Source organism: Pristis pectinata, chromosome 3 (assembly GCF_009764475.1).
Source record: "Pristis pectinata isolate sPriPec2 chromosome 3, sPriPec2.1.pri, whole genome shotgun sequence".
Taxonomy (NCBI): domain Eukaryota; kingdom Metazoa; phylum Chordata; class Chondrichthyes; order Rhinopristiformes; family Pristidae; genus Pristis; species Pristis pectinata.
The window spans coordinates 32279775-32401670 of NC_067407.1; the positions used below are offsets into that span (position 1 = coordinate 32279775).

A 121896-nucleotide genomic window follows, 5' to 3' on the forward strand; every position below is an offset into this window, starting at 1 on the left:
AAGGAGAGGTTGGACAAATTTGGATTGTTTTCTCTGGAGTGTTGGAGGCTGAGAAACAATCTGAAAGAAGTATGTAAAATTATGAGAGCCATAGATAAGGTAGATAGAGTCTTTTTCTCTGGGTGGAAACATCAAATATTAATGGGCATGGGTTTAAGGTGAGAGGGGAAAGTTTAAAGGAGATTTGAGGCAATTTTTTTTACACAGAGAATGGGAGGTGTCATAGTTACATAGAAAGTAGGAGGAATGGCAATGCACTGCCATATGGGAGGTGGTAGAAACAGATATGAAACCAACATTTAAGAGGCATTTAGGCAGACATGTGAACAGAGAGGGAATGGAGGGATACGGAACATGTGCAGGCAGATAGGAGTAGTTTAATTTGGCATCATGGTCAGTGCAGATGTGGTGGGCTGAATGGCCTGTTGCCATGCTGTACTGTTCTATGTTCAATGATACTGTGAATAAATTCAATTCCTTGCACATACGAATTCTGTTACTTACTACTATTTTCTAAGTTTAGTAAATTGTTTGTTACCAGATTTGATCAAATGCAAGTTATCATCTACATACAAAAACTTCATTTGAAATTAAAATTTGCTGATAAAACAACCAAGTAATTCACTTTAAATGCAAGAAAAAAAACCTCCTTGAAGTTGCTGTACCCTTGGTTCAGATTAATAGGTGATTAGAGTATATTTAAGAGGATTTTGAAATTTGTGTTGGAACAGATGGTTGACTTTCATTGCCCGTTGACAGGTACTGCATTGTCAGCACTTTAGGTTTTTAACAGAGAGAAAACAGCAGTAGTAAATTTTAATTGGTATCCAGAAGGACTTACCTTGGTATAATAAGATGAATCAAATATGAAGGCAGATAGAAATGGTTTATTGATTAAAAAGGATAATGTTTGGGTGTTAGTGGTAGGTGGAGGGCTATGTGAACTGGGGTGGGGTTCACATAAGAAAGATTACAATGTAAGAAAGAAGTTATGGGAAATTTGTATGCAGTTGATGATTTTAATTGCAAAAAACATAAATCCATTTAAAATTGCCTCAAGCAATGGTCCTCTTTTCCACTCCCACCAAACTTCAGCAAGTTCTGGATTTCTTCATAGGCACATGTGAATCTGGAAGTTCTGAACTTCCTGGCTGTTGTTCCACGGTGTATTCCAGATCAGGCTCCACTGCTTGATTCCTCACGGCAGAGTACGAAATTGCAGCAGTTTCCCACCATGTACAGTGGAGAATCTGCTTGACCAGCCTGCACCAAGTTAGATCAGCAACTTCATTCAAACAGCTGTGAGAAAGGGTAAGATTTAGTAATTTATAGCTTTGACTTCTGTTACTTTATTTAAGTATAGTAAGATTATTGATCTGTTGTAATGTTAATTTTTCTAAATCTCTAATGCTTTAATTTTTTTTCAGGAGTTTGAATATTTTAAAATATTTTTGAATGTTCCTGAAGGTTAGAAACATTCAATATCAGTGTCTTGACAGCTTTGTTGGTCCACTGAACCAGGAGGCATGGTTTAATCACATGGAACGTTGCAGACTCCCCATGTGAGAGAACATACACAGTGTAGGGTCTGCTGCAGCCATTCATCCAGCATGTTCTCCTCAAAAGATCCATATTTTATTAGACACTTTGCAAGAAATAATTGGCAGGGAATACATTTGAGGTAAGTGTGGACTTTTCAAATAGGAAGCAAGCAGATTGCCACTGACCACAAATTCTGGCCCAATATATCTTCCAGATTTTAAAGTGTTATCAATATTTCCACCTACTGACTGTCAAATTAAGTATTAGCAGAAGCATTTTATGATTAGCTGTTAGTAAGGTATAATAAACGCTTCAATGCAATGATTATCCTTTATTACAAAATCAGTTGCATGGACACATTCCTCTGAAGCTAGATCAGATGGTTAAGTCTGGATGTATTAAGAATTCAATTCAGTCTACATCAGCATGCAGCAAAAAAATCTTTTCCTTGTTGCAACTAACAAGATTGACCCAAGGAACTGTTTCTGCAATGCTCATGTTTGAGTTCAACAGGAAATGTCAACTGTTCTGCTATAAATATGTTACAAACTAGGTTACTCTGTGTGTGTGTGTGTGTGTGTGTGTGTGTGTGTGTGTGTGTGTGTGTGTGTGTGTGTGTGTGTGGCGTGCTTACGTCAACAGAAGATAAAGGACGTAATGACATTTTTGGAGCAGTCAGTCAGCGGCGAGAGAGAGAGAGAGACACCAGCTTGCTAGTCTCTATCGATGGATGGAAAACAGTAACTGTGCCTGTCACTACAATCCACGTATGGATTTTTGGAGTAATCTGGTGAAGTCCACTTTGTCGTTAACCTGTAGAGGGAAACAGGCATTTGTGTGGACGGCAGCATCTCGGATGTTTTTCGGGGTGGCAGATACTTCGGAACGAAGCAGTGGAGTTCACTTTGTTGTTGACCTGTAGAAGGAAACAAGTATTTGCGTGGACGGCCACAACTCGAGAGCCTTTCGGGGTGAGGCAGACGTGGTGGAGTGGTCACTGCTGAGTAAACACTGAGGTGTCATTTGGGTTCCATTGTGGCACATTTGGATTTTGTAATATCTCTATTTTCTCTCGACATCTACATCTTATCTTCAGTCAACGGTGGTTGTTGAAGAAGCCTTTGCTCATGTTTCACCTTGCGGCTTACTGAACTGAACTTTAAGAACCATTCCTGGACTTGGAGTTTGGGAATTTGCCACACACACACTCTACGAGTTTAGTTTTTGGGGTTAATGTTTAAGATTTAACATTTTTACTTCTAACATTCTAACATTTTTACTTTTATTTTTCTTATTATCGTAAGTAGTTATTAATAAACTAGTTTTTAACCCTTATACATGACTCGGAGTGTTTCTTTTGTTGCTGGTTTGTAACAAAATCAATGCTTATGGTGAACAATGATTCCACAATGTGCCTTCTCATTGAATCATTGTATTATGTGTATATTTCTGTATCACTTAAATACATCATCATATTAAAATGATAAAGGATATGAAAGCTAAACAGGTTTGCTGCTTTTTCCTGCTGCATTTCTGAATGTAGTTCAGGCTGAAGATGAGCGATCGCTTTCACTTAAAACTCTTGTCACGAACCAGCAACAAAAGAAACACACTGAGCATGATTCAGTGTTAAAAACTATTTTATTAATCACTACTTATGGTAATACGTAAAATAAAAGTAAAAATGTTAGTATGTTAGAATTCAAAAATGTTAAACCTTGAACGTTAACCCCAAAACTAAACTCGTCGTGTGTGTGTGTGACAAAGTCCAAAACTCCCAGTTCCGGAATGGTTCTTAAAGTTCAGTTCCGCAAGCCATAAGGTGAAACATGAGCAAGGGCTTCTTCAACAACCACCGTTGTCTGAAGATAAGATGTAGATGTAGAAAAACATAGAGAGAGTACATACGAAATCCAAATGTTCCACGATGGAACCCAAACGACACTCCAGTGTTTACTCGGTAGTGACTTCCTCACCCCGAAAAGCATCCGAACCGTGGTCGTCCACACACAAATACCTGTTTCCTTCTACAGGTCAGCAACAAAGTGAACTCCACCGGATTACTTCCAACTTCCATACATGGATTTCAGTGGCAAAAACAGTTATTGTTTCTCATCCATCGATAGAGAAAACAAGCAGGCTGGTGTCTCTCTCCCTTCTCTCTCTCTCTCCTTCTTCTTCTTCTAACCTCTTCAACAACATCATTACGTCCTTTATCTTCTATTGACGTAAGCACGCCCCACACACACATACACACACACTCTCTATCTTAAAGGGATTTTCACTGAGTCCGTAACACTCTCCTCCTGAATGATAAGACAAGGGCTGTTTAATGGCATGTGATAATGAGAAGGAACAGTAAATGCTCATGACTTTCTGTGATATGTCAAACATTGTTGTCCTACACAAGATAAGCCTAATATCTGCAATAATGTATAACAATTAATTAATAAACAAATCACATTAGTTTGAGCATCTGCAAATCTGGATTAGAAAGTGTTCAGTTGTCTGGCACAGGTGGCCCCTGTGTATTGGTCATTCGAGAAACAGACATTCACTCTTGCAGAATTCACAAATCACTACCCAAAAAATTGAGATGCAGAATAAAATTCACTCTGGCAAAATTTGTGTGAAAAAGTGTAAATAAATCAATAGAAAATTTATTTTTTATCAAGCTGTGTTTCATGGTGCATATGTGCGCTGAGGACAGGGCTTCATGTTATGAAAAATCGTGATATGGATTGTTCTCTAGGAACGCAACCCCCTGCCCCCAACTCAGGGGTCACTTGTACAGTAAACCCTACATGCAGCCCAGTTAAACTCCAAACCAGCTTTTCACTGTGTAAGTATGGAATGTGTTAGAAACTGACGAACTTATTCAAAAATGTGTTCTGGGTTATTTCAAATTGGGGGTCTCATTAAACTCCTGATGGCCAAGATGCCACTATTCTGACCAGGAAGCAGCAGAAAACAAAATCACAGAAAATAAGGTGATGGTTGTTGGATTGGTTACCAGAACAGTTCTATAATGGTCTTGGAATTGGGAAGGGAGGCAAGACTGTGACAGGAAAGCCCTAAGTTTATCTTGTGGGCCCAGAGGAAAAATCTTGCCTCTTCTAGCCCAAAGTGATAAGAAAAGTTTGCAAAATACTTAATTTCTTTGGCCTCTTCTACCCAAAATTCCCTTCCCTACTGCTGGGAAACCCACTGCAGCTTTCCACTCAGCATACCAAGAGGTAGACGTTAAATATCAAAAAGAAATTGCGGACTCTGAAAATCCAGAGCAAAAAATGAATACTGAAAACAGGCAGCAGGTCAAGCAGCATCTGTGGAAAGAGAAACAGAGTTAATATTTCAGGTCAAAGATCATTATAACCGGAAAAGTGAGATAACAAATTATTTGTGGAGTGATGGGCAGGATATAAAGAATATCTCTGCCCGGGTAAGGCCCAGGCTTGGCCCGATGCATGTAGTGTCATTGGGTCTGGAATTAATGCTGAGGATTCCAAGCAATCCTTCCACCTGTGGTGCCATCTCTGGAGGGCCTGTTCTGCAGAAGGGGAAGATGTTTTCAGAGATTGTGATGGAGGAGTCTGGCACATTGTTTGTAAGATGTGATTCTTTGAGAACAATTATATCAGGCTGTTGCTTGACCAGTCTGTGAGACAGTTCTTCCAATGTAAACACCAAGACCCGGAGTTTGTGAGGAAGTCATTGCAAGGTTGACTGGACTTGGAGTGAATTTTCCCTATCTGAGTTTGGTGTCTAGTTCAGGTCAATGTCAGGTGGAGTATCTGATTTTATTCTAGCTCTGTCTGAATGTAATGGTGATTGTACAGCTGAGTGATCAGTGGGCCATTTCAAAGGGCATTGAAGAGCCAACCAGATTGGGTAGGTCTCAAACCACTTATGTGCCAGATCAGATAAGGATCGCAAATTTCCTTCCCTGAAGGACCCTGATGGGTTTTTAATGACAATCTGGTCAATTTTATGATCATCTTTACTAAAGACTAATTATTGATTTTCCAAATTCCAGAATATTCCACAACTGCTTTGGTGGGACTTGAACTCACGTCTCTAGATTGTTGAATCAGGCCCCTGGAGTACTCATCAGGTAAATGTAACTTAGAAAGTCATAAACAAGGAGGCTGTGTTTTAGAAGTGCAGATCTGTTTATCTTAATAGCTCTGACCCAATTCACAATATTACAAATTTTGGGAGACCTATATTTCCAACATTTTTGTTATTAATGTCTAACTTTCTAAATTAGTTTTCTGTTTCTTAAAGCAATTTTTTATTCATACTTAGATATGGCCACTATTTACTGTCCATCCACATTAGCTCCGAGTGAATGTGGTGGTGAGCCACCTTCTTGAACTGCTAAAGGCCATAAGGTGAAGGTCCTCTGTAATGCTATTATGGAAGGAGTTCCAGATTTTTGACCCAGCAACTTTGACAGGATGGTGATATTGGTCCAAGTGAAGATGGTATGGAGGAAAACATTGCAGGTGGCAGTATTCTTGTGTACCTCCTTCCAGTGCCCTTCTAGGTGATAGAGATAGTGGATTGTAAGGTGCCATTGAAGAAGTCTGTATGAATTTCTGTTGTGAATCTTTAAGGTGGTACTGTAGATATTGCAGTCATAGTGTGCTAGTTGGAGGGTTTCAGTGTTTAATGTGGAGGATGGGGGTGCCAATCAAGTGTGCTATTTTGCTGTGGCTGGTTGATGAATTTAATACAATATAAATTTTTCAGGACTCCCAACGTGCCAGCTGTCAGGATGACAACAGTAGTAAATGCCAGTGCTAATACATTAATTCTCCATTCTATCCTCTTGTCAAGTGAAGTTCTAGGTTGGTAGAAAAGCCTGTAAAATGTATTTTTGTAGCATTTATTCTCCTTGTCATTCTGAGTGCAGACTGAGCAGACACCAGATAACTGCATCAACAAAAATGCAAATCTACCCAAATCTAATCAATTTCAGTTCCTGGCAGTAAAATAGGCAGCACAAAATGCACTGTTATTCCCTTGGTAACTTGTAATAGCCATTGAGGATTTATAAAAGTATTTGATTTTAATTACCTACAGTTCTATTGGCACTCGTGCTTGAGACATCCCTGAAGTTGAATCTTCAGACTGTTTGTGTATACAACACTTTTACTTAGGTGCACATTTCACAAGAATGCTGTATTTTTCTCACTGTACTATTTATCTGCCTTAAATATTTTTGTATAGTGTGCTAACAATTCAACAAAATTCTAAGCGACTGGATTTGTGTTCACTTGGAAATGGAGGGACCGATTAGGAGGAGTCAACATGGTTTTGTGCAGGGAAATCCTGTCTCACAAATCTGACTGAGTTTTTTGAGGAGGTAGCTAAGAAACTTGATGAAAGCAGGGCAGTAGACATGGCTTACATGGACTTTAGCAAGGCTTTTGACTAAGTCCCACATGGTAGGCTGGTCCAGTAGGTTAGGGCACAAGGGATCTGAGGTATGTTGGCTTGGTGATAGGAGGCAGAAGGTAGTGGTTGAGGTGTTTTTCTGACTGGCAGTTTGTAACCAGCGGTGTACTGCAGGGATTGTTGCTGGGACCATTGTTGTTTGTCATGTATATAAATGACTTGGATGAGAATGAAGGTGACTGATTACTAAGCTTGCTAACAACACAGACACTGGTGGAGTAGTGCATTGTGAAGAGAGTTGTGAAAGGATACAGGACATAAAAAATTAGAGCAATGCCAGATGGATTTTAATCTAGACAAGTGTGAGGTAATGCATTTTGGGACATCAAATACTTAACAGGACATATACAGTAAATGTCAGGGACCTCGCGTGTTATTATACAGAGGGACCTTGGACCTAAGTTCATAGCTCCCTGAAAATGGTGTCACAAGTGGATAGGGTAGTGAAGGAGGCATTTGACTTTGCTCTCACTTGCCGAGGCATTGAATTGGGATGTTATGCTGCAGCTGTACAAAATATTGGTCAAGCCATACTTACATCTGTGCATTTGTGGTCTCCACATTACAGGAAGCATCTGGTAGTATTATAAATAGTGCAGAAGAGATTCACCAGGATATTGCCTGTAATGGAGGGCTTTACTTATAAGGAAAGTTTAGATAGGCTGGGTTTATTCTCATTGGAACAATGAGGGTTGAGGGGTGACCTTATAGAGGTTTATTAAATAATGAGGTGCATAGATGGGGTAGGTAGTCTATTTTTCTAGGGTGGGGGAGTCCAAAACTAGAGGGCATGTGTTTTAGGTGAGAGGGAAGAAATTTAAAGGAGATCTGAGGGGTGGTTCTTATATGGATCAAGCTGCTAGAGAAGTGGTAGAAGCAGGTACAGTTACAATGTTTAAAAGGCACTTGATTTGGTGCCTGGATTGGAAAGGTGTGGAGCGAAATGGGCCTAATGCATGCGAGCAAATTGGATTAGCATAAATAGGCATCACAATCAGCATGATGGGCCCATTTGTCTGCTATGAAACTACGACTCTAGATTTGGGTTGCAGTGAGATTGGGTGAGGAGTGGATAGGGCAAAGGGAATATTGCTGACAAGATGGGGCCAGGGTTTCCCAGAGCTATCTGGTTAATAGATTATGGAGGACAGACAGAAAGCAGATAAAGGGACATGTTAAAGGTGTGAAATGCAGGTCGGAGCTGGGGATGAACTGCCTATCAAACATGATGAACTGTAATTTGGAGAAATATTTTAAATTATTAAAATTTTACTGACTGTAAAGATACTGTCTCAGGATATTGTGCACTTACACAAAGGTAAATTATTACAGACTTTAACATGTTGGAACAATGGCGAGCAAAGTTGGACAAAAAAACTATAATTTCAGAAATAAGCCAGCAATGTACATACAGTTGAAATATAAGTACGCTAACTATCCTGGATCAGACTGACAGTTATCATTACATTTATTTAGTTAGTTTTTTTTTCAGAATGAGTCTGATTATTCCCTAGCCACTTTGTTGATGCTTAATTTCTGAGTCTGTTGATATTTTCAGATTTATCCCAACTTCACTTTCAATGATTTTCACATGACAATTGCTAGTATTATACATGTCTTTCTTATTACCTAGGATAAATCTATCTGTTCTCAGTGTCCCCATTGTTACTTTTGGTTTCATCAGACTTGGACCTTATAACAATGATCTATAAATTTTACTATCCTCCATGTGAAACACTTGACCTTGCAATGAAATCTCTATACAGGTATATTCTCAATAATTTTCTCCATTTAGCAAACCAGGAATTGCTACAGGGTCTAGTTAATTCAAATTTTGATTAGATTCAGTCAGGACAATTTTATCCCCAGTAATCTATTGTATCTTAGATTATTCTAACCAAAGATCATTGTCTAATATTTATTTGAAATAAGTAAGTCCAATCCAACAATAGATAAATCTTCCTATATAAGTAGGGAAGGGAAGGGAAAAGCCCCAACTACCTAAAAAGAAATAATTAAAACTACATTTTATAAATCATGTCTCATTTAAAAAAACTGTCAGTGGAAAAGTTAATAATTACCATGCCACCCACTCTCCAGATTCCTGCATCTGCAGTCTATTGTGTCTCCTTAATAATTACCATAACAGCAACCAGTAAATTTCCTGAACTTTTCACATTTCTTAATTGACAGCCATATGTATTTATTAATGTTTGAAATGTTACCTTTAGAGTATATAGGAAACAATTATCAGAACGGAAAATAATCACACAAAATATTAAGTGTTCGGTGGAAAAAAAAGGTCGCAAGGTTGATGCATCTTATTAATTCTTCCAACAATTTTCTCCTGTATGGGGATCTTGACTCAGTGATTTCAATCATACTCTTCTATTTTTAAAATTGTAATTGTTTTTGTTTACTGTGGGGAACTACGCTCACATTAGGTCTAGTCTCTCCTCTCTATTATCCACAACACCTCAACCCTTTCCATCCCATACTTCAGCTACTTTTCCATGAATAATTTCTACCCCAACTAACCTTATCCTTCTTATTCTCGTGGTGAGAATGCTCAAACTTTGATCTGTTCTCCCATGGGTGTACACTGACATTAACCTTCTTTGTCCTTTTCCAGCTGTCACTGCCTTCTGCCAACTCTAGGTCTAAATTCATCATACCCTCCCCACCCCCCACCCAAGATCAGCTTCTCCAGCCTCATTTCTAGCTCCAACTTTGTGGCTCCCATTCTCTCCCTCATCTAACTACGAATCACAGCACAGTAAAAGGCCCTGCAGTTCACCATGTCCTTGTTGACCATCAGATCCTATCTATATTGATCCCACTTACCAGCACTTGGTCCATAGCCTACAATGCCTTGGCGCTTCAAGTGCTCAAAATAGTCTGGTACCCAAGGAAATTCTGGTACATGCCAGCAGCTGTCATGTACTGTACCATTCAGTGATTTAAGAAACCCCAAGAATTATTTCAATAAAGGAAGCTGTTGCAAGTGTTAAGAAAGGTTAACAGACAAACCAAAGAGAAAGGAGAAACAAAGGACTGCAGATGCTGGAATCTAGATGATGCTGGAGGAACTCAGCAGGCCAGGCAACATCCGTGGAGAAAAGCAGGCCGTCAATGTTTCGGGTCAGGACTCTTCCTCAGGACTGAAGATAGGAAAAGGGGAAGCACAAAATATAGGAGGGAAAAGCAGAGCAGTGATAGGTGGACTAAAGAGGGGAGGCGGGGTGGGCACAAGGTGGTGATAGTTAGATGCAGGTAAGAGATAGTGATAGGCAGGTGTGGGGGAGGAGGGGAGAGCAGATCCACTGGGGGATGGGTCAAAGGTAAGGAGAGAATGAAATAAAAAGGGGTAGAAAAAGGTAGAGAGATTGGTTAGGAAAGGGAAGAAGAAGCCTGGTGGGGAGGGGGGTGGAGATTACTTAAAGTGGGAGAATTCGATGTTCATGCCATTAGACTGCGAGGTTCCAAGACGGAAAATGAGGTGCTGTTCCTCCAGTTTGCGCTTGGAATTCTCCTGGCAGTGAAGGAGGCCGAGGACTGACATATCAGTGATAGTGTGGGAGGGGGAGTTGAAGTGACTAGCAATGGGGAGATGCAGATCGCGGTTATGGACAGAGCGCAGATGTTCTGTGAAATGGTCACCTAGTCTGCGTTTGGTCTCACCAATGTAAAGGAGGCCACACTTGGAGCACTGAATGCAGTAGATGATATTAAGGGAGGTGCAGGTGAATCTCTGTCTCACCTGAAAGGACTGTTTGGGTCCCTGGATGGAGGTGGTATAGGGGCAGGTGTTGCACCAATGGCAGGGGCAGTGGAAAGTTCCCAGGGTGGGAGCGGGATGGATGGGGGGGAGGAGTGAACGAGGGAGTCGCGGAGATAGCAGTCCCAGCGAAAGGCAGAAAGGGGTGGGGATATGCTTGGTAGTGAGGTCCCATTGCAGATGGCGGAAGTGGGCAAGAATGATGTGTTGGATACGTAGGCTGGTGGGATGAAATGTGAGGACGAGGGGGACCCTATCCCTGTTGGGTCTGGTAGGGGAGGGGATGCGAGCAGAGGTGCGGGAAATGGCAGAGATACGGGTGCGAGAAGAGAAAGGAGAGTGAGTGAAGGAAGGACTTCAACAAAGGATGAGACAATTAATGAAAGAAAGTGTTGAAGACAAATAGTTATAACATTGAGATGATAATGAGAACATTTCAGTATCTGTAAAATGAGTTCATGGGGTTTATACAATTGTGTAGTACACTGATTTAAAATCATGTTCACAATCTTTCCAATCAAATTTATATTGTCGAGGTTATGCACAATACAAAAATACATAGTTAAGACTGTAGCAAATATTGTAAACTAATGAATTGTCATTCTGAATCTAAAATGAAACTTGTTTTGGGAAAATCATTTCTCCTTCCAGCAACAACATTAGATAATTGTCTCAAATACTTCAATGTAAAGACGGTAATGATTATGCTTGTGGTAACCATGTAGATATAGTGATCATTCTGTTTGGCAGAAACTGAATCTGAAATGCTTGCAAGTTGTACTGATCAGTGCAAAATATACTGAATTAGTTTCTGCAGGAGACTCGTTCAGAAGCTGCCAATTCAGAACATAAATAATATTGCTGTGAGGGTTATCAAATAAGTTGGCACTCTGGCAACTCTTAGGAAATTAGCATTTTTATGCTCAGGCTTTAGATGCTGGATTTATACTGCAGGTGAGGAGAACTTAATAGGTAATGATACCAATAATGCATTTTCCCATGCCTCTGGGGGTTTGCCTGTCCCTGCCCAGATGTGGTAAAGCTAGTCAAGCTTCACAGAGCAGAAAAACCTTAATAAAATATTTAAAAAATGAGCAAGTGTCACAAATAAATAATTGATACAGCAAATGGAAGGACCCTCAGGAGCATTGATGTACAGAAGGATCTTGGGGTGTAAGTCTATGGCTCCCTGAAAGTGGCAACACAAGTAGATGGGGTGGTGAAAAATGCGAATGGTATACCTATCTTCATCGGTCAGGGCATTGAGTATAAAAATTGGGACATCATATTGCAGCTGTATAAAACTTTGGTCAGGCCACAGTTGGAGTATGTGTGCAGTTCTGGTCGCCACATTACAGGAAGGATGTAGAGGCTTTGGAGAGGGTGCAAAAGAGGTTCACCAGGACGCTGCCTGGATTAAATAAATATTAGTTATAAGGAGAGGTCAGATTGTTTTCTTTGGAGGCTGAGCTGCGACCCGATAGAAGTATATACAACTATGAGAGGCGTAGATAGTTAGAGTCTTTATCCCAGGGTGGAAATGTAATATACAAGAGGGCATAGATTTAACATGAGAGGTGGGAAGTTTAAAGGAGATTTATGAGGCAAATTTTTCAACACAGAGAGTGGTATGTGCCAGGAATGCGCTGCCAGTGGAGGTGGTGAAAGCATATACAATAGCAACATTTAAGAGGCAATAGGCAGGCACATGAACAAGCAGGGGATGGAGGGATATAGACCATATGCAGGCAGATGGGATTAGTTTAAATTGGCATCATGGACATCATGAACCAAATGGCCTTTTGCTATGCTGTAATGTTCAATGTAAATGCAAACACCTCAAATACATAAGAGGTTGTATGAAACTACTGAAAATTAGATGATGTGAAATGCTATTGCACAGTAATATGACCTCTGTACCCTGTACCTTACCCAGCTTTGACCCTCAAATGTAGCTATAATTTCTACTCGTGTCCTTCTTTCTAACTCTGACTCTGAATGCAATACATTCCAACTAACACTCGAAGGAACCCTCCTCATTTGTATAATCAATCATTCCCATCTATGGTTAACTTGCAAGCTGTCCATTAAATATTACTTTAACTTCAGATGATATTGAAGGTACCCTGCTGATCACTCAGAAAAGCCCAACCCCAAGTGTGCAGGTGAACGTCCTGTTCTCCATTCTCCTGCACATTGTTAAAGTTTGTCCTGAACATTCCTTGCTTTACAATACAAAAATCACGGCTGTAACAATTTTATTGACACAACACCCCCACTTTTAACTGGATGAGCACCATTCTGTTTACTGCTACCAGTCCTTGAGCTGTACAGTATAGAAACGTTTGGTGTTCAACCGTTAGCACAACAAAAATGCTTTGATGTGGAAAAATCTGAGCTTGAAAATGGGGAAAGAAAACTTTTGACTCTGGAAATCTAAAATCAGAAAATGCTGGAAACAGTTCTAGTGAAGGGTTTCAGACCTGAAATGTCAACTGTTCCTTTTTCCGCAGATGCCGCCCAACCTGCAGAGTATTTCCAGCATTTTCTGTTCTTTTATTTCATAAATCTGAGCTTATCGGCATTCAGGAAAGTTGGTGAATGAATTTTATGCTAGTGACGATTCAGATGTCTACCATTCCCAAGGGCTATTGGGGTCAGACCAGCCATGCTGGCACCACCTTTGTAACTGCTTATGCAATGTACTTGTTGTTATGTGAATCCTTGCTGATGGTCACACCAGACGTTCAGAGAAAAATACAATTACATTCTACCTGCATCCTGTGTTTGTTTAACAGCTTCTTCAGCATTTGCTGTCAGCTCATGGGCTGTTTGAAAATTTTGTTGGAGTCCCTTGGTGCTCCACAGCACACTGGATTAGAAATTTTGGTCAATTTTTAATCCATATTGATTTACATGAATTTAGAGTGCACTTGCTGAGGGTTAACTACATATTAAACTTTATATTTCAATTTTTATTGAGATCTAAATTGCTTTCAATTTCCCTCTTCTAGGTAATCTAATGTAGCAATTTGTCTGGGAGAGTGTCCTCTTTAAATTACTGAGAGCTCTTCCCATCAGGAAGTTTGGCGTGGCTCAATTTCTGAGATGCTAGTGCATTTAGCTTGCACTATGCATCAACTCAACCCTACCTCAAGTATTTTGTGAAAACTAGTCTTGTGTATAATACAGCTTCTAACTGCACTGATATAATTTAGACCCCTCTGTGGGTTGGCATATTTGTTTTATAATGTTAGTCATCCCTATGTTCTTTGCTCTGGATGCTCCCAGATGGCATTCAGTTTAAGAGAATATTTCTTTTCTTTTTGCCTGCACTTTGGCAGTACTGCATTGTAACAGGGTAGAAAACTTCAGAATGAAAACCCTGCCAAATTTTCCTTTCTTGGAGAGGCTGTGTATCTTTGCCAGGACCTGCCTCCTAACAACCCAAATGAGATCATCAATTTGACATTTAGGAGAAGATTGAATGCAATTAACAGCTGCAGTTGAGTTGCTCGGAATCTGGTGTGGTAGATTAATACTTTATTCCATCTGGCCATCCTCATTTACTTTAAACTTGCAATTAAAAGCTTCTTTAAAAAAAATCTACAGAATTCCAAATGATGTACTACTTTGAATTTTTATTCACAGTTTTTTATGGATGAAACCTTTTTAGATAAGAGAAATCATTTTAATGAAAGTGGTGACACAGATGGATAGGGTAGTGAAAGAAGGCAGTTGGTATGCTTGCCTTCATAGGCTGAGGCATTGAGATAAAAGTTAGGACATTGTGCTGCAGCTGTACAAAACATTGGTTAGATTGCACATGGACTATTATGTACAGTTCTGGTCACCACAGTACAGGAAAGATGTGGTAGCAATAAGGAGAGTGCAGAAGAGATTCACCAGGAAGGAGGCTGTAGTTATAAGGATAGATTGGATAAGCTGGGTTTATTCTCACTGAAATATAATAGGCTGAGGGGTGATCTTATTGAGGTTTATAAAATTATGAGGGGCACAGCTAGGATAGATAGTCTAAGTCTTTTTTTCCGGGATAGTGGAGTCTAGAATTAGAAGGCACAGGACTAAGGTGGGAAGGAGGAAATTTACAGGAGATCAGAGAGGTAAGTTTTTTTTTACCCTGAGGGTGGTGATGATCTGGAATGAGCTTGCCAGAAGTGGTAGAGGCAGATACAATTACGTTTAAAAGGCATTTGGTCTGTACTTAGAAGGGAAAGACAGAGGGATATAGGCCTAATGCAGGCATATGGGATTATAGTAGATGGGCATTATGGTCAGTGTGGGCTTGGTGGGCTGAAAGGGTCCACTTCTGTGCTCTATGATTCTATACTATGATTACATTATTGGCATCTGTTACATAAAATCATAGATTCAATGTTGACAAATGTGGTGGTTCATTTTCACTCCTGCACAATGCTAACCTTTTTTGACACCATGGGCTGTCTCATAAAGTGGAGCGGTTCATGAGTGGCGTCTAATCCTCGGGCTGCAGAATTTCTCTTATGTGAAATGAAGACAGAAAAAAAAACAACAAACCTTTTCCATCTAGGTTGGCAATCCCAATCAAATGAGTAGGGCTATGCATAAAGCTGTGGGGCCAGAGACAAAGTGTAAGTGGATTGAGTCCGGCAGCCACTGCATCTGAACTCTAGTGCATTTTATACTTGGCACCAAGAATGCAGAAATGAAAGATGTGCTGAATAGTGGAATGCAGTGGTTACTGCAAAACTGCTACTAAGAGGGAAACACAGTCCAGCCTATGTTTGTTTGAAAAACTCAACACTTATTATCATGGACCAACTATAGATTTGTTGTGTATTAATTTTCCATTCTTGACAGTAATGAGAAGGAAATGAAGTGCAAATGCCATGCAAAAATTAAATGTTAACTGTTTTATTTATAGTCAGTAAAGTTATCAGATTTCCAAATTAAGTATTTGTACAAGTATCTTTGAAATAATTGCCATACAATAAATGTTTTATTTTGTTGTTTCTAAACTGTAGTAATTGGAGTACTTTTGCAGTCAACTTTTAATTCGATTATCTATCATTTGATAATTACTGTAGATATATCAGTCTTTTCTACAGTATATACCATGCTATATAGTAAAGACTATATAGTAAAGATTCATTTTTTAATATTGATCAATTTCTAGACAAACTGAGTGTCATTCAGGAATGACTGTAAATCTCAAAAAAAGGTGAATTTAGGAAGATAGGTGTTTTTTTAAAATTGATAGCTGTTGCTGAAGAGTTCATAAATCACTTTGTAAAACAACTCAATAGTTTAAGAAATGTCATGAAAAACTATCGGGAGCAATAGGAGAATGGGATGTCAGTTATAGATCAGTGACATCAATCTCTAGTGACACTTGAGCAAAATTGTTTGGACTAAGAATTCCATGCAACACAAATGGAATGTTCCACTGTTGGGGATCTAGCCTCTTGTTTTAAAGAAGAGCAGTGGAGTAATTTTCCAGAGCCTTGGGCCAATATTTATCAACCAACAGCACTAAAATAGATTATCTGGTCATTATCCTGTTTGCTAGAGTTTGCTAAACAGAAATTAGGTGCTACCAGTATATTTTTAAATGCACTCTTTTATTGGCTGAAATGTTCTTTTGAACCCACTGAAGCTGTGAAAAGTACTTAGCATCACATTTATGTTCTTTATTTCATTCGTGGTTTATTTTCAGTCTCCCAGCTGGGAACAAATTGGAGTACTGCTTTTTAATTAAAATCTTCAGTTATTCCTGGCCTGCATCTGTGAGATTACTTTCCTAGACATCCTCATTTTTTTCTTCTGTGGTTAACATTATCATAAGCATGGCAACTGACGAGCTGTAAATGAAAACAATAAATGCTGGAAACACGCAGAAGGTTGAGCAGGAAGAGAAAGAGAATTAACACTTCAGGTCAAAAGCCCTTTGTCAGAATTTTGCCTGACCTACAACCACTTTCTGTTTTTATTTTGGATTTCCAGCATCTGCAATTTTTCATTTACTGAGGTGTGCCTTGCCATGGCGTGGTACAACAAATTTTATGATTATTGTAATCTATTATGTCAAGTAATTATGGATCACTTTCCTAAAAAAAGTCCAGTTTGCTGTCAAATAATCACTGGACAGTGTATGATTATATTAAATACTTGAATTGCTGCTTTGTTCTGCAGGCCCAGATTTGTGGTTGTAATTCTAAAATAAAGGCATTGTGGTAATTACTCTGTAAAGCTAAGAACAATTTTAGAATTATGATGTACAGTGAACTCCAATAATCTACTATCCAACCATAGGGATATCCTGATGAATAGGCATCTGGTTCGCCATGTAATGTTTGCCACAGTTCCCCATCCACTTACCAAGGCCCCAGTTCCAGCACTCCCTGTCCACTTGCTGGGGCCCAGCTTCTGCAATTCATTCCATTCACCAGGGGCCTGGTTCCTGTGCTTCTTTTAAACTTGTCGGTTTCACTGAAATGTTACACAGTAACATCTTAAAATAAATTTAAAGTATGTTGGAGAACTGATAATAACATCAAAGTCCAGAGTGTGCAGGATTAGTGGAATTTTTCTATGTCCTAGTTTAGTATGGAATTTCCAAAAGTACTGTTAGAAATTCTGTCCTCTTCTACAAGCTGTACTGCTTTGCAGGCTACTTCACTGGACTCAGCAATATCAGGAAGTGATGAGAACTTAATGCCATAGTTAAATATAACTACTGCTGACCAAATCCTGACTGGTATAAATATTATGCATGTTATTATAATTCCTTAAGTAAACAGTTCAAAATATGGGTATTTCTTAATTTACAAAAGTGATGAATTTCCTGGAAATCATTTGTTAGGTGAAATTTTCTAAATCAAAGACTGGTTGAAATGCCTATTGGGCATTTTGGTACAATGTATTCTTATAGGAAGAGAGTGGAAAATAGCTTCGTAAATCAAAGACAGATACCCTAAAGAGTTGATGATGTTAACGTGAACATTTGTAAATCAAATATTCACAAATTGAGGGCCACTTTAAAATATTTAAGTTTATATATTTTTTTGATCTTTCACTTTCTACCCTTTATATCAAGACTGAGATAAAGATGTATGTTCCAACCTTTATCTCAGTCTTGAAAAATAATAGATAAAATTTGTGCTTTTTGCTTCACAGGTTTAAATTTTCCAAGGCAGTCAATACAAGGAAATATAAAATGTTGCAGGAAAAATTAGGCTGCACACTCATGCATGGACTGCTCTCTTCACAGAAGTCAAAGTCACCTTGACTCTTAACTTCCATGGCACAGTGCCTTTCTTTCCAAGTGGCTGTGGCAGATCTCAGCAATCTTTCTCAATCAGCACAGCATTCACAAAGAAATAAACTCATATACAGTAAAACTCTGACAATGTGCTATGATATTCAGAAGTAGCCCCGAGGTGCAGGCTGATGGACAGTAGAAGCAAGAGCAGCAGGATGGCTACCAGAGGGAAGTCAACACAAAACGTCACCAGCTGCATTTCCCAGGAGGGACGCAGTGACTGTAATGCCTATAAGTGATAGAGATGTTTTTAATGCATTCATCAGTTCCCTGATTCTCCTATTGTCACCTACACCAGGGCTTATTTACAGCAGCCAATTAACTGACAACCTAACATGTTTGGGAAATAGAAAAAAATAGAGGAGTTGGTGGAAGCTCATGTGGTCACAGGGAGAATGTGCAAATTGCACACAGACTGCACCTTGGAACTGTGAGACAGTAGTGCTAAGCACTGTGCCACCCAACACTTATCTTAAAGAATCTCCTAATTATAGTTGTCAATCCAGATGAAGTCTCCACATTTTCATCCTTAATATCGACACAGTTCCCCAGTATGAGAGATCCCAGATGACATCAATGTCATGTATCTCACTGATGAGGAATGATGTATCCCTTTGAGTAAAGCTGGAAGCTGTCCACCTCTCCCTTAAAGCCTCATTCACATCCACTGTTCAAATAGGTACACAGAAGCTGTTTCAATTGGGTCTGGTTGTGCTGGATATGTGTTAAAATCGACAGTTTTAGCACATATCCCTGTTTGTAAACCAGTCTAGAACTGTACTTCTGTCTTTTTGGCCAATTTTACGAACTTTTATGGGGAGATCCTTTGGGGCTTTACTGCTGTATACAACTATAGCACAGAAAAAGTGGGTGAAATCCAATTTCTAGGCATGTAATTTTTGATGTGTTCCACGGCCACTATTGACTGGCGCAATGGATGCTGGGTAACAATGTAAATTATTCCCTTCTGTAGCTCCTCAGACCAATTCAGTCCTACACAGGTGTTAAGAGCCACTACAATGATAGCCAGACATGTAACAAAATCATTATAGAAAATACCACTGGGCTTCTGAAAATCCAGAAGATCTAGCAGTGAACCAACTCAAGACCATAGAAATAGGGCAACTAGAGCACTGTACTCTGCACACGTCAGTTTATTGTTTGACATTAAAAGTACAAATAATTCAACACAACAGTTTTATGAAAAAACATTTACAGCTGTATTCAGAAATAATCTAAATTAGCTATGCTAACATTAAGTCATTCATAATTAGTGAAATTTTACTGCCTGGTCCTAGAAATATTTTAATTAAACAAACACATTGTAGAGAAAATTTTACATGCCTTCCCCACTAATGCTTAGTAAATACAGCAAACTCTCCCAGCAATTCAGCTCATTCACAGCAGATGGTAATATAATATAATCCCTGAATACTGTTTGAGGGTTTTGTTAAAATTTTAGTTTAACATTTTTAAAGTAATACATCATATGCTTGCACACTTGCTCATTGTAAGTCCATCTTCAATGTAAAAGTATTTCCTCTACATGCAATTAGTGGGTTTAGCATTGAAAAATGCACAAAATAAGCACATTAACCATAACAACGATACTAATAAGACAACTTTATTGAAAAGGTTATTAACAAGACAAAAGCAATAGCAAATTTAACTATCGACTATATTATGCATAGCGACTTACTTTTCTAGTATCCAGGGAAGAGCATAACCTTTTTACTCTTACAAGCACAACATACTAAAATTATCAGTGCACTGGACAAAGGAGCGGACTCCCTCAGCCATTTTGTTCCCTTAGCTCTCTGCATAATGGAAAATAAAAGCAATTTGTCCATCCCCAATATTAAGAAAAAATATTCACAACCAACATGACAATATATTAAACAATATTTTGTATTTCTGCACTAGTAAATATTTAGATACTTTAGTTTCACAGTATCATTTGGAACCATTTTGCCATTGTAACAAAACAACCAAGTTCTTACAGTCTAGAAATAAAATCAAAATCAATCTTTATGTACATAAGAAATAGACACAAATGTAAGAAGCATCTTTCTATTAGATAAAATAACCAACTAGCTAAATTTGGTTTGGCAATATGCATCAGATCAGCAACAAAATAAATAATTCATAAAATGAAACAAATGCCAATTCTATGCTGTTTGCCAAAATGGAATACTAAAGACTGAAATGGAATCAAAGTCATCAACAAGTTCAACACAAACAAGTAACATCAGTACGAATAAAACAAGAAATGTTCCTATTTTTTATTTGGAGTCAAGATATGTAATCTCATTAGCACCTACCTACTGCTTCAAGGAAGTTTTGGCATTTAGTTTAGGAAAAAAATTCAGCAATGTTATGATATTGCCTAACTGTTACTGATGACTTAAAAAAAACATCTAGCAACTAATCTCCTTGCTTTTGGGTTTTGACTGTGGGGAACTGTGTGCCTGTGGAGATCACTCCCTTCTATTTTGTTATGAAAGATATGAACATCATCTGTTTTTTTTTCCCACATCGTTCAGAAAAACAATCTACAGCCCAAATTTAAACATACATCTTGATCCTAAAAAGTATCAGTACAGTATGAATGTGACAAAATTGTCCTTTTCCCCTGTATTAGTCAGTCAAAATATTCATTTTCAAATCCAGATCCTGTAAAAATTCCTTTGTTTTAATACAAAAATAGATCTTTTGAAACCCATTTTCAGCAAAGAGACCAACTCTTTGGCAACATTGTTTAAGTTATGTCATCAGGTATCCCCCTTCCCATTCCAGGTAATACTATATGTTTACATGATACAAAGAAAAAGGATTAACTATAACATCTGCAAAAGCGCATCAGCAGATCTGTTTCTTAGAATAATGGGGTGGTCGGGGTGCTGTTTTAGTTAATCAACTTAGATGTATTCTATTTTGATGTTTAATTTATGTAAAAATGTCAATTTTTCTTCATATTTTTAAATTGTGAATGGGTGATTTAAAAAGGTCCACCTTCAAAGAAGGCAGGGAAGATAGCAGGCTGGGTAAAAATTCCTGCACATGTTATCTATGTATATTTTGAACAACAACAGCTATGAAAGAACATTCAATGCATCAAAGTTTTCTAGCATTATAAAATCATTTCCTGCTTCATCACAGAATATTTTATGTTAATACTCAGGCAACAATGGCTTATGAAGTCCATTTTCAATATAAGCCTTTTAAAGTTCCATTTGTTCTTGAAGGTGACACTAAATAGGTACTTCAAGATTTGTGGGTTTTGTTGGTTTTGAATGATACTTGCAGAACTCTATCACCCAAACGGTATCCATTCAGGCTTGCAATTGCCATGGCTGCCTCATCATAGTTTGTCATGGTGACAAACCCAAATCCCTTGCATTTGTTTGTATTAAAATCACGAATGACCTTGACATTGTTTACAGCTCCAAATGGTCCAAAAAGCTGCCAGAGAACACTTTCATCTGAGTCAGGAGAGAGGTTGTAGACGAAGATACACCAACCTGTTCCAGTATGTCCAGGAATATTCATTCCAACAAGACTGGTCATGCCATCGATTGTGATGGGTGAGAATCTGTCAAAATAAATTGCTACTTTGAGAAAAAAATCAAACTATATTTGGTGCCTTTGTCACATTAGAAACATTTTAACATAAAATTTGATCAAGTTTTAACACATTATGGTTAAGATTCATTTTAGTAATTGCTATGATATTTTTATAGAATATTTTTATTAACCCAATATTCTATTCATATTTTCTTGCATCTATTTAAACAGTTTATAATTAAAATTATTTTAATATGTATTTGATGTAATTTTTGGGAAAGTTTTTACAAATCAGAAATTGTGAAAATTATTTTAGTTTGTTGAGGCTTCAAACTCAGTTTTTATGTACAGGAGTATTTAGATTGAAATTTGCAGATAATGCTTATATAAATTTTTGAAAATATGACATATAATCATCTAAATTTGTTTTAAATTAACCAATGGTTTGTTACTTTTGTTCTAACACCCCTTTCCCATTACATGTATAAATCTTGCTTAAAAATTAAGGCCTCAATCTCGCCTTAATATTCACAATTCCGTGTTTGAAGCTCTAGCAAACCAGAGTGCAATTTAATCTTACTAATGAAATAGAAAAAAAAATTACTGGGAAGCACTAAATTGTAAAAACTCCAAACATGGTGATAGAGGTGCATACAGCCTTCTATTTTTAATTGAAGAATTAATGAAAATTCTTACATTTCCAATAAGCAATATCTTTCAAAAGAGACAGATACATTTTGGTAGATTCATGCACGTTTGCTTCTCTATGAGACACATGGGATCACTGCGGTTATTTTTCCCATTAAGCTCTAACCAGCAGCAGTGGCCAATCTACTTGCTGATCAGTCTTTTTGGTTCTAATTTATTTGCAGCTGTTGCACCTGAATCAACTAAATCGAACAACCTGCAAATTAAAGAAGTGAGCAAACAAGAGTTATGGGTCTTTTTTAAAGAACCAAAAGAATTGAACTCTGAAACAAAAGTTTAACATGCTGGTGGAAAGAAATTAAAATGTTAGTCAAAATAAATTAGCAACATCTGTGCCAACATGGACATCTGGCAGTCTGTGGAGTTCTAATTACCTCTTTACACCATAGGCCATATTAAGCAAATTGTCCAGCCTGAAAAGAGAAGGAGTCCTTGGGTTAATGTTTCACAGATGGCAGCTCATTCAATGGAATGCTTGCTAAATGGTGCAATTTGAGCAAGAAATCTAGAACTACCAAAGCACAATCTAGTAACCATTTCTGCCCCAGTCAGATTTTCAAACCTGCTCAGTCAGATCAATTTTTAAAATTTTATAAATAGCACTAAAGCCCTGAATACATTTGTAATTCTACAATACAACACTAATAAGATTCTACAATAAAACACTGGGCAGGCACGGTAGTGTAGTGGTTAACGTAACACTTTACAGCGCCAGTGACCTGGGTTCAATTCCGGCCACTGTCTGTAAGGAGTTTGTATGTTCTCCCCGTGTCTGTGTGGGTTTCCTCCGGGTGCTCCGGTTTCCTCCCACATCCCAAAGGCGTACAGGTTAGGAAGTTGTGGGCATGCTATGTTGGTGCCAGAAGCATGGCGACACTGCAGGCTGCCTCCAGAACACTATGCAAAAGATGCATTTCACTATGTGTTTCGATGTACATGTGACTAATAAAGATATCTTATCTAATGTTTTCATCAAAACTGGATCATATTTAAATGATAAATGGCTGTCATGAAGTGAGCTTGTACATTTATAAGTAATAGTATGATTTTAATCCTATCTTTACTTATGGAAGTATGACCGGCAGGCAGTCTGTTCAATTGTTACAGAAGGCTAACCATTTAATTCCCATTGCTATTTTAACTGCTTGGCTTTTGTCCAAAGCACCTGCTAGACACAAGTGATGTTTTCATGAAAACATGCAAGCCCTGAGCTCACAGTATAATGAGAACTCCAAGATGTAGGGATTTGCAACAGAATTTCCACATTCCAGTTGCATTGTGATTTTTATGTAGATAAATCTCCCTTCTTTGTCCCATGTTAGATGATAACGTTAATGGTTCTCTCAGGAAAGATACAAGTCAACTTCTCAAAAAAGAAACCCTGCAAACTCCCACCACATTTCCAGCCACCTATTCCTTTTCAGATCATTAAATATGTTGTAGCACCCTAATTCATGTTCATTTTTCCAGTAGGTGCTCACCTAAATACCTTTAATCAAGTTTTTAGCTTTGCTGCTGTGCTAAATGCCTCTCCACTGCTCCCTAGTCTGGCAGATTCTTTTCTCTCTCCACAAATGATGCCCGACCTGCTGAGCATTTCCAGCATGTTATGCTTTTCTTTCAGATTTCCAGCATTTGCAGTTATTTGATTTTCCATTCTTTTCTATTCAGTCTTAACCTGTAATGGTTCTTCCCTCAAAAACATATTGTTAACTCTGACATAGAACCATAGAACACTACATCACAGAAAACAGGCCATTTGGCCCTTCTAGTCTGTGCCAAAACGTTATTCCGCTAGTCCCATTTACCTGCACCCAGTCCATAACCTTCCAGACCTCTCCTGTCCATGTATCTATCCAATTTATTCTTAAAACTTAAGAGTGAGCCCGCATTTACTACATCAGATGGCAGCCCGTTCCACACTCCCACCACTCTCTGAGTGAAGAAGTTCCCCCTAATGTTCCCCCTAAACCTTTCCCCTTTCACCCTAAAGCCATGTCCTCTCGTACTTATCTCTCCTAATCTAGGTGGAAAGAGCCTACTTGCATTAACTCTGTCTATGCCCCTCAATTTTGTAAACCCATCTCATCTTTGTGTTGCCCCCTGACAACTTTATCTGAAGTGCAGCACAGCACAGCACAGCATCATCTTCCAACTGCATACTGATGATATCAAGCCCTACTTAATCACCACCTCACTGGATTCCTCCACTGATTCTATATTATCAAATGTGCCTGTTCAACAATGAAAGAACATCAATTTAACCCAACTAATATTAAGAAAACCAAAGGCATTGTCACAGAATTCATTCCCTCTTAAAATGTTTTCACTTTTTAGGTATCTGGGCATTGCTGGCAAGACTAGCAATCACTGCCCATCCCCAGTTGCTCTTGAGAAGGTAATGGTGAACTGACTTTATGTTTGTTGCAGCCTTGTTGCTGAAGGTACTCCTACAGTACCCCTGGGTAGGAAGTTCCAGGGTTTAGACCTAGTCATTGTGAATAAACTGTGAACATAGTTGTGAATGCTTAGGCCTTGGTGCTCCTGCATGCCCTTCGATGTTATTCACTTTTTAGCCATGGATTGTCAGTCTTCTTGGTATCAGAAACTGAACCAGAAGTCTTTTTTTGCATCACTGATGTCACATCTGATTCCAAGATGCCATTTCTACCTCCATAATATTGCTCAATTCTGCCCCTCCAGCTTATTTGCTGCTAAGCCTCCTTCATCTCTGTTACCTGTATCCTAAGATGCTTTTGGCCTGTCTACTTCATTCCACTTTTCATAAATTTGTCACAGATTGCTGGCTGTTCCTTCACCCACCAAAGTCCTAATCCTCTTAAAACTCTGACTTTTCACCTTTCTTTCTGCCTTTAAGGCACTCCGTAAAATTTTTTGACTAGCCCTAATATCTTTTCTAAGTAACTTGGTTGCAAATTTTGTTAGGTAGTTTTTGCTATGTTGAAAGTGTTCTATAAATGCAAGTTATTGTTGAACTGTTGGAATAGCAACAGCACCCGTAGTTTTAGCACCTAGCAGACTTCTCAAGAGGACAGTTTATAGGAGACCATAATCAGTATTCAAGATGTGCAAGGCAAGTCAGTTTCCTAGATTACCTACAAGCAAAACTTTCAGGACCATGCTTGCAAACACCTCTCAAAGTTAACATAACTGTTTACATTTTGTTATTGACTCTTTTCAGCCATTAAAGGGAATATTTCTTTTCCTGGAATACACAGCCCATTAAGGAGTCTCAGCAAATAAGGTAAAGGGCTTGGGATCTACAGCACTAATTGGTCTCCCTTTTTCTAGTATGCTTTTGACAATTTTCATGCTTTTTGAAACACAGAAAAATAAGAGCAAGAGTATGCCATTTGACCCTTTCAGTCTACTCCACCATTCAATATGATCTTGAAACCTATCTACATAAGAACATAAGAAATAGGAGCAGGAGTAGGCCATTTGGCCCGCCGAGCCTGCTTCACCATTCAATAAGATCATGGCTGATCTGGCTGTGGACTCAGATCCACCTACCTGCCTTTTCCCCCCCATAACCCTTAATTCCCCTATTATGCAAAAATCTATTTATGTCTTAAATATATTTAATAAGATAGCCTCTACTGCTTCCCTAGGCAGAGAATTTCACAGATTCACTACTCTCTGGGAAAAACAGTTTCTCTTCATCTCCGTCCTAAATTTATTCCCCCAAATCTTGAGGCTATGTCCCCTAGTTCTAGTCTCACCTACCAGTGGAAACAACCTTCCTGCCTCTATCTTATCCATCCCTTTCATAATTTTATATGTTTCTATAAGATTCCCTCTCATTTTTCTGATTTCCAGCCAGTACAGTCCCAGGCAACTTAATCTCTCCTCATAGGCTAATCCCTCATCTCTGGAATCAATCTAGTGAACCTCCTCTGCACCACCTCCAAAGCCAGTATATCTTTCCTCAAGATATCTACCTCCTTCTTGTATTTTCAGCAACTTGGCTTCCATTTTCTTCTGTGGTAGAGAATTCCACAGGTTCACCACATGATACTCAGTAAACTTTGGAAAATTACAACTAATGCACCCACAATTTCTACGTCTACCACTTTTGTACTCTGGGATGCAGATTATCAGGCCCTGGGGATCCACTGGCTCTCTGTCCCATTACCTCCTTTAGCACTACTTGTTTTTTTTACTAAGCAAATTTCCTGTAATTCCTTTTCATTAGACTCTTGGTTCCCTAGTATTTCTGGGAAGTTGTGTCCTCTTTTGTGAGGATATAACCAATGTCCCAGTGTTACAAGTGGGTTCCATTTTTACAGATGTCCTTAAGTCAATTTTGTCTGCAAGTCGGAAAATATACAAACATCACTTGATATGGTAACTACACCTCCACAGTATTGTAATGAACGGCATAATAAAAACTCATAAGACCGATAAGAAGGAACAATTACAAAGAGTGGAGAGAAGAAACTAGTTCTGCTGTTCGTAGGAACAAACATATGTACACATGTCAAACTTTTGAATTTATTAATATTATTGGAGCTCGTTCACATGTATGGGTGTCGGTAAGTCAGGTGTTTGTATCCCGGGGATGGTCTATACTTGTTTAGTTGCTCTGCATTTCTTTGTTTCCCATTATAAGCTCTCCCACTTCTGGCTGTAAGGCATGTACAATTGTTTCCACTGACCTTTTACTTTTTACATACTTGTAGAAGCTTTTACAGTACAGTGAGTAGGAAAAGTGACAACTCAATTAATACCCAAATAGTTTCCTTTCACAGAAAAGATTCACATACGGTACACATATGCAATTCAATGCTCATGTCCTGTGGTACCCAACCATTCTAATACTTGGTCCTTCCACCAATATTACATGACGGTTGCCAGGAAAGGCAAGCAAGAAAGCCAAGCAAGAAATTTAATATGACTGGTCAAACTGTAGGGCTACTGGTACCAAGTCTCAGATGTCCGGAGGCACACTGGCACCATTCCTTTCATCTTGTAATAGAAAACACTCAGCCAGCTTCCATGTTAAGGATGTGCTGACAATGCAGACTGGAAATTTTTGTAAAATCAGAGTGTAGACTGAAATGTCAAATTTAATGAAGATAATAAATTTAACTGCCAACTCTATTCCATCTATTACTTCCTCACTTAAAAAGCAAATGAAGGTTCTTTTCTCATAAACAGTCAATTTAGGAAATTTGCTTATCTCCAGTATTAAACAAAGTTTGATTTTGCTCGAGCTTACTTCTTATGTGATGCTCGCGTTGAGTTCTGTGTGCTTGATCCACAGAGTCCATCTGGAAACCACTGCAGCTTGGCTGCTGTTGATACAGTCTGACCCAGCTGACCTCAATACTCAAAGGCAGGTACTGAAGTGTTTGATGAATAAGCAAAGGCTCATTACATTCATTATTCACTAGGAGAGCAGATTGTAGAGAATATGTGACAACTTAAAAGTCCAATTCCAATCAGTCCACCCATCAACCTAAGGAAATATCAGATTCCTCAACAGAATCCATAGGCTGAATGGCAGATGGTTGAGTTTCCAATAATTCTACAAAGGCTGGATATTTTTGTGTCAGTTTGGCTCCTTTGTTCCTGGAGTTGTCCATACTCCAAGGTAGGCTGCAGTACTAATAACAAGTAAAGTGTCATCTCACTGGCTGTAAACAGACTCATCCATTCTTCTACCACAGTGGTGAAAAACCTCAGCAGGTATTACACTAACTGGTATAACTGCTTTTGACAGGCAAAGAATTTTTCTTTCATGTCTGGGTCCCTCATCTCTGTCCTCTTCAAAAGAACTGAGGAAAACCCTTGCCTTTTGGAAAGCTAACTCCAGGACTATCCTTACAATAGTGCTTGTTGCTGCTCACTCATGCCATGTATTTCATCATAGGCAATGACATAATACTGACATCTTTAATAAGTGGTGAATCCTGAGGGCAGGATCTCATTTGCTGCAAAAGCTGTCCACAAGTGCAGACAGCCATGTGCTGGGAGAGGCCCTGTGCTGCGCTTCAGCTTGCTGGAGTACTACAACTGGAAACACATTGGAAGAAAAAATGAACTCCGTGCAGGCACTCAATGATCTGGGGACAGTGGAACATCTGCCTTTTGTGTGGAATATGATTCAAGGAAAGAGCTAGGAGGTGTTGCTAGGTATGCAAGTACTACAATATGTGAAATTGCTGGTTTGGAATGAGAAGGGGGGGGGGACTGCAGAGTAAGCAGAATAGGGAATTGTTGAGAAAAGTGTTGCTAATGTTGTTGAAAAAGGCAGGAAGTTTAAGAATTCACTTAAGACCATAAGAAACAGTTGTTGAGGCTTCATTTTATTATGGTCTTTCTACTATGAATTCAAATCTTGGGGGAAATAAATACTGTTCAGGTTCACTGGATTGTCAGCTTGGGGATGCTCTTGTAGTTACCTTGCTTGTTGCCATAGCGCTTCCAAAAAAGGGATAGCATTTGAAAACCTTGGACAGCTCATTGCTGGAATTTTTCTTGACATCTGGCTACTTGCTCTCACTTTAAATAATCCTTGGCTTGCCTACAGAAAATTATGCTGCAGTAAAGGGTAGGCTGCTTAATTCTTCATGCAGTTGGGTATGAGGGCCAGGATTAAGCTGGCAGTATTCCTCTGCTGCAAAGTTAAAATGCCTGAAGGCCAGATCTTCTCATTCCAAACAGGCACTCTCATACAGTACACTGTAATACTTGTATAACTAGCAACTCCTCCTAGTGCTCCTTCCTTGGATCACATTCTACACAAATGGCAGATGTTCTACTGTTCCCAGATCACTGAGTGCCTGCACAGAGTACACTTTTTCTTCCAATGTGTTTCGAACTATAGTGATCCAGCAAGCTGAAGTGCAGCATAGGGCCTCTCCCAGCTCAAGTGGCAGTCTGCACTTGTCTGCACTTATGGACTGTTTTTGCAGTCAATGAGATTCTGTCCTCTGGATTCACCACCTATTAGAATTGTGCAGTGTGGGTGCATATGCTGGTTCACAACACTAAGGAGTAAAAAAAAAATGAGTTAATAGCTAAGAATATACCTTAAAATTAGCAATATTTTTTGCCACAAGGTCCTGAAGTGAAGGATATAATTTTTTTTCTGTCAATGATTCTAGTTTGTTGGACATTTTATTCAATTTTCTTTTGCAGAGGCACCATGATAAATCATTTTCATTGACAGTTTCAAATCAATACATAAATATACATCATAGTTAAAATTTAAACTACACTCAGATTTGTTGCTTCAGAGCTGTCACATCAATAGAATTCACCTCTTAAAGCAAGATATTTGTGTAGTAGTCACTGTAACCTCGTACTTTCAACAAAAGCAACATGCATTTACATGTTTCTTTTACCACAGGAAACACCTTAAGTATAATTAGGTAAAGTGACTGCCAAGCTAAAGAAAGAAATGCAAAGAGGGTGAGCAAAATTTTGATTCAAAAAGCTGCTTTTTTTTAAAAGAAGTCTTAAAAGAATTGTGGGAGAAAATTCGAGCTCATGGGGCGTAGACATAGAGTAGTTGTGTAGACACTCAGATTTAGAGGTACAGCTGGTAATGGGAGGGAGAGCACGGGTGGAGGAAATGGATAGAATTTTAACCACAATGTGCTGGGGGAGCTTTCCAGCAAACAGGAGATGCAAATGCTTTTCAGCAGCATGTTCACTCAATGGCTTTAATTTAATCGTTCATTAGTTACAGGTATCCTAGCCAATTAGGCATAGCAGGCTCAAATGACAGCACTCATGCATCAATTTCTGCTTGGTTATTTAAAGATACTTTGCAAGTATTTGATGTGTTGAAGAGTTGACTACACTGCGAAAGAAAAAAAGGACAATAAACAGGCTAGGATTGCCTCTAAATTCAAGCGATGCCTTGTTGAATGTTATGCTAGGGATAATATGGGAACTTGGAGACATGATCTTTTCTGGCCATGGGATGAAGCAGCCAGTTGCCAATAATAAGTATATGTCTGTGAGATGGCTGCAGGAGTCATCAGAAAAATGGCAAAATAACATAAGGAAAGTGGAGCACAGTGACATGTCCAGCTACATTATGATGTTCTGTTCCTTATTTTGTCATCCTACTGCAACACATCACTCCTCAAAACAACTTAGCTCCTATTCACATTACTATCCATGCAGCCACCTTATTGAATCACATTTTTTTGCAGTGTCATACTACTTGCTCATAGTCACCATCAGCAGATACCGTTTAACATCAGTCTAGACAATCGCTCATTTGGTCTCACTCAGTGGGTTCTTTTCGGGCTGCAGACACCAATAGAGGCAGCTGAAGTGAGGAGGTCCTCCAGTAATAATCTAGCTAAGGAGGTTGCCTTGGAGAGCACCCAGGCTAGTAGGCCTCACTGTTACCTAGTGACAGAATTCTACTATAAGCTATTTGCATACAAAGATCACTCTTCTACACTGGACGTCAATAATGACTGAAAAGAGATCATGTTTAGAATCAAGACATTAAGCATTCTTACCTTCAAAGTTCTAATTCATGTCTTCAATTTCTCACTGGGGCTTCACCCATCCTGTGAGATGCATGCCTGGAGGATGATGATGACATTTCTTCACGGGAAGTCACTCTAAAGATGCACCATCAAGGGATTTAGGTCTTCTATCCATTAGAACAGATCCATCAGTGGGGCTGATAAAACAGTGGGGCTGCACATGGTGTCTCATACGTCACAAGTATGCAGGAGCAGATGATGAAGACATGAAGACTGCTTGTAAGTACACAGAGGGTACAAGAATTTCCAAGCTCTGCCCAGCTGGATGCAGATGCTGGAGGATGATGATGACAACTTATTGATGCTGCACCTTGGTAGCTGTCAAACAACAGGATACTACTGAAGCCTTAGCAAACAAAACACAAGAGATGCTGGTGGTGTGCAGCCACACCCCCCCTTGCAATGAGAATGGTGGAGTCCACTTTGATTATGAGGGGCTTTCTATGCAATGATTGACTGTGGAAAGAGTAGGCATGACAATGTCTGCATGCAAGCCCCAGCTGAAGGCTTGCACAGAATGAATGTGTTGCTCTGTAGCAATCCTTGAAACAATTCACTGCCAGCAGGTAAGTGCTTATTTACTTTGATGTTAGAATTAAAGTAGTGCAAATACAGGTGACCCCCACTTTATAGCAGTTCGGTAACAGAAATTTGCCCTTATGGAATTCACAAATCACAACCAAACAATCTGAGTTACAGAATAAAAAAAACTTGTTCATGGAATTTATGTGTCAATTTTTATTTTATTTTGAGCTTGCATTTCTTTGTGCATGCACAGGTGACATGGCTTTGTGTTACAGAAAATTGCGATATGGAGTTTTCTGGGAACCCCCTTAATGCGGGGGTCATCTCTATAGCAAATGATTGATGTTCACCAGGTTTTTAGTACACTGGTTCTTAACTGGCAGAAAGAAGATATGCAGGTACAGCAAGCCTCAGGAAGGCAAATGGAAAAGGGGAGAGAAATTAAAACAATATTTTGTGTCTGCCTCTGTGGAAGGAGACATAGAAAACATCCTGGAAATAGCAGATCTAGAGCGAATGAGGGGTTCAAATAAAGTAAGTAATAAATTAGTATTCTAATAATGGAAGTGAAAAGCAATAAATCCTGAGAATCTGATGAGCTGACTTGTAGGGTATTGAAGAAGGTGGCTATGGAGGTAGTGGGTACACTGGGTGTCATCTTCCTGAATTTCATGGATTCTAGAACGGTTTGGAACATAGCAAATGTAACCCCACTATTAAAAAAAAGAGAGAAAACAGGGAATTATAGACCAATCTGTCTGAGTCTGTAGTAGGTAAGCTGCTGACATCAATTTTTAAGGAAGTACTAACAGGACATCAAGTAAAATAGGATTGGGCAGAGTCAACATGGATCTATGAACTAGAAATCATGTTTGACAAGTCTGTTAGAGCTTTTTACTGAGGTGGTAATTAGCAGAATAGATAAGGATGAACCAATGGATATGGTTTATTTTGATTTTTATGAGGCCTTTGATAAGAGATTGCACCAAAAATTATCAAACAAAATTAGAGTGCTTAATACAGTGGATAATATTCTTGCACGTACTGAGGATCGGTTAAAGGATGAAAAAACAGAAGTAGGATATAGACAGGCTAAATGAATGGGCAAAAACATGGCTGATAGAACAAGATGCAGAAAAATGTATGGTTATCTATTTGGAGAAAAATTAGAAATGTATAACATTTTATAAATAGTGAGAAAATGAATGGTGTAAGTAAAGGGGATCTGGGTATCCGTATACATGGATTACTGAAATTTTACGTGCAGATACAGAAAATAATTTGGAGTTATCTGTAGGAAATTTTGAGATCGTGCACTTTGGAAATAGAAATCTAAGGCAGACTATTATGTAAATGGAGAAAGATTGCAGATGAGTGAAGTTATGAGAGATCTAGGTGCTCTTGTGCACACATGTACAGAATGTTTTGCTGAGATATTATTTAGAATAATATATTCAGATTTTGCCTATGTATCTTATTTATCTTGGGGTTAGATCAGTTTGACTGATTGCTGGGATGAAGGCATTTTTCCATGGGGATTGATTGAGTAAGGTTAGCTGATACATGCTGGAATTTAGAAGAATGATAGATGATCTCATTGAGGCATAAGCATTCTGAGAGGAACTGACAGGATAGATGCCAAGAGGCGGTCTCCTCCGGGAGGAATATCTAGAACCAGAGGCAACATAAGGCTGGAATGAATAGAAACTTGTTTAGATGAAAGATTGAAATCCTTAGAATTGTGCCCTTTACATAAGAGAGCTGTGATTCCTTAGTCCTTGAATATTTTCAAGGCTGAAAGCAAAAAATTTTGGAATCAGCTTGCACTGAGACACAAGATCAGCCATGAACTTATTGAAAGGCAGAGAAGGCTTGTGGGGCTGTATGATCAAATCCTGCTAACTTATATTTATAAATGTGAAACAGTCATGAGATAGAAGATGGTTTATTGAGACCATGGAATTCTAAGAGATTCCCTCTAGATATTCTATCTCCCCACATCCATTCTTCCAATATTATCTAATTTTCCCACTGGCAGTGTTTACATCTGCACAGCTGCAGTAGGCAATGGAGGTCCCTCATCGACTCTAAAAACTCCAGGATTGCCAGTCAAAGAGATTGCAGCTGTGGTTGCAGGGACCATTAATCCGAGCAATCTTCCTCTAGCTCTGCAGAAGCCAATAGGGTTGTACTACACAGGAGCACTAGGGAGAAGATAAAGTAAGGAATTGTAGGGGCACATAGGTGCTTATGCAATGTTAGCATGTTAAGATTCTGTTGTGTGTACTCACAAAAACTTTCCCATTTTCTGGCCTGAAGCAGTTTTCTGAATGGCCTTCTAATGTGTAGAAAGAGAAGACCATGGATTGATTCTGAGCAGCAGGGGCTAGACAAGGAATCTGAAGATGGTTTGTGTTGATAGAAGGGGGAGAAGTACAAAGCAGTTTCCATCTTAATGTTAGCTGCTGAAGGTTAACAACCTCACAGCTATCGGTGCAGCCTAAGTACCCTATATTACAACATGCTGCTCCTCTGACCCTGTCGAATCTTTGTTTTTTTTTTAGAACTACTCTTAGTTAAACAGCCTGTGTCTTCACATGCATCTGTGTCCATTGCTGTGCTATATTGTGTAGCAGGCCATCGCTCTTTACATCCTAGCAGGTGCACGATGAAGCAGTGTTCATGGCACGTAAAACACATTTTCAGCATTCCAAGAGTTTGCTCAACAACATTTTGAGTGAGAAGATGGGTCTGGAGTTTCTTGGCATTCTGTTGGTTTGCATCTTCATAAGCCAGATCTTCAGCCTTTTTCTCAAATAGACAGCTACATCCACTACCATTGCCCAGAGCCCCACCCTCCTCCCTCAACCATCAAGTATGGAGTAGACCAGGGAGAGTCTTAAAATAAAGGAAACATGTCAGCTGCCTAGATATTTTGCAGACACCTGGAGAAATGTCTCCATATGGATGCAAACCTATGGCACATTAATGGAATAAAGTTCTTCCTAAATTAATAAATGCTGCATTCTGATTTGGAGTTCCTTGATTATCGTAAAAGTGCAGTCTCTTGGGACCCGTGTATGCAAAAATCAAGCCAAATCAGCAAACCAAGTACCCTTTTAATCTGTGAACATCAATTTCACCTGTGGTGAAGGTGATGTTCACAGTTAAAACATCAGTTACTTGCCTACTACAGCTGAGAAACCTTGATCTACAGAATCTTAGAATGACCTTGAAGAGTATAAACTGCATCACTTTGACAGCAACAAACACAGCAGATGCACCAGCTGGCAGCAGGTTTTATTGAAGGAAATGTAGAGATCTGCTTCCACCTAATATGATAGCCTTAGCCTCCCAAGATACTGCTGTTCCAGCATGTTAAAGAAACTAAACCAAGGTCGATTTACTACCTGTGCAAGGTAAAGCTGACTGTGAGCCGCAACCCTCTTTTCAGCCCTCCCTAACTTGCAGCTGCAGGTGAGTCAGCTGATCTCGAGGCTCCTGTGGTTGTCCAACCTGGTAATCTTCTGGGCCCCATTACTGTGCGAGAAGAATCTACCTTCATGTCTTAGTGAAGACATGCTAACTGCAGTAAGGAAGTAGGCAAAACCAAAAGTGATACTAAACAATCAGGACACCACTTTCTCCAAAGCTTGTGAAAGTAAGAAGGAAAGCAATTCTAGTGAAGAAAATCTTTCAGAGTCACTCTGTGAAGCTGCAGTGCCTATTGTGAGAAACACTGCCAGCTCCTTAGACCCCTTCCAGAACCATTCTGCTCTTGCCAGGTTTCAGAGCTTGAAAAGCTGATGCACCCTGGGTTAAATACCAAAACTGCAGTTAAAGCCTTTTTGAATGAGTAATTAACATATTTAAATGATCAAAACGGAATCCCCTGTAGTTTTTCTCCAATTATTGCCTGACATATTTGTGTTAAATCCAAATGTTGGCAAGTTCATAGACTGGTTTTGCAGATTTAACCCTCTGTCTGGTTCGGATTTAATCACTTGCCTTATGCAAAATCTACTTTTTCTTGTGGTTAAACCTTCCTTAGAGATTTTAGGGCTTGGGAGCTCTTTAGAGGCTTGTTACAATGGAAGCACTAGAAGATGTTCTCATTAAAGGACTGAAGTCTGCAGATGATCTCAGTGACAGATTGTGTGCATTGATCTCTGAGATAAGAGAATTCCAAAGAGGCATGGATTGGCTAGTTAACAGAAAACAAGAATTGACAGGCTGAATGGTGAGAGGATGTTCCTGTAGTGGGGAAATTTAGAACTAAGAGGTTTAATAAGAGGTTGTCCATTTAAGACTGAGATGAGAAATTCTTTTTCTCAGAGTTGTGACTCGTTGGGATTCTCAGTCTGAGAGAGCTGTGCAGGCAGAGTCACTGAATATATTCAAGGCAGAGATCGATATTCAGCCTATCTGAGTCCATACCAGACCTACACAAGAACAATTTAGCTTGTCCCACTCCCCAGTACCTTTTAGGTACTTATCCAACTCCCCTTTGCATGCCACAGTTGGATCTGCCTCCACCATTACCCCTGGCAGTGCACACCAAACCCTAATCATTTGTTGCTTAAGTTTCTCCTCTTGTCATTTTTAGTTCTTTGTCTAATCATTATCATTCTGTTTCTTGATTCTTGACATTCTATCAATGGGAATAGTATCTATTTATTCTATTCATGACTCTAAATACATGTGTTAGATTCTCTCTCTCTCAACCTTCTTCATTCCAATTTTCAGTTTTTCCAGTCTATGCACATAAATGAAGTCCCTGAATCATTTTAGTAGATCTCTTCTCTACCCTTTCTACAACCTTTACATCTTTCCTGAATTGGGGCATTAAGAACTGGACACAATACTCCAGCTTTGGCTGTACAAGTATTTCATGACTTCTTTGCTCTTATACCCAATTCCTTTATTTATAAATCCCAGGATACTGTTTACTTTTTAAACACTTCCTCAGTCTGCCCTGCCATTGCAATGAACTATTGCACATACCCTCAGATTTATCTAGTCTTGCATCCTTTTTAGAATTGTGCCTTCTGGTTTATATTGTCTCTTTTCACTATTCCAATCAAAATGTAATATTTTGTGTTTGTTAAGATTAAATTTCATCTACCAGCTTTCCACCAGCCTGCATAAATCCCAGTCCTATATATTCATGTCCAAACTATTAATAAATATTAAGAAAAATAGTGGTGGCAATGCTGAAACCTAGGGAACTCCACTATACATTGCCTTCCAGTCTAATAAAATTATGTTTCCCTACTACTGATAGAGGTAGATAGGGAGATAGTCAGTGTCCATTTCCCATGTAGGGATGTCCAAAACTGGAGGGCATAGGTTTAAGGTGAAAGGGAGGAGGTTAAAGGGGATTTGAGGGGTAAATTTTTCACAAGAAGAGTAGTTGGTATCTGGAATGAGTTGCCAGAGGAGGAGGTGGAGGCAGGAACAGTAACAACATTTAGAGGCGTATGGACAGGTACCTGACTGAGCAGGGCATAGAGGGATATGGAATTAATGCAGGCAAGTGGGATTAGTATAGACAGGCATGATGGTGGGTCGAAAGGCCTGTTTCTATGCTGTACAACTCTATGACTCTACTCTGTGTTCTTACTTAGCCAATTTTCTATCCTTTTATTCCATCGACTTCAGTCTTGATGCATATTGTACAGCACTTTATGAAATACCACTTGGATTTCTATATCCAACACATTAACCCCATTTCCTTCATCAATCTTCTCTGTTACTTCATCGAAGAATTCTATGGTTTGTAAGAAATAATTTGTCTTTATTTCCTCTAAATCCACTCTTGTCCACATGATCGCTAATTCTGTCCTTGATTATTGTTGTTATAATTTTCCTCATCACTGCAGTTTAACACACCTTTTACTAGGTTTATCTCTACTTCCTTTTTAAGTTAGGGGATAATATTTGCAGTTTTCCAACCCTCAGATAATTCTGCTGAATCTACAGATGGCTGAGGCCTCTGCAATTTCCTCATTTACTTTTCTCAGCAACCTCAGATGTATCCCAACTACATCAGGTGATATATCTCCTTTCAGTAAAGCTAGCCTTTCTGGTACCTCCTTCTTGGGGGACGAGGACAGATATGTGTGGGATTTCGAAGACAGTGGTGTACTGACAGGAAGAGATGGCATTCTTGCTACAATTGTATAGGTTAGTGGAACCCAGACAAGGGAATCCAGCAGAGCTGGAAGTTAGGGTAATATTGGAGAATATTATGGTCAACCACATCAAAGATTATCATCACTTATGAATTTAGTTAAAGACATTTTAGCACTGTAACAAAATTAGGAAAGCAATTGGCAAGATTCAAACTGCAGGAAAATTATGCATGGATTTAGGAGATGACAAGAACTTTACAGCAAAAGGAGATTGGAAATGGGCAGCAATTTACAACTGTTGAATGCTATTTATTTGAGGTAAGGGTAATAATGGTACTTTGAAAGGGGGATATTTTCTGTCCCACTTGATGGAGCAGTACCAAAATGCTGGGATCACAGCCACTGAAAGTGTGAAATCTATGCCTGCAAGTACCACTATTTGCTGGTCTTGTAACTTTAGGAGATAAGCTTGCTTCCCAACCAAAAACATGAGGTCTGATTAAAAGTAATTGACCTGAAATGTTAATTGTTTCTCTCCCCATGGATTTTCCATTTTAATTTCTGATGCTCATACCTTCTGGAAACAATCAATACATATACAAATTTATAACTAAGTCTTAATCAAGACTTCACTGTAAATCTGAATTTCACACGCCAAGCCTTTTGTATCTTAACCTTTATATATCAATACTGCCCCGCAGTATCCCTAATCAGCCAAACACCTTGGAAGGACTTTGATCTAAGAATTAGGGAAACAGGTGTAGCTGCATGTTTGGAGCTATGACTCTGGCCTTAAGGTGTTGTTATAGTAGACCCTCTAAAAGTAAATGAAGCTCCCTGAAACCTTTGGGTCTTTTCCACTTTACTGTTTGGCCCCCTTACCCCACCCCTATGATCTGATGTAGGGGATTTTGAAGGCTCACCAGCAATTTGTATGCATATACTGTATATAAGCATTTTCCCAGAGCACTGAAGGACAGAGGGATAGGAGGGCCACCTCCTCAATACCTACAGTGCATGGATTGCACACATTAAAGTTTGCAGATAGCTTCACTTCCAAGGGAAACCAAAGGAATCCTGCAAAGGTCTTTGCCCACTTCCCTTCAGGTTGATGTTACACCCAAGGAATAGTCATTGGTTGTACACCGAGCCTATAAAACTCAGTCCTGTTACTTGTATTACATTTGTTTTTGATACTTAAACAAATAAATATACCAAAATTTGAATGTTCAGATTATAAGGGTAATATGAATTCCTGATTCAGTAGATTTAATAAAAAGAATAAAATGTCATATAAAAACATATTTAGAAAAAATGTTTGCCACGCCTTCCTGAAACCAAGTTCTTGTTCAGTGGTCTGAACTTTGATTCTCAAGCTTAAGCTGTATAATAGGTTTTTTGATATTTTCATTTTATTGTTTCCCACTTGAGATTGGTGTGCACTTTGCACCACTCCTCATCCCAAAGTACATATTTAATCATCCCTAAGTGAAAATTAATAAATACAAAAACTCTATCAAACAGAAGTTTATACTGGATGCTATGTTGCTGACATGAAGTTTAAATTTAATTATAATTCATTTAATTTTCTATTTTGTATAAAATAAATTTTACCCAAATGTGATGATTACACAACTAAGTTATTAATTTGGTTTCTTGATATTTTAATTTTTTTAAACAATTTTTTTTCCTAAAATATCAGACACCCAAAGTTTGCTCATATTAACATATATTTTGTTATTACCTGAACCTCTGAGCTTGGTGATGAAGTGGCCCAGGATAACGTCTGCTAGGTGACTGATACAGCTGTGAAAGTAATGCTTGGCTTGTCTTCTGGCTAGGATTATTGGCAAATTTCACAGTAATGGGTTCTGTAGCACTGGAAGGTTTCTGCCCATTCAGTCCTTTGATTGCTTCCTCTGCTTCTATTCTTTTGTCAAAACGAATAAATCCAACTCCTCTGGAAACACCTGAAATATAGATTAGATGAACAGATCATCCCCAAGTTATATTTATATGCAAGTAAAGTGTAGCATTCATATATTGATTAAGATGTAATAAAAAGCATTAAAAAGAACAACTACCATTTCATGCTGGGTTCTTCTCACCAGAAATCAGAAACTAGTAGCTACAATTGCTTGTTAATTGATTTTAGGAAGTTAAAAGCCCTAATTGCCAAACTACTGCCATATATGAACAGTACAATAAAAAGAACAGGAAAGGTTAAACACAACTTTCTGTTTAGAAAGCATACGACAATACATGCCAAGAAATGTGGACCTAAGTGCAAAATCTTTACTCACTGATTTATTACAGGCTCTTCTATTAAACATTGCATCATCTTGATTTATTCAGGCACCATTAACTCAACATTCAAAGGACTCACTGATCTAGAAATTAAAGCAATGCTACCTAGGGTCTGTGCAAATTTTGTGCAAGGGCATTGTAGTGACATTCTACCATGCATGGGGCTCAACAACATTGACAGCAATGGAACAGATCTTGCACAATGCAGAAAGGCCTTTGATCAATGAGCTTCAATCATTGCTGATGGTGTAGTTTATGGAAGAAGTATGTTTGTGAATGGATTGGGGATTAGGGAGAGGATTGGGCAGGAGAAATGCTATTAAAATATGCCAAAGCTGGTCTTAACTCTTTAGTTACTGCTTGTTCCATGGGTACAGTGACATCAAACTGAATGTTTCACACCACTTGAAGTCACTGAACATGCCCAGTCACCTTTTTGCATATGCACATTCTAAGAGGAACTAGGAGTAACAGATGGTACAGTTCCTTGTTTATTTACCATTTAATAAGATCTTGGTTTACCTGATCTTTGGCTTTAATTCCATATCCTGCTGAATATCCATTACCATGTACTTCACTGTGGTCCAAAAACCTATCTCAGCCTTGAATATACTTAATAACTCTGTATCCACAATTCTCAAGGGTAGAGAAATCCAATAACTTCCAACCCTGGGAAATGAAATTTCTCCTCATTTCAGCTTTAAGTTGTTAACTCTGTATCTTCAGACTATGTCTCTAAGTTTTAGAATTCCTACCAGAGGGAAACATCCTTACAGCATCTATCTTGTCAAGCCTCGGAATGTTATATGTTTCAATAAGATCAACTGTCATTGTTCTGAACTCCAGAGAGCCTAGGTACATTTTGCTTTATCTTTCCTGATCAGACACCCCTCATCCCAGGAGTTAGTCCACTGAACCTTTGCTGCACTGCCTCTACGGCAAGTACTTCTTTAAATAACGAGAGCAATACTGTACATATTATCCCTGCTACCACACATTATACTTCTGCTGTGGTCTTAACAAAGCCTTGAATCATTGCAATAAGACTTCCCTTTTCTTGTTCTCACCCTCACTGTAAAGGCTGAGATTCTGTTTGTCTTCAGAATTGTGTGCTACACCTGCCAGCTAACTTTCTGTGTTCCTTGTTTAAGGACACCCAGATCACTATGAACACCAATATTTAACACCCTTACTTATTTTAGAGATTTCCCAGTGTTTTGTGCTATATATATTTTAATTTTCAATGGCTAAAACAGCTAGAATCAAGAATAGGCTCCTGTTCATTCAATCATTTCAACATTCTTGAAGGTAAGCTTATGTGTATTGTTGCCTTGAGGCCTGTGTAAATGTAGTCAAGTGAAATTGTGGAACTTGATACCAGGGAAGTCGACAAGTTTTTGGAACTTGTTGTTGTTGATGTAAACCAATTGTAAATAACCTACTTTCCATGGTCAGAAGTTGGGATTTGTACTGATGAACAATGTTTAGTTCCATTTACATTTCCTTAGAAAATGAAACAATCCATGCCAGCATGCAACAAGATCTGGGTAAGATTCACGATTAAACTGATATGCAATCAGTAAACATGCTACACAACTACCAAACTCCAATAGGAGAGTTTATTCACCTATTTTTTTTTCATTTAACTGTATTGGAATTGGTTTGGAATTGTCACTTGTACCGAGGTACAGCGAAAAACCTGTCTTGCATACCGTTCATACAGATCAATACATTACACAGTGCATTGAGGTAGTACGAGATAAAACAATGCAGAGTAAAGTGTCACAGCTACAGAGAAAGTGCAGTGTAGGTAGACAATAAGGTGCAAAGTCACAACAAGGTAGACTGTGAGGTCAAGAGTCCATCTTGTCGTACTAGGGAACCACCTCATCACTGAGGCCCCATCATTAACATTCTATGTGTCACCAATGATCAGAAACCTAACTGGGCTAGATACATAAATACTAAAACAACATGAATAAGACTGAGACTGGAAATCTTGCATCAAGTGACTCACTTCCAGGCATCTACAAGGCATAAGTCAGGAGTGTGAAGAAAAACTTTCCACTTCCCTCAGATTGTTTTAGTTTGTGAATGGATTGGGGATTAGAGAGAGGACTGGGCAGGAGAAATGCTATAAAAATGCAGAAACTGTCCTTTAACCCTCTAGTTATTGCCGGTTTCATGGGCACAGTGACATCAAACTGAATGTTTCACACCTTTTGAAATCACTGAAAATGCCCAGTGGCTTCTGTGTACATGTAAGTGGAAAGTTTCTGAATGCTGCTTTCCTAGGAACTGATTGCAATTGCCTTTGGAAAGCTAGTTTTTAACAATGAAAGCTATAAGTAAGCATTGAATCTAATGCTGCTGGGGCAAAAGCCATGAGTGGAATCTTCTAATTTGCACCTTTTCTTCCCAAATTTAGGTGTATGCATTGTGTGAGGTCAACAATTCTGGAGTAACTTTTCAGGAATTAAAGAAGGGGAAGGGAACGTGCAGTGAGATCAGACCTCAAATTCCTCCCCTATCTGTTCAGATTACAGCATTTCAAATCACTTCCAGTAATTTCAGTCCACTTGTTGTATTAGTGATGGACTATTAATCCTATTGGCCAAAGTAAATTGAAGTTGTACTGATGAACAATGCAGTTGAAGTTGCAACAATGCAATGAAATTGAAGTTTGAGATTAAAAAAAAGCTTGATTTCTACCTGTTCTCTTTGTCAAATACACAAAAGCACTGAAGACAATGCCCTAGGCTTTCAGCCTTTCCTTTTGTTGATAATTAACTGGATTTAGGGTGTGCACAGGTGCTGGCATTTTATGGAGACACAAGAGACTGCAGATGCTGGAATCTGGAGCAACAAAATAATTGTCTGGAAAAATGCAGCAGGTCGATCAGCATCTGTGGGAGGAAAGGAATGAACAACTTTTCAGGTCGAAACCTGATGCAGGGGGTTCAAGCCGAAATGTGGACAATTTCTTTCCTCCTACAGATGCTGCTTCACCCGTTGAGTTCCTCCTGCAGATTGTTTGTTGCTGGCATTTCATGCATGTCAGGAATGTGTCCTAGCCTTACTGCATGGTCAGCCCACTCAGACAATATACTGTAAATAAATCCAAAGTAACTACTCGGGGAATACTACACAGGCTGAAAGTGTAAACATTTATCAAGTTAAATTTGCCATTTTTGCATTCTGTGTGGAGGATATTGATTTCCTGGCATCGATTCTCCACAAATGTGTGTAGAGTCTTGAGTACCAGGAAGTTGGTTGAGATCAAGAAGGACATTTCTAATATCATGATAATCTCAAAGACCAGAGTGGCCAGATAGAAGCATTTCACTTTGGTGGGTAGATATCTCTTTTCCCTCATCCACTTGGAGTATACCTCAATAAAGACAGCAAGGAGGAATAACTTAGTTTAATGTTGTTTTGATGAGATTGGACATAGAGAATAGTTAGATGTGCTGATTAACAGGATTTAACTATATGCAACTCTCATTGAGAAACTAAGAATGAATTCAAAGCACCCTGCAAAATATAATAAATGATAAATTGTGCCAGTTCGAGTGGTTATTTCCAAAATATAGTGAAGTTTAAAGAGAAGAGAGACACAAGAGACTGCAGATGCCGGAAGATGGAACAAAAAAAAAAGCTGTTGGAGAAACTCAGTGGGTCAGGCAGTATCTGTGGAGGGAAATGGAATCAGACACCAGTCCTGATGCAAGGTCTTGATCTGAAACATCGACTACCCTTTGCATCCACACAGATGCTGCCTGACCCCGAGTTCCTCTGCAACTTGTTTTTTGCTCCAGTAAATTAAAAAATTCCTGTTGTACTCAAAACACAGTTGAAATTTTGCGCCTTGAAATGTTCATATGGTTAAAAGGATGGTGATTGTCATCTGAAAAAAGTAGGATCATTGGCACTTACCAGTGACTTGGTCAACTAAAATTCTGGAAGTGATGATTCGGCCATATTGTGAAAACATCTGCTCTAATTCTTTCTGAGTCATAGATTTAGGAAGGCCACTAACATACAAATTAGCATCACGGATTGATGCAGAACTTGGACGAGCATAAGAAACCTAGAGAAGAGATAAAAGCAAGAAATTTTGCTCGTTCATAAAAATTGGATGCACTGATTCAAAAACAGTTTCTTCAGAATAATTTGTATTACTTTTGTGTGGTCACATATCTATCCATTTACAAAGTAAATTCATATTGTCAATCTTATTTAGAGGGATTCCATACATTTGCTTTATAAATGAATGGATGTCCATATCAAGAATAAAAGATAAAACTTGATTTTTGAAGTTGAGTTCCATGTGAAAGTTAGTAAGAAGGTAAAAACTTTTGTTTAGGTGGTAGTCCATTTTAGGCCACAGCAAGCCCTTGAAGACTTCAGGTGGAAGGCTTTGCTCAGTGCTTAGTAATTTGTCTGAAGTATAGTAAATCATCATTAAACCTTTGATATACATTGGAACACCCGTAACAATGGCACAAATCAGATGCAAAGTCTTTGCCCAACTTTGGCCTCTGGTATATTTAATGCACATAAAACAGATATGATCATCTAAAAACTGGATTTCACCCACTTTTGGTCCACTAAATGTGTGTTACATTTTGTCTTAACACCCATCAGGCATTACACCAAAACAAAAATCACAAATTAGGACATACTTGCTTTAAAGAAAAGCTAATTCTGATTTTCTCCATTTCAAGGGGGGGGGGGGGGGGTTAAACTAGAGTTGCAGTGGGGTGTGAACCAGAGTGGCAGGGCAGCAAGTGGAGTGGCTGTGGGGAAAGTAGATGTTAAGCCCACAAGTAAAGACAGAAATCGACAGGTTGATGAGCATGATGGGACTAATATTCTGAGATGCATCTATTTCAATGCAAAGAGTATTGTAGGTAAGGCACATGAACTTAGAGCATGGATCGGCATGTGGAATTATGATGTTGTAGCCATTAGTGAGACTTGGTTGCAGGAGGGGCAGGACTGGCAGCTCAATGTTCTGGGGTTCCGATGTTTTAGACATGATAGGGAGGAGGTATTAAAGGGGGAGTTGGTGACATTACTCATCAGGGAAAATGTTACGGCAGTGCTCAGAGAGGACATACTGGAGGGCTTGTCTACTGAGGCAATATTGGTGGAACTGAGGAACAAGAAAGGGATGACCACATTAATGGGACTATATTATAGACCTCTCAATAGTCAGCGGGATTTAGAGGAACAAATTTGTGGAGAGATAGACAGTTGTAAGAAAAATAAGGTTGTGATAGTAGGTGATTTTAACTTTCCACATATTGACTGGGACTCCCATACTGTAAAGGGATTGGATGGGACAGAGTTTGTCAAATGTGTTTGGGAAAGTTTCCTTAATCAATATGTAGAGGTCCCAACTAGAGAGAGCGCAATACTAGATCTCTTTTTAGAGAACGAGACAGGGTAAGTGACATAAGTGTGTGTGGGGGAACACTTTGGACCTAGTGATCATAATTCCATTAGTTTCAAGATAATTATGGATAAGGATAGGACTGGTGCTTGGGTTGAGGTTCTAAACTGGAGTAAGGCCAATTTTGGTGGCATCAGAAGGCATCTGGCAGGTGTGAATTGGGATGGGCTGTTTTCTGGCAAACAGATGCTTGGTAAGTGGGAGACTTTCAAAAGTGAAATATTGAGAGTACAGAATCTGTATATTCCTGTTAGAATAAAAGGCAAGGCTAAACAGGTTTAGGGAACCTTGGTTATTGAGGGATATGAGGCCCTGGTAGAGAAAAAGGAGGTGCATATCAGGTATAGGTAGTTAGGATCAAATGACGCGCTTGAGGAGTATAAGAAATGCAAGAGAACACTTAAGAGAGAAATCAGGAGGGCAAAAAGAGGACATGAGGTTGCTCTGGCAGACAAGGGGAAAGAGAATCCCAAGGGTTTCTATTAGCTATATTAAGAGCAAAAGGGTAGCAAAGGACAACATTCGTCCTCTTGAAGATCAGCATGGTCATCTATGCATGGAGCTGAAAGAGATGGGGGAGATTTTAAATGAATCTTTTGCATCCATATTTACTCTGGAGACATACACAGAGACTACAGAACTGAGGCAAAAGAGTAGTGGGGTCATGGATCGTATCCTGATTATGGAAGAGGAGGTGCTGGCTGTCTTGAGGTGAATGAAAGTGGATAAATCCCCAGGGCCTGACAAGGTGTCCCCTCGGATCTTGTGGGAGGCTAGTGCAGAAATTGCAGCGGCTCTGGCTGAGATATTTAAAATGTCCTTAGCCACAGGTGAGGTGCCGGAGGACTGGAGGATAGCTAATGTTGTTCTGTTCTTCAAGAATAAGCTGGGAAATTATAGGCTGGTGAGCCTGACGTCAGTCGTGGGTAAGTTATTGGAAGGTATTCTAAGGGACAGGATATATAAGTATTTGGATAGGCAGGGCCTGATTAGGGATAGTCAACGTGGCTTTGTGCACAGTAGGTCATATCTAACCAATCTTATAGAGTTTTTTGAGGAGGTTACCAATAAGGTTAATGAGGGAAAGGTGGTGGACGTTGTCTACATGGACTTTAGCAAGGCCTTTGACAAAGTCCCGCATGGAAGGCTAGTCCAGAACGTTAAGTTGCTTGGCATTCAGGATGAACTAGCCAATTGGATTCAATATTGGCTCAGCCAGAGAGTGGTAGTAGATGGTTGTCTTTCTGACTGAAGGCCTTTGACTATTGGTGTACCACAGGGATCAGTGATGGGTCTGTTGTTATTTATCATCTATATTAATGATTTAGATGATAATGTGGTAAACTGGATCAGGAAATTTGCAGATGACACCAAGATTGGGGGCATAGTGGACAGTGTGGAAGGCTATCAAAGCTTGCAGCGTGATCTTGACTAGCTAGGAAAATGGGCTGAAAATAGCTGATGGAATTTAATGCAGACAAGTGTCAGGTGTTGCACTTTGAGAGGACAAACCAGGGTAGGACTTGACACAGTGAATGGTAGGGCTCTGGTGTGTGCGGTAGAACAGAGGGACCTAGGAATACAGATCCATAGTTCCTTGAAAGTGGCGTCACAGGTAGATAGGGTCGTAAAGAGAGCTTTTGGCACTTTGGCCTTCATCAGTCAGGGTATTGAGTACAGGAGTTGGGATGTTACGTTGAAGTTGTACAAGACGTTGGTGAGGTCTAATTTGGAGTATTGTCTGCAGTTATGCTCACCTACCTATAGGAATGACATCAATAAGCTTGAAAGAGTGCAGAGAAAATTTACACGAATGTTGCCAGGACTTGAGGACCCGCGTTATAGGGAAAGGTTGAATAGGTTAGGACTTTATTCCCTGGAGCACAGGAGAATGAGGGAGATCTTATAGAGGTATACAAATTTATGATATATAGGGTCAATGCGGGCATGGTTTCTCCCCCAAGGTTGAGTGTGACTAAAACTAGAGGACCTAGGTTTAGGGTGAAAGGTGAAATATTTAAGGGGAATCTGAGGGGAAACTTCTTCACTCAGAGGGTGGTGCGAGCGTGGAACGAGCTGCCAGCGGAAGTAGTAGATGTGGGTTCAATTGTAACATTTAAGAGAAGTTTGGATAGGTACATGGATGGGAGGGGTTTGGAGTGATATGGTGGAGGTAGATGGGATTAGGCAGATCAGGTCAGCATGGACCAGATGGGCCGAAGGGCCTGTTTCTGTGCTGTAGTGCTCTATGACTCTATGTTTCTGTACTGTAATACTCTAGAGGCAATAAAATCTGATCTCTGCAATTAAGCACGCAGCTGGTATGACACTCAGAAACTGACTCATGGGATAGTGCCTTTAAAGGCATCTCTCTATAACCACAGATTGGAGATCATGGAAAGGGAAGTGTAGTGAACCACAGGTATCAAGATGGACACTTCCCTTACGGATGATTGAGTGTCACCCTTTGGCCAGTGGCAGCTTTGGGGCTATAGATCAAGGTATTTGTGATATTTTGATTTGTGCTTTGGCCTGCTGACAATCAAATTTTAATACATTTCCATAGTTCATAATATAAAAAGGGGACCCATGCATGTTTCACTACTTTCAGTTTGATGTATTCATTCTGCTTTATTGAATTAAAAATGATGCCCAAAGGTCATGACCATTTTGTTAGTAAGTAATTAGTGGATATATTGATGACATCATGTGTTAAAACTCTAACAGCCCAATGATACCTGAATTAGGATGAATCATGTCAGGAAGTACCTTGTTTATCCTTGATTACAATAGGACATGTGCAAAGCACTTCAAAGCTTGTGCAAGCTGCCTTACTCAGATGATTTATGCATAAAAACAGATGAAATGGGTCCAATGAGTAATAATTTATAATCCATTAAGTTATATCTGGTTGTGCAGTGCAGAAGTGGCAAGTCATATTATAGTTAATCTTCTAGTAGCAAAGTATAAAGAAAATACTATTGCCTAGAAATTCAATTGCACAACACTGATTTATCCAGGTCATTTTGCATCATGCCAGAAATTTGATTGGACACTTCCTGGCATCAGTTACCTTTGCGACCCGATACAATTTCCTTGTCAGTACTGCAGGGAGTGGGGTGGTTTGGGGGGGTGGGTGGGGGTGGCAGGGTGGTGAAGAATGGTGCGGTTGGTTGGACAGATACCTGTTTCTGGGCAGTCTTAGGGCAAACTGGTCTCACCAGCACAGAAAATGAAACTAAGAATACTACACATGCTGGCATTTTGAAATAAAATCCAAAAATGCTGGAAACACTCAGTAGGTCAGTTAAAATTGGTGGAAAGTGCAACAGAGTTAATGAATCAGTTTAAAGACCCTTTATCAGAAATGGAAGTGAGAAAATAAATCTCTCCCTTGCCTCTCTCTCATTAACATCAATCAGATGGCCTCACCAACAGCTTATCAACAGGAGAATCTTGGCCTCACCCTATCAGCGATATTCCATACATCCTATCTATCTCTCTCCCACCCCCTCTGAAACTTAAAACTAACAACATCCATTACAAGCTCAAAGACTCCAACAGCTATTTTGAACATACTTCCTGTCTGCTGTAAAGATTCCATTCCATTCTTCCAGCTCCTTCATCTTAGTTGACAGAACTAAGATGTGATTACCTGTTCTATCAGCTATGGAATCTTAATTGATTACACAGTTGACAGAACCCATAATCACATCTTATCTATTTCCACACCTCTGCTCTCACACCCTCCTGGACAGAGCAGGGATGGAGCTCCCTGGTCCTCCCTTTCCACCCATACACCTCCATATCCTTAACAATTTCTACACTTTTAGCAAGATCCCAGCACCAGGCACATCATCTCCTGCCCTCCCCTTTCAGCAATCCAAAGGGGACTACTCCCTTCATGACTCCAACGGTCTGCTCTTTTGTGTCCACTAACCACTCCCCTTCTGATGGCATTTCCAATGAAACTGTAAGAGTTGCAACATCTGACCTTTTACCTTTTAGGCATCCAAACAATATTTCCAGGTGAAGCCGCAATTCATTTGTGCTGCTTCCAATCTGGTATACTGCATTCAGTGCTCACAATGTGGTCTCCTTTACAATGGACAGATTGGGTGACTGATTTGCAGAACACTTGTGTTCAGTCCACAGGAGTAACTCTGAGCCAGTTACCGTCACTTAGTTTTCCATCCCTCTCCCATTTTGACCTGTGGCTGTGATGTTCTGCACTGGTATCACATGACAAACATAAGCTTGAATAACAGCACATCTTCCAGCCAGTTCTGTTGTAGGTCATCCATCTGTAATACCGTCCTTCTCTCTCTCTCTCACTCTTCTGACCTCACACTACCAGAGATATTCCCTTTGTACTATCCATCTCTCCCCATCCTCTCTGCAACTTAAAACTAGCTTGTTTTCTGACTTTCCCAGTTCTGATGAAAGGTCTGAAATGTTAATTGGTTCTCTTTCTCTTTTCACAGACAATGCCTGATCTGCTGAGTACTTCCACCATTTTCTGTTTTTATACCTTGCCAGCACCAACCCCATACCATGTTCCTTGACATTTAACCTGCTCCCCCCCAAAAGTAATTCCTCCAATGGAAACCTCAATCCCTGATTCCTCAACCCGACTGTCCTGCATGTCAGCTCTGAAACCAAACTCCCCAAAAAACTGACTAGCCACAATCTCGTTCAATCCCATCACCCCTTCCCTGGACACTGAACAGGCTAATTGGGAAAAAGGAGGGTAGAGGCACATGGATCTTTAGTTGGAGATAATCTCAAAGGGTGTACCTGAATTTCTAAACATAAATTGAAGAAGATCCCTGAGCAAAGATTTATTGGAAGAGAAAATGTGTAAAGTAGTAGTATTTTAATACCTAACCAGATATTCATTTCAAAAGATTTTATAATTTTCAGACTGGAGACTGCACTGCTCAAATTAATTGTATAAGGCAAATAAAAAAGAAACACTGTCTGAGGTTAAGAAATCTGAGCAACAGCTCTGTGTGCATACTGCTTGCTGTAGGGGAGTTTCTGACCTTGGATTGACAGCATTATGTGGGTGGTATTGATTCAGTTGCCTGTTACACCATTACTTACAACTTTTATTTCTACTGAGATGTATAATGTGAGCTGAATCAATACCAGCCATTTCATATTGCAGCCCAAAGTTAAAGTTACCCTGTGTGATTTAACATTAGGCAAGGCAATGTTTTTCTTTTATTTAATCAAACATTTTATAATGTACTTTAAAAATCAATGCTTAAAAAAACTTGCTTCTTACCTTTATGGTTTTGGTCTGAAGTCTAAGTCCATTTAAAGTGTTAATTGCTTTTTCTGCATCCTTTGGATCGACATAGTTCACGAAACCATATCCCAAACTTTGCCCTATTTAAGAGGAATTGTAGATGGCCAAGCTTTAGTTTCTGAAAAATGAAGTATTAAAATACTGCAACTCACCAAAAACAACTTTTGCTCCCTGAAAGGAGTGAAACAATCTTTAGTTGTTTTAAAATCATGTGCTTTCCAACCACCGTCCCGCACCCATCTACCAACTTCCTCTTAACTATGATCAGATCAGGACCAACTTTATAATGATTGACAAAACTAATGTAAAAGTCAAAGATCTGAGAATTTCTTTATAGTTATGAATATTATTTCATGGAATCAAAATTAAATATGTACTGAAATATTTGATACAACATCAACATTAATTAAGATTAAACTAAAATTAAAACTCCTTTTTAAAGTCAACACATAAAGATTAGATTATCAACTAATATTTTGGTTTATTGATAATTTAAAAACAGTATCATGTTTGTACCATAGGAAACAACATGAATAGAAAAGTTAACAGATTCAGTTTTAACAGGCTATTAAATGGAAAGAGGGTCGTATCAGTCCTAAAGTTGCTGGGTTTACTGCCCTGATCAAGTTCCTACTTGCACATCACATTTCCTGAGCAGTATCATTTAATACATGGATATAAGGTTGCTGTGGTATAAGTAGGACCACAATGCATCTTTAAGAGGGTAACTTGTTGGTGTGTTTGCCTCTCCTGCAATACCAGACACAAAGCATAAAAGGCTCAAATATAAGCACAGGAGGAGCTGGCACAGCTTGAAGCCTGACCCAATATTGAACTGGCTTACAGCCAGAGGGTAGTAGTGGAACACTGAGGAATGCATCCCACCGACAATACGATGATATCTAGGATTCAAAACTCATGGTTTCATTTCATTAAAGGTGCCTGCACATTCTGCAAATAAAATCAGTAAATTACATAGTACCAAAGAAGACTTAGTGTCTAATCATGCCTGTGATGGCTATAATAGAGCTAATCACTTGGACACACTACCCTACTCTTTTCCAATTGATCTTTCCCGTACAAATAAATATACAATAGCCTTCTGAAAATAGTACTGGAGACCATCTTCTTTTGGCAGAGCTTTTGAAATTAAAACAACTCACTCCATTACAAAAAAATCTCCTTTTGGTAGTTCTCTTAAATTGAGTTGACCCTGTTATCACATCCAACTCATAAACAAATAAATCTGCATTTTTTATGAACTGCATAGAAACCTCGTTTATCTAGCAATGCCTTGCTACATGTTAACAAAATTGTGCTTTCTATTCACATTATAGTTCTGGTAGGGTGAAACAACTTTTAACAAGCTTTTATGTTTTTTTTAAAGCCCTATGGTAATACAAATATTTGGATGACCGATTTTAACATTATATGAATCAGCTTGTATATCATGCTTGAAAAGACCTAATGTACTGAAAAATAATAAATCAAATATTAAAGAAACGTTTTGGATAGCTGTAAACTGGAAGTCAATTTCTAATTTTTTGGTCTATCATTCCATAAGTAAAGTGTCATATTTTCAGTAAAGTTTGCTATAAAATACTACTGGATTAATATAGACACAAACCATCTATAATTAGTTTTGATCCCAATTCAAATTTTTTATGCACATTATAATATTAAGGTTGTTTCACGACTTATCAGATGACTGATGAATCATGACAATACGCACTGTAAAGGAATCATGCGAAGAAAATAACCAAACACTAGCTGCCATCCATAATTGTGCTATTGGATTTATTAATTCAGTACTGATTAATGAAAACAATTGCAAGACTTTTCAACAAACCAATTTTAGTTATTTATACTCAAATGGTTATGTTAAAACATATTAATGGTTATCATGAATAGACATTAATTGCATAATTATGTAGTTCATTTTTATAATTCCAAAAACAGTTTTAAAATACATTTTTCCAAACCTACCAGTACTTTTTATATCAGCTGTTGTCAGTACCAATGAAATGCATGGAGACAGGAAACAGGAAGTAAAACAAGGCAGATTTACTTGTAACAACTGTCTGTAAATTTTTAAAGAATTAAGGTTCAGATGTTACCTAATGTTGAGCTTTTCAACAATGCTTTTAGTATGTTAGAGAAATTCTTTCTGAATAAGTAATTTCCAAAAAAAATGTACAGATATTAAAACCTAATTTTACCTCTTCCTTGTCAGAAGTTAACAAACAGATATAGCAAGCAATTAGGAAGACAAATGCTATGTTGGCCTTTATTGCAAGCGTATTTGAGTACACTTTGCTTCAATTTTATAGGGCTCTGAGTCAAACCATGTGTGGAATATTGTGAATAGGTCTGGTCTCCCTACCTAAAGAAGGGTAAACTTGCAATTGAAGGTGCAGCGAAGATTCATCTCACAGCTTTCTGGGATGGCAGGTTTATCGTACGAACAAAAGTTAAGCAGACTGGGGCCTCTCTTGAGCTTAAAAGTATAAGAAGGGATCACATTGAAATATTTATTCATCACCTTTATACATTCATCCTTAAAATAATAGTGAGAGAGATTTTCTTTTAGTGGGTTCATATAATCTGAAAATTTCTCCTTTATGAGTGTTATAAAGGCAAATTCAAGTATAGATTTTAAATGGGAACTGCATGTATAAAGTTAAAATTGCATTGTTATGTGGAAAAAGGCAGCAATGGGGCCATATTAGACTGCATGACCTGCATTTGCTATATGATTTAATGTCCACTGACATCCTGTGGTTGCAGAGTGTACTATCTAATAGGTGCAGGAAGTACTGCAGCACAGCTATGCAAATTTTCCCCTTCAAAGTTCTATCACTAGAACGGAAACTTAAGGAAGTGAATTTATAAGGTACGAGCATTTCCATTATGGAAAACATTATGCCAGGGCAATATATAAAATCTACGTAGAAAAATATATTGGCATGTAACTCAATACCACTAAGAAATACACAAACCATTAAAATTGGAAACTTATGTCATGTGGTAGCACAGGCCCATGCTTTAAAGTGACATTTTACAACATTTACTTTACAATTTTATATAGCATGGAAAATTTATATTCTGTATTATGTAACAAAATTGTTAAGATTAAAACACATTAAATTGGTGCAGATAATTGGTTAAGGAAATAATAGGCTGGAATAACATGGGTGAAGAATGAGTCATGACAATAAATATTTTAATTTGTATTAAGTAGAATAATCTCACACCTAACAGTATTAGGAGTAGAAGCAACAGTTTTGTAAACTGATAAACATTTAAATCAATGTTATTAATCCTAGAGAATGAAGTGATTAAAACAATGAACAGGGATTACCTTCAAAAATTAAATGCTCTGATGAGTATTTGATTTGACTCTAGTACTCAGCAACAAAACATGCAATATCTGAGTTTCTTTTAGCTTTAACGCAATATATTTTTTCTCATTTTAGTTTCATTACCACATTTAGCTACATTTCAAATATCTGCAATGTACAATCAGCAAACTAAAAATATTATTGTACATGAAAATAGGCTACAATGATGCTGTGCAGTGTACCCACAAATGTTTTTGGGTTTTTGTTATGGTTATTCACACTAAACATCTAACTTTCTGATCTACACATAAAGCCCAAACTCAGCCACATGATCAAAGAGCAGGACACATGATGTCCCACCGTGGATGGAGTTATTAAAGTCCAGATTTCAACTGGAAATATTGCTAGAAGTAGTAGGTTCACCTGATCTTAAGGGTGTTGGAATCACAGGTGCAGATACCCCACTTCATGTGACATTGTGGCAACAGAGTTGGGAGAGAGTCAGTGTAGTCGGGGACCACCCCTGCCAAAAAGGAGCCTAAAGGCAAAATGCTGAGGAATCTGGTCCAATGTTGCATCGGGACTGAATTCACTGTTGTTTTCTTAAGTTGACACTCCAACAATGGAGCAGGGAAGGCTTATATTTTTAAGGGGCAATTGAATGGCATGCTTCTTTGGTGAAGGCCTGCATTGTTTCCTGATTTTGTTTCTGAGGCATTACAGCTGCAACAATGATTCGTCATCCATGTGCAGCATGATTCAAAAATCACATGAGCTAAAGCTGACTACATTTAATGACCAACTTTACACTTCAATTCAATATAAATTTATAGAATATACAAAAGTGCTAGACAACTGAATTTCTAGGCTGATTCTTAAAGAAAAAAAAATCAGACATTTTTCATTCTGTGTTGTTCACACAGATACAGTTCAGAACAATGTTCCATCCTGACTAGTTTGTGCTACAAGAAACCTCTTATACAAAATGGTGGACTGATTATCTTCAGGGTTAACATCCTTCACATAAAGCTATTTAGCATCTACAGTCCAGCAGAGTAAAGCGCAGGAAAAATCCATTCAGTTGAAAAATAATTTCCTTCCTACATTTGACTTCTGCTTCTCATGATAATATGTGGTCCATGCCACTTGGTCTATTTTGAGTTCTTTTCAGAAGGCAAGGTAACTTAAGACTAATTGAGAGGAAAAAAAAACACAGGTTCCATTTCTTCAGAATTAGGGAAAATAAAATCACTTGTTAATCTGAATACTTAATAAATCTTCAATCTGCTAGGAACTTTTAAATATCCTGTCAGCATTCCTACGTGAACACAAGATAGGAGTAAATATTTTATACAAACTAAAATATTGTTATAATGCAAAAAGTGCTTGGGTTGCCTTTTTTATAGTAACACATTGTATAATAGCTCTACATAGAAAAACCTAGGTCTTATTATTGAAACACCATTTTACTAAGAAAGTATAATTACATTTGAAACATAGCACGGAAACTCACTTTGCTGAAAAGCACAACTGAAAGGTAAGGGAGCAAATTCAGTTATGTTATATTCCACACACAGTTAACTAACTCCTGCATAACGAGTATTTCTTCCGCAAGCCTTGCTTAAGATTGAAGGCAAATGCCAGTCTAACTTTGTGAAAATGCTGATAACAATGAAAATATTCTGATAGCTGCTTCACAAGTATCAATGGAAACAATAATCAGGAGTATTTTAAAATGGTCTGTTGCTTTCATACAATCCAATTTGCATTATCATAAACTGTCAAAATAACCACCTAGAATCTCACAGTATAGAATGACGCCATTCAGCTCAAATGCCTGTACTGCTAGTTCCATTCACCTGGTCTTCTCCGTCGCCCTTCAGGTTTCTTTCAGTATCTATTGACTTTTGTCAAGTTTGAAACAGATCTATTAACTGGTCTTAATTATGTTCCTCTAAAACAGGAGTAAAGACCCTCCATTCATATCCAAAATATTCTTGTCAAGTATGAGGGATTTTGGTTTTCATTTGGTCTGTTAACTGACAAGTTCTTCATCAAAGAAATGTGTTTGTAGACAGTATTGAAATAAAGGATTGTTTTCCACTGGTCATCTATGGTAGCAAATTAAAAGTATTTTTGCTCTGATGTATAATATGTTATGTTTATTCATGATGTTCTAAATTATTATTTTATTAGCTTGCCATTGAACTTTCACTCAAAATGTTATTTCTGGAATCTCAATAGGTATTGGGTATTCTATTTTGTCTTTCATTAAATTGCACTAAGCAAAGTACCAAAATAAAGATTAGTCATATGGGATGATTTATGTTCTCAAAAGTGGGCACTCACAAAGAACTAATGACTCTTTTAAGAGACATTCCAAAGTCAGAATAAACACAAAAGTACATTTTGGACTAAATTCATCTTTGTAAATGGCATGAAATAAACTGTAGTGGATCAACTATATTCATACAAGTCTTTTTTTCCCAATCACTAATTTCTTACAGGAGATTTGCTTTTGTACTATCAGTATTATCAGCATTGGGATATGAACCTTCTCTCCTCATTCCCACTCAACTCCACAATGTTCTGTACAGTATAAAGAAACAACGATGGAACATATTTGTTTTGACTTAGCCTTTGGAGCATGGCGAAAAGAGAAATTCCTTAATATTTCTTGGCAAGTGACCAAGTTGAAATCAGGATGACTATTCTGTTTATACAAGATGGGTAACATTTGAAGAAGTAAATAACATAGGATGGACAGTCTTTCCTTTTTATTTTTTTTAAGCTTCAACATTGCAGAAGGCTTCACAATTATTCACAAGGTAAGACAAGTATAAGTGGAGCGGCCATTGTGTGAGTGGCCAGTGTTGGAGTGGGGAGCTGAGGCTTCCCACCTGTTTTAAGAAGACCACCATTATCCTGGTACCGAAGAAAAGCAAGGTAACATGCCTCAATGACGACTGACCAATGGCTCTGACATCCACCATCATGAAGTGCTTTGAGAGGTTGGTCATGGCACGCATCAACTCTAGCCTACCAGACAACCTGTACCCATTGCAATTTGCCTATCGCCGAAACAGGTCTACAGCGGATGCCATCTCCCTGGCCCTACACTCAGCTCTGGAGCACCTGGATAGTAAAGACACCTACGTTAGACTATTGTTTATTGACTACAGCTCTGCCTTCAATACAATAATCCCAAGTAAGCTTGTCACCAAACTCCGAGACCTAGGACTCAACACCTCCCTCTGTAACTGGATCCTTGACTTTCTAACAAACAGACTGCAATCAGTGAGGTTAGGCAGCAATACCTCTGGCATGATTATTCTCAACACTGGTGCCCCACAAGGCTGCATCTTCAGCCCTCTACTCTACTCCCTATACACTCATGACTGTGTGGCCAGATTCTGCTCTAACTCCATCTACAAGTTTGCAGATGATACCACCGTTGTAGGCCGTAACTCAAACAGCGATGAGTCGGAGTACAGGAAGGAGATAGAGAGCTTAGTGGAATGGTGTCATGACAACAACCTTGCCCTCAATATCAACAAAACAAAAGAGCTGGTCATTGACTTCAGGAAAGGGAGCGGTGTACATGCACCTGTCTACATCAATGGTGCTGAGGTCGAGAGGGTTGAGAGCTTCAAGTTCCTAGGAGTGAACACCACCAACAGCCTGTCCTGGTCAAATTACGTAGATGCCACGGCCAAGAAAGCTCACCAGCCCCTCTACTTCCTCAGGAGGCTAAAGAAATTTGGTTTGTCCCCTTTGACTCTCACCAACTTTTACCGATGCACCATAGAAAGCATCCTATCTGGATGTATCACGGCTTGGTACGGTAACTGCTCTGCCCAGGACCGCAAGAAACTGCAGAGAGTTGTGGACACAGCCCAGCACATTATGGACACCAGCCTCCCCTCCTTGGACTCTGTCTTTACCTCTCGCTGTTTTGGCGAAGCAGTCAGTATAATCAAAGACCCCATCTACCCGGGATATTCTCTCTTCTCTCCTCTTCATCGGGTAGAGAAGATACAGGAGCCTGAAGGCACGTACCACCAGACTTAAGGACAGCTTCTACCCCACTATGATAAGACTATTGAACAGTTCCCTTATACAATGAGATGGACTATGACCATCACGATCTACCTTGTTGTGACCTTGCATCTTATTGACTGCAGTTTCTCTGTAGCTGTGGACACTTTACTCCGTACTGTTATTGTTTTTACCTGTACTATATCAATGCACTCTGTACTAACTCAATGTAACTGCACTGTGTAATGAATTGACCTGTATGATCGGTTTGTAAGACAAGCTTTTCACTGTACCTCGGTACAAGTGACAATAATAAACCAATACCAATACCAAGAAGCTTCTGGGAGAAGAGGCGAAGGTAAGTCCCCGGTAAGTGTCTTTCTTTCTTTCCTTGACTTAGTGTTCCCTGTAGTGCAGAGTAGTGATGATGGCTCCAGGGTCAGTGGTGTGTTCAGCTTGTGAGATGTGAGAGTTCTGGGAGACATCCAGTCTCCCTGATAACTACATCTGCACAAGGTGCATCCAGCTGCAGCTCCTTACAGACAGTGTTAGGGAACTGGAGCTGCAGCTTGATGACCTTCGGCTCCTACGGGATACCAAGGAGTACACAGACAAGAGCTACAGGGAAGCAGTCACTCCGAGGCTGCAGGAGGCAGGTAGCTGGGTGACTACCTGCCAGAAGGAGGACAGAAAATAGGCAGGTAGTGCAGAGTACCCCTGTGGCCATTCCCCTCAATAACAGGTATACTGCTTTGGATACTGCTGGGGGGGACGGCCTACCAGAGGAAAGCCGCAGTGACCAGGTCTCTGGCACCGAGCCTAGTCATGTGGTGCAGAAGGGACGGGGGGAGAAGAGGAGAGTGGTAGTGATGGGGGTTTCCATAGTAAGGGGGCAGACAGGAGATTCTGTGGACGTGAAAGAGAGACCTGAATGGTATGTTTCCTCCCTGGTGCCAGGGTCAGGGACATCTCAGATCGGGTCCATGGCATTCTAAAGGGGGAGGGTGAACAGGTAGAGGTTGTGGTACATATTGGTACCAATGACATAAGTAGGAAAAGAGATGAGGTCCTGAAGAGGGATATAGGGAGTTAGGTAGGAAGCTGAAAAGCAGGACCTCAAGGGTAGTAACCTCTGTATTGCTGCCTGTGCACGTGCCAGTGAGGGTAAGAATAAGATGATTTGGCAGATAAAGCGTGGCTGAGAAATTGGTTGCAGGGGCAGGTTTTAGATTTATTGATCGTTGGAATTTCTTCTGGGGAAGGTATGACCTGTACAAAAGGGAGAGGTTACACCTGAACTGGAGGGGGACCATATTCTTGCAGGCAGGTTTTGCTAGAACTGTTGGGAGGGTTTAAACTAGTTGGCAGGGGGATGGGAACCAGAGTGATAGGTCAGAGCTTCGTTCATTTACTGTACAAGTTGATGCAGAGTGCAGAAAGACTGAGGAAGGATAGGCAGTTGAAAGGGCAAAATTGCAGTCAGTTGGATGGGCTGAAGGGTGACTACTTTAATGTGAGAAGTATCAGGAACAAGGCTGATGAAGTTAGAGCATGGGTAAGTACGTGGAACTATGACGTGGTGGCCATTACAGAGACTTGGCTGTCACAAGGGCAGGAATGGCTGCTAGATATTCCAGGGTGCAGATATTTCAAAAGGGACAGGGGCGGAGGTAAAAGAGGTGGGGGAGTGGCTTTGCTGATCAGGGACAGTGTCACAGCTGTAGAAAGGGAGGATGTCCTGGAGGAATCGTCCACTGAGTCAGTGTGGGTGGAAGTCAGAAACAGAAAGGGAGCGATCACTCTATTGGGAGTATTCTACAGACCCCCCAATAGGAGCAGAAATGCTGAGGAGCAGATCAGGAATAACAGGGTTGTTGTCATGGATGATTTCAACTTCCCTAGTATTGACTGGCACTTCCTTAGTGTAAAGGGGATAGATGGGACGGAGTTTGTTCGGTGTGTACAGGAAGGATTCCTGACACAGTATGTGGACAGGCTGACTAGAAGAGAGGCCAAACTGGACCTGGTACTAGGCAATGAGCCTGATCAGGTTTCACATCTCTTGGTGGGAGAGTATTTTGGAGATAGTGACCATAACTCCTTGACCTTTACCATAGCCTCGGAGAGGGACAGGAGCAGACGATATGGGAAAGTATTTAACTGGGGGAGGGGGAATTATGATGCTATTAGGCAGGAACTTGGGAGTGTAAATTGGGAACAGAAGTTCTTGGGGAAGTGCACAGTGGAAATGTGGAGGTTGTTTAAGGAATACTTGCATGGGGCTCTGGATAAGTTTGTCCCATTGAGGCAGAGTAAGGAGGATAGAGTGAAGGAACTGTGGTTGACATGAGATGTAGAATATCTTGTCAAGAGGAAGAAAGAAGCTTAGCTAAGGTTTAGAAAGCATAGATCAGATAGAGCTCTGGAGAGTTACAAGGTAGCCAGGAGGGAGCTTAAGAATGGACTTAAGAGAGCTAGAATAGGGTCTGCTGACTGTCTCTAATCAGGCGAGTAGGATCAAGGAAAACCCCAAGGCATTCTACATGTATGTGAAGAGTAAGAGGATGACTAGAGTGAGGGTAGGACCGATCAGGGATAAAAGAGGAAACGTGCCTGGAGTCGAAAGAGGTAGGGGAGGTCCTTAATGAATACTTTGCTTTGGTATTCAGCAGAGAGAGAGAAAACTTGACATTTGTGAGGATGGCGTATGACAGACTGATATGCTAGGGCATGTCGATGTGAGGAAAGAGGATGTGCTGGAACTATTGAAAGACATTAGGATAGATAAGTCACCGGGGCCAGACGGAATATATCCAAGATTATTACAGGAAGCTAGGGAAGAGATTGCTGTGTCTTTGGCAACGACCTTTGCGTCCTCACTGGCCATAGGAGTAGTGCCAGATGATTGGATGGTGGCAAATGTTGTTCCTTTGTTTAAGAAAGGAAGTAGGGATAACCCTGGGTATTACAGACCAGTGAGTCTTACTTCAGTGGTGGGCAAATTACTGGAGAAGATTCTTAGAGACAAGATTTATGGGCATTTAGAGAAGCATATACTGATTAGGGACAGTCAGCATGGCTTTGTGAGGGGTAGGTCGTGCCTCATGAGCCTGATTTCATTCTTTGAGGATGTAACACGGCACATTGATGAAGGTAGAGCAGTGGATGTGGTGTACATGGATTTTAGTAAGGCGTTTGATAAGGTTCCTCATTCAGAAAGTCAGGAGGCATGGGATCCAGGGAAACTTGGCTGTGTGGATTCAGAATTGGCTCGCCCATAGAAGACAGAGAGTAGTGGTAGATGGAGGGTATTCTGCCTGGAGGTCTGTGACCAGTGGTGTTCTGCAGGGATCTGTTCTGGGGCCCCTGCTCTTTGTGATTTTTATCAATGACTTGGATGAGGATGTGGAAGGATGGGTTAGTAAGTTTGCTGATGATACAAAGGTTGGTGGTGTTGTGGATAGTGTAGAAGGTTGCAGTAGATTACAACAGGATATTGATAGAATACAGAGCCGGGCTGAGAAGTGGCAGATGGAGTTCAACGCAGATAAGTGTGAAGTGATACACTTCGGGAGATCGAATTCGAAGACAGAATACAAGGTTAATGGCAGGACTCTTAGCAGTGTGGAGGAACAGAGGGATCTTGGGGTCCACGTCCATAGATCCCTCAAGGTTGCCACGCAGGTCAATAGGGTTGTTAAGGCGCATGGAGTGTTGGCCTTCATTAGTCGGGGTACTGAGTTCAAGAGCCACGAGGTGATGTTGCAGCTCTATAGAATTCTGGTCAGACCACACTTGGAGTGTTGTGTTCAGTTCTGGTCGCCTCATTATAGGAAGGATGTGGACGCTTTAGAGAGGGTGCAGAGGAGATTTACCAGGATGTTGCCTGGATTGGAGAGCATGTCTTATGAGGATAGGTTGAGTGAGCTAGGGCTTTTCTCTTTGGAGAGGAGGATGAGAGGTGACTTGATAGAGGTGTACAAGATGATAAGAGACATAGATTGAGTGGACAGTCTGAGACTTTTTCCCAGGGCGACAATGGCTAACACGAGGGGACATAATTTTAAGGTGACTGGAGGAAGGTATAAGGGGGATGTCAGGGGTAAGATTTTTTAAAAAGAGAGTGGTGGGTGCGTGGAAGACACTGCTGGCAGAGGTTATAGGAGCAGATACATTAGGGATATTTAAGAAACTCTTAGATAGACACATAAATGATAGAAAAATAGGGGGCTATGTGGGAGGGAAGGGTTAGATAGATCTTAGAGCAGGATAAAATGTTGGCACAACATTGTGGGCTGAAGGGCATGTTCTATTACACATAGAAAGTAACTCCTCGCTTAGGAAAGAACAATGTGGAATGACTTTTGAACCTGGAAAGCTTGGTAAAAATCTGACAAAGATTACACAAATTGCATACTGAAGTGGTGGGATAGTGGTGTTATGGAAGCAATAGGGTCACACATAAAGCAGAACAATCAAAAAAAGACATTGATCCAACACAGTCTGCTGAGAAATGGAGAATACTGAAATATCATTGCAGAGTACTGAATTCATGAATTTACCTCCATTTACTTTAATTTTTATTCTACACATATTTCAAACACATCTGCTATTATGACTTGCATGCAGAATAAAATAAAATATTGGATCTCTGTCTCGGATAAAATATTGAGTCCACAGCATTCTTAAAGGGGAGGGTGAACAACCAGAAGTCATGGTACACATTGGTACCAATGACATAGATAGGAAAAGGGATGAGGTCCTGAAGAGGGAATATAAGGAGCTAGGAAGGAAGCTGTAAAGCAGGACCTCAAGGGTAGTAATCTCTGGATTGCTGCCACGCACCAGTGAGGGTAAGAATAGGAAAATATGGCAGACGAATGCACAGCTGAAGAGTTGGTGCAGGGGGAAGCATTTCAGATTTGTGGATCACTGGAATCTGTTCTGGGGAAGGTATGACAAAAGGGGCAGGTTACACCTGAACTTGAGGGGGACCAATGTCCTTGCAGGCAGGTTTGCTAGAGCTGTTGGGGAGGGTTTAAACTATGTTGGCAGGGTGATGGGAACCAGAGCATTAGGTCAGATGATGGAGCAGTTGGTGTAAAGTTAGATGCAATGTGCAGAGAGACAGTAAGGAAGGATAGGCAGTGGACAGGGTATAAAAGCAGTCAGTTGGATGGGTTGAAATGTGTTTAATGCGAGAAGTATTAAGAATAAGAGTGATGAATAGTGCACAGAGCAGTACGTGGAATTACATTGTTGTGGCCATAACAGATACTTGGCTGTTGCAAGGGCAGGATTGGCTACTTGATGTTAGGGACATTTAAGAGACTCTTAGATAGACACATGAATGACAGAGAAATGGGGGGCTATGTGGGAGTGAGGGTTAGATATATTTTAGAGCATGATAAGATGTCGGCACAACACCGTGGGCCGAAGGGCCTGTACTGTGCTGTAATGTTCTATGTTCTATAAATGTAAAATATCTGGAAAAAAATAGCACTTGCATGTATTTGTGGCTATAAAGATTGGGAATTCATTCTGGTAGGTAACCACCCAGATGATAAGGAAGATATCTACTCCTTTTGTCTTCCTCGATTGGACAATTCTGAGCAATGCTTTTTTGTTACAAATATATGTAGACCTTTCTACTTTATCACTTTACAAATTTGTTTTAAATAGGTGGATAACGTGACGAAACAGAATCTGAACTTTTCAGTCTTAAATTACACAACACTTGAGCAAGATTAAAGTTTAAGAGACTCTAGTGGAGTGAACATATGGGATAAAGTCTCAAAGAAAGTAGTTGATTTGAAGTCAGTGGGCACCTTTAAAAATAGTATCCAAAAATGTTTTCCTACTTTGGCATTAGGATGGTATTCAAGCCTAACCATCTCCAATTTCCCTTCAACACATCAAATCCTTTGCATCTCAGGGCTGGATTAATCTAGGGCTAGAACTTGCTGCCACCAGCAGGCTGGCTGTGCTTACCTAGATGATAGGTACAAACTTAGCATTTATGGATCTACTGTGTCCATTTGCTTTTAAGTGCCCTCTTGATTCTAAGTAGTGAGGCTGTATGTGCAGCAGAACCTTGTGCAAAGTGATAATATCCTGTAAGTGGGGTGGGGGAAGAAAAGAGCAAGTCTCTCCCACTATATAGCTGGAAAAAACTGACAGCTGACTGTCAACCCTTATCAAGAATGTTTCCAAATACCCTAAATCACTGAAAGTTAAAGTATAATTAGCGATTAGGAGAGCAAATGGTATGTTGGATTTTATTACAAAAGGATTTGAGTACTAGATCTGTGACTTCTTTTTCCAATTATATAGGGCTCTGGTATGAATACACTTGGAATATTGAGTCTACTTACCTTAGGAAGAATATACTTGTGATAGAGGGAGTGCAAAGAAGGTTCATCACATTGATTTCTGGGTTAGTGGGTTTTCATACAAGGGGAAAGAAAGCAGATTGGGCCTTGATAAAGGAATATGGTATTAGTGCAGCAAAGTCACATTAGGGTAAAAGATCAGCCACGATCTTATTGTATGGCTGAGCAGGCAGAACAGGCTAATAGTCTTATAACAGCTTCTTCCTGCTGTTATAAGACTATTGAACAGACCTCTTGTACGGTAAGATGGACTCTTGACCTCACAATCTACCTTTCTCCTGGCCTTGCACCTTATTGTTTGCCTGCACTGCACTTCCTCTGTAACCTGAACACTATATTCTGCATTCTGTTATTGCATTTCCCTTGTATTACCTCCATGTACTGATGTGATGAAATGATCTGTATGGATGGCATGCAAAACAGTTTTTCACTGTATCTCAGTACAAACGATAATAATAAACCGATTTACTAATTTATCCCATTTCTGTAGGTAATCTAGTTAATCCCTAATATAATTGCTACTCTACCAATTCAGTGATTTGATCACATTTTAGTTGCTTTGCACAACATTCCTTTCATAGCTAAACTTTCTCCAGTGCATCCATCAATTCTTCACATGCCTCTTTAATTAGAGGCCTACTTTGGGTCCTCTCATTCTTTAAATTGGATTGGATTTTAGCTCTTCTTATAACTGCATTAAAATATTGTTATCTTGTTAAACTGAACACTAAAGGCCACTCACACATTCAGCCCATCATACTCATGGCAGCCACACATGGACTTTTTAGGTTAATCCTGCCTCCCAGCTCTTGGTCCATAGCTTTGTTAGTTATGGCAACTCAGGTGCTCCTCCAGCAGTTTTCTAATAACACAAATAAATCTGTTGTCAGAAATCTGATTCCTTTTTAACCCCTTGCTTGCAAATTCATTCTCCAATTGGATGTTTCAATAACTTCATTTTCTAAAAATTATTCCATTTTCTGATGATTCTACCATAGTACTTTAAGTTTATATATGATTAAGGTGGCAAATACACAAAATATGTATTTATCCCTAGTCTTCAGTGCTTCTACACAGATCTTCAAATCTTAGATTATACAGAATGTGAGAACTCAAGTGTACTGCATTGAAAATAGGCAACACAAAATCACACAAAAGTTCAGCTTATGCGATTAGTGAAGCCAGGAACTGTCTTGAGTTTGGATCATGTGGACATAATGATCATTGCTCTTCATGTAGTCGATCTTCCAAAGCATTTTTGATGATTGACAGTGTCATATGCTGCAAAGACACTGATAAAAGAGACACCAGTGATCCAGCTTTTTTGGGATGAGTTGCTTCTCTAGAATGGTTGCTAACAATTCAGGATGGTGCATTCAAAGCTTGTAGGTGTGGTAAAACAACAAATTTGACCAAAAGCTCTTTGGGTCTGAGGGGTTCTTAATTAGCTTCTGAAATGCAACAATGCATGCTTTCCTTCAGATCTTAGGTAAACAATCTGACCTCAAGCAGGTACTGGATACTGTCAGCAGCCAGCCCTTTTTTATTGTCCCAGTAATAGGCATTTGTTACTGTCATGCAATGAGATGATAAGAAACAGACAAAAGACAACATGGGAACTGTGTTATTAAGGGTTGTTGGTGCTAAGAGACCAATATCTACTCTTCATTCCTATTTTCATTTAGATTAATGAGGAGATACCTTCCTACCAATTAAGTACTTGTGACAAGGAAACTCCAGCAATGTTGCTTTGGGATGAATGAGTCAGTACCCAGGAATGGGAAAATATATTTGCAAGTGAGGATCATGTATAACCAGAGATGATCTTACACATGTTATAGTATGGGTGATAGCTGCTCTTGTTCTTCTAGGTTGTACAGGTTGTTGTGATTGGGAGCATCTTTGGCTAGTTGTTGCCATTCATAATGCATAAGACATATAGGCCTTGTGCCATTGTCACACTGCAGACAAACTTTAGGATGGTTCATGGAGGTGGGAATGCATTTGTGTCCTTTGAGTGATTGAGTGAAGCTTCTTTGCACCTATAGATAAATAGAGAGCATCCCTAAATGTCAGTTATACAGAACTTCTCTCACCACCTGACAGGCCTTGTAGATAGTCTTTGTATAGTTGGATGTTGAGTCCTGCACTAAACTGTACACAGTCACTGATGTAAATATGTGCCTGATCCATGTCAGTTTCTGGCCAGGATGATCTCCAGGATGTTGCTTGTGGGAGAATGGGTAATGGTAACGCCATCCCATGTCAAATAGAAGTGATACCTAATGCACTAGAGTAGGGTTCCCTGCGTTTTCCCTTTGCTCCATGGAAGCCTTTTATGTTCTTTGAATGCTATGGGAGAGTACTTTAAGGTTTGATATTCGTCCCAGTGATCAGCGCGGTAATGACGTTAGCCATGCACATTTTGACCAACTACCAACAAGAATTGCATGGGTCCCATTATAGCTCATAATTCTATTTATTCCTTCATTTTACTCATTTCTGCTTGGAATTCAGTTGGGCACTAGTATTAAAAGCAGCCTGTTAAAAAGATAAAATCCAATTTCTAAGCAAGTGACAATACATTTTTAAGGAATTTATTTTTAAACATCTTTTATAATAGCAACTGATCTAGGTGCCCTTTTGTTTTTTTTTCCCCACTCTTGGTTCAGTAGCAGTCTCTGTAGAAAACATTGACCTCATTTTTTGATAGCCTAAAAGGAGATAATTACACTCTAACATTTGGAATTCCCCATCCCTATAATAGGGAAGGATGAAGGAAAGGAACATTTCTAAGAAAGGGATGACTTGGGAATTTGAATATCCTCCTCCATGCAGTACCACATTGATACATTGTTAAATATGGGTTAAATTTTCCAGGAACTACAGTTCTGAGTATATTGGCAGCTACTGCAGAATACTGGTTAGCTAACTTCAAAAGTTTCTTTAGAGAACAACTCCTAATAACCTTTGATAAAACATTTGCTTCCTGTTATTTCAGTTCATTGTTGGCAATTCTTAAGTTCATTCAATAAAGATCATCTGGAACTTGAGTTACTCAGAGCAACTTTTGCAAAATTCAAATCCCAGTCTGTGCTAACTTCTTTCATTGAAGATTGGAAGGGCTCTATAATTAGCTTCAGATTTTCCAATGATTTCTGTTCATAAAGGTTATTCAATATTCCTTTCTTCAAAGTATGCATGTGGCACGCAGTAGAACAAAAATAACATCAGTCTGTGCTGGGATTTCCTAATGGGGAGAGAGACTGCTAAGGAAAATGTTTATGTCAAGGAAACATCAGTCTATAATGCTATTTCTTGACTAAAATATTTTCAATACTGGTGCAGCTTAGAAAATAACAACGTTTGATTAACTGACTGAACATCTAAGATATCATTATCCTCTTCATTTGAGATTCATGTTATATTTTCAGTAAGAGGATTACATCTCAGAAATGATAGAACTATGACAGTTATCAGACTTGTTCTTTTGAATTGTAGCTTCATTATGGCACAGAAAGAGGCCATTTTGCTTATCCAATGCATACTGGCTCTTTATAGAGTAATTCAATCAGCTGTATTTGCCACTATTTTCCCAATGCCCTGCAAATGATCTTTCCTTATGTGCCTATCCAATCATCCTTTGAAAGCTCCGATGACTCTGTCTTTACCAACCTTGCAGGCAGCAAGTTCTAGATCATAATCACGTACTATGTCAAAAGAAAGAGGGTGGGGGCTATATTTTTGATCTTTTGTCGATTATTTTGAATATTTGCTCTCTGGTCCTTCAACTGTCTGTGAATGTAAAGAATCTTCTCTCTGTTTGTCCTATTTAAGCCCATCAGGACATTTCCAACAACTTTCCAAGGAGTACAAGTCCAGTTTCTCCAGTCTAGCCTTGTAACTAAAATGTCTCATTCCTCTATGCTCCATCTCTACAATTCTCACATCCTTCCAAGCAGTGACCAGAGATGGAGACAACATTTCAGTTGCCTAACTGATGTTTTGAATATTATTTACCTGTTTTGTACTCATTGGCTCTTTGAATGAAGACCAAAATTCCATTTGCTTTACTACCTGTTCTTTCAACATGTCCTGTCCCCTTCAAACATTCCTCTGGTCCTGGACATTCTCAAATAAATTTAATCTACATAAATGGTATGGTTATGTTACTCTGGAGCTACATTCACAATCACCATTAACGAAAAAAAACACATAACTATTGTATCATACAAAAAGTGCTGGAGGAACGTAGCAGTTCAGGCAGCACCTATGGAAGGAAATAAACAGTCGACGTTTCGGGTCAAGACCCTTCATCAGGACTGGAAAGGAAGAGGGCAGAAGCCAGAATATGAAGGTCGGGGATGAGGGAGGAGCACATGCTGGCGGGTGATAGGCGAGTCCAGGTGAGGGGAAGATGTAAGAAGCTGAGAGATGATAGTTAGAAGAGGCAGAGAGCTAAAGGTGGAGGAATCTGGTGGGAGAGGGAATAAAGGGAAGGAGGTAGGGAATAGATGGGCAAGTCATATGACTATAGTATGCCATATGCACAACTCACCAAACACATGTATATAGTCTCACTAAGTACACAACTATAGGCAGAGCCACATCCTCTAAAATTTTCATCAAATAAGAATAGCTCATGGTCATGTCATATTTGCATTGTCCCAATATTGAACAAACATATCAATGTACATGTACACGTTAAGAAACCAAACAATGTCTCTATAAATATGGAGATCAGTTTCCAGGCCACCACTGGCAAGTGGGTGCCAGCTGTGTACAATGCAGCTGCTATTCCAATAGACAGTGCTGCAACTTTTGATTTTAAAACAGATCACTGCTTTTAATTATTAATATATTGAATGGAAGTTGCTTGAAGGCTGGTTCTTGGTTACATCAATGATTTCTATATTAACTATATACATTCTGACCATCCCTCTCAACTCTAAGTTTTTAAACAGGTGTCTTCATGTTAGCAGTGTATAATGGGATACATATGATAATTACTATACTCTGACGTAAGAAGGTTCATATTCCAATACAGAAATTGGAGCTTTTGAAGAGTTGCAAGATGTGATCTGAATATCATTGGTCTACATTGTCATTCCTTGGATTATTTCATACTCTTCTGTAGTAAATTTCATCTGTCATGTCTTCCTATTTTGCTGACCCACCTATATTCTCATAAACATCATGAGCATTTAGCACAACCTCCTCTTATTTTTTTTTCCATAAGTTACAATTTGGTGTAATCATCAATTTTTAAATGTTTATAATAAACACCAATATTTAATTTGTTAAGATGTATATATAAAAAAAGTGGCCATTACACTGACCACCCCAGCCCCCTCCCACCACCGAGAGAACTATTTTCCACCAGCCTCCAAGCTGATAAACAATTACAGGTGGCGCCCATGTTACAGCCATTCGGGTTATAGAAATTCATCCTTACAGAATTCACAAATCACTACCTAAGAATTTGAGATACAGAACAAAATTCGTTGTCACAGAATTTGTGTGAAAGATAGTAATTAAATAAACACATAATTTACTGCATTTCTTGACTTGGCTTTACATTATGGAAAATCTCGATACGGCCCCTTTTCTAGGAACGCAACCCCCCCCCCCCCCCCACTGTAACACAGGGGTCATCTGCATTACTTTGGTTCTGCTTTCTGTCCTTAAACTAACCTTTTATCCACTCTGTTACTGACATTTATATTTCGCAATGCTCAGTTTTGCTGACCAGCCTTTTATGTGGGATGCCCCCTGAAAATCCATGTATGTGACATATACTGCATTCCCTTCATCAAACTTCACTTTTCCCTCATCAAAAATTCAGGTTAGTCGAACAAGATTTTGCTTTAAAAAATCTGCAATGGTTCTCCTTTACTGACTCAAAGTTCTTCAGATGCCTGTTATTCCCCCCACCCCCCCAAACACCACCAAAGTTAAGATGACTGATCTGTAGTTATCGGCATTAATTTGGTACCCATTTTTGAAAAAGAATGCCCACTTGTCATTCTCCATTCCTATTGACTGTATCTGGTATCTATGGAGGATAGCCTGCCCTTTGGCAATCTCCACCCCCACTTCTGTCAACAGCTTGGGATTTAATCAGACCAGGTGGCTTACTCATTTTAAATATCGCTAATCTTTCTAATACCTCCTCAGAATCAATTTTCATCTCTTCCTATAAATCTACAGCCTCAATTTCTGCTGAGGTTTTGACATCATCCTCTTCTATATAATTAATTATTGCAGCCTTGCTTTCCACCAGTATGCAAAGATGAGTCCCTAATCAGTCCCATCCCTCTTCCTACTATTTACATGTCTTTGGAAGATCTGAGTTCCCTTTGAGGTAAACTGAAATTTTCTTCTTGGTTTTCCAGCTCAGCGAGATATCCGTAAGGGAATGCTGCCGACTGGCACATTCCAGGCAGCAGGAGTACATGCTGAGGGATGCACTGAAGTTGGTGCAGCCAATACAATGCAAAAGCTCTGCGGGGAGGACTACAGTCTAGGGTCCTTCTGCTTCTGGACATGGATGGGCTGGGTCTCGTGGGGAAGCCCCTCAAATAACACAAGGGTGTATTGCCCCAGGGGGCCACATCAGTAGCAATGGTGCCATGTTCAAACAACATGTGTTAACACTGCTGAATGTATTGACCAAATGACGCCAAGAATGGAAAGCGTTTTGCACTGTTTTTCTTTTTGTATATATATTTTGTTATGAATAAAGTTTATTTTTGAAATTAAAAAAAAATCTCTTCTCATTTGCCCAGCATATTTTCCTTATTGCTTCTGGTCTCAGCTTACTATATTCAGTCTTGATCTCATTTGAATTATTCAGATGATGTGCATCATACACCCTGTATTTTGATTTTATCATATTCTCCATCTCCTTTATCATCTGGGAAACTCTGGTTTTGATTCCATCATCTCTCCCACTTGTGGAAAGTAAGTAAAGCATCTCCTCCTCAAAGACCACGCAAGTTTTACTTGCCAGTCTTTGGTTTAAATTTACCTTGATCTGAACCCCCTTCATCCCATCGATGTTAGCCCTCTCCCAATTGAGAAGTTCTATTTCAGATGAAAATAAAAACAAAACGTGCTGGAATTGCACAAGTCAGGCAGCATCTGTGGAGAGAGGAACAGAGTTAACGTTTCAGGTGACAGTCCCTTCATCAAAGGGTTCTAATGAATAGGCATTGACCTGAAACATAAACCCTGTTGTTCTCTACACAGTGCTGTCTGACTTGCTGAGTATTTCCTGCACTTTGTTTGCATTTTGTGTTTCCAGCCTCTATCATCTTTTGCTTGTCATCCTACTTTAGATTGTTTTTTGCCTTTCTCCATCACTAATCTAAACATTGTATAATGATCAGCATTCACCAAGTATTAAGTGCTGTCTAATTGAATTTAACTACTCTAATTCTATTTTTGCAAATATCAGCATCATTGATGTTATTGATTGGTATCTCTTATGATGTCTTACAGGATGGTTGTGAGTCACCACCATCTTGCAAGAGCAATTACAGATGGGCAATAAATGGTGGCCTTGCCAGCAATAACCAGCTCTCTGATAAATAAACAAACAGAAACTTTCTGGTATTATGGCATATACAATTTCTTTCTTCCTCAGCAGATCTACTTTGTCCTCTTTAGCAGCCACTGATCTGCCAGGGAATATGTCTATTTTAAAACATGATTTCAAATGTATTTGGCTGAGTTGCATTTGATCCATCCTAATGCCCACACTCATCCCTCAGGTCACACTAGTCTTTTGTAGTGCATGGCTGACAGTGATCTCAAAATCTCAGTTCTGCAATCATCCTGTGAAGGGGCACAACAGACATCCAAGACCTCCTAGTGTTGCATCCTGAAGGGCCACCTTGATATTCTTAGACAGCGTGTGCTAAAGAAGGCCTCCTTCACCGTTTTTAAATGTTTCTGGTAAAAACTATTGAAATTGATTGAAAAATTACTAAAAGAAAACAAAAAAAATGAACACATTAAACTAATTTAAAGCTATACAGAAAAATAAATAACATTTTATAGCGACTCACTGTCTGAGCAAGCAAACCGGCTCGGTGGTCGGGTCGCGCGTCGTCGGAGCGGCGAGGCCCAAGATGGCGGTGGGCCTTCGTCTTCCCCGAGTGACAGGGAGAACCCGCGTGCGGGAAAGATTTGATGACGTAGCATATACGTCATTGCTGTTTTGAGTGGGCGGGAACAGGCTCTCTTAAAAGGCCCGTGCAAGGCGGGAAAATAAACCAGTTCTTGTTCTGAAACCCTTCAACTAGTGTCTTGTTTTTCACGTCGCGGTAGCAGCCACTACATTGGTGACCCCGATGGTCCAAATGGATCTTGGACCTGCACAACGGACAACAACGCAGCAGCCAACGCAGTGGCACTCAAGCTGCCCACCTTTTGGACACCGTCCCAGCGCCTGGTTCGACCAGGCTAAAACACAATTCCACCTTCTGCAGATCACCTTCGACTCCACAAAGTACTACCATGTGGTCAGCTCTCTGGACCAGGAGACAGCTGTCCAGGTTGGAGAATTCATCCAGTCTCCTCCGGAGGAAGATAAGTACCCAGCTTTCAAAGACCTTCTGATTCAGACCTTCGGCCTCTCCCGCCGTGAGCGCGCCGCCCGCCTGCTTCATCTCGACGGCTTGGGGGACAGATCCCCATCCGCCCTAATGAATGAGATGCTGGCATTGGCCGAGGGACACAAGCCCTGCCTAATGTTCGAACAGGCCTTCCTCGAACAACTACCCAATGACATTCACCTGCTGTTAGCCGACGCCAACTTCAGCAACCCACGTGAGGTAGCTGCCTGGGCAGATGTCCTGTGGAAGGCCAAAAGCGAGAACGGTTCATCTGTCGGCCAAATCGCCAGGCCGCAAGCCCAACGCCCACCTCAACCAGTCCCAGCAACCGAGTGACCACACCCCAGAAACACAGACGACGACACTGGCGACCAGCTGTGTTTCTACCATCAGAGGTGGGGCGTGGAGGCCCGTCGATGCCGCCCACCCTGCAAGTTTCAGGGAAACGCCAGGGCCAGCCGCCGCTGACGGCTACGGCGGCTGGCTGCCGACAAAGCCTCCTATTCATTCAGGACAAGCAGTCCGGGCAGCATTTCCTCGTCGATACTGGAGCAGAGGTCAGTATTTTGCCCCCGACCGGCTGTGACACTCGTAACAGGCAACAAGGTCCAGTACTCAATGCCGCAAACGGCACAACGATACGGACTTTCGGTACCCGTACACTTCAATTACAATTTGGCGGCAGCCGTTTCACCTGGACCTTTACCCTTGCCACCATCGCCTGACCACTCCTAGGAGCCGATTTCCTTCGGGCCCACAACCTGTTAGTCGACCTGCGAGGGAAGCAGTTAGTTCACTCCAGAACTTTCCAGACCTACCCCCAGGGAGAAACCAGCCTACCAGCCCCGCGCCTGGACTCCATTTCCCTGTCTGGCAACGAGTTCACCAAGCTCCTAGCCGAATTTCCATCAGTTTTGGCACCTCAGTTTACAAATTCTAGGCCCAAACACGGGGTGTGATAGCACATCATTACCACAGGGCCACCCCTTCGTGCCCGAGCACGACGACTACCTCTAGACAAGCTCCGCCTGGCAAAGGAAGAGTTCCGTCACATGGAGGAGCTGGGGATTGTTCGCAGGTCAGACAGCCCCTGGGCCTCCCCCCTGCACATGGTCACCAAAGCCACCGGAGGGTGGAGGCCCTGCAGCGACTACCGCAGGCTGAATGACGCCACCACCCCGGACCACTACCCTATCCCTCACATCCAGGACTTTGCAGTGAACCTACATGGGGCCCGCATCTTCTCCAGAGTGGACCTCGTTCAGGGATACCACCAAATCCCGGTCCATCCGGATGATGTCCCCAAAACTGTGATTATCACCCCATTCGGCCTTTTTGAATTCCTTCGAATGCCGTTCAGCCTTAAGCACGCCGTGCAGACTTTCCAGCGGCTGATGGACTCAGTAGGCCGAGACCTGGACTTGGTGTTCATTTACTTAGATGACATACTAATCGCCAGCCGTGACTGCCAAGAACACCTTTCCCACCTCCGCCAACTGTATTCCTGTCTGTGATTTCGGCCTCACGATCAACCCGGCCAAGTGCCAATTTGGACTTAACTCTATCGATTTCCTTGGCCACAAAATCACCAGCGATGGGGCAACACCCCTACCCGCCAAGGTAGATGCTATCCGCCATTTTGGCCGCCCCAACACGGTCAAAGGCCTACAGGAATTCCTTGGGATGGTCAACTTTTACCATCGGTTCATCCCTGCAGCAGCCCGTATCATGCGCCCTTTGTTCTTGCTGATGGCTGGTAAGGGCAAGGACATCGCCTGGAACGACAAGGCTGCGGCTACCTTCGTTAAGGCCAAGGACGCCCTGATGCTTGTACACCCTAGGACAGACGTCCCAACCGCCCTCACAGTGGTGGGGTACTGGAACAACTAATCAAAGGCTGTTGGCAACCCTTGGCTTTTTTCAGCAAACACCCAAACTGAAATACAGCGCTTTTGATCGGGAATTTCTAGCGCTGTACCTGGACGTCCGGCATTTCCAGTACTTTCTAGAAGGCAGGCCTTTCACTGCTTTCACTGACCATAAACCTTTGTCCTTCGCCTTCTCCAAAGTCTCCGATCCCTGGTCAGCTCGTCACCAGAGACATTTGTCCTACATTTCCGAATTCACAATGGATATCCAACATGTCTCTGGAAAGGACAATGTCGCTGCTGACACACTTTCCATTCCGACCATCCACAACCTGTCCCTGGGTGTCAACTACACAGCCCTGGCTGACGCACAGCAAGCCGACGATGAGCTGCTCAGCTACAGAACCGCAGTCTCGGGCCTGCAGCTCCAAGACATCGCAACATGTCAACCCCGCCCTATAGTTCCTGCAGCCTGGCTGAATCGCGTTTTCGACTCGATACATGGGTTGGCGCACCCGTCCATCAGATCAACTGTTCGACTGGTCGCCAGCAAGTTTGTCTGGCATGGCCTGTGCAAACAGGTCAGTGAGTGGGCCAGGACTTGTCCGCACTGCCAGACATCGAAAATCCAATGACACACCAAAGTCCCGCCACAGCAGTTCGAGCCTACCCGTAGAAGGTTCGACCACATCCATGTTGACCTCGTTGGCCCTCTGCCAGTTTCAAGAGGAGCCCGGTACCTCCTTACTATCGTGGACCGGTTCACGAGGTGGCCAGAGGCAACCCCTCTATCTGACATCACGACTGATTCCTGCGCCCGGGTGCTGCTCACAACTTGGATCTCCCATTTTGGTGTTCCGGCCCACATCACTTCAGACAGAGGCACCCAACTTACCTCCAGCCTCTGGTTTGCATTAGCGAACCTGCTGGGGACGCAACTGCACACCACCACGGCCTACTACTCTCAATCAAACGGGTTAGTGGAACGTTTCCACCGCCATCTGAAATCAGCCTTAATGGCCCACCTGAAGGGTCCTAACTGGGTCGACGAACTGCCTTGGGTCCTGCTTGGCATACGCACTGCCCCCAAGGAAAACCTCCACGCTTCGTCAGCTGAACTTGTGTACAGGGCACCCTTGGTCGTCCCAGGGGATTTCATACCCGCCCTTCGGGACCAAGGGGAACAACCCACGGCAGTCCTGCAAAGACTGCGCGAGAGGCTTGGCAACTTGGCCCCGGTTCCCACTTCGTGGCACGGCCAAGCCACATCCTGTAAGCCCAAAGAACTACGAGACTGTAAGTTTGTTTTCGTTCGCAGGGGCACACCTCGGGCACCGTTGCAACGACCATATGAGGGGCCGTTTCGAGTCATCAGGAATAATGGATCCACCTTTATTTTGGACATTGGGGGCAAGGAGCAGGTGTTCACGACGGACTGCCTCAAACCGGCCCATTTAGATCTACACCAACCGGTCGAGGTTCCAGCACCGTGACGCAGAGGCCGATTTCCTAAGCAATGGCTAACACAGCCCGCGGACCTTGGGGACCGTATCGCTGGTTCTGGGGGGGGGTTGTGTAGCGACTCACCATCCGAGCAAGTGAACTGGCTCGGCGGTCAGGTCGCGCATCGTCGGAGCTGCGAGGCCCAAGATGGCGGTGGGCCTTCGTCTTCCCCGAGCGACAGGGAGAACCCACGCACAGGAAAGATTTGATGACGTAGCATATACGTCATTGCCGTTTTGAGTGGGTGGGAACAGGCTCTCTTAAAAGGCCCGCGCAAGGCAGGAAAATAAACCAGTTCTTGTTCTGAAACCCTTCGACTACTGTCTTGTTTTTCACATCACGGTAGCAGCCGCTACCATTTTAAATATCTTAGTAATTAAGCTTGGTGACCCCAATTCAAATGCCATTGCTAACTTTGCTTTCCTTTTCATTCACACATGGAATGATTGCCCTTAAAATGAATGGACCTTATGAAGATTTCAGAGAGCACAGTAATCTGGCACAATCAGGATTTTGCTGGTAACAGACAGCAAACTTTCTGGACAATTTGATGTTATTGCAATTAATACATAAACACATTTACAATTCATTTTTGTTTATACATTACAAAGTAGAACAATGAGTTTTCCAGTGAACCTGGGAATTTTAAAGAGACAGCAAGAAACATAGCCCCTGTAAGTTTCAACTGTGAGAAAAATTGAGAATAAGTTTGCAAAAATTGCCAGACTCTTCACCCCAGTTTGATCGATGGCCTAAGGAGATTCTCTTTCACAGAACCAGACACAGAAACCAGTGAAACAGAACCAGGTGAGCTTCAAGGGATTGTGGGTACAAGGGCCCCAGTGAGTTTAATGGGAGGATGCAAACCAGAGCCCCATTTTGTGAAATGTAGGCGCTGGTGAGATTAAAGTGAATGTGAAAATCAGGGCTCCGGTGTGTGAAAGGAACTCAGGATCTGGGGCCCCACTGAGTCAAAGAGACCATAGCAGTCAGGGTCCCAGTGTTAGTAGGAACATGGGAACTGTGGCCCCAGTAATAGTTAGAGTGAATGAATCAATGCTCAGGTGTGTTAAAGGAAATGTGGGAACTGGGGCCCCAGTGTGTTAGAGGGGATGCCAAACCATTAGGATTTTAGAACAGTCGGACAGCTGATTATCAGCATCTTACTGTAATTAAGAGTCAATCACATGCTTGGAGTCACCTGACCAGGGAAGGATGGAGTATCAGACTGGATTTTATAACAGTCCCATAGCTTCATTGTCACTATTACTGATAATAGCTTGTACTGCAGATTACTTAATTGACCGAATTCCTCAGCTGTCATAGTGTGAATTGAACTCATGTCCCCAAATCATTACTTTAGATTTCCAGATTAATAGTCCAGTAACACAACAGCTATCCTATCATTCTCATGAATGAACATTGCTGGTTTTAGCTCCTCAATTTTTGGAGTAGCCAGCATGAATTGGAGCTAACCAGCAATAATCATACCCAAAGCCTGCCTGTCTTTGCTTTGGGCGATGATTTGAGACCCCAAACAATAGACATTATTTCACAGATCAGACAGCCTTATACGAGGTGACATACAACCACTGCAAGCCCGGTTTTTCCAAGTTAATACTTCAGGCACAAGTCAACAAGGTGAAAAGGAAGAGAGCTATCCTCTACCTAGGGTTCTGAGAATGGGTGTGTGTGGGAACAAAGACTTCCAGGCGTATTGTGAAGCGTCAATGAGAGGACTTTGCAAAGCAAGTCAATGACAGAGTCAAACTCAAAGAGCCTGGATCCAGTGCACCCAGATGTATAATGAATGCTCATGATCGGTAACAGTCTTCAACTCTGTTCCTCCAAATGTAAAATTACCGTTATCCACTCTTCAATGCAATAAATTCTCATCATTCATCTAACAATAAAATAATTAATTATACTTCCTACCTGACATTTATATATTCCAACATACTTTCAGACGTCCACCAGCCAATACAGAAAATAGCCATTATGACTTCCTTGTTCAAAAACGACGGCAGACAGATGGCACAGAACTATAGGCCAGTTAGTATTACACTGATTGTTGGCAAGATGCTAGTCAATAATCAAAGAGGAATTAACCTGTCATTTAGGAAAGCCGAGTATAATCAAACCTCGACAACATGGTTTTATGCAAGGTAAATTATTTTTGACAAATTTGCTCAAATTATTTGAGGATGTGACAAGGAGAGCTGATAGAGGGGAACCTGTGGATGTGGTTAGAGTTCCAAAAATTTAACTGGTGAGTAAAGTTAGAGCCCAAAGTATTGAAAGAAGTGTGGATTGAAAACTGGCTGTCACATAGAAAACAAAGAGTTGGAATAAGTGGGTCCTTTTCAGGCTGGTTTGGTTTGGTTCTTGGCCCTCAAATGTTAACTATTCACATTAATGACCTGGAGGAGGGAATGAAATCTGAGGTTTCCAAGTTTACTGATGATTTGAAAATAGGTGGAAGGGCATGTTGTGATGAGGACATAATGATTTTGTAACAGGATAAAGATAGGTTTAGTGATTGGGCGAAAGCCTGACAAATGGAATTTAATGTGGGGAAGTGCGAGGTTCAAGCATTTCAGTATGAGGAATCAAAAGGCGTATTATTATCTTAATGGAAAGAGATTGCAAATAAATAAAGTTCAAAAGAATTTAGGAGTTCTAGTGCATGAATCACAAAATGTTAACAGGTAGGTCTAACAAGCAGTAGAGAAGGCAAATGGCATGTTGGCCATTATTGCAAAGGGGTTAGAATTTTGATACAGTTGTACAGGGCATTGCTGAGGCCACACCTGGAATATTGTGCACAGTTTTGGTTCCCTTACTTAAAAAAGGCAACATTGGAGGCAGTTCAAAGGAAATTCACCAGGTTAATTCCTGGGAAGAGTGGGTTGTTCTACCAAGAGAGGCTTGACAGTTTGGGTCTGTATTCCTTGGAGTTCAGAAACGTAAAATCCTAAGGGGACTTGACAAAGGTAGATGTTGAGATGTTTTCACAAGTGGCGAGTCATGAACAAGAGGGCATGACTACAAAATAAGGAGCCAGTTATTTAAAACTGAGGTGTTAAGAAATTTCTTCTCTCAGAACGTAATGAACCTCTGAAATTCTCTGCTCCCAGGGCTGGAGGAGGCCAGATCATTAGATATATTTAAGGTGGAGATATTTGAAAGATCGAGGAACTGAGCATTACGGGGAACTGGCACAGAAGAGGAGTTGAGGCCAGCATAGGTCAGGCATGATCACCTTGAATGGCAGGGCAGGCTTGAGGAGCCTTATTACAGCTCCTATTTTCTTGCCCGCTCTAAGATTCATGCCCGCACTATTTCTACAAAACTGTGGCCATTCACCCATGGTAGGCAGATCCCACTTGTGACATTTGCTGGCCCCTTTTGTCTTGCTGATTAAGGTGGCTCACAATCACTGCAACTGCAACAAATAGGAGGGTTTAAACTGCATCTCAGGAACTCACTATTTTGGAGGAAAGAGTGCCTAGTATAATTGTAACTACTAAGATTAGTGCCAAAGCCACAGATAATGCCAAGATCATTGAAGATGGCCATACGTATATGATGAATCCTCCTGGCCACAATCCACTTTGCTCTTATTTAACAATCTCTTCTTCTGACTCACAAGATATATGTGGCAAAAGCATGCATTTCCACCTTCCTCAACCAACCTTACCAACTTTGTCCCCAAACCATTTTTACCATAAACTTATCCTTGTGCATTTCTCTTTTCAGGCAAAGGCATCCCACCTGGCCAAGCAAGAGGGCATCTTGTCAGTTAATCTAAACTCTTGCAGTCATAATTTTAGATACTGGCATTCAATTTGCTGCAGATTAACAGCAGTTCTGCAGCACTAAACTAGGATGAAGATGACAATGGGGATGCTTTAACAACAAGACTAATATATACGCACAATGAAAAGTAAGGCATTCTGAAAGCCTGAGAGCAATTACAAGGAACACAGGTATGGCCCAGCTTCAATTTTGCAAATGCCTTTGCACAGACCTAGGAGCATTATCCTTTCCAGCAAGAAAGAGGTAGCCAGTTCCATTCCAACACCAGCCAACCCAAACATCAGTTGCGTCTGATGGCCAACGTATCAATTTCCACCGTAGCACAAGCAAAAGCTACTGAACATCGGAATGCTGCAATGGAAGTTTAGGCTGCTGCTGTGATGGTTCTGCTACTACTCATGGTGGGAAGCTGCCTTCTAGTCATAGGGCTGCATGAGGTTGTTTGCAAGGTTATCTGCAGCCACTCCACTGAAATTCAGCAGGCAAAAACAATGAAAGACAGGCACTAAGGGAAAGCACAAGGTGACTGGTTGATGTTGTGAGAGCTGATGGATATTTTGCGACGGTTGGAAATATAAATATGGTTCAGAAAGAATGGCATGTAGTATGGTTTTCTGTGTTTTGGGCCAAAATGACATCAAAATGATGAGCCACAGTGAAAGGATAAAATGTGGCAGCGAATGTTGTCTTAGGGGGAACCTTCATTAGTAACACAGCCAAATTAAAAGATCTTTGATTGCCTGGCCAGAAACGGGCTGCCACCATCACCTTTCACCTTCAATTTATCCTCCTCTTCTGCTACTCCTCCTCTTCTTGCCCAGCAACCAGCAGTGGCTCAACTTATACTAATGCATTAGGCCACAAATTGTGAAACACTCCCCTGGACTGCATTGTAAAGCATCTCCATTTAACATTAAACAGCGCAAGCATTGCTTCAGGACACATTTGCCAGGAGGTTCATCCTTAGTGGGTAACACTAAATGCATGCTATAGTAATATCAGTGCACTTTACTATGCTTTGGAAATTCATTGCATTAAGTCAAAGGTATCAAATTTTTAAGACAGAGTTCAATGAATTGATTCTAATAGGTAGTGCATATGGAACTAAAGACCACAATAAATTTCTGTGCAATTATGTGATCAACAATATTCTATGTTGCTGAATGGCTCTCATTATATGATTACTCATTCCTGGTGTGGGAATAATGCAGCAGTGATGATAACCAGTTCATCAGAGTTTAGTCTCATCACAAAGTTGCCACCTGCTTGTCTGGTGTGGCAGATCAAAAATTGAGGACACAACAGGGTAAAGATGTTATAACTGTTCCCTTGGTACCTTGAATTTACCAGGATTTTCTGTGGTCACAGACGAGTTGCACAGTAATTTAGTCGAATCCCTTAGAATTGATGGCAATCCTTGTGCGATGTGGTACCCTCAAGTGGATTGGGTGCAATCAATTGCTCCCCAGACTATAAGGAAGTCTGCAATTCCAGCAAGGCCCCACACACACGCTATTTGTTGCTCTCTTGGAAGGAGTAAAGAAATGCATGGCTCTCCTGCAGTAAAGAGCTTCCATGACCTCCCTAATTTTGCACGTCCACAACTGCTGCCCGAGAGGAGCTTATGGCAAAGGAATTGTTCTGGTCCTGGTCTATAGGATCTGACTGAGGGTGGGACCACTTTTTTTTAATGCATCATCATTTCCTAAGGCAATGGTTTCTCAGTTAGGAGCATGTAGGAGAACTTCTTAAATAGGGCTTTTTGCTGAGGGCCCACATCTCCTTATGATTTCTTTACCCTCAGGTTGCCATCTGCAGCATGCCCTCTCCTCATTTTCTATAATATGTATCATTCCCTGTGGCATAACCATCAATGCCCTGATGTCAAAAGTCCACTGGGCTTGGCTGAAGCTTCTAGTTAAATCTTTACTGATATTACTAGCCAACATTAATACCTTTTTCCCCACAAATTCAACTCCTATTCAATCTTAAGAAAACAGTAGATAGTTAAGAAGCTGCTTAAATAGTTTAGGTGAGAAGATTGAGTGGGCTTCCTACACTTCTAATATGTATTTAATGCAGTACATTAGCTGGATGGACAAGGCCCAATTTAGGAGAGCTAACATAAGATCAGCAATTCACTAGGATTGTCGCCAATCATTGCCTGTCCTCCATAACTTCCAGTTTGCATATGCTACTGAATTTGCTGGATGTTTTAAGTCATACTTAAAGTATACATTCATGATTTGTGTATCACTAAAAGAAACAAAGAAAAAAGTTATGCAGCTTAATTTCTTAGCCAATGAATTAACTTTTTGAATCATCCTAATGACAACATTGATGAGGCAGTTGCTGTTTCCTTCAACTAACAGTCACATCTGTTTATTCTACTTTGTTCTGCATTAGTAGGTTGATCACAATACTCAAAAGGAAAAAAAAAAACTGCAAATGCTGGAAATCTGAAATAAAGAAGAAAATACTGGAAATACCACAGGTTAAGGCAGCATCTGTGAAGAATGTTTCTCCAATTAAGTTGCATATTTCCTGATGACAATACTTTCACACCAGTGCTTCTGACAGGTCTTCCTTTTTCCTTAACTTTGAATTCCCGTCCACCATAGTTGACAGGGCCCTCTGGAGTATCTGTTCCCTACTTCTGCTCTCACTCCCTTTCCTACAACCCAGAGCAAGGATACAAATCCCCATCGGCCTTCACGTTCATCAGATTGTCCTCTATAATTTTTGCCACTGAGATGTCATTACCAGATGCATTTTCCCTTCCCCTTCAGCACTCTGAAGGGATCATCTTCATTAATCACTGTTTCACTTTTCCATCTCCAGCTACATCCATACCTCCTTTCATGGTACCTTCCTATGCACCTACAGATGATGCAACACGTGCTGTTTTACCCTTTCTCTTCTCACCATCCAGAGACCCAAATGCTCCATCCAGGCGAAGCAGCAATTTACTTGCACTTCTTCCAATTTAGTGTACTGAATTCAGTGTTCACAATGAGGCCTCCATTACACTGGATAAGACTAATGCAGTTTGGGTGACCACTTTGCAAACAGTCCGTCCCGGCCCTTCTACTTTCAAGGGTGACCCCGAGTTTCCAGCTGCCTTACATTTTAATTTTCCATCCCACTCCAACCCAGAGCTCTCAATCTTTGACCCCTGACACTGTTTCAACAAAACTCAAAATAAAGGTGAGGAGCAACATCTCATGTTCTACTTAGTTATGCTACAACTGTTGGGGCTCAACATTGAATTCCATAATTTCAGATAGACAGCCTTTCCAGTTTGTGTCAGAAATAACCTGCAACATTAACTCAGTTTTTCTCTCACCACAGATGCTGCCAGATCTCCTGGATTTTTTCAGCATTTTCCTTTATTTCAGATTTCATGCAAATGTTCGGATTCTCATAGTTCCAGAGCTTCTCCCTTCTCTCCTTTGTTCTCATTTATGTTCCTGTAGTTCCATGTCTTCCAAACAGATTAGCTGCCAAACTTCACCACACTCTCTCTGCTAACACCAATATAGTCTTCACCCTATTGTGGACATTCCCTGTTCTTTCCGAATTCTCAAAACTTAAAATTTCCTTATTACCTTTTCCTAATTTGATGAAAAATCATCAACCTGAAACATTAATTCTGTTTCTCTCTCTAGAGATGCTGGCTGATGAGTTGAGTATTTCCATAATTTCTGTTTTTGTTCATAATGCTCTACTGTAATTGGATGAAGAACCTAAATTTCTTCACTGCTGCAATCTCACAGACATTAGTTGGATTGTGGTTCTTTCCCAAAATTAATATCAAATAATATGGAATTATTGGTTATGAAGCTCTTTTTCAAAATATTTGGATTTAAAGCATGTAGCATTTTGGAAATACTATAAATATGATGTGAAATATCTGTCAAATGCATTAGATGGCCACAGCAGTTGAGCTAGGAGCATTTGTTCAGAAAAAGATAGTACATACTTAATACGATTTTTTTGGCTGAATAATTTACACATTTACCCAGCAAGATGATGGATAATTCTACAACAATGATCTGCCTAGACTGCTAACAAAGAAGAAACAAGCAAACATGTGCTGCAGGATAATCAGGACATTCCTATTTGGAATTAAAACCCATAAAAATCATTTAATTTTCTGGAATACTGAAACAAATTTAACAAATTTAAAATGTTGCTTGGACCTCTCTCAAGAGAAATGCTGTGGTATTGTGTGCTTATGGCCCAAACTAACCTGTTATTTTGTCCCGAACAAGTTTGCATGATTCAATTTCACCAATGCTCCCAAACAAACTTCTGAATTCTTCTTGTGTCATATTTTGAGGAAGATAGTTGACTATGAGGTTGGTTTTGCTGTCATCTGTTGGAGCCCCTGTCTGCATCGGTGACGAGCAGTTTCTACTGTTGCTTGATGGACCATTGGGCGTGTTGGACGTGGGGCCATTTGACACCTGAGGTTCCATGGTGCTAATTATCTAAGAAATGATATGAGTAAAAATTTCAAAATTTTATTCAACTGTTTTGAACATCACAAACAATAGTGAATATAAAAAGAATACTGCCACATTCTAGCACAGTATTCAGTTACATACTTTATTCAGTCTGCTGTGCGATTACTTTCGTTAGGTTCAGACAAGTTGTTAGAATCCTTGATGTGAGATAAACGCACAGTACCTTTAGAAATGTACAGGCTTATCAACGATAGTTGATATACATTTGTTAAATGTGAGATCTGTTTAACATACTTGAAGTTTTAGGAAGCAGTCGATTAAATAAAGCAGGTGCATGGTATATGGATTCTCAGAAGATATTCAATATAGTGCTTATTACTTAGGCACTTAATACATTAGCATATGAAGAAAGCTAGTTGGGAAATAGGGAAAAAAAAAGTCATTATCAGAGTGTTTCTTGGAATAGAGGAATTTCAAAACTGTTCCCCAAGGTCAATGTTCAGTTCATTTTTGTACCTTGTATTTATGGATAGCCTGAATCTGTGCTTAGGTTTCCAAATTTTTGAAGCCACTAGGGTTAAACCAACAGTGATGTGGACAGTAAAGATTAAAGGAAAACATTGGTTAGTCAAATGGACAGAAAGCTGCAAGGTGCAATGTAGTATGGTTAAGTGTCAGATTATATACTTTGGAGAGGGAAAGGGAGAACTAAACTGGAGTATATACTCAATGGAAGGTTAATGAATGGTGCAGACATGTTCAAATATATATGCAGGGAATCTTCGCAGGGTTCTCCCAGTCAGCTGCTGTAACTTCACTGGAAATTCTAGATGCATGTACAAATGGGGTGTCTGTTGATTTCCACTAAAGTTTCAGTAGCTGTATAGGGAATGTGAAACTATTATCATTGATATTTCTTGCATGAGTGAATACAGGCAGTCAAAAGAAGTGTCAATGTCAATACTGACTTTATAAATAATGTGTAATATACAAGATCTTACAAATAATGAAAAATCTATCCAAAACTTCTGTTAGACCACAGTGGAAATATTTTACACAATTTTGGGCACCCCATTATCAAAAATACATTGGGAGGACTGAGGCAGTCCAGATTACATTCACCAAGATATTATCAATGGGAAACTCAAAGAATTGAAGTGACTTGAGAAACTGATACTATTGTCTCTGCTAGCATGGATGGCTAAGAAGAAATTAACAGTTGAAAAAAAAAGTAAAATTGGTAAATTGGTTTATTGCTGTCTCATGTACCGAGGTACGGTGAAAAATTTTGTTTTGCCTGCCATCGTACAGATTATTTCATCGCATCAGTGCACTGAGGTAGTACAAAAGAAAAATAATAACAGGATGCAGAATAAAGTGAGACAGTTACAGAGAAAGCACAGAACAGGCAGACAATAAGGTGCAAGGCCATAACGAGGTAGATTGTGAGGTCGAGAGTCCATTTATCATACTAGCGGACCATTCAGTAGTCTTATTATAGTGGGATTGAAGCTGAATTTGAGCCTGGTGGTATGTGCTTCCAGGCTTTTGTACCTTCTGCTTGATGGGAGGGTGGGGGTGTGGGGAAGAGAGAATGTCTGTGGTGGGTGGGGTCTTTGATTATGTTGGCTGCTTTACCGAGACAGTGAGAAGTGTAGACAGAGTATGCAAGAATGCAAGGCTTTCATAAGCTGAACAAGGAAAATTCTTTCCACTAGTCTGAGAGCTACTGATAAATAAAAAAAAAGTGCCAACCCTTCATGATATAGAAGGTACGTGAGTTAAATTCCAAGGGTGTGGTTAGATGTTAATGTTCTCAGAAAGGACAAGTAAGAATGCAAAATAAATGCCCTCGTCAGCGCTGCCCACATCTCAACAGAAAACAAAAAAAAACTTGTCATTGACCAATTGTAAAGTGAGGAAAGTGACGGTAAATCTCATTGCTTGGAACTTGTAATACAATGCTCTGGCTCAGGGGTGGTTGAAATAGAGAGTACTGAAATTTGTACAGGAGAATTAAATAAATATTTTAAACAGAGAAAGATACGGGGGAATGGTGAGAGGACAGAAGGGCAGCATTTATGGCATATTCCTGATTGCTCTTTTGATGGTTGTGAGGCAGAATTTGGAACTGCAGTGGTCTTTCTTGTGATCTTGTTCCCAGTAAGGTAGCATTCTAGGTTTTAGTCTAAGCAACATGGATGGAAAAATAAGATATTTCTGAGTTAAGATGGCGCTATGGCAATTTGTAGGTGACGTTGTTCTCGTACACCATTCTTGGTAAAGGTGGTCACGAATTGGGAACAGTCTTGGTGAGTAACTGCAACACATCTTGTAGGTGGTGCAAACACTGCAGTATATGGTGTACAGTATATTGGAGGGAGTGATGGCAAAGGCTAGTGAATGGATTATGAATTAAGTGGGCAGATATATCCTGGATGAAGTTCATCCTCTTGAGAGTTGTCGGAGTTAGTTGAATGGAGAGTATTCTAACACACTACTGACTTATGCCTTGTGGGTGATGTTAAATCTAAGGAGTGAGGGGGCAAGTCACATTACAAGGATGCTCAACTTCTGACCTGCCTTAGTTGACGCAGTTCTTACGTAGCACTGTTGTTTCTGGTTAATGGTTTCGATGATGGGACACTCAGTGATGGTAATGCTATTAAATTGCACTAACAAAGAACAAGTAGGAATACAAAAGGGCACAATGTGTCATAAGTGTTGCAAACCTTAAACATTCTTTAACATAATGCATTTGCTTAGGAGATCATTGGGGATCATTTTAACTTTGGGAAATGGTATAAAACAGGGGAAGCTGGATATGTCATAAATTGCAGAAAGGAAATTTGCAGGGTTATATATGGATGATCAATCTGATATCTCAATTAAAGTACAAGGTGACCATTGCTGGGTTTTCTGTGGTAAATAACTTGTCAAAGATCAATGCAAAATTAAACAAAAATCTCCACTGATTAATGTTGTCATTATGAAAAATGAAACTTACCCTGAACAAAATCTCAGAAAGGTTAAAGCATGGTTCATTGAGTCTGTGCCAACTTTAGGAATGAGCAATTCAGTTTGCCTTTCACCCTCTCCACATAACCCTGCAGTATTTTTCTACTCAAGTACTTATCCAGTTCCACTTTGAAGGCTGCAACTGAATCTGCATTCTAGATTTTAACCACTTCGTGGTTAAAAAAAAGTTCTCCTTATGTCATTTTTGATTCTTTTGCCAATCATCCTCGTTCTATAACCTCAGGTTCATAACCCTTCCCTCAATGGGTACAGTTTCCCTTTATCTGTTGTGTCTAGACTCATTATGATTTTATATATTTTATCAGATCCCCTATCAACCTCCTCTGTTCCAAGGACAGCAATCTCAGCATCTCCATAGTATTCACATAACTAACGTTTCTTATCTCTGGAACCACATTGTTCACTATTAGGAAATCTTTTACATTCTTATTTCCCAAGTAACTACGTACACTTGGATAAAGAAATAACATTGTAAATTGACTTACGTATCAATAACTGAACAGAGATTATGTACTTAAACATATAGTAAAATGTGATGCATTTAGTCATGCAAAATGAAGAGCAATACAAATGTCAAAAATAACTTGCTGCTTCATCTTTAATGACATGTTAAAATTTCACCAAAAATTACAATCCTCCCTTACTTATTCTTGTTTTTAGATACTCATTTATGCAAGTTCACAAAGTAAAAATTTCCATGAAACATAAGGAAAGATGCAACTGCCATTATGCAGCTGCAGACTGTGGTATCAGTAGAATAAATGGCAAGGCTATCATTGCTTAATCACAAGCACAGCCAAAAAAAGGGTCTTTTTTAACGTTATAACGGGAGAAGCCAGCACGGTTCACTGAATTGCCACCTAGTTTGTGGGTCCTGTACGAGTACTGCTGCATTTTATACCAAAAAGCATTTAAATTTCAGAATGGCATGCATCCAATTAGAGTCCAACGCTGGAAATAAAATCTTCCCTGGTGTCTTTGCCCTTTTAAGCTTACCAGAATCTGTCTTAAAAGAACATATCAATTTCAATATACTTCATTGACTTCCTTCCTTTGCCTAGTTATTTTGAAACATCATGGAACACTATCCTCCCCCCTTGATTTTCTTTTAAAATCATGTATGGCCCTACCTATTGATATCACAAAAATTAATTAATTATAAAGAACTATGAATAAGGCTATATCATCTGTTTTTACTTTCATCTGTGGCATTTAATGTCATATTTTCTGAGTTGTTGAAAAGCTGGCCTATAAATATAGGTGATCAAACTAGCTAAATTAGGGAATGTTATTCCGATACACAGTGACATATTATTAGCTAAATTAGAAAATGTTAAAATAATATTTTTAAAAATACTTCAATGTGTAAAAAATCCCATTATAGAATTAACAGCAATTATTAATTACATCCAGAAAAAAAAAGTGTAAGTGAGGAAAAATACCATGATTGATATGTGTAAAAATATGTTATTCAAATTTGCAAGTCTCCAACCACAAGTATTGGAGGTTAGATTTGGAAGAAAGAAAACCACGATGTACATTTATGATGAAGAACCCTGTATTCGCTAAAACTGAACAATTCTGTGTCCAATGCATAGAAGGTTATCATTTTTTTATAATTGCATGCAGAAGTTTTCTGCTGAGCAATCCCCTTTGTATTTTCTCTCCCACATCCCATACTTGGTAATACTTAGTAATTCAAAATTGCACTGACCAAGGAAACAAGATCATCTTATTTTGGTGAATAAGGAGAATGCCATGCACTGGTTAATGGCAGTATTCTCACAGATCAAATGCACACCAATCTGTATTTCTAATTTCAACTGCTTTTGTAAGTTGTACTGCTACCACCACCATCTAACTTAGAGCTTTTAATTGTAAAATGGGGAGGTCTCATGGTGAATCTGCAATATTCACATCGAACTGAACCCAAGTTTCATCAGGGAAATTAATAAATCCAAAACATTTGAGATTATGCCCAGATGAAATTAAACAAAATGTGATTTACTATTTAGTAGCACTGGAAATGTGAAATTGTCAATATTTAATGATTTTTGATCAAATCAGCATAATGTGTTCCAAAACTCAATTTGCAAAATTCTTTACATTACTCTATGAAGCCACTGATTTAAAGAAACAGATTACAGAAGTCTAAGAATCCATTTGAATTCATAAGTCTATCAACAAAATATTGTTAGTAACAAAGGTGAAGTTCAGCATTACCTGGAACTGCAGGCTGAAGGTTGGTTTGAGTAGCTGACAAAAGGCTATAATTGTTTAATTTATTTGTTTTGTCTAGATATTATGTTTTGCACTTCTTATCACACGCATTAGTTAAAATAAGATTGCTAGACTATACCTTTTTTTGACATTATCGGATATAAATTGTAAATATTTGTAATTTCTTGGATCAATTATGGTCTGAATCACACAATTCATTTCTGTTTAAAGACGCTGCTATGTTTTCATGCAGAAAGCTACACCTTTAATTACCATGTTAAACATTTCTGTAGCTGTTACTGATCTGTTGTCATAAACGCACGAGGACTAAAATTCATGGGAAAATGTTGAAATAAAACTTAATAGACTCATGAATAGTAACTTTTTAATAATAAAATCACTGCAAGATTTTGATGTTTGCTTAGTCAACTAGCACTTTTCCAATTGTCCTTAATGACTTTTATATTTAACTGACATTTAAATCATTTCAATTGCAAATCAATCTTCACAGATTTCTTATTTATGTAATATATACATTAAATTAGAAAAATAATTAATATGCTACAAAACTGCTTTAATTAAAATGACACTGAAATTTCTCCTGACTTGAGAATTATTTATTGAGAATCTTATTAGAGATGTATTGTTGAATTGTTTAGTGTGAAAAGGATGAATTTCAGATATTTCAAGAACATGTTACACAAAAAGAAACACTTAAATTATATTAAACAGGTATAGAAATAAATATCTTACAATATGCTGCATAGATGTGTGACTAGGAACACACTTTCATTTACCTTATATCTTCAGATGATATTCTGCACAATTAAAATGTGTTGTGCGATGTGTTTCCTAACTCAGAGGCCTTATTAAATTTTTCATGATCTAACATTATTTTGCACTATCTATGATCTTTCCAGGTCAGCAAACTAGTTTTTTTTAAACTAGCACCCTAATTCAAAAAGGATAAAATGAACACATTCTATAATTTGTATATGCAAAGTATTATTCTGCTTAATTTCCATTAGCTCAAATTGGGAACAGTAGTACCAGGGGCTTACAGTCAGTCGTCTTTGCTCTCTCCAATTCCGCAAACTGAATGCATAATTCTTTTTGACTTCAACTCAAGAATTAATTAATTCATCTTTGCTAAGACACATTCGCTCAATCATTATAATTGGGCTAAACATTACAATCTTCAACATATTCAAATGGCCATATTGGCAGACCAATAGTCTGGTATAAGATTCAAGTAATGATTGCAGCCACCATCAGTGTAGTGATTCACTGGTTTAGATTTTATATACCAAATTTTAATTTACTCATTGGCTCATATAATTTCTGCTCCTTTGACAGGTAGGTTTCTACAGAAAGAAAATCCAACAAAATATATTATTTACTTCTAAAGCACAGATGTCTAATAATAGCCTGAACTGAGGTAGCCTCCAGCCTGAAATATAATTAACACCTTTTGAAACAATTAAAGTTGTGGCTCTCATAGAATGGAGGAGACAATCACAGTGCCTTTCTACTGTTTGCTTCATGGTATTCCCATATGACTGCCACCTGCTCTCAGTTCAGCTTCCTTTAGCTTGTTTCCCTGGCAACCTTTCATAGGCTTTTCCTTCTAGCTATCACTTTCAGTTCAGCTGTTCAATCTAATCTTATTTATATTACACCCATCAAAACAAGTAGCTGATGAAAAAAGCTTGCAGAACACTATGAATGGAAAAGAAATGAATAATTCTATTTACCTCTTAAAATAGTCACATAGAATACATGCTTGATGTTCATAGATCTCAAAAATATGGTTAAAAAGCTAAATGTTATTACTCTATTAAGACAAAGGGCCTATGTTTTCAAATATTATAATAAACAAAGAACATGTTACTGATACCGAGGAAAACAGCACATCTTATAAAGACCTACCATTTTTAAACCACCCCACTCCATTTTTGATTAGCAAGAGATTTCTGGTCTTCAGTGAATCAAAACCAAAAGGGCGTTACATAGAAGCAGGCATGCTTTCTCTACAACATTCATATAATCAAGTGACAACAATTCAACATATACTACATAGAACAGCACACAAGCCTCCTCCTCTCTGATGAGGTCACGATGGCAAACTCTTTGAAATACAATATGCAGTTGTACGGGTGCTCACATAAATCACATTCTTTAATCATTGTAACCATTTTAGGGTACTTTCGTCCCCTTACTCACAAGCCTGGTATTAAATAGATTTTTAGATTTGGCTGTTTTCTTACAAATAGATGTTCATTACTGCATAAACAATAACACGCACATTAAAATGAACCATTTTGATACATTTCCAAGCAAAATAAAATTATACCAAGCCCTAGTACCTACCATAACCATTCTCACTGCAAAGGATTAGATCTTTTTGAACTTAAAATCTTCAGAAGACTCTTGATATTTCAATTCCTTTGTTAAGATCCCAAAAAAAGTGGAAGTATTTACACAAAATAAAATTATAAAGCAGTAATGAATCTAAGTTGCCGGAGACAACAAACCAGTCCAGAGAATTGGCTGGCTGCTTTACCCTTTTACTCCCATTTATGGGACCATCTGTCACTACTGTTCATATCCGATTGGCTAGAAAAATAAAAGGCTGTCATGACATCAGCTCCTATTGAAATTAGCTTCTACAAGATTGACGATGTTAATGATGCAGTGACCTCTATCCATAACAGAGAAAAGCTTTTGAACTGCACCATGTCCCTGGTAATTAGGCCAAAATTAAGAAACCCAACACACACACAAATACTCAATTTTGTTTGCTATAAATTTGCAAGTCACATCAATAATTTGCAATCTGCAGAAGTCAAGATGTCATATCTCGACCATGCTTCAATGCCTGCATCTCATATCCATTGTCAGGCAAACCGAGCTTTTAAATTTCTTCCATCTTATCTACTCTGACAGTTGCTTCTCAAGATGTGCATAATTAATGCAAAATCTTCAGCTCGCAGACTATTTTATGTACATATAAAAAAAATTACATAGAGATACTGACATTTATTTCAGGAATCAGTGCCTTCAACTGCTTCCTTCTCCTTAAACAATTATTTTGTATTGTTTATTTTCCAAAATGAAAATGTTCCGACATGCTACTCAGAACTATTCCAATAACGATACACCGGCATTGTGTTCAACTTGAAACAAATTTTTATACTATGATTTTTCAAATGCTATTATTTCAAGTTAAATTGGCTTTTAACCATATGTGCATTGTAAATGTATCCTTTAAAACACTATCTGAAAGCTGTCAATGGTTAACAAAAATTACTCTCAATAAAAGTCATGTAAAAATAATGTGAAATCAGTAGCTAGAGATTTTAGGTAATATTTATAAGGGAAATATGGAGCAGACACTTAACTTCTCTTAATATTAGCAGTTGAACCAACGCAACCTATAAACACAAATCCAATTCTGAGAAAAAAAGTAGAATAGCATATCTTAGTGAAAACCTTTTCAGCCATTAATTAATATACTCCATGAGAGTTTGGCTTGCAAACTACACTAGAATGCCATAATTCAAATAGTCAACCCAATGAAATGGTTCTAGAAGTGGAACTCAAACATGCTTTGGCAACAGTATAAAAGAAACAAAGCACAGTTTTCGTTTGTGTCAAATGAAAACCTTGTCTTAGTACTCTACCATAGATAGTGGAACATAGATTTGCCATTAAAAGCTTTCCCCTGCTTTTAAAGAGCAATCACTTCCACCTATGAAGTTGATACAGCCCACTTTCTATGAAAACTGATCAGGTAATGATGACCTTAGAGACCTTCATGACATTATCTGCAATCACCATGATCTCTTAACAGTCCCTGATTAATAAGCAGTTTATCCCTAAGGTTATAGGTACCTTAGGATCAGTAGCTGTCAAGCTCACAGGATCCTGATGGACCACATTCCAACCACTTTAGCTTTCATCAGCACCTATTCCTCTGCATTTTTACGCAATAAACACAATCATTTTTCAGGCATCAAACATAGAACATAAATGAATCTACTGAACAAAAATTTATACATCACATTAATGTATGACTCCTTAAATATATTACCCGGACACTATAACTATTTTCTTTTTTTTTCAAAATAGCTATGCACTATATGTGGAAACATTTATCAAAAAACAAGCATACCATACCTCATTATTCAATAAAGCAGCATTTAGCATCCTGCCAATTTCAAACATTTCACTGACAGTTCAGTTTTACACAATCAAAAGATTTCTTTTGAAGCACATTTAACCAAAACATTTACATAAGAGACTTTCTTGTTTTCAACAGATTATACCATGCAAAGGATTGGTTATTTCTTCTTTGGTCTTAGTCTGCCCTAACCTAACAGACAGCAGTACAAATTCTCTCCTTATCTAATTCACATTAAGACGATGTTAGACGTATTGCTCAGTCAGATTATGTTACTCCAACATGGCTGTTGAGTAAATATTCCTCTCCAGTTACAGTTCTCTGAATTACCACAAGGTGAGCAGTGTGCACAAATCAAAGTTTATTTTTTCCTACATCTTTTAGTGCATACTTCTGTTCAAATACATGTACCTAGGTATTGCTGTAAAAGCGGAAAAAAATACTACATAAAGTTAAGATTTCATAAACTTTATTTGTCACATGCAACACCAACATCTTTAACAAAAAACTTGAAAAACATGATATGGAAAAAGGCAAATACTGAAACTAAGCACTTTCTGATAATTCATTGATTACCTTGATCCCCATAATTAAATCTAATTCAATTAGAAAAACATAGTAAAATCAATTTATTCTCAGCTCAGAATTCAGACTAATTATTGTTACCAGATTCACTTAAAAATAATATTTTAGTCTGTGAAGAGATTGTATCTAGGTCTGCAAGGATCTCATTTCCCTACTTTATTTGTACAATCAGCATGCACAATGTATCATATTGAATATTCTGTTTCTCTTTACTCTTCATTCAAAAACAATTCACAAGGTGAAATGATGCAGCAATGAAAAAAATAACTAAACTGAAATTGACTAATCCTGAAAATAATCTAACAGGGTACATCTTCCTACAATGAGCAAGCTACTGGTAACCTGCCCTTGAGGGTACAGGCAAGTCTATGTTACAGCAGTTTGGGAAACAGAAATTTGCCCTGATGGAATTCACAAATTACTACCAAAAAATCTGGGATATTGAATAAAAATTTGCTCTTATGAAATTTATGTGAAAAACAGTAAATAAACAAAACATTTATTTTTTTCAACTTGCATCTTTTGACGCATGTGCAGATGACGTAGATTTGCGTTATGGAAAATCACAATACCGAGCATTTACTTGGAACACAAACCACCCCCCCCCCCCCCCACCAATATAGGGATCACCTGTATATTGCTTTTGCCAGTATGCCTATTAACTCATTCTTCTGACAGGGCACTGGCTCCTGGTGGTTTGGTAAAACCATCTCAGCACATGGCCTTTCTTGCTATAAATGACTGTCCCTAACTGCGAATTTCACAAGGACCAGAGGAAGAGGTGAGAGATCAGAAAGGTATGGGAGGCTGGGGAAGACGTTGCACGTCAGGAAGGCTGGGGAAGCTGGAGATGACAGCTTGGAGGCGACAGCTTGGAGGCATTTGAGTTCATGAGAACTCAGGAAGTTTTCTAGAGATCATTGGGCGGGGAGTAGGTGATGTAGAACTTGGATATAATTTTTTGCTTTGTCCTGCTTAGAAGTTTGCACTTCGTCAGGAACTCTTGGCTATTGAGAGAGACTAAGGTCCCAGGTCTCGAACTCTGCAGTTGACACTAACTTTACCATGCTCACAATGGACAGAAGGTACTGCCAAGGGCCCTATTTCCATTAGTCCATTTAATTAGCCTTAAACAGGAATCCTTCTACTCACAGCACTAGTAACAACACAATTTGTTTCCAGTGCCCCAGTTAAGCAGGTAATGGTGGGAGGCAGGGGAAGGCCAGAAAAATTGACCCTTTTATATTCAAAGCATACGAAAATATCCTGGGGTCAAGCAGGTTGTTAGAGCAGAATGCGGAAACCTTACAGCAGCTGTGTGATACTTGAGAAGGCATGGGTGCCCTTTCACAATTCTCACAATCCAGGTGTGCAACTCAACTGGTGCTGCAAAAAGTGATAGTGGGGGGGGGGGGGAAGGGGTTGGTGTCTGGAATCCTGTAGGTACTGCAGGCTCAACGGCTGATGAATTGGAAGGTCAGCAAACACAGTCTTAGGTGGAGGCCTCCAAACCTTCAGAAAAGGGTACACAGCAATAACTGCTACCAGGGATTTAGGGCATCTGCCATGTTAAGGATTTATTTTGGTCTTGCTGCACAAAGAATATGACTTAATTCATCTTGACTCAAAGCAACCAAACATACTTTTGAGAAGAATGAGTTTAAAATGAGATACTGTTACTCAAAAATGGTTAAGAAAAACAGTTCTAAATTTTGTTTTGTTAAGTTGATGAAACATATTGATCATTTTGTAGCATAAACAAATTTACCTCCACCCAGAATTACAAAACAAAATTTGTTCTGACTGCTCCACAGAGACTGTACATCTAAGGCTTATAAATCCTTGTAATAGGACCTTAATTTTAGTCTACAGACATGTTATAATTTCAACATTTCTACTTTGAATAAGTAACAAAACAATTCGGTCATTGGTTAAGGAATATCAAGGCAGAGATTATATTTGTATAATTTATTAAATTTATGGTTGTTTTTATATAGACAAGACTGGTCTTTAAATTAGTACATTGTCTATGTTGAATTGTTCTTGAGAAGTAAAAGCACAAACCATAGAACAAATACAAGAGATTTGTAAGCCATTAATGTGAGAGCATATAAAAATAAAAAAAAATGCTGTTTGGAATTAATTATTTCTTAGAATTTAGTCAAACCCTTTCATTTTTGGTTGAAATGGAAACAGAAATTTTAAAAACAACTTAAAATGGTGCTGTCCTAAGGCAAATTTATCCAATCAATACTGACTTATTGATGTGCCACCATCTGCTGTACTGCTTAGCAGTGCTTATTACAGTATAATAAACAGTAGCGGCTGTGTCATTTTCAGTCTATTAGCGAATCACTAGAGCTTTCATGTGCAAGAGTATTATGAAATCCCTCAAAAACAGACTTTATACTGGTTTCTTGATGGCTGCACCTGTATTTCATTTCCTATTTCATGCTCAGCAAAGCAAGCAAACATACTGTAAAGAAAGTGCCCAATAGTTTTAGCTTTCTTGTTCTTTAACCATGAAAACCAATTAACACCAGCTTTACTCTTCTGAGTTCTTTCTCTGGAAATTCAGAGCCAGAGTCCTAACCTTCTGCTGATATGGGAAAGATACAAAGCCAAAGCAAGTACTGGAGTTCTAAAAGTGATCAAGTGGTTTTCTGCCAAATGTAAATCCAACTCTAAGCCTCTCAGAAGTGAGGAAGGGTGCAGATTCACCTGCCTGAGCAAGTGTACAGTTATGTAACTAATTTAAGAGTTTGTGATATCATCAGTCTAACCTCAAGTAACTTTTGTCCCAGCATTAGAAGGGAAAAGCATGAAAGATCAGGTTCCTCCTACAAATATTCAGTGTTCAGGATACTCAGCCTCAAAATATTATTAATATCTATGATGTCCTCTCTTAGGAGAGACTTCATAACATACTCTTGCACATGAAAGCTCTACTGGTTCTCCAACACACTAATGATAACACTACTGGTATTATTTATTATTGCTCATCCCTTCCTGCATTCATTGACTACCCCTAACCAGTCTGGCGGTTAAGAATCAATGACAGTTTTTATTATATTTGTAGAAATGACTTTTTAAAAATTATTGCAAGCTTACTTTCATTTTTTTTTAAAAAATCAACATTTTGGTCATCCTTTGATTTTACTCACAAAAAAAATCTGCTCTCAATACCCATGGTTACTAATCTTCTTCATGTTATATGCCTCTATTTGTAATCTAAAAACTATTCTTAATTTTAGGTTGTTGTGTCATGGGCCATAATCTGGTTGAAAATTTACAAATAGTTCTTCAAGCACATGTTGTTCATCTACCAACATCTCTCAACACTCCTTACCCAAGTCTACACGTGCCACTGTAATTACCTTTAAGTTTTAGTGTTGAACTTAAAAATATCATTATTAAACTCATTGTGAAATCCTATTCACTCATCCCTAGAGAATCCTTTAATATAGCATTAATTAAACCTGTTATAACAGGAACGAAAATCAAGCAAGTCATGTGCACAAGTATAGTGAGGTACAGGTACAATGAAAAACTTGCTTGCAGCAGCATCACAGGCACGTAGGTTCAGACAACACACAAAACATAAATTATAGAATATAGTGAAGAGAAAATAGAAAGACTGTGAAATAAGACTTTTGTGCAAAACAAAAATCAGAGACAAGTTAGGGTTGTGCAGGTCTGTTCAAGAACCTGATAGCTGTAGGAAAATAGCTGTTCCTGAACCTGGTGGTGTGGGACTTCAGGCTTCTGTGCCTCCTGCCTGACAGTAGTAGCTGTTCATTGGCTGATTCCACTTTTTATTGTTCTAGGAAATTTTCTTGAATACATATTATGAACTCATCCACTGGGCTGCTAATTCAAACTTATTTATCACAATGCGTGTCACTAATTCTACAATCTTGTTGTGAATACTAATTGCATTGAGAAAATATTTTTGTGTCTGACCTTTTACCATTTTTCTCTGCTTGGATCCTTTTTACTGACACATTGTTATTACTGAATTTGTTGTCCACCCTAACATAATCTGTTTGTCCTTACCCGTCACTCATTTCAGTATGATTTTACCATGACATTTCTTTTATTCAGTTTCCTCTCATCCAAATCTTACCTCAGCCTTGGCCTCTTTTTTAGTTTAGAGCTCATTCCACAGGTTTAGATATCCACATTGTGTGAATCCTCACACCCATCTCCACTTTTTGATCATATATTTAACTCTGAACCCAATATCCCCATTCTAATTTCTGTATAGTTTAGATGACAGAATACAGAAACATCCCTTAACATCTAAAAATTTGTCAATATCTGTCTTGAAATATGTAGCAGTGGAGCCTCCACAACCCTCTTGGGTAGAGAATGGAAAAAAAAAATCACTACCCTCTGGGTAGAGAAATTTCTTTTCATTTCTGAATGGCCAAACCCGTATTTTGAGGCTGTAATCCCCAATTATAGTCACCCCAGTTAGGGAAGACATTGACTTTGCATCTACTTGTCAAACCCTATAAGAATTTTCAATGAGATCACTTTTCTTCTAAACTCAAGAGAGCAAAGGCCCAGTCTGCTTAATCCTGCCATTCCAGGAATCAATTTGGTGAAGTTTCGCTGCACTTTTAAATCATGTATATCTTGTTAGGTAGGGAGTCCAGACTGTACACAATAGCTATTCCTTTATTGACTGAAGGGAAACCATCCTGGGAAACAATGCATTAAATGAAATTTTGTAAAACAAAAGGCTGGGTGAAATGTATTTGGAAACTTCAGTACAGTGTATTCATATGTGCAGCCAATGTTGCACTAGTTGTTATAGTGAAAAATGTTTCGTAAATCAAAGACATGTACCCCAAGCAGTCAAAGCCATTACAGGAAAGTTTCATAAACTGAATGCTTGTAAACTGAAGAGTTATAAATTGCAGATGTCATTTCACCAGTGTTCTAAATAATTGAGCACGATGTCTCCACTCCTGCACTCAAATCCTTGAGGTTCTACTTTTTCATTTGGTGCCCAGATCCTCAGACTCTTCCATTCTTAGTTCGATTTTCATCACAGGTTTCTTTGTGGACCAAGCTCCTTCCCTCCCACTTCAAGTTCTTTGTCAACGATGAGGAGACATCTTTAAGCCTATCACAAGGCAATGGGTTCCTGATCATACTGCAGAGTCAGAGAACCTATTCCTCTCACCATTCTCTGTCCTACGTTCCTTCAATTCCTCCCAACTGAATAGCCTCATAGAACATAGAACAGGTCAGCAAAGGCACAGGCCCTTTGGCCCACAATGACTGTGTCAGCCATGAAGTCAATTTAAACTAATTCCATTTGCCTGCACATGGTCTATACCCATCCATTCCCTGCTTGTTCATTTGCCTGCTAAATGCCTCTGAAATGTTGGTATCGTATCTACTTCCACAACTTCCTCGGCAGCATGCTCCAGGCACCTACCAATTTCTGTGTAAAAAACTCTTTGTGTGATGTAAGCAGATAGCGCGTGTGAGCGGTTTAAAAAGCGAAAAAAACAACATTGGCGGTTTCGTTCTCTGGTCGTTTCAACGAACTTCGGACTTCAAAGCAGCTAAGTGTTCTTTTCTCTCTAATTGGGAATTGTGGGGCAAGACTGTGCAGGTGCGTGACATAAGCAGGTAACACAAGAACAGTTTAAAATGAAGATCACCATAACCAGCAGGCAGCATCGGAGCGGGCAGCGGAGTGAGAGGGAGCAGAGAGATTGGGCTTTGGAGCAACGGGCTTAGGCGGTAACGGGTGAGGCGACATCCACTTATCTATTATTCTCTTCGGCATTGAGGCGGAGGCCATCTGCAACAACACTGGTGAGTAGCTTGTAAGTAAGGGTAAGGCTTACTGTTATTATTATAAATTTTTAAGTAGACTACAGCTAGCAAGGGAAAAAAACCTAGTTCAGATGGAGAGCATGGCGATGTGCTGCAGCTGCATGATGTGGGAGCTAGTGGATCCTGTTGTGGTGCACAGTGACCACATCTGCATTAAGTGCATGGGGCTGGAGAGAGATATGTAGATGCTGTGCATTGGGAGGCAGTCACCCCCCCCTTACAGCAGGTACTTCTAGGGTCCAAGAGGCAGAGAGATGGGTGACTGTCAGGGGAGAGGAGAAGGAGAACAGGCAGACAGTGCAGAGGACCCCGGAGGCTGTTCCCCTCAATAACAGGTATTCCGCTTTGGATGTTGTTGAGGGGGATGACCTACAGGGATCAAGCAGCAGAAGCCAGGTCTCTGGCACTGGGACTGGTCCTGCTGCTCAGAAGGGAAGGGAGGAGAAGAGGAGGGCATTAGTGATAGGGAGTCAATAGTCAGGGGAACAGACAGGAGGTTCTGTGGATGTGAGCGAGAATCCAAGATGGTATGTTGCCTCCCAGGTTCCAGGGTCCGGGATGTCTCTGATAGAGTCCACAGCATTCTTGAGCGGGAGGGAAAGCTGACAGAAGTCGCGTTGCATGTTGGTACCAATGACATAGGTAGAAAGAGGGATGAGGTCCTGCAGAGTGAGTTTAGGGAGCTAGGCAGAAGGCTGAAGAACAGGACCTCAAGGGTAGCAATCTCAGGATTGCTGCCAGTGCCACGTGATAGTGAAGGTAAGAATAGGAGGAGATGGCAGATGAATGTGTGGCTGAGGAGTTGGTGCAGGGGGCAAAGTTTTAGATTTTTGGATCATTGGGATCGCTTCTGGGGAATGTGGGACCCGTACAGAATGGATGGGTTACACCTAAACTCAAGGGGGACCGATATCCTTGCAGGCAGGTTTGCTACTGTGGTTTGGGAGGGTTAAACTAGTTTGCGAGGAGGATGGGAACCGGAGGGGTAGGTTAGTGGAAGAAATAAAGTCAGATCTAACATATAGAGAGGCTTTGAGGAAGGAGAAGCAGACTATAGGGTATAAAAGTAGAAAGGTGGATGGGCTAAAGTGCATTTACTTAAATGCAAGAAGTATCAGGAATAAGGGTGATAAACTAAGAGCTTGGATAAATATGTGGAACTATGGTATTGTGGCTCTTGCAGAGACTTTGGCTGTCACCAGGGCAGGAATGGATTCTGAATATTCCTGGATTTCAATGTTTTAAAAGGGATGGGGGCGGGGGGGGGTAGAAGAGGAGTGGGGGGTGGCGTTACTGGTCAGGGATACTATTACAGCTGCAGAAAGGGTGGATAATGTAGAAGGATCCTCTCTAGAGTCAGTATAGGTGGAAAATTAGGAACAAGAAAGGAGCAGTTACTCTACTGGGAGTATTCTATAGCACCCCACCGGGTAGCAGCAAGGATACTGAGGAGCAGATTGGGAGGCAGATTTTGGAAAGGTGCAAGAATAACAGGGTTGTTATCATGGGAGACTTCAACTTCCCAAATATTGATTGGCACCTGCTTAGTACCGAAGGTTTAGACGGGGCAGAGTTTGTAAAGTGTGTTCAGGATGGATTCCTGTCACAGTATGTTGACAGGCCGACTAGAGGGAATGCCATATTAGATCTAGTATTAGGTAATGAAGCGAGTCAGGTGACAGATCTCTCGGTGGGTGAGCATTTGGGGGACAGTGACCACCGCTCCATAACCTTTAGCATTGTCATGGACAAGGATAGGAGCAAAGAGGACAGGAAGATATTTAATTGGGGAAGGGCAAATTATGAGGCTATAAAGCTAGAACTTGCGAGTGTGAATTGGGATGACAGTTTTGAAGGGAAATGTACTATGGAGATGTGGTTGTTGTTCAGGGATCTCTTGCAGGATGTTAGGGATAAATTTGTCCCAGTGAGGCAGAGAAGGAATGGCAGGGTAAAGGAACCATGGTTGACAAGAGAGGTGGAACAACTAGTTAGGAAGAAGAAAGCAGCATACATAAGGTTTAGGAAGCAAGGATCAGATTGGTCTCTTGAGGAATATAGGGTAGCAAGGAAGGAACTTAAGAAGGAGCTGAGGAGGGCAAGCAGGGGACATGAAAAAGTGTGTAGGGGTAAGGAAAATCCCAAGGCTTTGCAGAAGGATGACAAGAGTGAAGGTAAGACCGATTAGAGACAAAGGCGGGAAGATGTGCCTGGAAGCTGTGTAAGTGGGTGAGGTCCTCAATGAATACTTCTCTTCAGTATTCACCAAGGAGAGGGGCCTTGATGACGCTGAGGACAGTGTTGGTAAGGCTAATGTTCTGGAGCACGTAGATATCAAGAGGGAGGATGTGTTGAAGCTGTTAGAAAATATTAGGACAGATAAGTCCCCGGGGCCTGACGGAATATTCCCCAGGCTGCTCCGCGAGGTGAGGGAGGAGATTGCTGAACCGTTGGCTAGGATCTTTGAGTCCTCGTTGTCCACGCCATGGGAATGGTACTGGAGGATTGGAGGGTGGCAAATGATGTCCCCTTATTCAAAAAAGGAAGGAAGGATAGTCCAGGGAATTATAGACCAGTGAGCCTTACATCTGTGGTGGGCAAGCTGTTGGCAAAGATTCTTAGAGATAGGATCTATGGACATTTAGAGAATCATGGTCTGATCAGGGACAACCAGCATGGCTTTATGAAGGGCAGATCATGTCTCACAAGCCTGATAGGGTTCTTTGAGGAGGTGACCAGGAAGATTGATGAGGGTAGTGCAGTAGATGTGGTCTACATAGATTTTAGTAAGGCATTTGACAAGGTTCCACATAGTAAATTTCTTCAGAAGATCAGAGGGCATGGGATCCAGGGAGGCTTGGCCATGTGGATTCAGAATTGGCTTGCTTGTAGAAAGCATAGGGTTGTGATGGAGGGAGTGCATTCAGACTGGAGGGCTGTGACTAGCGGTGTCCCGCAAGGATCGGATCTGGGACCTCTACTTTTTGTGATATTTATTAATGACTTGGATGAGGGGGTAGAAGGGTGGGTCGGCAAGTTTGCAGATGACACAAAGGTTGGTGGTGTTGTGGATCGTGTGGCGGACCGTCGAAGATTGCAGAGGGATATTGATAGGATGCAGAGCTGGGCTGAGAAGTGGCAGATGGAGTTCAATCTGGAGAAGTGTGAGATGGTACACTTGGGAAGGACAAACTCCAAGGTGGAGTACAAAGTTAATGGCAAGATTCTGGGGAGTGTGGAGGAGCAGAGGGATCTGGGCGTTCATATCCACAGATCACTGAAAGTTGCCTCACAGGTGGATAGGATAGTTAAGAAAGCTTATGGGATGTTAGCATTCATAAGTCATGGGATCGAGTTGAAGAGCCGCGAGGTAATGATGCTGCTTTACAAAACTCTGGTTAGGCCACACTTAAAGTAGTGTGTCCAGTTCTGGTTGCCTCATTATAGGAAGGATGTGGAAGCATTGGAAAGGGTGCAGAGGTTTACTAGGATGCTGCCTGGTTTAGAGAGTATGCATTATGAGGGAAGACTAAGGGAGCTAGGGCTTTATTCTTTGGAGAGGAGGAGGATGAGGGGAGACATGATATAGGTATACAAAATATTAAGAGGAATAGATAGAGCAGACAGCCAGCGCCTCTTTCCCAGGGCACCAATGCTCAATACAAGAGGGCATGGCTTTAAAGTAATGGGTGGGAAGTTCAAGGGAGATATCTGAGGGAGGTTTTTTACCCAGAGAGTGGTTGGGGCATGGAATGCGCTGCCTGGGGCAGTGGTGGAGGCAGATACATTGGTCAAATTCAAGAGATTGCTAGATAAACATATGGAGGAATTTAAAATAGAGAGATATATGGGGGGAAGGGGTTAGATAGTCTTAGGCGAGGTTTAAAGGTCGGCACAACATTGTGGGCCGAAGGGCTTGCATTGTGCTGTACTTTCTATGATTCTGTGAAAATGCCTCTCCTTTAAACTTTCCACCTCTCACCTAAAGCCATGCCCTCTAGTATTTGACATTTCCATATTGAGAGAAAGACTCTGACTATAAACCCTTTCTATGCCTCTCATAATTTTATATACTTTGATCAGGTTGCCCCTCAGCCTCCAACATTCCAGGGAAAACAATCCACATTTGTCCAACCTCTCCTTATGGCTAATCTCTAATCTAGGCAACATCCTGGCGAATCTCTTCAGCACCCTTTTTAAAGCCTTCTGTAATCCGGCAACCATAGCTGCACACAATACTCCAAATGTGGCCAAATCAAAGTTTTATACAACTGCAGCATGACTTCCTGACGTTTATACTTAACATCCTGACCGACGAAGGCAAGTATGCCGTATGCCTTTCTTTACCATCCTATCCATTTGTGTTGCCACTTTCAGGGAGCTATGGACTTGCACCCCAGGATCTTTCTGTACATCAATGTTCCAAAGGGTCCTGCCATTTACTGTATAGGTCCTGTCATTTACTGTTTGTTAATTTTCCCTGCAATCTTTGCAGGGAAATCCATACAAGTAGTAATTATTTCAGAGACAAAGAGATTCCACAGGACCATTCCCTGGTCTGCTCATCTCTCCCCACTTACCACTCCCTTATCCCTGGCACTTTCTCCTGCAATTGCAGGAGGTGCAACGCTTGTCCTTACATCTCCTCTTTCACCACCATCCAGAGTCCTAAACAGCTCTTCCAGGTGAGGCAAAGATTCACTTGCACCTCCTACAACCTCGTTACTGCATTCTGTGCTCCCTTTGTGGCCTCCTCTACATTGACAAGACCAAATGCGGATTTGGCAATTGATTTGCAGCAGGCCTGCACTCTGTACGCAATGGTCATCCCGAGCTCCCAGTTGCATGTCATTTCAATTCTCCTTCCCATTCCCACAGTGACCTGTCCATACTCGGCCTTCTCCACTGCCAGGTTGAGGCCCAATACAAACTGGAGGAGCAACACCTCATATTTGGCCTGAATAGTCTACAACCCCATGGTATAGACACAGAATTTTACAATTTCAAGTAACCCTCACCTCTGGTGTGCTCCTCCCCCGCCCCCCACCCTGTCCTCCTGATCCACCTCCAGTCCTCCCACTTTTGTCCCCTTTCCCATAACTTCCCTCCAGCCCCAGATCACACATTTTCGTCCCCCTCCCCTCCCAGTTCCATCCATATGCTACCTACACATTTCACACACAGTTCACACACAGTTCACACACAGCTCATCTCCATCTGCCCTTCACCTAATGGTTATCATTATCACCTTCCTTACTCATCAGATTCCAGCACTAGTTGTCTTTGTGTTCCTGCTTATCACTCTCTAGCTGTCTCCACCTTCACCTTTCCCTCCTCCCATCTGGCTCCGTTTGCCTCTCTTTTATTGTCTGCCTCCATCTATCATCCACCTGCCTCTGTCTCCCAACTCCAACCCTCCCCCTTTCCATTTGGCTTGATCTGCCTGACATCCTTCACCCCTCCTCAATCCACCAATCACCTGGCCCCTGTCCCACCACTCCCTTCTCCTCTTTAATACTGGCTATCTTCCCTCCACTCTTAGTCCTGAGGTAGGGTTTTGACCTGAAATATCGACAGTTTCTTCCCCCCAACCCTCCGAGATGCTGCTCAACCCGCTAAGTTCCTCCAACAGATTGTTTATGGCTGGTAACTACCTTGTACTTATTGAACAAGCTAAATGGCTGAGGCTACTCCAACCTGTTTCCTGGCTTTGCCCTTAAAAGTCTTAGAGGCCTAATAAATTGAAAACAATAAGAGAGTGGGCAATGGGTGCTTATGAGATAAGAAACAATGGATATACTCTGAAACATCTACTATGGCATCCAAGACCTCAACAGTGGGCTGAAGAGCTAGTTGTTACTATAATAGATAACCAGGATTCTAGGTTAAAATAGTGAAATACGTATGAGGCCTATGTGGGAAAACTGTCAGGAACAATCATCTCTAAGCTTCTCTGTAGCTGATTGGCTCAGTTGGGGTTTGAGGAGTCCCAACATTTTGAAAGATTGGCATAAAAACATTTAAAAGAAAAAAGATTGAGTACGTTGGCAGCAACAACTCTGGAGACTCTGGTCAAAAAGGAAGAAGAAGAACTTTGGGTCTGGGACAGTTGGAACCCCTGCAGCACTGAGCCTGGCCAGCACAGAAACAAATGGGTAATACATAAATACCCCCATAATATAAATACATTATCCTTAGTATACCAGTGATAGAATAGTTTTAGTGACTTGTTTAAAGAGAATAAATAAATGGGGTCTGGAATAAACCATATGAAGTGTTTTATTTTCTTTGGCTGATGAAAATACTGGGTTTTATAGTAAACAAAGCTTACGTACTAGATCCTAATGATTCGCAGTCACACCCCTGTATTTGACTACTGACTAATTTCAAACTTTTAACATAAGTGGTGAAACTGCCTCCTGAAAGAAATTCTCACCCTTCCTGATGCATCAGAATATCTTCAGTTCAGATTTTTGCTTAACAGCTCCGAGCTAAACTTCATCATTTGACTGAAAATCAAAAAATGCAAATGCTGGAAATATGTAATAAAAACAGAAAATGCTGAAAACACTCAGCAAGTCAGACAGCATCCACAGGTGCTGTCTGACATTGAGTATTTCCAGTGTTTTCCGTTTTCATTACATGAATACTAGTGACACAATCTTCCACAGACGTGGCTACAACTCATCATCAGTTCTGCTACCGCTAAAGGAATTGTTGTATTTATTAATCTGAGCTATTTACTTGATAATTAGTTTATTTTTTAAAAAAATAGTTTATCTTCTGGAAGTTGATCTGTATTATTTATATTTTATAGTCTATTTTAATCTTTCTTGAAAAAAAACGCTGAACTAGCAATAAGAACACTTAAAAAATTTTTTGAATACGACGGCTTGACGTTTTCACAAACCACAACAATATCTGAGGCACAAAGCAGCACTTCAGCCCATTATACATTGGATTACCATGCTGGCCTAATTCTACTTGGAACTGTTGGATTTTACCTATCTAACCGAGTGGAAACGTGGGATTCCCAAATGATGGCAGAATTTGGTTTGAGATGAGTCCATCTGTTCATTTTGTATGACCAGATCCACTGTTCAGTTAAAATCACCTTTTATTGAACAGGACTCTTGAAGTCATTTTTTTAACTGATCAACTAGCAGAGACAGACATTATCTAAATCTCAGTTATATAATACTCAATTTCATGACTGATCATCATGTAAGCTAATTTTAGAATAATGAAATTATTGTAAGTTAGCTAACAAGACACAGTCATGACAAACCAATGTAAACAAATTTGAGGGACATGGAAAATACGAAGAGAAGAAATAAACAGAGTTAAAAACTGCAAGGAATGTGGCCTTAAGGTATACCAAGAATTAGGATCACAAGAGTGTGTTGGACTGGATCTTCCATCCAAAAGGTGGCAGTTTTACTTGGAACTGCTGGGTTTTACCCATCTAACTGAATGGAAATGTGGGATTCCCAAATGATGGCAGACATCCTGAAATTCTGCACAGCTGGTCACCACTGATGGGACAACTATGCTCTCAAGGGGTCCAGTGGAGGACAAATTTCCCTAGACTTCCAATCTGCCCATAGTCCACTGGGCCCATTGATTTTAATGGAGTGAAAAAATATCAGCTTGAGAGAGAAGAGCTTGTAAAAGGTAATGTTCATTTTGAGCTTAATTTAAATGATTAAAATGTATTTAATTACTTTAAACTGTTTCCTAATATTTTGTGTATTCTAAAATGTATAAAATTAAAGCTTTTAATGGTATTTTATATATTTAATTGTTCCTGAATATTGTTGATCGTTATCCTCTGTGCTATGACTCAATTCCTGACAACATTAACTTCATAATCCTTTAGCACACTTTAATTCCTGACAACCTAGAGTTATCCACTCCAGTTGTTCAAATGAGAAGTGATTAATCTTTTTCCTTTGCTTATCAAATAATATCGATTTATTACAGGATCAAAAATTGCCTATTCTACATTAATTAATATGGATTCAGATAGAGGATGGTAAGGATGAGGTTGTCTTTAATTAGAAATAATTTCTAGCATGACCGATTTATTGTTAAACAGGTACCTAATGAACAGTAGATACTAATCTACATTTACAGTTACATATTTGAAACGCCAGTGACTTAACAATATTTGAGCATGGATGGATCCAATTAATTGTAGATAGACAGTGATTTCTCTCTAGTCAGTTTAGGATTACTTGAATGTCAGTTCTTTATATAGTTTTAGTCTTTTTTTTATAATATTGAAAATGTGGTTTTGATGTAGTGGTACATGAACAAAATCATATATCAAATAAGCTTTCAATTAATTGGTTTGAAAGACTCAACAGTGAAGATGACACTGGTGGTGGCACAACTGAAAACAGCCATGCCCAATATCTGCCTATCTAGAGAGACAAAGGTGGGCAATATTTACACTCTGGAGCTGGAGATTGATAGCAGCAGATGCCACTTGGACAGAAGCTTACAAAATCAGGTGACGTGTTATGATGAACTATTACACAAAGAATTTTCAGTATGTATGTTACAAGCCATAAAAGCTGCTTTCATATTTTGCTTGTTGCATTTATATACAAAGCTATTCTTACTTTACTGTAATGAGTGATTGTTCAAATGCTGATTATTATGTAAACTTACCAGTTACCTAGGTTTCTCAGGTAGATTCTCTGGAAATTATTTTCAAGGTGCCTGGAATCTTATTTGCTTGTCAAGTTAGATTTTGGTTCAGCAGAACAGCATCTCCACTATGCCCTTCTGAATTCTGAGCACTGTAGTACAATCAATATTTTCCCATGTCTTTCCAAGATTTTGAGACTTTTCTGAAATCATTTGTTCTTTAATGAAGTTCTGAAAATTATAACAATTTCAACAGCTGACAATATTGATCTTCCTCCATTCAGGTGCTCCTCATAAAATAGATGTTTTGAGAGAGGAATTTTGTTATTTTGGAAATTGATTTGAAATAATAATTCTATCTGAAAGAAGTAGGACATAATCATCTTTTTACTGGACTCTTTTTTGCAATGCAATTGTAATAGTTTATGCCATATTTATTAGAATAAATGGTGGGATTCTTTGGGATTACAAACTTGAATTAAAGTTGTGTCTAAGTTTATTATTAGTGGTCAAATAGGATGCTAAACTGATTGAGTTGTTGCTTTTGTATGACAGAAAATGTCATTATTTAGAAAGCTACTAAAAAGGCTTAAACACCAACAAGTCAAATTATAGTAAAACTCTGGTAATCCAGCACCCTTGGGACTATGGTCATGCTGTACTAGCAGATTTTCCAGACTATTGGATGTTACTCCCAAGCATACTTTTATTACATGCTATACAGTAGTATAATAAATTTACTGGTGAGTTTAAAGGGAGTAGGAAATGTCCAAGCACTCCAGATTGCAGCTCCAGCCACAAACCTAACAGTTTTCCTGACCCCTTGTGTTCTGGACCCAAACCCAGAACCAGCCATACAGCTTGCCTGCAGTCTGGACTCCCGGCTCTGGTCACACACTCTGCTTGCACCCCAGATGCTGGGTCACATTTAAACTAATGACCGAGCCAGATGCTGGACTATCAGGGTCTTTGAACAATTGTGTGCCGGATTATTGAAGTTTTACTGCATTACACAATGTGAATTGATTGAAGATCTAGGTGAAAATGATCCATGGATTGCTTTGTGAGAGAATTTATTAAAGAAGAATTAAGTGCAAAGAACCAACACTACTACATTTCAAGCAAAATGTTCTGAGATTGCATAGATATATAAAAAAAGAAAATTAGTATTGGTTTAGGATAGTCATTTCTTTCAGGAAATGTTGGACCGAGACGTGAAGTGCTTGGCTGCAGACACTAGGGGGAATAATGGAGAAGAAATAACTACAAGAAAGCACTGCTTTGTCTGGGACAGGGAGAACAGGCATGATGGAGGGAGCTCTGTAACCAAGTAATGGATGCGAACAACATCTGGAAGGTAACAAAAGGTATAGTTGAAAAAAAATCAAGACGCAGAAGCTCAGCAAAACCAAGAGCATGAAAAGCTGCTCCAGGATCTGAGTGTGAGTATAAAGCACAGATTCAGAGGGAGCTAAGTGAAAGCCAATGACTGTCAGTAGAAAGACTGACTCCAGAAATGTGAGGCCAGGAACGAGAACCAACTATGAACAGAGGAGTGGGAGCATAAAAAGCAGGAGGAAGGGATTCAGATTCTTGGATAACTAGGACCTGTCTTGGGGAGGTTTTTTTTTAAAAGTAAAAAGCATTCTGGGGCAAAGCCAATATAGGCATCATCAAAAACTGTATTGTTTCATTCATCAAGTGTCTCATTAAACATTCACCAGTCACATCCTCCCCTCTCATACCCCTTCCTGCTTTCTGCAGGGATCACTCTCTCCATGCCTCCCTGGTCACTCATCACTTCCCACCCACCTTTTTCAGTCCCTTGGCACTTTCCTATGCAACTGTAGGAGGTGTTATACTAGTCCTTTCAATTTCTTCCTCACCACCATCCAGGGACCTAAACAGCTCTTCCAAGTGAAGTAGAAATTCACGTGCATCTCCTCCAATCTGGTCTATTGCATTTGGTGTTCGCGAGACCAAGTGTAGACTAGGTGACCATTTTGCAGAACCACTGTGTTATGTCTCCAACAACCATCTTGAACTTCCAGCTCAATGTCATTTCAACTCCCATCCCATTTCCACACTGACCTGCCTGTCTTTGCCCTTCTCCACTGCCAGTGAGGCCAAATGCAAACTTGAAGAACAGTGCTTATTCTGCTTGGATAGCTTACAAACCAATGGTATGAACATTGAATTCTGCAGTTTCAGGTAACCTACAACTTCTGTGTTCCTTTCCCACCCCCACCAGTCCTCCCAGGTTCTCTGTCCTTTTGTTTAACTTTTCCATACCTTCCCTCCCAGCACCTCCTGCTGGCTCCATCTATCCACCACAATCCCCTCACCGCACCCCCTCCCCCCCCACACATCTGATTCCACCTATTACCTCCTGTTCCACTCCTCCCCTACTCTTTATACTGGCCATCTTTCCTCCTCCTCGCCCCTGCCCACCCCCCCCCCCCCCCCCCACCCCAGAGCTAATACAGGGTCTCAACCCGAAATATCAACACATCCCTTTTGTCTCCACAGATGTTGCTTGACCAGCTGAGCTCTTCCAGCTGTTTATTTTTGGTTCCAGATGCAAGGATCTAAGTGGAAGATGGCATCCTGATTTCCCACTAGATCTGCAGATTATAGGAGAGTTCCCAACAAATATCCAGAAACAAGGCTACAAGGCTTCCAAAATCAGAACTCTCAATTATCTATGACTAGATATCTAATAACTGAAATTATCGCACAGTGTGATGAGAAAGAGCTAACATACATATGGATTTGGGTCCAGGGTACATAATCTGGTGAAGACAAATAATGAGCTGAATGACAGCAGACTTCAAGAGGACATTAACATTCTGATATAATGAACAGATATATGGCAGATGCAATTTAATGAAATGATGCAGTCTGGAAAAAAACATGGATAGGTAATGCAATATTATGCTGAACAAAAACCCAGGTATTTTCACAAATCTTTGAAGGTGGCTGGGAAAGTTGATAGGAAAGTGTAAGGGATCCTTGGCTTCATAAACTGAGGCAGCACATACAACAAGAAAGCTGTTTTAATCCTGTGCTAAAGCTTTAGCAAATTCTGGTTAGACCTCGGGTAGTATACAATTCTAGGCATACCCTAGGCAGGATGTCTAGGATTTGGGTGGGTACAGAGAAGGTTTAGCAGCAGGATAAGATTTCATTTAAGTAGAGAGCTTAGGGAAGTAGGAATTGTTTTCCTTAAAGTAGAAGCAATTAAGATGAGGCCAAATATAGATATTCAAAATTTATGAGGTGTTTCAAAAGAGTAAGGAGGAAGAAACTGGATTTCACTTTTTTGGACCACACTCAATTTAGCACAGCCCCTGACATCTTGCTGACCATCAGTCTGAGAGCAGTGTTAGCAATGAAAGCAAATATCCCATTACAGTTACATACCAGTAACACACACTATGTCAGTCATGGAGAGAGAGGGCAACTGGATGACTGGAGTGGGAGATGAAGAGATCTGGCATTCTCATCAGTATGATGAATGCTGATAGAGAAGTCCTGTGTGCTTGGCAGCCAAGAAACCTGGCAGGCCCACAATAGGAAAGCCTGGCAAGAGGTGGTTCCAACTTCCTTCTCCAGATGTGAGTTTCCACTCATTTGAGTAATACAGATTATTTTTATTTTGTCCTCACAAAGTATATCAGAGTGAGCTACAGACTACCGAAAACCAGTCACCTCAGTAGATGCACTAAAAATTGATTTATTCAGGTATTGCAATCAGTGCATTTGGTCTTGCAAAGCAGATGTGTAATCTAGGCTCCCTTTGCTAATTACTGGTGAAGTATGTTGGCATTAACATTTAGGTTGTGGAGAAGATCACTTTTTCTGGGTTGGGGGCTATAAATTAGCAAATTACAAATTGAGAAAAGAAGAGACTCTCCCCATTGGAGCTTCCCTTATTGTCTGTGCAGTTAACGTCCTCAGGCTGACGGTTTTCCACTGGGACCTCTTTGGTTGCCTTCACTGTCTTCATGTTGTTCTTTCTCCTACTGTAGTTTAGCCTGCATTTCATGTTCCCCAGGCTTTAGGTCTGCATGTTCCTCTTCCTGACAGTTGTCTTTGAATTGCTATGCTATTCAGCATAAATCACAATGACGAGAAAGGTGGAACGATTAGTTAGGGAGAAGAAGGTAGCATACATAAGGTATAAGCAGCAAGGTTCAGACAGAGCCCGTGAGGAATATAGAGTAGCGAGGAAGGAACTTAAGAAAGGGGACATGAAAAGGCGTTGGCTAGTAGGGTTAAGGAAAATCCCAAGGCCTTTTTCACGTACGTGAAGGGTAGGAGGATGGCTAGGGTAAAGGTAGGTCCAATTAAAGACAAAGGTGGGAGAATGTGCCTGGAGGCGGCGGAAGTGGGAGAAGTTCTCAATGAATACTTCTCTTCGGTATTCACCAAGGAGAGGGGTCTTGATGACGCGGAAGGGAGTGCTAGTAAGGGTAATGTTCTCGAGGTTGTAGATATCAAGAGAGAGGATGTGTTGAAGTTGTTAAATAATATCAAGACAGATAAATCTCCAGGGCCTGACGGGATTTTCCCCAGGCTGCTTCGAGAGGCGAGGGAGGAGATTGTTGAACTGCTGGTAAGGATCTTTGAGTCTTTGTTGTCCACGGGGATGGTGCCAGAGGACTGGAGGGTGGCGAATGCTGTCCCCTTGTTCAAAAAAGGTAGTAGGGATAGTCCAGGGAATTACAGACCGGTGAGTCTCACGTCTGTGGTGGGTAAGCTGTTAGAAAGGATTCTAAGAGATAGGATCTATGAACACCTAGAGAATCATGGACTGATTAGGGACAGCCAGCATGGCTTTGTGAAGGGACGATCTTGCCTCACAAGCCTGTTAGAGTTCTTTGAGGAGGTGACAAGGAAGATTGATGAGGGTAGTGTGGTGGATGTGGTCTATATGGATTTTAGTAAGGCGTTTGATAAGGTTCCTCATGGTAGGCTTCTTCAGAAGGTCAGAGGCCAAGGGATCCAGGGAAGCTTGGCTGTGTGGATTAGGAATTGGCTTGCCTGTAGAAAGCAGAGGGTTGTAGTGGAAGGAGTGCCCTCGGATTGGAGGGCAGTGACTAGTGGTGTTCTGCAGGGATCGGTTCTGGAACCTCTACTTTTTGTAATATTTATAGATGACTTAGACGAGGGGTGGAAGGCTGGGTTAGTAAGTTTGCAGATGACACAAAGATCAGTGGTGTTGTGGATAGTGTGGAAGACTGTTGAAGATTGCAGAGGGATTTGGGAGGATGCAGAGCTGGGCTGACAAGTGGCAGATGGAGTTCAATCCGGAGAAGTGTGAGGAAGTACATTTTGGAAGGACAAACTCCAAGGCAGAGTACAAGGTTAATGGCAGGATTCTGGGTAGTGTGGAGGAGCAGAGGGATCTGGGGGTCCATATACACAGATCACTGAAAGTTGCCTCACAGGTGGATAGAGCAGTTAAGAAGGCCTATGGGACGTTAGCTTTCATAAGTCGTGGGATTGAGTTTAAGAGCCACGAAGTGATGATGCAGCTTTACAAAACTCTAGTTAGACCACACTTAGAGTACTGTGTTCAGTTCTGGTTGCCGCATTATAGGAAGGATGTGGAGGCGTTGGAGAGGGTGCAGAGGAGATCTACCAGGATGCTGCCTGGATTAGAGCGTATGGAATATGAGGAGAGGCTTAAGGTGCTAGGGCTTTATTCACTGGAAAGGAGGATGAGGGGAGACATGATAGAGGTATATAAAATATTGAGAGGAATAGATAGGGTAGACAGTCAGTGCCTCCTTTCCAGGGCACCCATGCTCAGGACAAGAGGGCATGGCTTTAAGGTTATGGGTGGGAGGTTCAGGGGAGATTTTTCACCCAGAGAGTGGTTGGTGCATGGAATGCACTGCCTGGGGTGGTGGTGGAGGCAGATATATTGGACAGGTTCAAGAGTTTGTTGGATAGGCATATGGAGGAATGTGAGATAGAGAGATATGCAGGAGAAAAGGGTTAGATAGTGTGAGGGTGGTTTGATGGACGGCACAACATGGTGGGTCGAAGGGCCTGTTTTGTGCTGTATGGTTCTATAGTTATGAAATCACTGCACATGCCAGGCATACACCATATACCATGGACAGACACTGCAATCTCATTTTTGGGAGACCAATGGGGTTTTCTATCATGATTCTGGTGGGTGGTTAACTCAGGGTAGCCCTTGTCATTCAGGATCCATGGCACTATTGGCTGCAAAAGTTGTCTGGCAGTTTGATAAATGAGGATGAATGTATTGTATATGCTTCCTGGAAACATGGTATTTGTCTGAGGAAACTCTTCTGATGATTCAGTATCACCTCAATATTGCAGGAGTTGAAAAAGCAGAGACGTTTTCAAAAAGGGAAGTTAGTGAACACTGAGAGAGAATAAATTCCAGGGAATAAGAGGAGGGGTAATGGGATTGGTGGGATTCTGCTGGGAGCTGAAATAGCCTCAATGGGCAGTATGGTCTCCTTCTATGTTGTAAGAATTATGTAAGGAAATAGAAACCTTTCATATTGATGAAAAGGCCTGGCTAATTAATATGAACCATTAAAGACTGCAGTCAATGTATGCCAGTCCTTGTCAGGAATCTACATTGCTGATAAATTTCAGTACCCAGTTCTGCTCCTGGTCATCAGTGAAATCATGGTATACAAACTCATCTCTGCACAAGTGACTAGATGATCTTTCTGATGCTGTGATGCTGCAAATTGGGAGAAATTCCAAAGACCTACTGAAGCCACTTTGAATGATCTTGTAGCAAGGAAGTTGAGAGTCAAGGTTGCCTTGACCTCTCCAGAGAGATAGAGTGGACCAGGTAAGAATGAATGGCTAAAGATCTTGAAATATTTCACAATTCTTTGTGATGAATACATTGTTCATCAGAGAGGTCCAGGGAGGATGTCGTGTCCTGAAATTTTGAGAGTATCAAATGTCTATGCCACCTGCCCTGTGGTCCTCAACTGACCATGCATAGCCAGTTCTTGCCACATTGACACCTCCAAGTGGTGTCACCACTGAAGCAGTTACTGAATTCATATCTCAGCAGCTAAATACAAAAAAAACTTCCTGTTTGTTTAAACACACTCTGAACTTTGGAAAGTGTTTGAACAGCTTGGTATCCCAATGTCATTGGTGTGTCCCTTTAAGACACAAATGTCACAAGATTACACCAGTTACACTGGGAGGGTTTAACAAATGTCATTGGTTGCACCCAAAAGCTCCAATTTATGCCAACAAGGCAGGATACCTGAGATGCACAAATAATGATATTTTTGCAAACATGGTTGATGCTGGAAAAACAAAAATGATTGCTAGATCTAAATTGTGGAAAATTGCTTTGGTGCACAACAAAAGTGGGCACTAATAGATACAATTAGAATGCAACCATTCCTTTCAGCGGGTGTACTGATAATCAAAGATCATATATTTAAAATAACTGGTAAAAGTACTAGAGAATTGAGTGGACTCGCTTCTAAAGACCAGGCTATCAATAAATGCAAGTAGGGATCTACAGTCAAATCGTTGTATAGGATAAAAGAGGAGAAGGGGATGTTGGTGTTGGTATTGGTTTATTATTGTCACTTGTACTGAGGTACAGAGGTACAAAAGTTTGTCTTACAAACCGATGTTGACCATGGACTGCAGTCTGGAATCATCAAAAAGGCGCTTGAGAGTTTTAGCAGTAAATGAGTTGAGGCAGGAGGTTTAGTTGAACCAGGTGATCTTTGTAATTTGCAATCACTTTTTTTTAAAACAGAAGACAATAAACTAAGGGTGAACTTCATAGTAATGGAGGTTACTAGAAAATTTGAGAGTAGAAGCTGGTATCTACAAATTTGTAAAACGTACCCTGCACATGTAATCATCGCACTTCGAAAAAGCAATAATCCTCATAATGAACTCTGTAAAACTCCACTGAATTAAAACTACACTGAACACTTTGCTCCACTCCAAAAATTACTTATTGCTTATCTGTTTCCTCTTATTTTCTTTTTACCAATTTTCTATTCATGAACTTCAATCTCAATGTCAAGCCTATATTATGACTCCTTATCAAATGCCTTTTCGGAGTCCATATACACATTAACATCATTTCTCTCATCAACTTTCACTGTTACTTCATCAAAACCTCTATGAAGCAAGTTAGATGCCATTTGTCTTTAATAAAGCTGTGCCGTCTCTCTCTTATCAATCTACACTTATACCAGTAAATGCTAATTCTGTCCCTGCAACTAAACTAACTACTTTGTGATGGCTGGGTTTGTCCCAACACCCTCTTTTGAACATTGTGTAACATTTACAATTTTCCAGTCAAAGTCACAGAGCTGCACAACATTGAAACACAGAAAATGGCCCACCACGTCCACACCGATCTCTCTGCCCATCTACACTAATCCCATTTCCTCGCATTAGGTCTCTATCTTTCTATGCCTTGCCTATTTAAGTGCCTGAATAAATGTCTCTTAACAAGACCTTGGCACTACCCCTGAATTTATAGATGTTTGTATGATTATGGCCAGGGTCATAATCACTACCTTTCTCCTTCATGGGAACAGACCTAAACTGTAGCTGAAACAACCCTACTTTAAATGCTTCCCATTGTTATGGTTTTGCTCGCCACAGCAGAATCATGTGTGGATAACTGTAAAGCGGGAATTGATTGAGATGGAGTGATTGGCTTTGGCAGCAAAAATCTTTGAAAAGCTGGAAACCAGGAATTGGAAAGGATGGCGGCACGGTAGTATAGCGGTTAGTGTAACGCTATTACAGCACCAGCAACCCAGGTTCAATTCCGCCGTTGTCTGTAAGGGGTTTGCACATTCTTCCCGTGTCTGCGTGGGTTTCCCTCGGGTGCTATGGTTTCCTCCCACATTCCAAAGACGAACAGTTTAGGAGCTGTGGGAATGTTATGTTGGCGCTGAAAGAGTGGCAACACTTGCAAGCTGCCCCAGCACATTCTCAGTAACGCAAAAAGATGCATTTCACTGTGTTTCAATGTACATATGACTAATAAATAAATATCTAAATAGCTAATAAATATCTAAAATCCAGAAAATAACAATCACTAGGAAAGTATACAGACCAAATTTTTGAAGCCATGGGCTGACAAATGGACAGTTCATGATGGATTTCAGTCTGGAGTCTTAAAAGTGGATAGTAAGATAATCAATGTGTTGGTGTTAATTTTCCAAAATTCTTCGAAGAAGGTTTCATTATATTGGAAAACATCATATGTTACTCCTTTAGCCAAAAAGGACATAGAAAGCAGGAAACTACAGGTCAGTCAGCTTAACATTTTTTTAAAAAGGGGAAATGCTAAAAGCTTTTATTTATAGCAAAGCACTAATAAAAGTTCTTGGTAATGAGGCAAAGTTAACATGGTTTTTGTTAAAAGGAAATCTCGTTTGCACAAGTTTTGGAGTTCTTTGAAAAGACAACATATCCTGTGGATAGAGGGGAGCTGATGATGTACTATATTCAGATTTCAGAAGGCATTTGAAAAGGTGTTGCAACAGAGGACATTGTGGGGCATTGTTCATGGTATAGGAGGTAACACATTGGCATGGATTGGAATTGGCAGAGGAATTTAGTAGAGAAGATATGCTTCAATTGTATAGGACATTGGCAATACCACATCTGGAGTACAGAATACAAGATTGGTCTCAATATTTAGGGAGGTATATTAATGCATTGGAGGTTTACTGGACCACTACCTGCAATGACTGGGTTGTCTTGTGAGGAAAAGCTGGACAGGTTGGGCTTGTATCCACTGCAGTTTAGGGTGTGCCAAGTGACTTGATTGAAACATACAAGATTCCAAGGGATGTCATGGTAAATGAGGACAAGATGTTTCCTCTTGTAGTAGAGCCTAGAACTAGGGGTCACAGTTTAAATACAAATTGGTTGCCCTTTTAAGACAGATGGGAGGCAACATTTATTTCTCTGGAATTGCAGTGAATCTTTGGAACTCTCTTCCTCAACAGGGTGTGGAAGCAGAGCCTTTGAATATTTTTAAGGAAGGGACAGAAAGATAGTTCAAATAGCAAGGGAGTGTAATTTTATGGCAGAAAGGAATGCAGAATAAAAGTTACAATGGATTGAACACCATCTTATTCAATGGTGCATTTGGCTCAAGGGTCCTACTCCTGCCTATTTGTACATTTGTATATACTATTGAGGCAGATCATGCACCACAATCAATAATGTTGATAATGACATTGGTTGGAACTGGTCATTGGATTTCAAGGGGCAAGAAATGAAATAAGAACTTGTAAAAGAAATATGGATCTTAGAGATGATAAAATATTCCTACACCTTTGATACCAAAGGGTGCGGTTGGGACAGCAGAATTCAAAGGTAGGCTACATTTTGTGCCTGTAAATGAACATGTTATCACGTAGAGTGGAAAATGGCATGGCACCAAAACGATTTTATCCTACTACCAAACTTCCCCTCTTCTAATCACATTGTTAATGCAAAATAACATGCAGTGACTTGAGATTCCTTGCAATGAACAATTACCATATCCGAATTCCTTATTACCACGTTCATCGCCAAGCCGATTTTTTTTTCTCTTGTTTCCGTGTTTTCTCCGATTTGGCGCCAGATCTCAGGAATTTTGGCGGTTGTTTTGCAATTAACAGGTGAGAACCATTGACAAAAACGTGTTCCTTAGAATGGGATTTTCACCCGTTCAGATTCATAGGCCGAAAATTGTGGTTGGAAGATCATTTACACATGCAATTTTAATAATTATTTAATTGATGGAAGAACGTTTGGCATTTTACATTGAATCGAATTCCTCTACTCTGGAAATAAATTAGTGACAAATAATTTGCACACGTTCTTCCGAAAAAAACCTCACATTTGTGTAAATGGGAACTAATTATCCATATGTTAAACGTTTTCCAGGCAAATTCATAAATAACTGATAAAAATCGGCAGTACGGCGTTAAAAATACTCCATTAAATAAGAACACCTAAATACTCTTATCTACACACATAAAACACATAACTTTAAAAGCCAATAAAAGTGGTTAATTTTACTTTTCAATTCCCCGTCTGATAGAATATGTAAAAGGTTACCGTCCCACCTACTGAACAGTTAGTTGACAAGTGCAAACCAAGAGTCGAATTAGACCTAAAATCTCATTGAATTTTAGTGTTTTCTCAATAAGCCTGAACAAAAGAATCGATCCCTTCGAAGCGCCTGCAATTAATATTAACCATTTTTTAAAAAAGCATGGATATGGTGTATCATCGAGGCGTGCAGTTCTCGAATTAAAACTTGTAAAACTTTTGGCACATCTCTCAAATTACTTTTGCCTTGATCTATTTTACAGAGAACACTTAAAAGTGTCAAAATATTAAGGATGTCAATCGTTTAAACTTACCTGAGTTTTTAAACGCATCTTCTCGCTATCCTCGGGTACCTTCCGTGTGAAGCTGTCGGGTACTGAGCGAAACGGATTGTAACAAAAACCGTGCAAGAGCCCTCGCACATTGGGTGCCCCACCCCCGTCAGTTGTTTAAACTGCAATGGTACTTGCAACCATGTGGACAGACACTATCCTTTTTTCCCTCTCGCTTATTATCATTACATACACAAAAAATGTTCAAACATCTTTTTTTAACAGTGGAAGTATTTTGTAATTTGCAGAAAGGTGATTTCCAGTAAGTCTCAGGGCTGCTGCCTTTTGGAACTGGAGCGTTGGCCTGTACTCTGGTGGGCGGGAGTGTGCCGCTTGCACCTGAGCCGTCGCTGAGCTTCGGCCCGGGCTCCGAACGGGAGGCACCAAACTCACGGGAGGATTGTAACGGTCGCCTGTTCCATGCGCCTTGGGCCAGCGGCCGAAGGCCTAAAGCTTTGTTTGCGGCCGATTACCACAGATTCATTCCCCCCCCCCCATCCCCAACCTTCCCTCACTTCTGGCTCCTTCTCACTTCCTTGCTGCCAGTCAATAACCAGGGCAACCAACTCAGCGTTGTTATGGATAAATCTGGGAATTCTGAGATTGAAATGGCGGACAGGAGAAATGATTCTGGTGTGTAAATTTGCTTATCTCGATCTGTTAATTCTTGGTGCGGTAATATCTGGATTTGTATTGGTGCTTTTCCCGCGAACTTTTGGAAACGTAATTCAGCAACTGTGTCGGATAGATTCGTTTGACTCTACAGCAGTGTTTGTTTATTGCTCGTTTGTTGGCACATCATCAGTACTTAAGGTGGTTTAATTTATGGTCGATTTAATGCGAGAATATAGTCAAATGTTACTTAAATATGTTAAAATTTTCTAATTAAAGAAATGACAAGCACTGTAAACAAAGATGATACGTAGAAATTCAATTTGTTTACAGTTTAGTTCACTTCTATTACTGTGATGAAGATATCAGTCTCCCTAAGAGTGAAAAGCTGTTTTGCTGCATTTCATCTGCATACCAGTCTATTTCTCATGTCCTTGCACCTTCAGTCTGTCAGTTTATTCTGTTTAGCTTGTAATGTGCTTGGTTGTGGTGTATGTTGTTTTTATATGAATGAAACTGGCTACACAATATAGAACTTCTTTAAATGAACTTAAAATTGACAGTTTCTTTGTAATAGATCAGTTTTGTGTG

General features: G+C 40.0%; 1 protein-coding gene across 8 annotated transcripts; it reads right to left on the reverse strand.

The window, feature by feature from the left end:
* Positions 1 to 19712: 19712 nt before the first annotated feature.
* elavl4 (ELAV like neuron-specific RNA binding protein 4) lies at positions 19713 to 121122 on the reverse strand. Of its 8 annotated transcripts, none has more exons than XM_052013175.1 (8): positions 120676 to 120774; positions 84489 to 84729; positions 52641 to 52658; positions 50631 to 50734; positions 43819 to 43972; positions 39320 to 39545; positions 22751 to 22789; positions 19713 to 21696 (listed from the first exon to the last, which is right to left on the reverse strand). In XM_052013175.1, exons 1-8 carry the CDS (start codon positions 120691 to 120693, stop codon positions 21369 to 21371), a joined length of 1128 nt encoding a protein of 375 aa, XP_051869135.1. In that variant the 5' UTR covers positions 120694 to 120774; the 3' UTR covers positions 19713 to 21368. The 8 variants fall into 8 exon arrangements, with proteins under 8 accessions (XP_051869135.1, XP_051869132.1, XP_051869136.1 ...); XM_052013172.1 differs by lacking the exon at positions 120676 to 120774 and adding an exon at positions 94144 to 94308; XM_052013176.1 differs by lacking the exon at positions 120676 to 120774 and adding an exon at positions 92335 to 92515.
* Positions 121123 to 121896: the final 774 nt, after the last annotated feature.

What these genes read in the sequence shown, in the direction of transcription:
- elavl4 (XM_052013172.1), bottom strand. Translation starts at nt 94,191, where the DNA reads ATGTTTGAAATTGGCAGGATGCTAAATGCTGCTTTATTGAATAATGAG. An exon ending in TTCAGACCAAAACCATAAAG is followed by an intron (nt 43,973 to 50,630) that starts GTAAGAAGCAAG and finishes TCTCTTCTCTAG; the next exon opens with GTTTCTTATGCTCGTCCAAG. An exon ending in TTTAGTTGACCAAGTCACTG is followed by an intron (nt 39,546 to 43,818) that starts GTAAGTGCCAAT and finishes TCTATATTTCAG; the next exon opens with GTGTTTCCAGAGGAGTTGGA.